This window comes from Haliotis rubra, unplaced genomic scaffold (assembly GCF_003918875.1).
Source record: "Haliotis rubra isolate DU_JTF1 unplaced genomic scaffold, ASM391887v1 Scf39, whole genome shotgun sequence".
Taxonomy (NCBI): Eukaryota; Metazoa; Mollusca; class Gastropoda; order Lepetellida; family Haliotidae; genus Haliotis; species Haliotis rubra.
In genome coordinates, this window is record NW_025767068.1 from 717,496 (window position 1) to 861,674 (window position 144,179).

Genomic DNA, 144,179 nt, shown 5'->3' on the forward strand with positions numbered 1-144,179 from the left:
ACACATTATTAATGAGGTTGCTGTCTTTGATGACGATTGGGGACGCGATAACTTCATATCATAACTCAGTGGAAACATCTCCTCAGTTTAATGATACATGTAGTTGAGCTAATGATCCTTGTCTGAACACAGATCAACATCGGCCTACTTCACTGTGAAAAAGTAAGATAGAAAAATGCTGGCAATGTCCAGTAATTACGATCATGATATTGATCGAGTTGATAGTGATAATAATATTAGCAGCAGCCTTTTCTGAATATAGAAAAATAATGTTATGAAAGACCATGGTAATGATGTCAAAACAGATTAGAGAAACATGTTTAGATTTTGTACACTTTAAATTTGTTGATGTCTAAATGTGGCATCTTCGTAAATTAAAAGTGTTTTCACTCACTGGTTAATTGAGTGAGATATGGGTAAAAACGGACTCATCCTTTTCAAGAAAACCTGCTGCTAACACTGGTGTTAAGTGATCTATTCCTGTAATTGTAACCGCTGTTGTGCTGTTTACGCCCAGTGAAATCTGTTCCGGTAGGTAACTGAGTTCAGTTATTCTTCGGCGTCGACGTTTGCGATATCGCAATCTGAAAACACGCTATGATATTATTAACAAAATACATTTTAACAGCAAATACATGTTACATTTGGCCACTTTCTAAATGGACTTGTGTAATTAAGTTAAACTCATAAAAAAATCTTTTAGGAAAGTGACATTAACAAAACTTAAAGCATTAAGTAGCAAACAATGCCATTCAAATATTGTTGCATTCCTTTGCGTACAGGAGATCGTGAATGCTTTATTCTCGATTGTTTTCCCGAATGCTAAGATATGTCCTCAAAATATATTTTACCACTCAGTAATAAACAAACTGTCTTCCGAACCAAAGATAAACTGACATTCCTCTAACTGTACATAATTTTAGTCGTCTTTAACAGGAGCAAAGTAACATGAACACCCTGGATCAGGTACAGATGGGTGTTTCAGTAGTTCGGTGCAGCGTTACTGGGCGCATAGCTGAACGTTTCCTTAAACACTAACCATGATCACATACCTACCGTTGTGTAGATCGGTGCGCATGCACGAAATATGACCATGTTAAAATGTCGCTGAATGCATCAGTCTGTAGATAGTATCAGAAGAAGATGTTGCTGTTTTCTACATCGATGAGTGCCATTATATACATGTAGATGATAAAGTAATGAAAGTAAAATGTTAATGAGTATTCCATGTTTAGAAAGTGATATAATTCTACAAGAATAAAACGACTTACCACTCTGTAAATGTCTATTTGCGACATGTGTGTTTACAGCGTGAACCATCGAAAACAAGGCTGGAAGAGGAGCGAAGTTACTGTATATGTTTGGAAGGAACAAGGAGTAGATTATAGATGTGAACACAGTCAACTTTCTGTTACACGTAAACGAAAACAGAATCACATGTGAAAACCTGGACGCTAGTGACTGAGTGGGATTATATGACCTTCATACGGTGATGTCAGTGGATATTATGAAGGAATGTATTCTCATTCCTGAGCTGTACTTTTTCAGGCCACAATTTCTCGAAACAAACTTAAGTTTTTACTCAAATTTCAGACTAAGTTTAACAATTTGAAACATATGAATGTATAACTCAACTGCATTTTTGCAATAAAAATGCCCAAACAACTTAAGAAATCTATCCCCCAAACTCAAATTGTCTACTAAATTTGAGTTTAATATCGATTTCAGTTCATTCTGGGAAATACCTTTACCTGCATTTTCTCAAATTTGAGTAAAAACTCCAACTTAAGCTGGAACTTAAGTTTGTTTTGAGAAATCGGGGCCTGAGTTTGAGTTTTAATCGGGGTATATAAATGGGATAAAAAAGATGAGTGGGGACTACAGAATCATCTTTCACATCTTACGTTTAAAAGACTTTTACTTCTTAAAAGAATAAATTCAGCTATAGTATAAGGTAATACAGAATGTCTTTAATAAATTATCCGCGATAGATTAGACGAGGTTACCACAATATCGAGGATATGAAACCATGGATAAAGCACAGGTGGGATATTGGCATAACTATTACCAAGAGTACATCATGCTGATGGAGGAAACACTTTCCACGTTTCCACTTGTTTTATGTATGTTACAGACATGCACGCCTGCCTGTCAGGAATCGGCGCAGCTGCATGTTGTAGTCATATCAAGTTTCTTCATTATAGAGGGATCGGTTGTCACGAGGCTGCTGCTCCTGAGATCATGGTGCCATTAAAAATGAATAAAGTAATATTAGAAAACGTAGTAAAAGTTCACAGTTTTATTATTAGCAGCGAAGTGTAACTAAAAGCAGGCGATCTAAGGGATCAAAGCCCCCGATTAACACTGGCTAGGACCGCTGATTAACAACCAGCAAATATGCATGTTGTTTCACTGAGCAACGGTCTAACAGCTTTTATTGAAGATAGCTGAAACCAATCGCTTGCAAGGCAATCAAAAAAATGTATGTAGACCTGTTATCACCTTGGAGTTAATTAACACAACATTCTATAGACTAGTGACCTTCTCTCGGTTAGCTAGAGAGGCATAATCACTTAGGGTCTACGCCGTCTTAGAGAATAAAGTTGTTTGGAATGAGGAAGTAAATTCTAGATTTCTGAAACACAAAGACATTTTATAAAAAAAACTTAGCCCCCGACAATAAACAGGTCCTTAACGTAAACTGAACAAACCTTCAGAAAATTGGTTAACCAAAGATTGATAGAAATAAGGGGTGTATTATAACTATACTTTCGAAAGAACTAGCTTTCGATCTTACAAACCAGTAACACTACGACCTGTAACGGACCAGTAGTGCCTGACAAAGACTCATTTGAAAGTGTAAATAAATATATATATGATGTATTTATTGCTTACTGTTATTATCAGAAAGCCTATGTTCAGCTTGTGAATATATATAAATATATATATGGCTACTAGATAATCCCGCTACTGTGTGAACATTAGTTTGCCTACCCATACGGGATAACCCATATAAACATCCATGATGAAGGTATTCCATGAAGCTGTTAGTGAATAAACTTTATGGATACCAAATTCCCTAACGTAGTCCAAATGAGTATAAAGCATCAAGTATCAAGATGTTCCACAGGTTCCGAGCTGTGCCAACTGTCGGACAGTGGCGAGGTGAGAAGCCGTTGCGGTTACTGGATCTTGTAGAGAGGAATATTAAACGTTGTCATGAGATACTGCATGGAATGTCCATTTCGTGGCCGCGTGTGTCTTGTAAGAGGAGGATAAGCATTCGCCATTGTCTCCAGTGAACATGCGACCATTTCCAAGCTATCTTTCATCCTCGCATTAAACCAATTACATGAAATATGCATAATTATGCAATTGAACACAGTAAAAGTTTTCAAAGTAAGCCTCTGCGTTTCGTAATTTTCTGAGTGGAGAATATGAATGAAATTGATTATATTGGAGAGTTTGATATTGATCAAAGTTGATTAAAGGACAAAGTGCAGTGTACGGCTTTGGGCAATTGGTAAACTATATGCAACTTTTGCACTATGGTTTATTCTCATTCGGGTTTCTGTGATCGACTATTTCCCCATTAATCCACATGATTACTTGTCACATAATTCATGTTATTGTGCATGACGGTATCTAGGGTATGCAACGTATCTCTTACTAACTCCTGACAATGTCTTCCTAACCTGACACAAGGCAATTTAGCCATGGCTATTGATTGGCATCCATTATATTGGCAAATTATGCATGCACATTGTGTAATATGGCTGTTATGGCTTCCACAGAACGGAGTGATTCTATTCACGATCTAATTGTAGTTTGAGTGGCACTCGGAAATTGTGGAGTTTGTCAGAGGCTGATACATGATAATGACATGGACCTGTCGATGGGATTATTTCTGTCCTTCTTATCACCCCATACAGCACTGTTGCATATTTCATTGGTTTCGTGTAATTGTCTCCTACGTCCTACTCACCGCCAGGAGTAGAACCTCCACCACAGAACCTCCACCACAGATCTTCCACCACTTAATTGGTTGTTGTTATGTGTTACATTCCACACACAGTGTTTCGTAGCTGAAATCCTAACCATGATGGCGAACAGCAGTGCTGATACAATGGTATTTTATTTGCGTCATTTCTATCAAATCAGTTGTTTTAAAATACAAAAATATGCACACATACGACTGATAATTACAGTCATGTATGTTTTCTTCTTATCTATATGTGCACACCCACTGGCTGATATTTAAATAACAAAAATGCTATTTTGGGGAATGACGATACTTCCCAAACCATTAAAACTAAATGTATCATGTGAGAGGGTATGGTTTTACGCCGTTCTTAGCAATATTCCAGCAATATCACGGCGGTGAACGCCAGAAATTGGCTTGTACCCATGTGGGAAATCAAGCTTTGGTCTTCGGTGTGACAAGCACACGCCTTGCCAGCTGGGCTACGCCACCGACCCGTACCATTAAAAAAACGACATGATTTCGATTCTGTGAAGATTATCTTCAGCGTACAGCGTCAATGACGGATATTCAGATGCTGGTCCCAGACACAAGAGATGCATACAAAAACAAATACACGCATACAGCAACGAAATACATGTATGTGTTTTTTCAACCACATATATTTATTATTGTCATCCATGCCAAACAAATCAATGTCTTGAAAGATTCAGCAGACTGCCACTGGAACCTTCACAGGTTCGTCCAGTTGTACATTGTATGATGTTAGTGCAGGAACATCAGTAGTAGTATGGAAATATTAAGTGATCTATAAGTTCAAATGCACATTTGTTAGATGAATATTGATTGAAAGCCTAAGGTTCGGAATATATGCATGTATCCATAGTTATTGCCCGAAGAAATCAAACGTCCTTGGAGCCTGTCAACAGCAGTCGGACATGACACGGAATGTGCCACATGTCAGATGCGATGCAAGACATATCTGGTGAGATGGGAATTTCTTCGAATTGTAATAGAAACCAGTACTTGTGCACTCTCGCTTTACTGCATACAGCATGTATAACCAAATGCTTCCTATATAGAGGCATTATCTGAGTGAATGGAAACCACACAGCCAAGTCAATATTAAGATTGACAGGAATGCAATATCTTTCTAAACCCTGTGTCCTAGTTGATTTATTTCTTCCCCGCATCCTCCTACAACATTGCCCTTTGACCAACAATCCATAAATCACCCACTCATGGTCTTCAAAACTTCTTTCCATTGCGATAAAATTCAATATGCGCTCCTGCTTGCTGTTACATGGACGTCTAATCAAAACACTGTTTTGTCACATGTCCACTGTTAACAGAGCAGTCATTGGATCATTCCGATGTCAGTGTTTTATCTGGCTGCGTATATTAGTGCATGGCGTCGCAGACAAGATTGTGTCTTCCTGTTCCCAAGCGCTATGTTGTTACTTGAGAAGACTGTACTCTAGTAATGATAAATGTGTTCTAGTATGTACTTTTCTAACAACATCAAACTGCCACTTAGTAACAGATATAATACACCTCTAAAAGCAAAATGGTTTTAAGAGTTAGGACGCTATGAAGTTAAATGTTCTCTTTTTTGTAGACATGTACATAATATCTTGAATACGGTAAACACGACACCTTTGCCACATGCATGAGAAATTTCAGTCCAGTGGGAGTCAGCTCTATGATTCCAAGTGCCGCCACAGTGTGTATTGGCCCGGAGAGCGGAAGGTCACGGGTTCAATTCCCGACCGCGTCATACCAAAAGACGTTAAAATATGGTACTTGTTGGTCCCAGCCTGGCGCTCGGCATTAAAGGGTACAACAAGGACTGGTCGGCTCGGAGTCAGTATAATGTGTCTGAGTAGGGTATTCATGCTTCACTGCGGCGTGGTATCTCAGTGGGCTAGCACTATAAAACCAGCTTAAGTCTGGGCTAGTACAAGCAGCCGCACATCCACATACACACGCATGCACGTCGTCATATGAGCGAAATATTCCCAAGAAATATTTCAGATGTTCGAGAACAAGTGAGTTTCTCCCGTCCATTCTCCAGTGGGAGCCGTCACAAACACATACACTTATTTGTCTTATCTTCCATCACTGTTGCCTATAGTGCAAGTGAAAACAGAGAATGTCGTCGGACAACGTGATATGTTTCACTTATATTTTCACTCCTATTCGGAAATGTCCTCCAAGTGTTTACCATGACACTTCGTGTATATTTTGCTATGGTTTTGAATGTTGTAATTTTGATCAAACAACTTCTGAGCAACAGGCGAATGACGCTGGATGAAACATGCCAGTTGATTTGTATAGATCGACATAAGCTAAACCTGTCGCACCTGTAGCTTAAGAGTTCAACTTCCTGGCCAGTTTACCTTCTTTCGTCTTTTGCCAGTCCGAGCAGACATTCCGACATCCAGCATTTCACATATTGTCTTCTTATGCATCTTCAGATGACAGTGCTTTCACTTATTTCAATAATCTTTGTTCACCATGTTTCGGTTTTCAAAAGTTCCATGGAGCTAGGAACGAAGTTAGGTTCAGTTAATTTTAATTTGTCGTGGAATAGTGGTGCGCAAATGAGAGAACTCAAGTATTTTGACAGAAATTAACCATGTTTTTCTCTGTGCTCGCAGATCTAGGGAGTATTGATTCTATTTGTCTCAAATAATAAATTATTGAGAATATTTATAACGCGCCTTTTTCAGGCTAGATATCCTGCTCAAAGCGCACAATCTGATCATTATTACCCCGGATAACCTAAGCTGTTTAGGCGCTAGAAGGTTAATAGTCTCACGACCACCTATTTCACCCGGTACCCATTTTCTGCTGGGTGAACAGAGGCAAGTTTGAACAAACTCACTTGCCTAAGGTGAGATGACATGTATCACATGTGTTTCGTTGTGGGGCACTACTGAAATCCTTCACACGTTGTGTGAATACAAAGTCGTTCCTTTATTGTGTTAAGAATTGTGATGAATTAATATCTGAGACAGGAATTTTTCTCTTCGTAAGGATATTTATGGCGCCTTGGAATAAAACAAAAGAACAATGGGCATCTGAGAGCCATACTTATGTACACCGTTTCATCATTTTCATCTTCTTTGTTCCTCTACTTCCATATTTCATATTGATGTCTGTTGTTAAATGCAAAATAATGCATCCAGAGTGAAAAGGAAAACAATAATGTACTTACTTAATTTACTCATTTTTCATGATATAGTTGTTTTTCTCCCGAGACATGTGCTACTTAAATGTATCTACAACTGACCTCCTTAACACATCTTGTTAGAGTATTTAGTAGTTTGTTGTCACAGACCGCTATGTGTTCCTAAGAGTAAAAACTATGAGGTGATGTCATGAAACATTTGCCACATTAAACATGCATGAATATTAACGTTCATTACTATAACACGTTATATGAGTACGACGTATACACCCCCCACCCCCCCAACACAGTATGAACTGGTTCATTACTATAACAAGTTTTATGAATACGACGTATACAACCCCCCAACACAGAATGAACTGGTGAACTTTCCCTGTGCCAGCCAGTTAGCGAAGTACAAACCAGTTAATAATAGTGAAGACCAAATGTTTTTCTTCAGATAACAAGGTTATGAGATATGTTGATACGGTACTAGTTTTGTTTCTGTAACATGTAAACGAGTCTCCTAAAACAGAATAAAAAACATAAAATGCTTCCACCAAGCGGCCGCTAATGAGAGATGTTATACAACACCCGTCATCCCTGACGGGCAAGCCTTAAAGAAATCTATTATCGTTCAGTAATGATATGGTCTCGCGTTGAACCCACTTCTCCACGCATTACACACAAACACAGTTAAACAGTCAGAACATGTCACTATACTTCAGGAATTGAAAACAAAGTCAAAGTAAGTGTAATCTTACAAACAACACCTTGCAGTGGCATGAGTGTACATACAAATATATAAGTCGAATTAAGAACGAATAAAAGTTGTACTGAATGCCATCGACCAATGTTTTGGCAAGACCGGATTGTCCGGCGGACCAATTGAGTATCTTTGTATACGTATAGGAGAAACATGACCTTCCCATTATGTCCAAACACAAGATAACCCAAATTCGATCAATCGGACCCTTGGGTTCGATTTTGCAAATACCTTTATCTGACGAAGCAAGGATGTTTTTTTCTAATTTTAGTCGTGACTGCATTTCGCAAACTGCATTCACTTCACAGCTGTGAGTTATCTTCGTGTTGTGCTACCTTCTCCCGACAAGGCTGGTCATCTCTTTGTCTGGTCTGACCTCAGTCTGTTGAGGTAGTATACGGTTTAAGGATTTGCTGTATTCCCCGAACTCTTTCGAGTTTACTTCAAAGAACGTATTACAGATTTTTGCGTGACCAGGAATGCCGCGATGGGTAGCTGTGTCTCAAATAAAGGTTAAACCACATCCAGGTCAAATCCCAAGATGTGCTTAACTCATTTAGTGTAAACGTGTTACGCTTATCTAATACAAGTTTGTGTACTCAAGACAATACATGCATGTGCTGTTACTGCGGAATCAGGGTTACTACCATGTAGACTGGTGTAATACTGTATTTTCTTATTTGATTAATTAATTGGTTTTTTTTGTCTTTATAAAGATGTAACACTCAGGAGGTTTACGAATGAGCTAAAAAACATAAAAAAATAGGTTAAGTAGCTGGTGGTGGGAGAGGATGTCAGGTACAACCTCGCGTTCAGTAGCTGTGTCCACTGGACTGAAAGTACAAAAGCTTCATTAAGAAAGAAAGCACTGTACAACACCCATAGGTAATAACTTCAACTTCAGTAAGAAAGAACTAATTGTGCAGCAAACCTCCCCTCTTCCGGGCGTTGCTCTCACAGAGAGAAAGACGTCAAGCCGCCATGGGAAATTACAGACGCTGCTATGATGAATCAGAGTGCTTTAGCAGGTTAACATGTATATTTGATTCGGTTTGGTTGCCGAGTGGTGTCATAAGGGACTCGAGACGTTGTGAAATAGTTGAGAGTAAATGACAGCTCGCATAACGTTTATAAGATAACGCCAAAGACCAGTCTAATAGCATCTGGTGATTAAGTTTTCTACGTGGTTAAAACCTTGGAAGTTTTACGCGTTTTGTTTATATTCGTATGATATATTCCATTGCAGGTCATTTTATATTTTAAAACAAATCAGGAATAATTGTGTTAAATTGTTTTAAAAAATCAATATATCTTAAAGGCCACATGCAACCAAAAAATCAAACATAATTAAAACACAATTATCACTTCTTCGTGACATATAATATGCATTGCTGATTATGAAAAAACAAATAAACAAAATTATAAGCGTATAATCGCAAATCAAAAGTGCAATATTTTGTACTTAGGTTTACCTCCCTCGAAACAAAGCAGCCCGAGATACCGAACCCAGTCAGAGCGGGTGGGTGTGCACTCAAGTGTAACGGCTGGTTCATTAGCAGATGCCGTCTTCACGGCTCATTGTGTGTGTATATATAGAGATGGTGGGTTTTGTAAATACATTCTCATTTTTTATGTATAACATTTTGCAATCAACAGACAGCATAACATGTCATGTGTTCAAGTATCACACCTGCCTGTCTGTGTAATTACATAATGTGACAGAGACCGAACTCGGGCCATAAATCAATGGGTTTTGTTTATGGTGTATAGCCTGATTGGTGTTAAGTTCAAATTGCATGTGGTCAGTGATCGCAGTTGTGTATTGAATATTGTCATTAGCAGACAGGCAGGCAGACACACAGGTGTCAATAAAACAAGACATTGAGTTTTGTCTGTGACAGCGACATATCTATATCACAGTTAGAAATTGTGTCAACGCTAAATAATGACATTGCTTTTAAGTATCGAACTGAGAAAGTGACTCGGTAAGAAGAACGTGTGGTGAAATAGACAAATGAAATTATATAAACAGTTTATTTACTGTCATAACATATAAAAAGCTCGCGCCTGTGAGATATCAACAAAACATTATGAAAATAGCTCACACCAAAGCCTTCACCGAGTATTCACCAGACAGCCCGCTTCCAAGTTGCGCGAACCTATTTCACTGCGCACGTGCTATGAGCGCAGCCCAGCTGTTGAAACCCGTATTCCCCAGAAAAGTCTGGGGAAAATTAGTGAAACGTTTGAACTCCGATTTCGCGCGTTTTTTTTTCATCGAGTTATTTTTCAACTTTATAAGTTGAATTTGCATTTTTTGACGATTTGTTTCGGTAAGTCCATACCGAAAGGTATCAGAATCTGCAAAGTTGTGTTTTACGTTGCATTTGACCTTTAAGGTTTACATTTGTGCGTATCACATTACGGGATATTCCAGGAAGAGCCAAGTGAAGCTAATGCTATCTCCTCTGAAATGTTTAAAATATAAGACCATTCTGTAGAACCAGAGACATTTTACTCAGTTTTACACACAAGGTTACTGGATCCTCTGTAAGAATTGGCGCAGCATTAATTTACTATCCGAAAATGTTTTACCGTTGTGGAATGTGGAAGTGATATTTATTGTGATACATTGATCCAAGAGTAATGGTACCTGTTTGCATTGGTACGGGACAGTTGTGTTCTATATTTAGACTTGTGCTATATTTAGACTTGTGCTATATTTAGAGTTCTGGAATGTACCACTTTCGTCTGATGAAACGACATTATAGACAAATCTGGCAGCTTTTTCTTAAGTATGTAAGGGAAGCTAACTCTTCAAGAAGACCAGCAAATATATCGAGATAACTGGATACTCACTCTAGGCCTGTTTTGGCTCTTGCCCATTGTGACAGTGATTTAGATATTACTTACTCTGGCCTAATTACTGTAATCCTTGCTTTAGTTTTATAATGCCTTTGTATTTTTACTCCATTTTGTACTGCCACTGTAATACAGTAACTCTCATAGTGACTTGTATAGATTTTAAAAAGCAATTGTTAGTTATATCACTTTGTGGTCTGTTTACCACCGCATGATTTCCGGTTGATTAACACGTAACATTGCCGTAATAGCCTGATGTTAGCCCGATGTTAGCCCGATGTTAGCCCGATGTTAGCCTGATGTTAGCCACATGTTAGCCTGATGTTAGCCCGATGTTAGCCCGATGTTACCCTGATGTTAGCCCGATGTTAGCCCGATGTAAGCCCGATGTTAGCCTGATGTTAGCCCGATGTTAGCCCGATGTGAGCCTGATGTTATCCTAATGTTAGACCGATGTTAGCCTGATGATAGCCCGATGTTAGCCTAATGTTAGCCCGATGTTAGCCTGATGTTAGCCCGGTGTTAGCCCGATGATGGCCTGATGTTAGCCCCGATGTTAGCCTGATGTTAGCCCGATGTTAGCCTATGTTATGTTGATGATGATAGCCCGATGTTAGCCCGATGTTAGCCTGATGTTAGCCCGGTGTTAGCCCGATGATAGCCTGATGTTAGCCCGATGTTAGCCTGATGTTAGCCCGATGTTAGCCCGATGTTAGCCCGATGTTAGCCCGATGTTAGCCTGATGTTAGCCTGATGTTAGCCCGATGTTAGCCTGATGTTAGCCCGATGTTAGCCTGATGTTAGCCCGATGTTAGCCCGATGTTAGCCCGATGATGTTAGCCCGATGTTAGCCTGATGTTAGCCTGATGTTAGCCCGATGTTAGCCTGATGTTAGCCCGATGTTAGCCCGATGTTAGCCTGATGTTAGCCCGATGTTAGCCCGATGTTAGCCTGATGTTAGCCCGATGTTAGCCCGATGTTAGCCCGATGTTAGCCTGATGTTAGCCTGATGTTAGCCCGATGTTAGCCCGATGTTAGCCCCCGGTGTTAGCCCGGTGTTAGCCTGATGCCTGATGTTATGTTAGCCCCGATGTTAGCCCGATGTTTAGCCTGATGTTAGCCTTAGCCTGATGTTAGCCGATGTTAGCCCGATGTTAGCCTGATGTTAGCCTGATGTTAGCCTGATGTTAGCCCGATGTGATGTTAGCCCGATGTTAGCCCGATGTTAGCCTGATGTTAGCCCGATGTTAGCCTGATGTTAGCCTGATGTTAGCCCGATGTTAGCCTGATGTTAGCCCGATGTTGCATAGTTATGGAATCTTCAAACATTCCAAAACAGAACATTGTTTGCCTCTTTTAGCTGACGAAATGTTTTCATGTTTTCACGAAGTTCATGTTTTAATTAATTGTCCGGTTTATAGTGATGAACATTTTAGTCTTTTAAATACTTGTGATAGCCTATGTCAGAATTTTGGTAATCTTACTGATATACAAAAAACTGCTTTTATCCTGTCCAATAGCAATATCTGTTTTATAGCTGCCAAAACCTGCCATGTTATTTTAAAAAGGAGAAAATCCGTATTATATAACTTTTAATTATTTTTATTCATAATACATGTACATGCAATTTTTAAAGAATTTTAGTCTCTCATAATTCCGTATTGAATGGCCCTTATGTAAATATATGGTTAATTAGTTTGTATATATGTATAACAGGGGTGAGACTTTAATAAATAATCTGTCTGTTATTTAGAGCACCTCCTAGATGTGGAATGCTGCTGTTCAACGTAACCCAGACATGATGAATAAAGCTTTTAGAACACCAAATACATTGTGAATAATGCCATTAACAGCATTACGTTGAATGTCTCTTGAGCAACAGCGAAATGGTCAATAATACTGCTTAGAGCGTCACAATAAATAATGGGGAATAATGTCTTTCAGAGCACCAGACACATGATGAAGACGGTCGAGAGCAATGCTGGCATGGTCAATACTACTGTTTAGGCCATGGGACTCAAGGGGGATATGGTATGTTAGAGCACCAGACACATGGTGAAGACGGTCGAGAGCAATGCTGGCATGGTGATTACTACTGTTTAGGCCATGGGACTCAAGGGGGATACTGTATGTTAGAGCACCAGACACATGGTGAAGACGGTCGAGAGCAATGCTGACATGGTGAATACTACTGTTTAGGCCATGGGACTCAAGGGGGATACTGTATGTTAGAGCACCAGACACAAGGTGAAAACGGTCGAGAGCAATGCTGGCATGGTCAATACTACTGTTTAGGCCATGGGACTCAAGGGGGATACTGTATGTTAGAGCACCAGACACATGGTGAAAATGGTCGAGAGCAATGCTGGCATGGTCAATACTACTGTTTAGGCCATGGGACTCAAGGGGGATACTGTATGTTAGAGCACCAGACACATGGTGAAAACGGTCGAGAGCAATGCTGGCATGGTCAATACTACTGTTTAGGCCATGGGACTCAAGGGGGATACTGTATGTTAGAGCACCAGACACATGGTGAAAACGGTCGAGAGCAATGCTGGCATGGTCAATACTACTGTTTAGGCCATGGGACTCAAGGGGGATACTGTATGTTAGAACACCAGACACATGGTGAAAACGGTCGAGAGCAATGCTGGCATGGTCAATACTACTGTTTAGGCCATGGGACTCAAGGGGGATACTGTATGTTAGAACACCAGACACATGGTGAAAACGGTCGAGAGCAATGCTGGCATGGTCAATACTACTGTTTAGGCCATGGGACTCAAGGGGGATACTGTATGTTAGAACACCAGACACATGGTGAAAACGGTCGAGAGCAATGCTGGCATGGTCAATACTACTGTTTAGGCCATGGGACTTAAGGGGGATATGGTATGTTAGTGCACCAGGCACATAGTGAATAATGTTATGAAGACCAAGCAATTGTTTAGTTAACAAGCAATTGTAGTTTCAAATTACATTTTCATGCACTTTAATGTCGAATTTGATTCTAGAGGACTCCTGCCTATCTCAAACACAAAATGTTTCTTGCATATTTTGTTTCCTGACGTTTGTGATGCATTTATTGCGGATTTTGCTATTTTGGGTCGTATAAAGAGTCAAACAAAGTGGGGATCGTGAGGCTGGAACATGACAACAGCTATTTGCTTGAGGTTGACTGATAACATGTAGTAAAATAAAACAGAAAAACAGCTGCATTTGTATAATTTCCAGGTAAGGCCGAATAGTTTTGGGACGCCCCTCGTATAATGCTATTTAGAGCAACCGACATGTGGTGATTAATGTTATGAAGACCATCACACAGATAGTCAATACTACTATTTTGAGCACTAGACACACTGTGTGTAATGCTATTTAGAGCAACAGACATGTGGTGATTAATGTTATGAAGACCATCACACAGATAGTCAATACTACTATTTTGAGCACTAGACACACTGTGTATAATGCTATTTAGAGCAACAGACATGTGGTGATTAATGTTATGAAGACCATCACACAGATAGTCAATACTACTATTTTGAGCACTAGACACACTGTGTATAATGCTATTTAGAGCAACAGACATGTGGTGATTAATGTTATGAAGACCATCACACAGATAGTCAATACTACTATTTTGAGCACTAGACACACTGTGTATAATGCTATTTAGAGCAACAGACATGTGGTGATTAGTGCAACATGACACCACACGAGGCAAATCCATATCATAATTATTCCTTTACAGCAATGCGCCATTATATGGGGGATGTTCCGCCATAAGCACTTTGGGGGATGTACCGCAATAAGCACTTTTGGGGATTAGGGAAACGGTTCATATTTTTTTCTGTGTTGACTATCCCTGCTGTTTTGTAGAGAAAATACCTCTTTGTACAAGGTATAAAATTACATATATCACATGATGTTGATGAAGAGCCGTGCATTTTCATTTTTGGGCCCGTTTTCATATAGTTAGGTTATCGGAGGGGTGTGTTTGTCAAATCAAATTCCAGGTCCGGTCCGTGATTGGCTTCTCCATGGTGATTACCTACGGTCAGATTATAGTACAAGAGCATCATTCAAACAATGGTGCGTTCCACTGGCACGGTTGAAGAAAACCACATCGTTTCCGGGGTCGGGGTCGATAGCTTCCTTAATTCGCATCAAAGTGATGCAGCACGTTTATGAATAATACATAGAGCATGCGTTGATTCTTGATTTTAACAGACTTTAAGCTTGAAATAATATTCCTTATATCGCCATTGAGCTTAACAACCAACTCCTGGAATATTGCACATCCACTATTGCATTGCTTGATATCTCAAGGTGATTTTTTATGATAGATGAAGTATCGTGTCATATCTGACGCCGTCAGAACGAAATCCAGATTGCTTCAGATACAGTTCACACACTCGTGGATAACTCTCTCTTTATCTTCTTTTCTGACAACTATCGTAGTTTTATCTTTAAACGCAATTCCAACATGGCGACAGAGTTGTCATTGTCGACGTCGGGCGTTGGTTTTTGCATCATTTTCAGTTAGTTATGAATTTATATTAGGATGTATGTGATGAGGTTTCACTACTGAAGGCGAGTCGGCTTATAGTTTGTGTGACGAACGATGCTGAACTGAGTATTTAGTTCCCCATATATGTAATAACATTGATAGGAAGGTCTGTTCTCCTACACTCCACTCAGTACTACAAACAACACAACAGTTATATGGTATGTCATGTGCGGTGCACTCTTGAGAAAATATAGTTTGTGTGACGAACGATGCTGAACTGAGTATTTAGTTCACCATATATGTAATAACATTGATAGGAAGGTCTGAATATTTACATGCACGCAATGAGATTGATATAATAAGCTGGCCAAACATGTCATTTGAGGAAAACTTAGTTCGCAAGTTGCTGAAGTGTGTTTGTAGCTGTCCTTTGATCTTTCGTTAGCCCCACACTGATGAATAATTCAGCCATATGTTGGTGGAATGTAAATAGACGAACATGGACCAGAGAAACCGGTATCTATTGTTTGCCAATCGGGTTACGTTTCAACCAAACCAACCCAGGCCACAATACCGCTCAGTCCGATCATGTTTAACAACTTCAGTAAGGATTGTAAACATTGAAACTCTCAGGAGTACGGTCACTTCTTCAATGACGCTTCAACGGCTACGTTGCTGAACCTCACTTCATTCGTACCTCGGCTACTAGAGAAGGCACGCATTTTTTTCAATGTTTCTAACCATGCATCAGTTACATAACTGAGGCTTCAGTTACATAAATGCATGTTTAGTGTATAAGCCGGGAGGGTAAATGTTGTTGTTTGATGTTCGAGTTATATGACAGCTCCTGTTAATCGAATCTGGATTAGCGAAATGAGTGACTGACAATATGAGCAACGTCCAAAGACATCAGGGTACGATAGCGCTCAATTAGCTGCGTCTGATCACGCCCATCCATTCAGTAGCCCTGTACAACAAGCACATCTGTTTGTACCCACAGTTCCATTAGGAGATTCTACTTTCATATTTCATAGTCATGATGAATAGCATTCTGTGTATACTCCTGGCAAACTTTACGGATTTCTGGGGGTGGTAGGTTCGAATGGTTCCAAGGATGAAAGCTATGTGCCAAGTGTGGTACAGCATTCGGTACGGTACTTGTCAACTTGATAGGGTATAGTTAAGCAACCTACACAATAGTAAAATGTTTCTATATTCTTCTTTAGGAATGCCAACAACACAGATCACATGTAAACTAACTTCTAGTCTCTGAAATGAACCTTGTTTGCAGGATATACAATTAATACTTTTAGTCATAAAATATAACCAGGAGTCGACAGACTTTGTTCATCCAGGAACTGTGCTAATCTAGGCTTGCCACATATTCTGGACTTACACATGCTACACTGGGTATATTTGTTCAAGGGGGCTGAATAACATACTAAGAGTCTTCTGTTTCAAGGGAATGCGACTGAAAAAGTCTTTTATATGAGGTTGAACCGAACTGATATTTTTGTAATCTCCCGTTAATAAAATGCAAGCTGGGTTTCATAACTGACACTAATGTAACTCACCAAAACATATTCTAATAGGACTGCTATAGCAACACAAATTAGCAGCATCGTTATAAATTTTGTCTGAAAACATCATTCAGAACCATAACATGCTCCTTAAACTACACCGCTCATCACGCGACAGCCAGGTATTAGATTTGACAGACAAATGTGGCACTATTTACTGCCCTCTGTGAGAGATGATCTACTCATCTGGCAGTACTTACTGATCAGGTCAGGAGTTGTTTAACATATCCCGGTATTAGTGTTAATTAGGCCTTATCCTGTACCGTGAATGTTGGACTTAATGGAGCTCCATGCGCCGGTGTAGCAGCAGAAATATTATACGCATTGCGATAAAGCTAATCAAGATTCCTCCAAAGACTTTGTTAGCATCGCCAAACGAATTTGTAAAGTTCTGCTTTACACTTTGTCTGCCAGGAAAGTGGAAAGGTATGGCCGTCTATTTGAGCACGTTTGATAATAATAAAAGATTTGGTTAGAGCCTTCGTCCTTCTGAGAGAAAAGACTACGGATGTAAGATACGCTTAACACCACTGTGTTTGAAATAAAATGGAGAAAGAACATGTCCATAAATACTTTATTTTATGTACAAAATACATTTACGGTTGGTGTCAAATGGTTTTAGACATCTTTGGGGAAATAGCACATAGTTGGCTATATACATCGCCAAATACTGACAAGGAGGGCAATGTTGTCATATGTCGCATGACGTATCATTGTGCAATAAATGGAGCATCGTATTCGGCATGTTTGTAAATTGACTACTACATGATCGTTAAAGTGATCCGACCCGTGAAGATCCGGGTTAGAATTGATCTTCAGTAGCCCATGCTTGTCGTAAGGGTCGAGTAACGGGATCGGGTGGGCAGGCTCGCTGACTTGTTTGACACATGTCATCGTATCCCAATTGCGTAGATCGATGCTCATGTTGTTGATCACTGGATTGTCTGGTCCAGACTCGAATATTTACAAACCGCCGCCATTTAGTTGGAATATTGCTGAGTGCGGCGTAAAACTAAACTCACTCACATAAAGTGATTGGTACATGTACATTGGCGCATATGAACAGTTCGTTATCATTTTCATTTACGAGAACCATTCAGAGACTTACATGAGGATTACTAGAATAAGACTGTTGTCATCAGAATTGTTCAGCGCAATTCAACAACAGCGTTACTACTATAATAGAGTTTTTCAATAAAAACATGTTTACCGTAAAAAGATATGTTATATATATACAGTGGCAACATATATTTTACCTTGAGCATTTCAACCAAAAGTTTAAAATGTTGAAGCTTTTTATCTGCAACAAATTAGTTTTCCATATTTATCAATAGCAGACGGAAACTTAACTGCTGCAGAGATTTCAATTAAGCGAGTTATAGTTACTTGGGTAACGTTAGGATACAATGTTGACCTGGCCTGGCACAGCAAATCAACATCATAGACAGGATGCCAAGCTGCAATTGGGCAAAAGAAAAACACCGAAATATAGTGATTACACTATCCGGGAAACACCAATTATCGGATTATGTTTGATAAAAGGAACTTCGTGTAGGAAATATTATATATCACGTAATTACAGACTGAGTGAAGATTAGAAATGCTACAACGTAAGTCTGCGACTACGAAACTCACCTCGATCAATTACATTTCATTCATGAGATTGTGAACGTTGAATCATATTAATGGCAATAGATGTTAAGGAATGAACGGTATTTACTGCAATTAGTAACGTGATATTTTTACAAAACAGAAACAGATTTGGAAAACGTGACTTTTGTAAATGATGAAGACATCGGAACTCTTTCATCTTCACTTCCACGATGATAGCAGTATTTTCCTACCTGGTGACCCAGAAGTTAAACCTTCACTCAACATTCATTAAAATGCACATGGGTTTTTCTTTCCGACATTCTTTCAATCATATCATGCCGGGATATTAAACACACCTGCACATTTATCAGATCTGTAGCCATCCTCGTACATCTTGTTATGGATGTTTGATACCTATAGATAGCTACATACTTCAACCATACAGTAACTGTCCTATTTTAACATACTGCCAAATGCGTTGTGCTGCAAAGATTATGAGTCTGCATTGATACCCACGGCCCAATCGTTACGTTACTGCACACGGAATCATACTACAATAACACCCAAACTGCGAGAAGTAATGAACTTCAAACGTTAATATAATGGTTTTCAGCTAGATACACGTATTGCGTCACAGGAACACATGAAGTTACATAGATCACTGCGGTGTATGGTGTCTAATGTAGGACACAATCGAAACTACTCGTGTCATTCCAGCAAGCCGGATGGCGACTCGTACCCCTATCGGGGCCATGTTCACGACTGGACCTCGTCTAAGCGCAAATGTCCATTACTATTTCCAAGGAAAGATAACTGTGAATTTCCAAGCATGGCTACTCTTAGAATATCCCATATCCCGTGGGCAAAACAGCTATACAGTCATTCACTTCGTAAAGATGTTTCAGTGTTGAAAGTTACTGATTCATTAGCTCAACGTTTATGTATAAATTGTGCATTGCATAGTTTAGCGAAGTTTTAAAGTACGACGGTGCCGATATATTCATACTTCGAAATGCGTTTTACTACGCGCGATTTAAATGGTTTGCCACAGTTCTTGGCCATAATGGCGAAGAGTAATAGCCCTAAAGAGGCGAGTAGTTACGAACGATGTGGGACACAGAAAATATTATCTGTGCTACATACACTGACCTCAGTAGGTATTGAGTGACTGACTTACCCTCAGAATTAACTGCATAATGTGATCGCCTCCCGATGACAACATATTATGTGTGGCTTATGAATGTCCTCCCACTTGTCAAAAACCTCACCTATCAGACAGTTTAAAATAATGTCGTGGTTGATTTCCCGTATGGCAAATAGCGGATACTAGTCAGACAAAATGGGCTAGTTCCACTTTTACCCCAGTTGCCAGATACTGTACTGAACACATATCACGGAAGAGATAAGCAACTTATACTTAATTTCATTGTTGTGTTATAATTACTATTTGTTAATGTATCGATCATTTGTAGTAAAGTTTGGTGCAAATATGAAACGTTTCGGCTTATCTTGAAACTAGACTGCTCTGACACCACGTGTGGAAATTACCACAAGCAGCCAAGACTTGCAGAATGTCCCATGTATTCAGAATACACGCCGTATTTGCGTCAACTGTATATATTCAGGAATACGCCGTATTGGCGTCAACTGTATATATTCAGGAATACGCCTTATTTGACATTTTTTGTTTCAATGTGTGTAGATCACCGGCATACGTATAATAGAACCCCGCTGATAGCCTCGCGCTATGTGGTTGTGTGGAGTAGTACACAATACAACTATGTTGACGTATCTCAAAACTTCCTGCTGGGTGGCATGAGCGTACCCTTCTTGGGCAACGTTGTATGTAGTTAAACACACACACACACACACACACACACACACACACACACACACACACACACACACACACACACACACACACACACACCCAGTCGTGCCAGGAACCTGTCTGAATTGTAGGAAATATATCTACTGTGCTTTCTAAGAAAGGGTTTAGCGTTAAGCGTCGAGTTTGTAAACGTTACATGCATCAAATCTAAATAGTAGAGTACCGGGTCGCTTTGCATGTATTTGTACATCCCAGTACTCTTAAGTTTCGCCGAAATGGAAAACATCTCAAACCTGCGTCACTTTCCTCCACCTAAAGCTGAGACAGCATAATGTAAGTTAAATACTGTGCCTTAAACTAAACGCACAAGATCCGTACTTTAGACAATAGGGAAAATCACGTGAGTGGCTTTATATAGGTAACCAAGAGAATCACCTAGTGAGTGAGTGAGTTTTAGTTTTACGCCGCACTCAGCAATATTTCAGCTATATGGCAGCGGTCTGTAAATAATCGAGTCTGGACTAGACAATCCATTGATCAACAGTATGACCATCGATGGGAACCGATGACATGTGTCAACCAAGTCAGCGAGCCTGACCACCCGATCCCGTAAGAATCACCTATGAGGAGTCGTCTGTAAATAGAAAATAACACGCATCTCAAGGGTTAACTTGACTGAGTGTGCTTGCCAACAGCTAGCTTAGCCGAGCAGGTGTCCTACTTGCCACAAACAGGCTTCTCTAAGATTTGATTAGGAGACCGTGGAAACATACACGCTTTAAAATATATTTCGTGTACGAAATATCATTACGATCAAACGTTCATAAATGCATGGTCTTTCATCAGAGAATGACCTCATCATGAAATGTGTCACCTTAGATATCGAAGTAAATGGTGAATCTTGCTATGATGTATACAAAACAAATCCTTTCACTTCAAAGCTTTCATAATCGGCCACATGATTTTGTGTTGGCTCATATCTTGTATATAAACTGGTTCTCGTCTCAAAAAACATCCCGTACGATAAGGCTATCGTAATTCGTAGGATTATAACATTAAACATTGCTAAAGTTGGCGTTCTCTTTCATGAAAGCTTTAATAAAGTGACGTGAAGCTGGACTCCACAATCACGATCAAACTCTACCGTTTGCCATACTTACTGAGAATTAATTAAAAACTTGTTTAATGCATTTTTAATAATTCAAGTACTATTTCATATGTGAGTATTTGAGCATTTAAATTAATGTTTCATATCCTATGTTCAAATCTGTGACGAAACTATTTGATCAATGAAATCTTTCAACTGATATAACAGACGAAACAATTACATGACAAATTACTAATACAATATACAACTGTACATAGACTTGATTATCCACCGACACAGATTTCACTTCTTTGATGGGCATTTTAGAAGTTGAGTTGATGAAGAATAATGACAATTATTATGGATATACAACTTCTTTTATTCTGTGGAGGCGACGTTTCGACATAGATTCTAATGTCGTTGTCAAACAAGTGATACATTGAGAGAATATATACAGGAGTTGTTGTTACAGTAGATAGGGAATGAGTTGTTTATACAATAGATGAGGTTGATGTACAAAGTTTGTATGAGAGATTGAGTAAATTGATAGGAAGCCAGTAGGGCGACATACAAGGACTGAATTAGAGCTTATACAACTGATAGGAAGCCAGGTGGATGTTTATACAATGGATGGGGTTGATGTACATTGTTGGAATGAAACAGGTAATGTACACAAGAAATATTATTGATTACTTTATCAAGTGATGGTAGGCATTGGGAATGTAGTATCCTTCATCTCTGTTGAGGGCGGGTCCTATCTTCTTGATGTGTACTGCTTCCAAAAGTTTACGAATTTTGTAGTCTGACTGGTTCTTTACTATGGTTTTGGTCTTGTCCCATTTGATGGTGTGGTTAGGATGGGCTTTGATGTGGTCGGCAATGGCTGATTTAGAATCATTTTTCCTAACTGAAGCCTGGTGTTCCTTGATCCTGAAGGTGAGTGGCCTTGATGTTTCTCCAACATAGGAGTCACCGCAGTCACATTCTATGTGGTAAACCACACCTGATGGGTCTTGCTTCTGGGACGACCTAGGTCTTCCTTTGGCCTGCATGAGGTTCTGGATGCTGTTGCCTCTTTGGAAGGTGACGTCTATGTCAGCTTGCCGAGTCGTCGCATGTGATGGCTAGTTGATCCTATGTATGGGAGACTGATGGTGAAGGGGGCTGTTTGTTGTCGGGGCGGTTTGGTTGTTGGGTCGAGGGTGTTGATGGTATGGTTGACAAAGGGGGCAGAGTAATCATTGTATTTAGTGAAAACATATCTGAGGTGGTCCACCTCGGCACTGAGAGATTGGGGTATGGAACAGATATTCTTGGCTCGTCGGGTTAGGGTCGCGATGACACCTCTCTTGACCTGAATAGGATGACAGGAGGAGGAATGGATATACTGGTCGGTGTGGGTTGGCTTACGGTACACGCTGGTGTTGAGCCTGTTTCCTTCTCTCTGGACCAGGGGCTCTTAACTCGAAGCAGTCGTTAAATCTGCTCCTACCGCATGGTTAACGAACGCTTTAGTAACGTCGTTAAAAATATTAAGTAGTGTATCACAAAGCTTACGCTAAACAAGTGTTCGTTAGGCGTTCCTTAAAAAACCGTAACTCGACATATAGACAGCTTAAGGCAAGGTTAAAGACAATGGGATTCCCCTTTTGAAAAAGATTTTCAACTGTTAAAACCATATATTGACATATGAAATATTTTGAAAGCAGGTCGTTTCGCAATATTTACAAAGATTATACAAGTTGAATTTTGTTTTACACGTTGCTCTTTTTCTGTTTAACTTTCATTTCCTTGAAAATATAAATGTATATATTTCATGTAGAGGCAAACATGTACAGATAAGTTTCATACTAATACAATGGTATATGTATACATGTATGAAAATGTACAGTTGGCTGAAAAAGTATAAATGAATGGATTATTTTCCAAGTGATAAATGTAATGTTGACCAATATGAGGTGACCAATTGCTCAGTTCCCGCTGATAGGTAAACATATCTTGATATATCATAGTGACGGACAATTTCATTTTTAAATATTCCAACTTTGGTTTGAAACCATTTATGCTGCATCTGTAGATATAATGTTTAACTACTGAAATGGTTTCATTAATATATTTCATTGAAAATATATCGTTTCGATTAAATTGTTTTTCAACTCCAAGACCATTTCTTTGTTGTTGATTTCCACGAATTAAGAAGTCATCATCATCATCATCTTGGTTTAAACATATTTTATTCCTAGAGAATCTGGTTTGGTAAACAAGCAGAACTCTGCTTATATCAATACCTCACCAGTACATATATCATTTAAACAAAATACACAAGAACTGGATACACAAGACGACAAATTAAATCATATATGTGCGTTGTAGGTGCTTATAAACATTGAGCTTGCAGCTACACTTCATTAATTGATTGCATATAATTGTTAGTATAATTTGTCAAATCGTTTACACTTAAAGATGTATTGATGCAAGGACTCTATTATGTTCTTATTGACGTTGTTGTTTGCAGGAGGTATTCCGTATAACACAGTTTGGAGATTGTAGCCATTTACAAAGAAGTAGGTATTATTTCTAATAGCAGTGTATAACTTACATGTAAAAAGATAACAAAAACAATGAATAGTATCTTCATTGTGGTATCCACAAGCGCATCCAGGGTTGTTAGAAATGTGTCTATTTACTTTATCCGCATTCAAATCACTACAGCCGAGCTTAAGTCGACAGTGTACGATCTGACAGAATCGCCTGCCATAATTCAGATCTAGATAATTATTTGATTCATCATTTTTAAGCAGAGATTTGAATTCACCGATTGAGTTAGCGAATACTAAATTATCAGGTAATGAATTCCAAATTTTAATTGTGTCAGGTAGGAACGACTTTTCATATATTTTAGTCCTACAATTCATTGTTTGTAACTTAAATTTATTACGGAGATTATATTGACTGTTTTCAGAGACAAAGTTAGGGACAAGGTCACAGAGGTAGTCAGGTGCGAGATCGTTATTCATCTTGTAAAAAAATTATTAGTTTAATGTCGCGACTTCTTTCTTTTAATGGTTTAGACTTTGTTTCGATATATAACCTATGATGACTAGTGCCACGAACTGCGCCGCATGTTGTACGAAGTGCATCTAGATGTAACCGTTCAAGAATAAGGGACTGATCATTTGTACAATTATCCCAGATATGACAACGATATTTAAAACTTCGAAGACAATTTATCATGGGGCTAACTTTATTAACAATATCTTCAATATGACTTTTCCATCCACAATCACTCTGTAAAGTTCTACCCAGGTGTTTATGACTTTCCACTTCTCGTATCAGGGTTTGGTTCATGTTCAAGGTCGGAATCGTGTCGTTTTTATGTTAACGAGAAAAATTGATTGTTTCGGTTTTATCAGGGTTGAAGGTAACTTGCCATTTGTCTGCCCAGCTAGAGATACGGTTTAAATCATCGTTCAGACAGGATGCGGCAGTATCGTGATCATCTACAATTACGTAAAGTGAGGTGTCGTCAGCAAATAAACGTATGTGGCTTTTTATACCATCTACTAAATCATTTATGTATACAATAAAAAGTAAGGGTCCCAATACGGAACCTTGTGGGACGCCAGCAAGTACAGGTTTATAATCGGAACTGTATCCATTAATGACGACTTTTTGCGATCTGTTTTGTAAATAACGTTCAAACCAATTCAAAAGTGATCCACCAATGCCATAGGTTTCAAGTTTAGAAATGATGCCCTAGTGCCATACCTTATCAAATGCCTTACTAATGTCACAAAAAACAGCTCTGACCTCTTTACCTTCATCAAGTCCTTTCGCTATGAAATCATACAAATAAGTTAATTGGTTAGCGGTAGTGTCGCCTGGCATAAAACCCGATTGTAAATTGGTTAAAACATCATTGTCTCTAAAGAAATTAAATACATGTTTAAAAACACATTTTTCTAAAACTTTAGACAAACAGTTCGTAAGTGCGACCGGTCTGTAATTGGAACATTCATTTACGCTATTGTTCTTATGGAGAGGCATGACTGACGCTTCCTTTCAGACGGCTGGAAAAGTGAATTTCTGAAGAGACATGTTAAATAGTTTTGTTAATAGAGGAGCTAAACTTTTCGCCATCATCCTCATCTTCATTGTCATCAAGTTCATCATGAAGTTTTAGGCCTTTTGCGATGCAAATATTGTGCAGCCTTGCCGTTGCAACTATTATGTTGCAACATTTTGAAGGTTCAAATAGCATGCACCCTCCAGATTTGTGAAGACAACGAAATCTCATTTTCCAAACACCGATTGTCCTTTCACTTGTGTTTCGGGTTTTACGCTGAGAGATGTTATACCGTTGTTCATTTGGTCAGGTCGGATTCAATATAGGAGTCGTCATCCATGGAGTACATGAGTACCCACTGTTTCCTAGCAACCAACCATCTCCCACCAACAATGTATGCTTCAGGTTCCATAGATTCCAAATATACTACCCATCAAAAGTTTAGACTCACTGAAAGCACTCCCTATATGATATAAATATGAATAATTTTTTCAACGTTACTAATTCGTTTGCAATACATCAGTTCATATGTAATCAAGCACCTTCAAGCAGTGTGGAATATTTTGCAAAATCTACTTTAATTAGAACAGTTGACTGAAGTAAGTGGATACATTTACACTGGTGAGTCTAAACTTTTGATGGGTAGTATTTGATTGGGATTATGGAACCGTCTATAGATCCAAGCAGATTTGGAAAATCAGCCATTTCGTTGAAATCAGCTTTCATTTTCTGTTTTGGGAAATTTAAAATTCTCATTGGCATGTTTGTACAGTGACGTTGAGACATCGTGGTCGTTTCTCAAAATGTCATTTTTGACAAACCTTGTACATCTGCACAAACGGCCAAGAAACTCCCATGGCCAATTGCATAATAACGAAGCGCTGTCACAACTTGTAGTCATACACTAAGAGCACTTGACCGACATGTAGGACGTGCAACATCATGTCTAAAAATCTGTGACGGATTATTTCTGGCGTGGAATACACGGTTGACATTATTACGTTTGTTCCCATTTCAGACGTAGAGATAAATTGCCATCTTAATACGTTGATATGGATTACGACCAGTTAAAGACTGCTGAAAGGTTGGTCAGGGGTACACCTTAAACACAGTCGCTAACTTACCTTATAAGGATTGTCCCAACTTTATGGATTACTTCGAGTTACACAACGTTGAATTATGTATGCTAAACGATTATTCTTAATTAAAGACTGATTCGAGTTACTGGGCCCAGGATATCTAGGAAGGGGAGTTTGTTGTTAGCTTCTGATTCCATGGTGAACTGGATACGGGGATGTTGGGCGTTCAGGTGTTGGAGAAGGACGTTTGGCTCATCAGATTGGGGGAGGATGACGAAGGTGTCATCAACTTTGCGGAACCAGCCGGTGGGTTGGATTGGAGATGTCTGGAGAGCTGTTTCTTCTAGGTGGGTCATGTAGATCTCGGTGATGAGGGGGGAGAGTGGGGAACCCATCGGGAGCCCATGGGTCTATTGAAATATGTTGTCTTTCCAGTTGAAGAAGGTTGAGCTGATGCAGGCGTTCATGAGTTTTATTATGCTATCAGGGGAAAGGTGGGTGTCAAGAGTGGAGTGCACTTCTTCAACTCTGGATTTGATGATGGTAAGCGCTTCTTCACGGGGAACATTAGTGAATAAATCAACCATGTCATAGCTAAGCAGCTTGCCGGGTTCCTGGATGTTGCTAATCTTCTTGCAGAATTCGCTGGAATATGCGATGAAAGACTTGGCTGTCTTCCCTAGGGGGGCGAGGAGTTAGGCTTCAGTTAGGAAAAATGATTCTAAATCAGCCGTTGCCATAGTCAAAGAACCAGTCAGACAACAAACTTCGTAAACTTTTGGAAGCAGTACACATCAAGAAGATAGGACCCGCCCTCAACAGAGATGAAGTATACTACATTCCCAATGCCTACCATCACTTGATAAAGTAATCAATAATATTTCTTGTGTACATTACCTGTTTCATTCCAACAATGTACATCAACCCCATCCATTGTATAAACATCCACCTGGCTTCCTATCAGTTGTATAAGCTCTAATTCAGTCCTTGTATGTCACCCTACTGGCTTCCTATCAATTTACTCAATCTCTCATACAAACCTTGTACAGCAACCTCATCTATTGTATAAACAACTCATTACCTATCTACTGTAACAACTCCTGTATATATTCTCTCAATCTGTTACTCATGTATCACTTGCTTGACAACGACATTAGAACCTATGTCGAAACGTCGCCTCCACAGAATAAAAGAAGTTGTATATCCATAATAATTGTCATTATTCTTCACAGATTTCACTGGCAGTCAATTGCAAAATAGCTAGAAAAGTATTAATGGATTTCTAAGGCATCTTCCTTTCATTAATGCCAGGGGATATTTGTATTTTCATCTCTTCCTGGGATATCGCATTCGACAATCAGTTATAGAACACGTCACAATATAATTATGGAGAACTCATAACTCAAACCATGTGTGTGGTAAGCAAATGTATGAAGTGTGCTATCATGTATCATGACACAGAATTCATGGACTGGGGGAAAACATGTCAACAAACGTTATGAAATACAGCGATGCCGCCAAACACATGTCTGACATGTCTCATATTACCTCAGGCATGGGAGAAAACACACAGTATCCCTCTGAGATTTAGTGTTTTGCTATGGTAAATGAAGTAAACGAAAACCTACTCGGTCCACGTTACGTGTCTTTGTGACAACCTCATTTCTTAACATATACATATCGTTTCAGGTTTGTATAACTCGGGTCCCTGTATCAACTGATCACGCAACTATTTTTCAGGTGTTTCACATAAGTGCCATATCTTATTGGTCAGCTGAGATAATGCCCGTGGCAAACATGGACATGATGTCCACGGGTGAATTTGAAAACGATGAGCAATCAATCAATTGATAATGAGCAATTATCGCATGTTGTTTTCCACATAGGCGCCTAGATGTGGATGTATTACGTCTGCTTTAGTAAACCTACACACATAAACACTTACTTTGTACAAATCCACTGTGCAATATAACAGTGATTACCCACAATCAACTGGCATTGGCTAATCCTTTGATAAATATACCATCTTTGTCCTGTGGCGCTGCCGCGTGCACATTACATACCATGTAATCCCTTCACAATATCCGACCTCGATTTATTAGCCAATTTCAGACTGAATAATTACCCCAGACACCTGAAATTGCAAACTGCTGATTGCTGTATATCCATGACAGCGCAGATGTGGATGGCCAGAAATTACACACGTGCAAGGTGTATAGCATTAAACATGGATGAGAAGAAGGGTGAAGTAATTGTTGTATTATATAGAAATCGACTGAAAGTAGGGTTTGTCTCTATTTTAAGTATATGGACCCGTGTTCCTTGGAGTTCAAATACGTACACGTAACTGCTACATACTAACCTGCACGCTTGTATATAAACATTTACACACGTAGGCAACTTGGCAATGTGAAAACTTTGAGAAGTCCAAATTAAATGCAAAGATTCATTGTCAACGAGGTCCTCCGAGCTAGTCCTCAGCCCAGCCGAGTCACTGACGCTGTTTGGCAGCTGGTGTACCAGAGAGACTTTTGGCGTTGTTTCCCTTAAGAATGCCTTTTGTGGGTTATAGAACTACCATTGTATGATGCTGGCTTCAACCATAGTACAAAGCATCGTATATGACGCTGGACGAAAAGTCGGATTGTACACCACTGAAAGAAACGTAAATATTAGTAGGAAATACATGCTATGACCGGATTTCCGTGTGTTTCCCGATAACTTTATGTCATATGGAACGGCGTCCTTGAAATATATGCTCATCGTATATGTATGTATGTACAAGCACCTTTTTCATGTATGTTTTGACCGGATTTGCGGACATTTCCTAGCATGAGTTCAAAAGCTGATGCCTCAGTAAATACCAGATCATAGAGTAGATCCAACACATTCCGTCTAATTGTAAGGGGTGCCGACATTTCCGTATCTAAGTTTACTAGAGTTGGAGAAAAGCATTTGTAAATTTGAAGATTTCAAATGTTTTCATGCCTTAGAAACTTACGCATCATTCCGGACATCAAGGCATTGTATTTGAACAGTGTTCATTTTCCCAGTTCTACGACAAGATGATCTCAGTTTTGTCCACTTCATGAAATACTGGGTTACATTTTTTATTTTAACAAATTCTGAACCCCTGACCATCAAGGCTCATATGACCTCATTAAAATTCTCCCATAAGCGAGTGCTAAGCAAAACATTGTTATGTAAGCGGACACCAGCTTAATCACTTCCTTTCATCCGGTTGTCAGTTCGTTGGACAAATGTGAGTTCGAGAAAAGGTCTCCTGACAGTTTGTTTACGTGCTGTCATTCACAATTGGGTTTGATAGATTTATACATTGTGAATGTGTCATTACTCTCTTCCTATGCAACATATGTTATATTTGGGATTACACTTTCTCAGTAAAGTACAGATTCCAGTACTTTTGTTGGGTTCAGTCCACACCCTAGACACGACGAAAACCTTCGATTGCATCTCTTCGTCCAAAACTGCACAGGCATAGCAATTTATGCATACTATTCAGATTTTGAGTATGTATCTTCAGAACTCGTGAGCGATATTTTCTTGCCTTCCTTCAGACGAACCATTCCAACAAAAATAGCTATATGTACATCGAATTAGCATCTTTCTGTAGGTTTATTCGCCTTGTAAACACGAATACTATGCCATTAATTCATCTAAACATTATTGATTGGAATAGCAACAAACAACGATCGAAAACTAGTCTGTCTCACAGTTCCTGAACCGCATTATTTTCCCTTCTGCCAAGTTCTTTCTGCATTGTTAAAGCCCCAAATGAAGTGACTACATATCCTTAGGTTCTGAATCGCCCTTCTCACTGGGGTTCCTTCTTAATTTAAAAGGAATTGTTTGTTGCTGTTACAGTTATAATATCTTGAGAGACTGAGCGTTAGTCAACCCGGAACCTGTCACTCGTAGTTATCCTCTTATCATTAGTATTAGTTGTGACTTCGAAACAGAAGATATGCAATCATTTCTCTGGCTATTCCTAAGGTGTTAGGTACTGGCAAAATGTGGGCGAATGTTCATCGTTTCATGTAACGCAAGCCTAATAGTACTGATTGCGTCACGTGGGTCAGCAACATGTACCTGGATATCAAAGCAATGGTGTAGTTCTTACTTGGGTCTCTTGACTGAAAATAATACAATGAATCTCTGTCACAGTCATAGAAGCAAGGCGTTTGTAACTTACAAAACTATTTTAGCCTTGTATTATTATAGGTATTCTTTTCGTCTTTATATTTCTGGGTCTCTGTGACAGACATGTCAGGTCGGGTCATAGGGTATGCTTCGTGAATATCTGAAAATCTGTTTCTAATGCCTCTAACACGTCCGCCAATGTCTATAATAACGTATATGCTTGTTTTGAACAGCTGATAGTGATTATATGTAACTTGATGATAGCCAATTGTGTTATTTACATACGCCTCAGCGCATGCAGAGACCAGCTGTTATTGGCATCATAGACCGTGTTAATTACGTGTAATTTAAGCACTGGGACTTACCTCCAATCAAACACAGACTTAAATACCGTGAGGCTGACTTTGTCATATATTTATTAATCTATCTCACAGGATCACAAATGTGTTGCACGCGTAAATACCTGGGATGGAATTGGTTTTCGGCAACCCATGAGTGTCGTAAGAGAGGACCAACAGGCTCGGGTGGACATGCTCGCTGACTTGGTTGATGCATGTCATCATATCCCATCTGGGAAGAGCGATGCTCATGATGTCAATCACTGGATTGTCTGTTCCAGACTCGATTATTTACAGACAGCTTCACAAACATGTAGATTAAATATTGCCGAGTGCGGCGTTAAAGGAATATATTTGGGTTGTCCATACAAGTAGGCACCCTCTTGACTTAGCATTCAACCCCAAACGTCTCTGCCGCAAAGGTTCTTCATCAGCGGATAAAGTTGCATTGTCCTACTTAACGAGCTGTGAATCTGATGACAGACTCCACGGGGAGACCGAGCACCTGCATGGTTGAACTTAGTTTAATGTCCTCGTGTTTCCAGTATATTTCACGGGGTTTGAATCAGCATGGGTGCCTGCATATGTACATTGAAGGAATGACACGCCACCTATTGACTAGGCTGTATGTTTTTCTAATCATTTCGAACGCAGAGGTGCTGATCTTATTTCATATATGTCAAACGTGCGCAAAACATTTGAAACTGTATAATTCCATGATAAATTCACCATTTCGAACTTTAATGGAAAGGTTTATTTCCATTTTTTCACATAAGCACTTGAATAGTAAACTGTCCAAGTTATTCCAAATGGTTTATGCGCACGCGGAAATATCATTAATCTGGTCACAAGATGTTGGCATACATGACATAATACACTTGCCAGATAATGGATTGGTATGGAATACTGATGTGAATGAGCGCATCTGACGTTTCCAAACATACCTAAACCAGGCATACTGTAAATATAACTAACAGATTTGGAATACTTGGAAATGGGTGGATTTCCATCAAAACCAAAATAGATTAGTTTTTTATGCCGTGATTCAAGGGCAGATTTTGCATTTCTATAAACATCTTCACTAATATCATATTTGATTTAATGACTTATTTTAATGACAATAGGTTTAGTTTTTGTTTTCCTTGTTCTAAATGGAAATGATTTACATAATATATATTACCCACCTCAGTGTGCCCCTTTCGAACTTTTCAGAGTAGGGATCAAGCAGACATCTTACAGTGATATTTTACAGTAATTATTATAATATTACTCACATGAAATCATGTTACATTACTAATAATCAGCTGTTATACTGATCAGGGTCATGATATAATATGAATCCATAATTATGAATTACCAAGCAATATATTGCCTGTGGCCCTAGCGCCAATGGCTGCAGTAAGCAGACATTTACTTTTGGTAAATGAAAAAAGCCATACTGTAACGTTTTGATTGATATTTTGGGAACACTAGTTCTTCCAAAGCATGACGCGGTGGTTTCCATGGGGTAGTCAGTAAGCGCAGTTTCTGTCTCCCAGTACTCAGAGTGGACATTTCCAGCACAGTTTTCGAAAAGAATCATCGTAATTGCAACTTAAGAAATGCACGGAACTGAGCATAAGAAAAAATTTTCTATAAAGCATAAGAAAATATTTTTTTATAAAGCATAAGAAAATAATTTTCTATAAAGCATAAGAAAATAATTTTCTATAAAGCAAAATTCAGCTAGAATGACAATCTACATGCGACATGAAGTTGAACACTACAAGAAAACATGAAAAAAACCACTTATGTGCATTCGCATAATTGTGTTGAATAGAATCCTAGCTCAGTTTCAAAGGTGAATGGGCACTCCACTAATTGTGACTTAGTTGGGGAGTAGATTGAAACATCACTTGTGATATGTCGAGGCACAGCTTACAAATTTCACTTTTAAGGAAATATCGTTGTTTTAGGAATACATGCAGTCCCCTCAGATATCACCATACATGTGTGGGTTTCCGTTTTCTAAATCTCAGAACATTGTTCTGCACAACCTCAAGAAATGTCAATGAATCAAAATAATAGATATGTTAAATATTCAATTAAATATAAGAACTGACGTTTACACACTTATAAATTGTGTTACACCATCACCTAACCTTAACCAAACTTCTTGTATTATTCATATGGACTTATCCACGTCCAACAGATTGTCCGCCTTAATTTTAAACTCATGACCTTGAATTTATCTTTGAATTGGCTATGTGATATACAGCGAGTGACAGCCACCAGGGCTTGGATTATTTGTATAGTGATAGCAACATTGGACAAAATAAACAGTATTAGTTTTATCAATTACCTCATTACGTCACTGACGGTGATGCTGCACGCTAACGAATCATTGCTGGTAACATAATGCAGTTATATGAGCGAACCACTGAAATGAATGCTAATCCCAGTCAAATTGGGAATAATCCATTTACCAAGAGAGAATGAAATATAGGATAATTCTAAACCTGGTCAAGGTTGTTTACACATGTACCATAAATAACAGCATATACAATTACTTCACATATTATAAATATTATGAAAATGGCGGCCATATTTACACACTTGTCCGATTTCTTCATAGTTTTCCAAATGCTCTTTTATATTATTACCTAGGAAAAAACGTTGAGTGAGGGCGGTTGTGGTAGTGTATGCTTATGATTTTCTATAGGAGTATGGAAAGCGCTCTGAAACAGGCCTGTCAATTCTTATTTCAGAATAGGGGCGTTTGTTTACCGGCAACAAATGGAAAAGTCCGGTCATTTGATAAGGCGACACCCACGGCGTGGTCTCAGAAACCTCTCCAGGGGAACAGGCGAGCAGTACTGAGCATAATTCTCAGCTATGGTTTGCATATAAGTGTTCCAGGACGGTCGAGGTACAAACCCTCTCCAAACAACAGTTGCGGGCGGTACGACGTATTCGGAATACCACACATGCATATCTGCATAGAATGCCAGATATTTAAAAACGGAAGAGAATTTCCAGATTGGAAGGTACTGCTGCACAATCTCGCCCACCTGTTAGATGTTCCACTGATTTTGCTAAGTCTTCTTTTTGAATCGAGAACAAAATAACGATCAAAGATTAGCACGGGTTGGAAGTCGCGATTTTAAAACTGTCACAGTAAAACTGAAAGCTGCATTCCACCAGCTTCGAGAAATATCGCAACTTATTAAAGTCGTTAAAGATTTAGTATCAAACGAGCGATAGCGAACTATTTAACTCGTTTAATAAAGATGGCATTACACGGAAGGTCGTTTAGTATCCTCTGTATATCAACCAGGAAACGATTTCTGAGTAAAGGAGAACATGTTGGCCCTTGCAGTAAGACCAAAGTTTTAACAATTGTTAAACTGTGTTAAAATAACCCGAAATAAGAGACCGTAATGACTCATGTATTTACACATTGATTGCTTTGGAAAACAAACAGAATGTGGGGTTTCATATTGTAAGTTCAAGACAAGTACTACTGTCAAGCATGTACCCCCCACATAGTATACTAACGCTGAGCAGACCGGCCCTTCTTTTGTCCATCAGTGCCCATCAATAGACAGGTCAACAACAAATACCATTTTTAAATGTCTTTTTAACACGACGTCACCGGGGATCGCAATACCCGCCCTCCTGAAAGTCTCAATCAGCAAGAGGCCATTGGTGGTCTGTAGTGTGAAGATATGAGTAGTGTTATTTTGTGTGTGTGTGCGCGCGCGTGTGCGTGTGTGTGCGTGCATAGTATATCAAATAGTTACTTACAGAATACTTACGCTTGGGCCAAACGTTCTGTAACGCTACAAAGAAGATAAACATAAAGATGACGATATCCGTTTAATATAATAGGTAAACGCTAAAATGTTGAACTGTGTGTGGTGATACTTATTATTACACCTTTTGTTGTATTTGAGCATAACCAAGAAATGTGTTTCGCGGAAAGGACAATTTTGTTGGCCCATTTTATTCGCACTTGGGCCAAGATGTTTGACCCTTTGGAGAGATATTATTACTGTAAATTATTCGAATGGCAATGATCCGTCCAAGGGTTCCTGTATGTATTTGCAATATAAAGAAACGTTAGCTTTCAGCAAATGAAAATAACGCTGCGAATAAGCTGAATTAAGGTAACATAAGTTGAATTTGTCATTATACATGATAACACACTTTCATACATTTCCAATCCCCAAAACATAAGTACCGAGCAAACTTAAATATGTTTTAGTAACGCTGTAAATTATCCGAATCATAATGATGCAATGGGTTCAATCTGGAGTCATTATGTTCATGGGCACACTGTCATTCATTTGTAACATGTGTTTTGAGAAGGCGTCAATTATTTCGTCCATTGGCCTTTTTTATGTGTATATCTTCAGTATATATCAATGATAAATGTTGAATTTTATTAAATTCTTTGTCAGTGCGGAGATTAAATTTTCTGTCAATCACTATGCGGACATTTCCCCAGTGCAATGGACAAATGGACAGCTGTTGTGGAGGGAGCAATGCCAGGCGTTTTTATGCGTGAATATATTATTGGTGTTTTCAGTGCTGCTATTACCATGATTTGGCTCCTACAACAACAACAACAACTACAACAACAACTACAACTACAACTACAACTACTACTACTACTACTACAACAACAACAACAACAACAACAACTACTACTACTACTACTACTACTATTATCTACTACTACAACTACAACTACAACTACAACTACTACTACTACTACTACTACTACTACTACTACTACTACTATAGTTATCTACAGTTGCAAAGATCACATTGACTCTTTCAGGAAAATGTCCTTCCAGGAAGGTCGTATCCTTGTTCTCCAGCGCCAAAACCAACACCACTAAATATCGGTTATGTCATCTCGAGTTCCTCGCGCCTGTGGCAGAACCAGCCTGAAAAAAGGGTTATCTTCAAACAACGTCTACGATGTAGGTCAGATACAAAGCCTCCGTCGGGACGTCTCGGAGTCGGTTTGAGGTTGATTAGGTCGCGTATACCTGACTGAAGATCAGCAACACCGTGATATCTGTACCAGTTTAGCTTTATATCTCTCCACGCTCTTCGGAAGCATCTGGGGCCTAATTCAATTAATTACCACTCGCCACTGATACGTTTACATATCGTTATCCCCATTGGCTGATTCTGCGAACTTTTCTCTTGGACTGGAATACTATGCCATACAACGTACAATACCTCGCTGTTGGACGCAGATTTCACCTTCAGATAACGGTAATTCCTGCACCCTAGTAACGGTTTGGCACAATGGTTGGACAGGAGCAACAGGAATCAGGCAGTATCCTTGGCATGAGTTCAGAAGGTTATAGAAGTGAAGAATATATTCATCTTAATTCCGCATTCACAATCCTTGATGTTTAATCTCGTCAAATACTGTACATATTTGTGTACATGGGCCGACATACTGGAATAATCAATTGAATTGAATCGCCATAGTTGATAAAACTTTAAACATCACGTTTTTGAAATATTTAAGTTGAAACAAACATGAATATCACACAATGAGCCTTGTCACAATCACCCACGGATATACTTGAAACAGGATCATGCTCACCCTTACAAAGAAGTAAAAACATTCCAAAACCAAGTATTTGTAACGATTACAGCTGTGCACATAGGCTGTCCTCACAGTACGCCCAGAGTTCGAAATAGCCACTGGCCCGCTAGCCCGTGACTTGTAAAAATCCAGTGAGACCAGTAAATCTCCACAGTCACTGGCCCGACTGGCTAGTACATTTTCATGGGGTCATTTTGTAACTCTCTCCGACTTGTTAAGTTATAACACACTTTTAGATCATGCAAGATTAAGGCTTGATCAAAATGTTAATCATATAAGTAGCTTAATGATGAAACCCGTGTCTACGTATACGTTCAAATTTCAGACTAGTGAATTATTTTGTGGACTAGTAACTTTCAGGCATAGCTAACCCGACTGGCTAACAAAAATGGAAACCATTTCGCACCCTGAGTACGCCCCAGTGTTACAACATTTGTCTGTTTCCATCAGATCGACTAAATCATAATACCTATTGCCTTGCTTGTAGTTGCCTTGCGCCATGGGATGAATATCACGTTTCCCTGATTTGTTTTTTATATATATTGTTGAATTATACGACGTTTTAGGCGACTCGAACTATTAACAAGGTAAAATATCTAATACTGTTGCCTTAAAGCCAACGATGGAATATCATAAAATGGCAACAAAATGATCCTTTCTATCAAAGTGGATATTTCACTGATGTTTAGTGGTAAAGCGCACGTCTCTGTTCGATTGTATCATTTATCTTCATGTGTGACGTCACATTCTAAAATTAGTATCTTCTAGATGCTATAAGTAGCGACCCTTAATGTTAGGTATGATGGACACAGATGTAACGGTGAATATGTGTTATCAAATAATTACTTTCCCTCCTAACCTGTAAGTCGCCGGATCACAAGAACACCAAAGACAGTCTAATTATGTTAATAGCAAATACTGCATCCTTGACGACTGCTGGTCACGGTATGACAATCGATATGCATCTTTATATCGGCAAATATCACATATTAGCCTCAGGCGTCAATTGAGACTGTAGCCATGCTGCAATGTTGGGGGACCATCACAATATATCGTTTTTAATTAACACCACATCACAGACTATTTCGAGCGTTAATATCTATTACTGTTCTCGGGTGATAGAGGTCTACAACCTGTCTTCCAATCCTTCTGGCTTGGTGAGAGTATCGTTGAATTATGACGTATGATCCATAACTATGCAATATATAATCTGTTCAAAGCACGTGGCTCCGCATGGAGTGAGATAATTCAAGATTACTTTCAAGTAATTTGGTGCAGGAATTAATTGAACATCTAGTTGAGAATCGCAATAATGAATTGAGATAATGGATTTATAACTTGTTTCTTTAAAGAATAATTTACAGAAGTTAGTCACGATCAAAGAAGCCATATTTTAAGACATGGTCGTGATGAATTTTATGGTACGCGAACACGTCATTAAGCGCCAATCTATTTCGATGACGTGCGTTCAATAAAGCATGACCAAGCTGCTATGAACGGTTTAAAATGCTTATGATGTTGAATTCATAATTAGAAATTTGGGGATTCGATTCGACTTACCAAATTAGAAAGCGGACACAATCATTGCTATTAGTACGTTGAATTGGATTTGTGTTATCTGAAAGGGAATGTTAGGATGGAGTTGAGCGACAATAAGTCGAACTGGAAACATTTTGAAAGCCTTTATTGACGGACCATATGTTCCCGGGTAGTATTAACCCAGTGTTTTGATGATGCCGGAAATAGCGACGGTAGGGACATGAGGGCGATAAAATAAATTTCAGTGAAAAAAATCTTTAAGGTTTGAAAAAAATAATGAAACAGCGCTCCCATAAACACAAAAACGAAGCATATATTTTTAATGTAATTAGAAACGCTCTTGAAGCACACTTATTACTGAAATCATGTGACCACAAATATTATGTGTATACTTTTGATCAAATATCGATATTTGAGATTTTGTTTTTAATCTCATACAACATAATCAAAATGCTTTTATATAAACTAGTTGACTCAAATTCATCAGATATTCATGATTAAATAAATTGTATCAAATGACTTGCAGAAGACGTGGTGTGAGTCCATGGACGTACCATGGAGTATGAGAACACCCCCAACATTTGTTGAGGAGGCAACACCTGATGCAGAAGACAATAGATCACACAGGAAAGCTGTGACGTTCAGCTGTGACTTGCCCAGTCACACAAATGTTGTTACCCCAGCGGCGTTCTGCAGTACAGCAGTATTGACCAACTGGTGGGTTGCGTAAAGCCATTTTTCAAGAAGACAGGGCAAATATAAAGCCCCCGTTTCCAGCAGGATCACACATCTGTTGCTATCAAAGCTTAATACTGCTCCACAGAGTAGAATGTATGTCTGAGGTGTTAGCATTACCGGCTCGTTATTGCCAATCGGTGATTTCTCTATGATACAACACGTACATGTAGACAGGTAGACACACAGTCAGGCGCGCGCACACACACACGCACAAACGTATAGCTTCACACTAATTAAGTATACAAAAAGCATGCCATTCAGTCTCCCTACATTAGGCTTATGGAACGCTATGCCATATCATTATTCAAACACATGTCATACACCTAACGTTAAAATACGCCAGTGCATTGCACAATAAAAACGAATATTATAAAAACAAGCCTTTGTATGGTTGTCCCTACCAGGTAAAAAGTAAACTTTTTGGCTCTGACGGTATTAAAACGCTTGGTATGTTATGTAAACACTTAAAGGGGAGGGGGAAAAGATCTATCGGCTTCCAAGACAACTGACATATGAGTTCATGGAAAGAAAACAGTATAGAGATGAGCCAGGTCTCCCGCAGTCCCATTATGGACACACTATGTCTTCCAGAGGTGTGGAGACATTGATGTTGTAATGTTGATTTTCCTTGAAAGTACGCGACTTTCATCAAAATATATCAAGTGTGGGTTTTACATTCCATAAAACAGCGAGGGGTGCAGCTGTTTGATTGCAGCATCGATGCGTCGCAATAGCCCTGGTCATTTAACACTTGACTATCAATGGCGCGAGTCTAGTTTTCTCGCCGGAGACAATTCCGTTAGTAAATCTCCGTAACCAATAATCACAGACGCCAGTAAAGGTCAAACCCCTCTGCGAAATTGGTAGTAGCTTCCTTGCACATAAGCACAGCCTCGAACTCGCTCACATGTCTCTTTCAACTACAAAGCTTGACATACTATTCCACGTCGGAACTGCCATTCAACTATAATGTTATTTACTTTTTGTTTCAGTTGTTTACATAAAGGTTTATGAATGCCTTGGTCCTTCATCAGTACATGTGCATGCAATATAATATAATACCGTAACTATGTTATATTTGATGCAGTCAAACAGTTAACTATATGGCCCGGTGACTTACGAAGTGAACAACTGTGGTGGGTACGTAATCTTTATGTACGAGTTGGTGTGGGGAATATGAATTTAACTAATATTGCAGCAGCGTCCCTTGGGCCAGAGAGAGACGTATGGTTGTGGGTTCGACTGTCTGTTCACCCTATGGGTATCATCAGAGTGGTACGTCCCAAGCTACATGAACGCCGTGATATACTTCGAATAGTTTTACAAGTGTGAATGATGCTGAGCGCAAGTATTTGATACCAGAGCGTTGTCTTTCTTGCATAGACGCATTCATTCTGTTGCAGAAAAGGGGACTGTTAAAGAAAGTGGTGAATGTCTTATTGCAGTATTATCGCTTTTCAGAAACATGTTATATTTTGAAACAGCAGGTCTGTTTCTACACGAAGTAACATTGCACTGGTTGCAACATTAAGTAAAATATCGCTTATACTTCTGGCTGCAACAGTACGTAGGACATGCCTTGCACGGGTTGGTTGCAACAGGAAGGAAGACAACACTTGCACGGCTGGTCCAAACATGAAGTAACTGATTTCAATACGAAGCAAACCGTACATCACTTACACTTGCTGGCTGCTACATTAAGCGAACCATTCCTTACTTGGGTTGTGTGCATTATCAGGTAGAACATCCTTCAGTCATATTGGTTCAACACTAAGGGATTAAAGCTTAGACGGGTTGGTTTGCAGCATTGAATAGAACATCACGTACACAGGCTGGTGTCTCAAATAAGTACAACATGACTTACACAGGCTGTTGAGGCATCACGTAAAATACCACTAACACAGATTCGTTGCAACAGGCAGTAGACCATCACGCACATACTTGCAACATGAAGTGGACCATCAACAGGTTTCTTGCTCAGGGATGGTGACGGTGGCATTAATAGCAACTGTTTTACAATGCAGCTGATGATATGCGTGAGATGCTCCCATACGCTCGAGGTCATACTCGCCCTCACAGGTCGTCAATACGGACATATGAGGATACAATTACCCTGGTAAATGAAAAACATGTTGATTTAAGTAAATTTTTAATGGTTTCCTTTGAAAACAATTCAGCACGTTCCCGAAGCATGTGTAAAAGGTCATTTAGGTTACGCTACTCACGTGAGAACACTGCATTAAGGTATTTCTTTTGGTCAGTCCAGATCTTCCGCCTGTTTCCTCTATAGTCTCACATGTTAGTAACTACAGTGGCAAGGCAGTTAGACAAATATTGGAATCGATTTTCAAACGTCTGAAAACAGAGAAGAAACCAGATGTAGATGCATGGTGTCAGATTATTGATTTATTTCAGTTTAGATTCAGCATGTTCATTAATTCTTGAACGTATTTGAATAATGATTATATGAACTCTCACGGGATGGTGTTTGCCATTCTGTTCTGTCAGTAGTACCTTCAGCATACCAGCGGTAATACTCTCTAACACACCACAGGTGTTCTGTGCACTGGGACCCATGTCTAGTGGGGGTCATCATGACATGACTTTCTTCGTACAGAGGCATTTTATGTAATGTGTGCCAAGAACATGGATCCACGGCTTTGCTCAAATGAGTAAACATGATTATAACTCCCGTTATCATATACTTACTTATACCATGCGGTACATGGGCAGATTATTACTGTTAGCAGTTTACGACCTTTTTTTAATAAATATGTGATATTTGGCACAATATTTTATTAGAGATTACAAACTGTGATATGCAAGTTTACACTCGATAACTACAGTCTAGTATCGAGTAAAATATTCTGTTATTTCAGACATAGGGAGAAAGTGAGGAATTAGTCATCGTGTACTTGTTGAAATATTCATTAATGGTCAAAAATTAATCTACGAATTACATTTCTAAAAAGTCGAGTCATAGATATCTCAAACTGTATCTTACTATCTTAATGTGCACACTGACACAAAGGGAACATTACACGAGTGTCTGTCAGATACCATCTATCTAACAACGAGGTAATAAGATCAATGTCATATGGCAGGTACCAGAGTTATCATCCGATATATATACACCCTAAAGTGTCACCATTTTGACGCCGATTCGATGCATATTCCGTCTATTCCTGTGATCACAGCAATGCATTTATCCATATAGGTCTTTTGTCCTGTCATCTGGCTCACTGCTTACCACACACACACTACTACCTCCACTAAAAGTTTCCGCCATATCTGAAGATTTTCAAGGCGACGAGGATAATTCCACGTATATAAACGTGTATATAACCAGTTGCAGTAATCCCCCTGAATAACTACCGCGGTTTCTGTAGGAAGCAGTATTGTTGATGAAGTCAAACCCTTCGAGTCACAAATGAAAGGAGGTGTGTTTCGTCCGCACCTGAATGCTCAGACTGTACAGAATTTCCCAGATATCATGAATAGATCTCTGCGAAAATCGTCAGTTTCAGGATTCTTAATGCATCGTAAAGATGGGTTTATGAACTATTATCCATAGGTACAATGGTACCTGGCGTTCGTCCCCACGATGGCAACTGTCATAAATACACACACATTCAAGTGAATTGCTTGTTGCTTATTTTATAAAACACAGGTACATGTTACAAGTCAAAATGGGATTTGCATTGTGTTTTTTATCATTTATATGTCAAATATAAAAATGCCCTGCACATGTGCGTTGTATCTCTGTCGCTCAAGCTAAAATATTGTTCTATGTTACAAAATTCAAGGCCAAAGTAAAGTTTCCAGAAGATTGTACGTGTTTGAAAGCCATTTTCAAATTTGACGTTCAACGACACAAGAAGCTTAAGATGTCTGGTTCAGTTCTCTGTTTGGACTTGTTCCCATGTGGTTTTCGCGGTTTTTGTTTCAGGTAAACTATTGATTTACCCCCTGCATGTGTTTGTGAAGGATGTCGCCGGTATGGTAGGATACTGTCATCACTTACAATAATCTGTTAACACATGGTTATGTTATGTGTTTGTGAAGGATGTCGCCGGTATGGTAGGATACTGTCATCACTTACAATAATCTGTTAACACATGGTTATGTTATGTGTTTGTAAAGGATGCCCCCGGTGTGGTAAGATACTGTCATCACTTACAATAATCTGTTAACACATGGTTATGTTATGTGTTTGTAAAGGATGTCCCCGGTGTGGTAGGATACTGTCATCACTTACAATAATCTGTTAACACATGGTTATGTTATGTGTTTGTAAAGGATGTCCCAATAATCTGTTAACACATGGTTATGTTATGTGTTTGTGAAGGATGTCCCCGGTGTGGTAGGATACTGTCATCACTTACAATAATCTGTTAACACATGGTTATGTTATGTGTTTGTAAAGGATGCCCCCGGTGTGGTAGGATACTGTCATCACTTACAATAATCTGTTAACACATGGTTATGTTATGTGTTTGTAAAGGATGCCCCCGGTGTGGTAGGATACTGTCATCACTTACAATAATCTGTTAACACATGGTTATGTTATGTGTTTGTAAAGGATGCCCCCGGTATGGTAGGATACTGTCATCACTTACAATAATCTGTTTACACATGGTTATGTTATGGCGGGGATTGTACAACGAACTCTGGTCCAAGCAGAGATTTTGTATGAATGTGGAAAGGTGCACAACCCGTTATCAGGTTGTTGCATGTATCTGTAGTTCATAGAAACATACGAAAGCTGTGCATGACCAGTTAAAGACGATATTTACAGAACGTATACGGAGGTAGAAGAACTGATCATATATGTGTGACTGAAAACTTCTGATAATAACAGTGGTGGTATGTAACACCGTTGCAGTTGAACAGTACTTCCATCACGGGTGTTTAAAAAGACATTTACGCCAAACATTTACTCACTCGTTTCTTAAACATCTGGTAATTCACCTATTTTCACTGGTCCATTTATGTATTTTACAAAGGCATTTTCCCCTTTACGCTAAATCAAATTTATTTCTGTTGATGACAAAGACTGTTTAATATCTGATAGTGACATCTAACATTCACCTTTCATACTGATGTTATGTACATATCTGTTTGAGAGTGAAATATTCGGACACCACTACTCGTGAATAGATCACAAAAAGGTCACTTTGGAAAGAGCAAAAAGTATTGATTTTCATAAACTGTCTAACTCTTCAGAGTGATTGAAAGAGTACGGTTTTACACACTTTCAGGAATATCCCCGCAGTATCACGGCTTGCGCGGACTCTGACCCGGTCTTCAACATGACGAGCGAACCTTTTAATCTCTTAGGAACTCCTGGAACTCCTAGGAGGTGCACAGTTAGGCCAAATAAACACCAGTACACAAAAGGAAATAACGGTGTTCTGATTTGTTGCTTCTGTCATAAATCTCATGAGAACATGGTCAGTTATTTTTTTCTGCGTGTATATTCCATGATTTGAACATAAATGGAAACCATAGATGCTACACTGCTTTTGAAGCTGGAATGTAAAAATATATATTTAGAAATATGAAATAATATCATATTACCTCAGGAAAGTACTTAAACTTATTCATGCACGTAACGGTCCATAATCCAAGATCAAAGCGTGACCCACGAGTCATTTACAAGGTAAACTATCTTGATTCGCGAGTTCTATCCTTTTGAATTTAGATGTGCCGTTATTGCGCTTTACAAAGATCACTTAATTACAGATACTATCAAAGAGCACAGACTCTACTCATTCGGGAAACCAATCAACTTTTTTGTATTTTAACAACATCGTTATTTTGCATAGCTTTCTTGATCAAAGTCAATACGCTCAGCAGTATGTACACCATTCCTTGCTCAGCAAGGGCTATAACCATTAAACATGCATAATGTTAAGACGTTTCAGTCAGGGCTACCACAGAAGAACATTGTACGGGTTTTATCCTGCGTATCATTGACATTCAACTGCCTGGTCACCCCATACACCCTATACATGGAAGCATCAGAGCCTCGCCTATTTACAGAGATGGGCGCCGACAATATCTTTTCATCTTCTCCGCGACCAACTGAAATATATTCTTCATGAGTATTTCATTTTCGCCTTCTTGATATCTAGGTTGAAATTTGAATTAGAACTGATCACTGGATAGCGCGTATTACACTCATTGGTGCACGGGCACTATCTGAATGTGGTTGTCAAGGCGTTTCTTACACTTTCCAATACAACTGATCAGTTTCTACACTTCAGCTCAAGAGTCACGTTTTATGCTCTGCCATGCAGGCCTGATGTCCGTTATGACATTACTGTAGTTATAGTAACAGTTGTCACACACATGTCTACAGTTTGACATTGACATTAGCAGTGTACGGCGCAGTTCTGTGGAGGCAAGGTTCCATGTAGACACAATATGTAATGTCAGGAACAGATCAATGTAACGTGGGGGAAGATGCAAAGTACAATGTAATGTCTGATGTGAGGAGAAGATCAAGGTAAGGAAAGATGCAACACCCGTCAAAGTACAATGTAATGTCTGATGTGAGGAGAAGATCAATGTAAGGAAAGATGCAACACCCGTCAAAGTTCAATGTAATGTCTGATATGAGGAGAAGATCAATGTAAGGAAAGATGCAACACCCGTCAAAGTACAATGTAATGTCTGATGTGAGGAGAAGATCAAGGTATGGCCAGATGCAACACCCGTCGTGAGGAGAAGATCAAAGTACAATGTAATGTCTGATGTGAGGAGAAGATCAAGGTATGGCCAGATGCAACACCCGTCAAAGTACAATGTAATGTCTGATGTGAGGAGAAGATCAAGGTATGGCAAGGCAAGATGCAATATATGCCCAACTATATTGTAATGCCTGAAGTGATGAAAGGTTAATCGTAAGAAAGGCTCCATGCCAAGTTGTTTAAATGAAAGTCATGGTAGTATATACTAATACTATATATTTTACTAGATATATCATATAATGACAGGCCAGAGTCAGTGTCAGATAAAGTTCAAATTAAGGAAAGAAACATGCTCAGTTATGAAAGACAAAGTTCAATTTAAGGCAAGATTCAATACAAGCCAAGGTTATGTTGAAGCGACGATTTGATGAAAGGCAATGTTCAGTTAAAAATAAACATGCATAACGAGGGTTTCGCTTCGATGAAACGGCACGTTTTACATATTCTGAGTGATCAATATTAAATCTAGTTAAATTACATGTTTATTCCGAAACTACTTTCAGCCCACTTCAATGGCATTATGTTTTCGGACAAAGATCAGCTGCAAGCTTTTAATGGAGGGAACAGTTCATCTTTTAGTCAAACAAACCATGTTTACTACATACAGGGACCTGTTCCACTTGATAAAAGGGTACAGCAGGGCACGCGGTGAGATACATATTTTATGTGACCAAACGGCCAGATATCATATACATCTTTAATGTCATAGTTCTCAGTAAAATGTTCATATCTTCATCAAACATTAGTCCGATCTTCCGGTTCCTTACTGAAGCTCCAGTATATGACAACAGATGCTGGACATCATACTGATCTGTTACCTTGATATGTGTAGAATTGTCATGTTCAGGATATATAAATATAAGCGATAACTCCCCATTACCATGCAATATCAATAGCGTCACCAGCAGCGGTCGGGACCATATGGATGTCCACACTGGCCGATACACAAACACAGGTTCTGGTCCTATATTTGTATACGCGTTAGTTTCGTGAATTAGAAAATAATAGTTTACTGCCATATGGTCAATACGAACCATATATATTAGCTTTAATGGATGTCCATTATGTGATAACTGTCAGTGGGTTTATTATAACAGAGATATTATGAAGACAACAATTGGGAACCTTATTATAATGTTATATTTTCGTCTCCACTTGTATATTAAATACATGGAATAGAATAGAATAGAATAATACTTTAATGCCTTTTCAGGAATTTGTGTTACATCAGCAGAGCTACTGACACATTAGAGAGATACTTAAATCAATAAATTTATGTAAATATGTTTTGTATCTTCACATTTGTTTAAGAGAGATATGGCACTTGGAATAAAGGATGTACGATAGAGTCAAGAGAATGTATAATTCGGGTATTTGATGTCGGAAACAGGAACCACGTCCTTGGATTGTGGTATTTCTACTTGTTCGCTTGGTTTACGTACAAGGAAAACAAGGCACTGTGATGGTTATTTTTATCGGTACATCGGACCTGGTCACATGTAGTAATTATAGAGACACGCAAAGGTTTATTCTGTTCATTACCCAATTAATTTATTACCGCTGCTCGCAAAGTTGTATATTTTCTTACATATAGGTGTTATAAGCACAGACAGAATCTCAGACATTCACACGGTGTACGTACCGTTTTCTCTCTATGCACACATGCATTAGATATCATCCATAAATTAATATTTGTTTTGATTCTGATGATTGCAGTCACGTAATAGACTAAACATTCGGTGAAGCAAAGTCTGTAATGGTCCGTGGAAACTAAATTAAAACCTTTTGCTATGAGGTGGGATTAACAGGTGGGTTTCACTTCGCGTGTAAGACTGTATGCCTTGTAGTGTACTGTCAGCCAAATGAAGGTACACACCTTGTTTGAGCATGGACTGAAGTAAATACAGATAAGTTGGGGATGTGATACACGGACTATAGGTGATTTTGTTCACGCTTCAGACCTATGTGTATCTCCAGACATAACAGATGATGTGCACACTACGTCTCATGGAACATAGGGTACACAATCTTACAATACCTAGGTACTTAGATCAGTCTGAGATGGTTCACACGTACCTGACATTATCAATAGCAACTCTGACAATCACGAACACAACACATACTACAGGTCGTATGGATATCGCCAGCCGGCTGATGACGTTATTGGAAATTGATTAGTTTTCTTGACCTGCCCTCCTGTCTGTAACATTCCCCCACCCAACGCAGCTCTTGTTGTGTTCTGGTCTTTGACCTGCCCTCTTTCTGTCTGTAACGTTCCCCCTCCCAATGCAGCTCGTGTTGTGTTCTGATCTTTGACCTGCCCTCGACCTGTCTGTAACGTCCCCCAATGCAGCTCTTGTTGTGTTCTGGTCTTCACGTTTTCTCAACCTTTGTATTTCTTTTCAACAAGATCTAATGTTCTTCATTTTCCTGACACCTAACAGTATACCGTGATAAGTAACAATGTTCTGACTGCCCCTTTATACAGGCAGGCGAACAACCATGTTCAACGTCCTTGTTATTATGTCACCCATGTAACGTTATGCTTCACAGAATGACACATTACCGTTACGAAGAAGAGATGCATCTTTCAGAGCACACTTTGTTGAATAACAGTTAAGAACTGAAGTGAGTGAGTGTGTTTGGTTTTACGCCGCTTTTAGCAATATTCCAGCAATACCACGATGGGGGACACCAGAAATGGGCTTCACACATTGTATCCAGAATCGAACCCGGGTCTTCGGCGTGACGAGCGAACGCTTTAACCACTATGCTACCCATCGCTCCTAAGGACTTAAGTACATGCATAAGTGCATAAGTACATGGTAAAAGTTAGATCGAAGTTAGTGGTAACCTGTGGTAACACACAACTTTTCAGACCAGTGGCACTACAGTATCGACCTCCTCGATCAGTCCATCTCCAACACAAGCATCTGATCATATCACCGAGATGTTATTACTGATTTGCCGCAATCCTTCACGTTGTCGAAACCGAACAGTGCAACGATCAGTCCACGACGTAACAAGGTATTTACTCTCACAAATCAACTAGTTTACTTTTACTTAAATGTTACAGAACATTCCGCGAAGTATGCAAAATGGAGAATAAAAAACAGAACTGAAAGTACCACACATTATAACTTGCATCTTTTCTTCAGCACGGTCCAGACAATACGTATCGTCAAATATTGTTTTGTTTAGTAAAACATAATTGCCTCACGTCATTGCCAATATATCTACAGCATATATCTAAACGCTGAACTTTTAGACGCACTCTTGATACAAGTGCTTCTCCCTACTGATCACATAAAGTACACATATAAGATATTTCCAAGACTCTATGAAAGTACAACATGTAGAACATAAATATTTAAACCTCAAAGAGTAACTGTTTCATTCTTCCACAAAACGGGTTAATGGACACAGATTCCCACATGTGTGGAATGATATCCTGATCTCGGCTCATCCAGGAAAGCATGATCCTACTCTGCTACACACACAGTGCCATTCTGTATGAACGATTATTAGATTCGTATCAGTGTGTGATTGTATGTGTCATGTAACGTCACATTTATTAGACAGGCCAGCTATGTATGGCCTGGAACTGGTCGAGTCTGGATCCGACACACCGTGAGACACTTGAACTTACGTGTAAGGCAACGGAGCCATTAAAGCTACTGGAGTCCAATGCCCGCGGCGAGAACCACCACAGGCGACTGCTTTTCCGCCGACCCTCCGACAGACGTAGATTATGAACACCGTTCACGCCACCGGGGTGCGATGACATGCACTTTACTACGCCACCATTCTTCTTACGACAAACGGAAATAACGTAGGGACGATTCTATGACAACGCTAGAGAATAATTTGTTTCGATGCCATGAAAAGTAAACCACTGAAAATGCGTAATGACACCAGGTGAGAAAAGGGGGACTTCAGAAGAACCAAACTGCATATGTACCGTTATGAGTGAGTGAGTGAGTGAGTGAGTGAGTGAGTGAGTGCGTGAGTGAGTTTAGTTTTACGCCGCTCAATACTCCAGCTATATGGCGGCTGTCTGCGAATAATCAAGTCTGGACCCGTCAATCCAGTGATCAACAGCATGAGCATCGATCTATGCAATTGGGGACGTGTACTGTTATGAAAGATCTGTAATCATTTATTTTTTTAAATATTTTATTCTATTTTGAGAAGTCGTTCACTTATAGACATTTCGAAAGGTCGTTGTATAGAATACAAAAAGAATTACGTGTCGAATCAGCATACGTGCCATGTATTATGTAACTGTATACATCGGTATTGAAATCAAAAGAAAAGTGTAACACAACATGCATTGTCCAGGAAACACGTCCAGAGACGGACACGGGAGAAGGGACATAACTCTCCACTGCCGTGTTCGCAGTTTTACCGGTTATGCCCTGTTCAGAATGATTGTTACCGCATTCAGTTGTACACTGTATGTACACTGCGAAGCTGTCAGCATCCCGTGCTGTCACGTGACAGGATGACGGACGTCTCGATCAGCATGTTATCTGAGTGCTTACTTTGATCAGCACCGTATCTTCGTCTGCATCTCCCAAGTTTAATGTGTGTAACATAATACCACAGTCGGTGGTAGTTGCTGATAGCACAGAAATAAAACACCCAAGTGTTAATAAATTTACGAGAAGAGTTAATGTATGATTTTTCGCTTGCTCCTTATTGATGTAGTTGAACGTCATTACGGCTGTTAGTTTTTTTCATTTTATATATCAACACCATCAGTAGCATTTGCATAAAACGTTTTTGTTTGAGTATTTCTATATGGATATTTTATGATTATAACTGAAACATGTGTAACAACAAGAATATCAGATTTCGGATTTACTTCGGTCCTTCTTATATATCCTTTAATTTGCTAGCTAATCATTTTGCAGAAATAACCAATGTTTGAATAAGAACATTTCGCCATGAATTAGATCTCGGATGGGCTAGTACTTCTAGTAAAGCTGTTGTGTGAAATACGAAAAGCTAGCGAAAAAAATAAAACTTGGAATGGTAAAAACAACCGATACACCTGTTGATGAGACAACGGCAGACACATACGTTGGTGTTCTAGAGAGGGGTACAACAGGCGTATTTAGATCTCAAGCCTGTGTACAACGAGACAGGAAGAGAACACTGGGTAATACAGAGAAAGCGAGAGGGAGTGAGGGAAGGAAGAAAGTGAGGGATAGAGATAGAATGAGAGAGGGGAGGGGGTGGAGAGAAATAGAGAGAGAAAGAGAGAGTGAAGGAGAGAGGGTGAGTGGAAGGAGAGTGAGAGATAGGGATAGAGAGGGCAGAGAGGCTGAACGGAGGGATAGAGTAAATTAAAGGAAGAGAATGAGAGTAAGAGAGAGGGACAAAGATAGAAAGAAAGAGTGTGAGACAGAGAAGAGGACGTATCATGTACATGAACGAGTGTGTGAGTGAGTGGGTAAATATCTAACGTCACATCGGCAATGTTTCAGCCATACCGTGACCAAAACAATTTGGACATTTATAAAAAATATGTGGATATAATAAAACCTGTCGTCAAAGGAAAGTAAAACAACTAGACTATCACAGTTAAAACTAAAACTAGCATGTAAAGTTTATCTAATAGCACTATTTGGACAATACAACATAAACACAAGCTATAGATTGCCACCAACTTAAGGTAGATCACCATACTAGAGTACGTGTGTTTGAAGAGATGATAAATTGCAGATTATGTACGAAATCTGTAAAAAGCTCATTCTGCAACTTCAGGCAGTTTGAATAGCCCTTCAACGTCTGCACAGTGACGCCATAAACTCACCTCTCTCGTCCGACAACAAGTAAGACAAGTCGACCGTAAAGATACAAACGAATCATTGCTTGCTACATAAGTTACGCCAATCTGTTCTCCGCCACTACAGAAAACGACACAATCACTACCGTTCACTGACCCATCACAGCATCTAGATCGCACACAATGGAACGATTCTGAAGAATACATTCAGTGTCCATATAACGCTTTAGGAGTCGCCACGCCAGGGTAGACCGAGTGTACCACTGCGATAGCCTGTCCGCGACCTCTGTGGATGTGATTTGTAACGTGGATGTTTGAGGAAATCCTTTCTTGACTGTGTCTCAGATTATGACCAATATAGAAGTGACAGGTAGATTCCTATAAATAGGATCATTTTGACGTCAACCTCAATGTTGTCTGTGAGAAGTGAATTGTGCTGACAACTGTTTCAGCATTTCCTTACAGAAGTTTCAATCAAGGAAACGTGTGAGTGTTTGTTCACGGATGACTATTCCCGACACATGGACCAGTCTGAAAAAAACCCTGCCTTTCCCCTGTCCGCATGTCAACAGGTGTAGGTGATAGCTATTGATTTTAAACGTGGAATGACGCACATATGAAACATGAACAATGGCTGTGTTCTCGGGAGATGGTGACTACTCTTGATTGCGCGTATCGCTGATTTCTGTTGCACGTGCGCACGAGAGCGGCACGGGCCGTTAGAATCAATAGCTTCACGTTGCCAATACTTAGCAGACGATAGGAGAGGAGAGCGGGCTTCATTTGGTTATTTCCCGCCGTTCAGGTTGGCTCTTGAGAACGATCGCTTCGCAGGATTCTTCCCGACTTAGGATATTACTGTGGATTAAAAGGATCTGCAACAGCCCCATGGGACTTCCGGAAAAGGTGTCGAGCGGGGTATGATAACTCCTCGCTCACTTCTGTCCATCTCCACTTCGAGGGCATGGGAAGTTGGGAGGGAAACTGCTCAAAGGTCCCATGTAAACCTCCGATGGCCGACACGACTTTGTCTCAGGTGGACAACCACACAAACTCCTCATCAGGGAATAATTCCGCCTCCGACATTCCGTTTTTGGTTCTGTCTGAGGACTCGAAAATAGGATTAATATTTTTATACTCACTAACAACCATTCTTGCCATCATGGGAAATCTTCTCGTTGTTCTTGTGTTTTGTAAAGGTAGACGATGTCGCACTGATATACGGCCGTTCCTCATCAACCTTGCAGTTGCTGATCTCATCATGGCCTTGTTTTGTATGCCATTTACTTTTACATCCGTCATGTTGAAGACGTGGCTGTTCTCCAAGCCTATGTGTCCTGTTGTGCTGTTCATGCAGCACCTGTCAGTATCAGCAAGCGTGTTCACAAACATGGCAATAGGTATAGACAGGCTTCTGGTCGTCATGTTTCCCCTTAAGTCCCGCTTGACCAGTGCACGGGCAAAATATGTATTGGTGACAATATGGGTATCCTCCATGGGGCTTTCGTCCGTTCAGCTGGTTGTGGGGAGGGCATATGATGTGAGAGTGGGTGATTATCATTTAATTGTTTGCGATGAAACATGGACGAGTCCCTTGTCTAGAAGGATTTTCACATTGTTTGTGCTCTTTATCACATACATAATGCCTCTCTTCATACTCTCTGTGACATATTCAATTGTGGGAATTCTATTATGGACACGAACCTCCCCTGGAAATGCCGATCAGGCTAGAGATCTACAGCAGTTAAGAACCAAAAGAAAGGTGAGTGTTGATTTACGTGTAATCTATACTGTGCACTTTGTGTGTTTTTCAATAGCAATTTACTTGGCATCATACTTTCAAACATGGTGGATTGTTAATATTTATTGTCATAAAATGTCGAACCAGTTTTTTTCCTTAAACCAGACTGACGTTCCTAAATGATTATCCAATGATAACATCAGGATTTTATAACATTCAAATTAATGTTCGGAATCTTTTATCTGTCTACGTTCTTCCCATAGACTATCTTCAATTTTCTTGTGAAACATTACCTAATCATGATTACCTTGAAAGAATTTAGGGACCATTTAGATTGCAGCAGGTTTAAAAGCTAATCATCTGATTGATTTATCAGGCCATTCATCACACATTAATGCCTACTTTGGTACCACGTTGGTGCTGAATTAAATCAAGTTGTGCCCAACTGCACTTGCCTTGGGTTTAACAGCACTTTTGATACAAAGTCACTTTTATTGGAAACATAAAGCTGTGAGATATAGATCCCGAAACCACCCTGGTAAATATCACACCAAAGTAAACCCTCAAAACGAGAAAGAAGGAGCCATAAAACGCCATGTTCCCTTGCTCTCTGATCTGTGTTTAACGCTGGGAAACCTGACAACTATGTTACATCATACATGTACTAATTGAAGCCTCCTTAGATCATTTTGAAGCGGTAATTATGACTCGTTTGGATGAAACATAGCCCCTTTTAAAATACATAAAAAACATGCCCCCAAGGATATACACAAAAAGCATTTCCACACAGGAAACTGAAGTGAAATGTGACTATATACATTCACAGGCATATCAATTCACCATGGTACCATAGAAACATAGATACATCATGTTTTTGTGTTACACACCCAATGTGAAGATATGATGAATATATCACACAGGGTCATGTAAAAGCATGTGTTAAAATGAACAAAGGTAAAACCTGCTTAGAAAGGTACGAACACAATATGTTACAAGGAACATGGTTAAGACATACTTTCGCATAAATTCGGATGACATATTATATTTGTTTATACTTAACCTGCACATTGATAAAGTATGCTTTTGCAAAGGAAATTGTTTTATCCATCGTAAACATCAAGCAGAACTGGTAAAATATTCTTAAAATATTTGATAAAAAAATCAGACTAGGCAAAAGATCAAAGCATACGACATTATGGATATTGCCAACCAGGCATTGAGCAGGCTTCCCATTTAACGTCATCTTAGGATATATGTTACGTACACTTGTGCTGTGACATATTTAAGTGGATGGCCCAGAACAATGTTCCACTTGACTGCTTTGATTTGACTGGATTTCAGATTATGCCTGTGTGTCTGTGTAACTATATACGGATGCCACTGTCACAGTGAACCGCGTCCCGTAATTCTGACATCTGGCACATGGAATTTGACATACAGGCACGCAACAGGTATACTGTGTTGACGTCCGGGATTTGCCGACCTACTGGTTTCTTATTGTCAGCACAATATACACGTCAGCCTGAACATTCTCTTACACATTGATCGACAGCGTGTAAGCCACTGAATACGGTTCGTCACGGAGACATGAATGTACACATGGACCTGCTTGTCAGCTGATGTTTACAAACTATATGAGGGCACCTGTTGATAGCCTGTCCGACACAGCTTTAACATTGGCATCCCGCTGGTTGAGAGTCCTGCTCATAACAGATCCTGTGATTTTGTTGTTGGGAACAATACGCTATAAGGTTTTCACACATATTATATATCCGCGAATATTGTACAGTGGTGTAAACCCAAACTGTTAGTATTAGACCTTACGATACCATATAATCATTTTAATAATATAATTTGTTTTAATAATACTTTTAATCAGGATGCATATTTAGCATTTATGTGTATTTTTATTTCTTAAAAGTTGATGGATCTATGCGAAAGCCGGTTTGTCGGTGCACAACAGTTAGATAGTTATCTTGTTGATTCTTGGAGCATCCTCATCCAGTTGCTGGGTGATGTACCGTACACTGGTAGTGGCGTTTCTCGTTGTTATATTTGCGATTCCGATCCGATTGCGAGCATCATGCACCAGCTTCCTAGCGTCTAAGTCGCCTTGTTGTGACGTACGTGAAATACAGAGTGTTGTTGAAGCCCACAAACTCATCACTAACTAGGTGGTATTACGTTAATGCTGTTATTATTACATTTTACTTACAAGTTCTTTGAGCGCCCGACCATATTTGTTATGGTGTCGCCCCATGTATTTAATGTACTTACACAAACCGAGCTTTCATGACAAAATCACCTGGGGCGACTGGCGGTTTTGTGATACTTCGCCGATCGCTATACAGGCCTTGATTGGATCATAGATCACCCACTAGCATGACACATACACGATGCAGTAAGTCAACTGCCGGACCCCCATGATGATCGATAACTAAATCTCTTTGAGTCTACATCTCAAGTACCATCGTAATGAAACCAGCCAGTCGTGAAGGGTCCTGTGCTATCTACCTTACACTACAAGTAATGTACGGACTGGTTCAGCGGCACTAATTGCCATGCTGACACCCTTTGCGAAGTAACGGCAAACCAGACACTTCCACCGTCTTCCTGGTACTAATACGTATTCCTCTACTTACTGACCTTGGTCAATACCATATCTCACGGAACCGACAATCACGTTTCTACGAATCGCGATTTTATGTCTAAATTGTTATATTTTTTAGGATCATTACTTTGCATATACTATAACACCCATTGCCTTAGGAATTAAAGTTTGGGGTCATTAGAAACATTTTAACTGTCGGCTCGTGATTTTCATATCTCAATGGTTAATGTCTATGATATGTACCGATTGGTTTGGTCTTCAACAGGCGGGTATATAGCCGACATATTTTCCATTGGGCACAAAACCAAACTCATTCGTTCACACACTCACTCAAAATAGTTCCCGGACGTCGACATATTGTTGACATGACTGACTCACTGACGCCGCCGCCGTAGCAATATTCCAGCAACATCACGGCGGGGGACACCAGAAATGGGCTTCACATATTGTACTCATGTGGTGAATCGAACCCGGGCCTTCGGCGTGACGAGCGAACGCTTTAACCACTAGGCTACCCCACCGCCCCGTTTACATGACGATCTTAACTAATACTTATCACGCGTCGATTATGTTCTAAAATTAATGACGGTAGATGTACTTTAGCTTATCATTCAAAATATACTTTCTGATTAAAATACATCAAAGACTGGTAGGATATTGTACTAAGGAATATTACGTTTTCACTGGTAAATGAAATATTTCTGACACATATATTGATGTATATTTGGATCCACTAAGGTCGTGACCTATGACCAGTCTGACCTATGCTCATAATACATATCGCCACAGAAGCCTCGAGTCTACGACTGCCCAGGGTTGTGAAGGCGACATTTAAGGTAATCAAATTACCACTACTAGATCGCTAATGCGTTTTTCGTTTTCGAAGACGTCAATATACGCAGTAAAGGTAAAAAGGTCATATTCAGGGAAGTCTATTTATTTAAACTGATAGCGACTAATGCCTTTTCCAATCAAACACGAATTTACTTTAACTGCCAACTCTGTGACATCTATTTCGGAATGGTGAGTGTGTGAGGGAGGGAGGGAGTTTGACTTAACACCGCTTCGGCCAAGATTACAGTGTACTGACCTTGTGTTAGTCTGTCTCACAGTCCCTGAACCACATAATTTTCCCTACTATCTAGCCCTCTCTGCAGTGCTAAAGCCCTAAATAAAGCAAGTCGAGATTTCCTCAGGTTCTGAATCTCTGGTCTCCCTGGGGCTCCTTTTCAATTTAAATGGGCTTGTTTGTTACTATCAAACTTATATATATTTCAGAGACTAAGCATTAGTCTAACCTTGTGCCAGCTTGATGTGTCTGGCTAGATGTCACCTGTGACGAATATTCAATATATCCATTATCTCAACACCAACGGTTCGAGCGATATCAGAGCAGAATACAAATCGACAAATGTATTCTAACTCCATGTAGTGAATATCGATATCACTGTATTGCAACAGGCAAAAAGATTTATTGTTGTCAATCTGTCGAAACTCGGCATGTCGTTGTCACTTTCAGGCAGAATGAGGAGATTGTAATTGACGTAATTAATATATAAATCCTCAGATCGATTATGGTTCCATGGATATTATGTAAGTGGACCTCCAGATCTGTAGAGTTCCTGTATGACTTGTAGTGCTGACGGTCAGATCGCCGATTACTTATTCTAGCTCCATTGTTACTATGACTGTGACTCTGATTGCTCGTTAACCATCTATTCCTCAGTGGCAGTTGCATGTCAGATATGTTCCATACATAGCACCCTTATGAATATTTAACAACAATCGACCTGGGGTCAAGGTTTATAGGTTGCGGGGGTTTAGAAAGTAATCTCGCTGGGACTCAATGAGAAGCAAAATTAAATATTTAGAACACAACAGTGTGTTGTATTTGTGTATGTACGTATGAACTCCTTACTCTGAAAATACCCTTCCTAAATAATTCAGTTACTTTATCTGAATTTTGATATGAGGTTTTGGATTTCACCATATTTTTTGTATATGTTTTGCTGATAAAACATTAAAACCGATCTATATGCATAATACACCGTACGTCTTTTCTCTTCATAGTTCCTGACAGTAGGCCACTTTTATGTAGACTAGAGCAGTTTTTCAAGGCAAACGTTAACTGAATGTTAAAACGCAATTCTTATGGGGTACATGTATTCCGGTGAAATAAAAGAATCGCCGCAATTCGTGTGTGTATTAATAAACATCTCACTTTGCAACTACCTGACGAGGAACAGTTTTAGGTGAAGAAGTAAGATTAACATCAATCTTCGTTTAGATCTGCTACCAAGATGTTCTTACAATAATACATTCTACAAGTAATTGGGCCGCTGTATTCTATGAGCACCCAACAACCTTAAAGACATGTGTCGTGATGAAGTAGGTAGAAAAACACTAAACATTGTAACTAAATGTCATAAATCATCGCTGCTTCACGCAGCCGTGTGATATGCTGCGAGTTAACCCCGTCTGTACATGTAATCCGTTTACGCCATGAATACCCCGATTCCATGATGCCTTCCGATATCAGTTTGTCCTTTTCCAGCCGAGCTTGAGAGTAGACAACCAAATATTTTCTTTTCGTTTGCATCCCTTGGTAAACAGTCTATTTGAGACAAAACCGTCCACTTCAATATTTCCCATGTAGTGGAACCCGTTTTCATATAAGCAGACACATTACTTCACGCCAAGCTAGTTCACCCGCTACATTGAAATTAGGTGACTTAGTGGAACTGACCAATCTCATAACCCATGGACGTATTGGACTGAAGGTTTGGTGATTCTTACAGCATAAGGAGATTACATCCGTAATAGCAAGCTCTGTAGGACGGGCTCTGTTGATGTAATTGGTCCTTGTTCTGTCGGAGTTCGCGAGCGCCGAGAGCATCAGTAGGCGCCAATCGTGTTGTCTTGTATACAAGTAACCTTATTACTAGGATGGGATAAAGTCTGCGCGGATAGCCTCAGGCTGTTACCAGTGCCACGGGGGGAAGAATCTCATGCGCTTGTTGAAGAATATTAATTGAAAACAGAGAGAGATACGTTCAACAAGACATGGAAGACAGCTATAAATCTCTAATCAGATTGATATATGGCCGAAGCATAGAATTATAGGATCATTTTCATTCCTGGGATTCGCTTTAGCCTTCTGGCCAGGAAGGGGATGGTGGGATGGGGATGGTGGATAACATTTCCTCCTGATAACATAACTTTGTGACAAATCACATGCATTATCCTAGGTATATTACAGGTCGGAACACACATATAATTTACTTTGCGAGCTCGTGTTTCACCGATACATTCTTTCGACCGTGTTATTAACATTTATACCGATTCAAACATAACCGTATTGAAGGATATGTATCACACAAGTACTACACAACACTATCGAGGTCGTGTCATTAACACAGATATATATCCAAACATAGCCGTATTGACTGATATGTATCACACAAGTACTACACAACACTATCGAGGTCGTGTCATTAACACAGATATATATCCAAACATAACCGTATTGACTGATATATATCACACAAGTACTATACAACACTATCGAGCCCGTGTGAATAACACAGATATATATCACAACATAACCGTATTGACTGATATGTATCACACAAGTACTACACAACACTATCGAGGTCATGTCATTAACACAGATATATATCCAAACATAACCGTATTGAAGGATATGTATTTCGCAAGCACTATACAGCACTCTCGAGACGGTATTTTCACATAAATACGATATCATATACATTCCTTGTACAGCAGTAGATTTTGTTCATATGGAGATCTCAATTATCCAAACTCCAAACCATATGACTAAGGTGCCTGAGAGAGCTGTTAAGATCTGCTTTCCTTTGCTCAAACAGAAATCAGTCACTGTTGGATTTGAATGCCGGTTAGTTCCTGTTTTGTCTTGAAGCTTTGTCTTTCGACTTAAAAGGTCGTTAAAATCCAACTCACTCACTCCCTCCAAACATTGGAGTGTTAATACTATGAAGTAAAAGGATTAAGATAAAATAAGACACTGTCGAATCGTTGCAATCGTCGACGAATTAACGTCTCCTAAAGATGACCGTCTTAGCGAGTATACCTGCAGGTGAAGTTCGATATCACTACAGCTTCAGTGGCCGATAAACGTGTTATCTTCTCTTTTCTCTCAAGTAATGTAACGTTATCAATGTATGACCCACTTCAGAAAGGGACAATGTTTGTTTGTCCGCTCGTCCTGGAGTTACGTTCCATTAGATGTTTGGATCCCATGATAGTGGGTTCGAATCCAACTTTGGTTCAAGTTATGACCCGTTAAGTTTTGGATCTGCACCACTGGTGACTTTTTCCCTATTAAACTATCATGTCATAAACAAGTGTCATACTGTTCGACGTAGCGTTAATGACTCTCTTAAAAACTGTCTGGAATATTCAGACACTGTTTTAGATATAATGCCTAATTGAGAAACCATAAATGACACTGGCCGATTCGGGGCACCGATGTAAGTCGCAGTACATATCTGAATATTGAACGCCAGCACCGGAGATAACCCGTCTCGATTATCTGACGAAACAGATTCCATGGGATGTACAAGGTAAACTAGCTTTGAAAATTACACGAGAAGATCACTGAGAAGCAGTCATGACCCCAGAAAAAGGGCAAACACTTTATGATCACTTCAAATGTTTGCTGAGTTGATGTTTCACCTCACTCTCATCACATCAAGGAAACGCATAATCTCGAGGCAATGCTGGGAACAGAGATGTATCTTTACCGCATCCTGATTAGTCAAGTGAAGCGTACGCTATCACTATTTATTTACAAATTATGTCAACCACTTGCTTGTTGTTGTCTATCAAACGTCCCAGTAGACAGGAATCCCGGTAATTGATCACTCTACAGCAAAGCGGAGGTGTAGACATAGAAACTCGCGGAATTTGGCATAAATCCATAGATTGTTTTTCTCATAAATAACGCGTGCTTGTCAATCATTTCCGGTTCGACGTTTCCAACAGGGAGATCAGCGCCACCTAAAGAAGACAAACATCTATGCATAGCTCGTTATGTTCATATGAGTTGATAGGCCAATATCGTTATACGCTTTTCATTCCAAATACAGATTTAATTCGTTTGAAGTTTTAATGAATGTGGGAGAACAACCTTAAGTGTTGAGAAGGTTTTAGACGTCCACCACTGAGGTGAAATCCAGGAACACCTATACAGACATGACAAACCCGGAAACATGGTCTTGGCGAACCAGATTCGAACCCAAAATCATATGCGTCCCATAGTGGCTTAACTCTGCATAGCGAAATGCGGCGACTAATACGACTGGCCATTCTTGCGCATTTGATTTATAGAACAACACGACTCGTCACCGTTTGTCCAAGGTTCAAGTTGAAAGGTTGAAGTTTGCAACAGTCATTCGTTAAATCATTGCACTTATCTAGTTTAACTGTGCATCAGTGTGTTATCAATAATTATGTTATCAGTAATTGCTCACGCTCTATGAACCTGTAACACACTAAACCCATTAATGAGATATAACAGGGTTCACGGTGGTATCTCGATTAATCAACAGAATCGGTCGTGAGAACAGTTATTTGTTAGTGTTGCTGTGGCATCTATTCCTGCAACATGACGATGGAGATATGATTTATCATAAAAGTAAAACAATCAAGATTATGAAAAGGTACGTTTAGCCAGCTCTTGCAGCATCGCGATAACGATATGTAGAGTACACGTTTAGCCAGCTCTTGCAGCATCGCGATACCGATATGTAGAGTACACGTTTAGCCAGCTCTTGCAGCATCGCGATACCGATATGTAGAGTACACGTTTAGCAAGCTCTTGCAGCATCGCGATAACGATATGTAGAGTACACGTTTAGCCAGCTCTTGCAGCATCGCGATAACGATATGTAGAGTACACGTTTAGCCAGCTCTTGCAGCATCGCGATACCGATATGTAGAGTACACGTTTAGCCAGCTCTTGCAGCTTCGCGATAACGATATGTAGAGTACACGATAACAGATGTCACAGACAAAAAGTTAATCTATACGAAATCAAGGGGAACAGTTTGTAATGAAATCTATCTATAATTATTGATTTATTTTATGACATCTCTATTGCATCTTTTAGTTGAAGAGTTTAGCATAGCATACTGTAAACCACGCAGACAGGAATATTTGATACATACAAAAACGATGTGCCCATGTTTCTGTGAGTGCGCGTTGTGTCTTTCAAATCGGTCGCCATGTCCTTCGGTCAATACTGAAAGGCATGCCCATGATGAGATGAGTTAGCTCCTGTATCTGGCTGGAAACTTTCAAGCAGATATATTTTTGGTAAACATTAACATCTGCTATTCCGCCGTGTCAAGTTTTTGTTTTCTGATAAGAGAATTATATCACGATGTTTGTTTCCACTGACATCGTGAGACTGTCATCATAGCATAGCATGGTATTCGTCATTATTACCACTTCGGCAAGTTAACGTCATTGGGACCAAGTACATATATCGAGTTATACTCAGAGCAAATACAAACCGATGTCGATTTATGCAGTCCGCGGAACCTAAAGATGTGTAGTATTTCACAAACGGTGTATTGTGTTAATTAAGCTGTGTCAGTTGAGTTCTACGGTCAAATATGACGTTCATCATTACAAAAACACGAGTGAACTGAATAACGGTTGTGTTGAACAGTCCTTCATGACAGAGACTGTTTAGTGCTGCATGAAGACCAGGGTGATGCGGGTCTCAACGACCACAGATAAGGTTCTGACCGATGATGTCATGGATCATAACCCTTGTGTTGTAGATGATAGATGAGTTCTGCACAGTTCATTGCGACACCCCAGACCACCCGACCCCCAGCTGAAGTAGCGCGTCCCTTGAAATTTATCGTTCATATAAGAAGTAGCCTTCCGTCACATTTGGAAGTTTTGGTCCACAGTATGTATAATGTTAATGGAGTCGGTTACCATGTGTGACCTAGCTGACCGTGTGTCATCGAGGAACAGAACATGTACACTGTCTGAAATGATTGATATCCTACATCTTACAAAAACATTAGAATGCCCGCTCCGCAAATATCAGATTTTCTTCCGAGTTTCATCTGCTACTGAGTGCACGTCTTGATGTTAGCACGAGTAAATATACATTAGTTATACTTTATCGGTATGTTTGTGACGGGTGCTGGTTTCTGCTTGCAGGTTTGCACGTACACAGTGGTGTTTGTCACATGCCGTCAATAGCAGCATGTAACCAAACACCTTCACTATTCCTCGTTTCTTGTAGAAGTAAAGAACCAGGTTGGGATGACGTCAGGCTGAAGTCACGATGTGCACTGCATCATCCAGTTGTTACGGTTCACACGGTTGAGTACGCTAGTGCTTAAGATGCATGGTCAGATTATTGACGACGAAACAACAAGAGGGGGGGGGGGATTGATTCACACATAGTTATGTCATCCTGTCCCTCAGTAGCCCGCGCTGGTCGTGACTGTATCTGTGATACAGCCTTAAATCACTACACCTTAAACAGCGATCCCCAACGCGCCTTGTACATACTGAGATAGCTGCTCACTCGACGCCCAGTAACTAAGGACAGGCTAGTTATGTAGGGCGCCAGTCAAGTGCAGTTTTTATATTGTAGTAGTACTTAAACAAGGATAACGATAGTCGAACACACTATTTCCAGATAACTACACCATAATTATTTCCGGTGTATTACTACAGCTTGACAGGAACTCCGATGTAATCACAAAGACTAACACACGTGTGTGTGTAGTTGATGCATGTGAATATTGTCTGATATACACTTATGAACGTTGTTACAAGCATGGTGTATGTTCGATCGACATGAAAAGCAAAGTGTAAGCAAGTACATGGAAACATTATAATCACAATTGCCGATATTTTGATACCAGCGATATTACCAAGCTTGTTGGCATCAATGGAAACTTGACAATGTTATCATTGACTCTGAAGGATCGTGATGTCCTTTGTTTCAGTGTTCCCGTCATGAATGGATGACGTGTTTATAATTTGTAGTTAACTGTTTGCTTCTTTGACTGCAGCTCGTATGAATACACTTCATAAAACGCATATACTGCAGATGTTTATGACGTTATGAGCAGTACTGTTGTCCTTGGTGTTGCAAGTGTTGAAGGTAGCGGGTGCAAATTAATTATCCCTCTTCAGTAATAATGTTTCCTTTAAAAGGACGGTAGTGCTGGAAGTACAAAACAAATGTCGGCGCATGTTTAGCATATCCGAAGTACCCACCGTCGTGACAAAAAAGCATGTCGTGGTAGTGGACAGACGATGCAGTCGCAAATAAAATCCCTTATCAAAGGCTGCTGAAGAGTCCATTATGATCGCATTAAACTTCACCATAAACAGTCGCTTTGTTCAGGTTAATGGCAGTGTTTTACTAATTACATCAGAAAGAAAGGCTTAGTGTGGATTGATGAAATCTGATTTTCAGCTTTGCAAATGGATTGGACAAATCTCAGTGTTGTAGCGCAGTTGTAATCCTACAGAGTTTGATACCATTACAGAAAAGACGTGGGCTACCTGCTATGAACGTTGTCTCTGAGACTACAAGTAGTGTGCTTATGCCTGAGACATAGATCGCTCCATGAGCAATTATTAAATGTCAAACTAATACATGAATAATAAAATGTAGATTAAGGAAAATGATTACATTTTTTCACATATGATCAAAGTTGTTGTTTTTTAACAATGTCTTTCTTTCATAAACAGTATACTTTTGTAGCCATTTATGTGTACGTGTATTTAAACGAATTCTGTGCAAGCTCAAGCTGTAACTGACAATGTTTGGTATATTACCATAAAGTTGTTATTGTAAATTGCCCTATGGTATTTAGGGCGAACGTTATTTGTATGTTTGTAGTATCACACTGTCACAAATGTCTAACTTCAAAATGGTATGAGATTTTTTACGACCATGGAAAGAGTTTTGCCGCTTTTGTTCAAATGAATAGGACCAACTTGATCTTTGTGACTTGTGATATTTACAACAAGGCTTTATGTTATAGCAATTTTGGAATGCTTTGAACACGGTCCATGACCGTTCGCGCGTCGCGAAACCTGGACTATTTAGATGTTGCTATTTTCTGCCTGAACTGTAAAATGCTTTTATTTTCTCGTTTCCGCAATGAAAGAAGGTTGTTTGTGGCTAAAGTATTACCTATAAATGGAGATGGTGTACTCTGCTCCCAGGAACCCAGGTTTTTACATGTATATATTAGGGATCGTAAACTTGGTAAAATTATGGACGTTCTCCTTAAGGACGTACGTTTACTGTTGCTCATTTGAGATCTACAATGTGAATGAGTAGAAAATGTAGGATTGCTCCATATCTGTAATACATATATAAATGAAATACTATTTACAAGAAAAAATCACCACCCCATCAGAATGTCCATTGGCCTTAACTATAATTATTTTCTGACGCAAAAACACAACAACGAAACAGTGTCTCCCATTTTCTGCAATGGAGCATGTTACATTTGTCAAGTTTTCAAGTGTACCTCATCAATATGATACATGCAATAAAACATTCTCTTTACATCGTTGCAGTGTTACAATGTTACAGTATTACAATGTCACAGTGTCACAAGACGCCTGCCACACAGAGGACGTAACACAAATACATATCCATTACCTAGTCACAAGGGATATATAAAACGGGATGCCATTAACATGAAAGAAAAAACCTGAACAGGTGAAATCATTTTGTAACACGATATCTCGAGTGTCTAAAGTAACGCTGAGTCTGTGTGCCCTAAGTGTACCATTAATACCACGACATGATGTAGCTGTATAACTGGAAGAATACGTTTTGTCTGATTTGGTAAGAACATTTTTACTTTTGTCTCTACCTTGTTTTAACACATTGGAATCGTGCAAAATCTCACGGGTTTCTTCATTGATTATGAAGTGTGTCAACCGAACCTGCCAGATACGTGCATGTACACAGGTATATTTCTGTAAGAATAGTTTTTGTTCCGATCGAGATACTGATTTCGGTCTTATTTATACGTTTCTCACCACTTACATGCTCCATAATTGACATGGGTTGAGGAGTTGACGTCAGAATAGACGCAGAACAGCAGATATCGGCTCTACTTTTTTGTTCCTATCTATTTTATCACATCATACGTTGAAGTAACCAATTCCTAACAAAATGCGAAATTTAGTTAAGATCACCAACCGACCTAAGCTCATTTTAGAAACGGTGCTATTCAAATGCTGTCGCTTAACTGCAGTACTTGTCAAGTCACAGGCTATGATTGTTCCAAACTGAACCGGGACAGCGGTATCGCTGTTGAAATTAGCCGGGTCCACGACGGATGGCTTAACAGTTGGCAATGTCCCACGGCGAGCAGTGATTGAATAATGTTCTACCTTTATTGAATATTCAATGGCACAAATGGAGCCGCAATGGCTAGATTAAGTTTCCTTAATTGTTCTGAATAGTGAAGTAGTGTGAAGATCAATAGGGATGGCTTTGGTTTCTTGTAACTATCCAAGAAGACCTCGTGGCCGCCATCATGGATATTGCTTCCAACAAAAACTTCCTTCTGCCGTGCGGCGGAGCTGACAGGGAGCACTGTAAAAAAAGAAACCTGCAATCATGTTGTCCAACTTGATGCCAAGTTGCGTTGTCTTCAGTGCGTTAAGTGCTAAGAAAATTGATACAGAGGACAAAATTGGATTCAAAAGTCAAGTAGTTACCGTCGTCTGAAAATATTTACTTTAGCTGTCTGCTTCTTCCCTCCTCGATACTAACTGTTTATGAAGGCAGATTTTGATCACCGATCATATGTTCTTTTTGATGTTTTTCATAATCTTCTTTCAGCCTTTTTGTCTCATTGGTGCTTAAATGACATCACGTTTCATCGTAAAGGATCTGACTTGATTTTCCCAGGAGCAAGACGTGGTGAATTAATCTCAATCAGTTTTGATTTCGCATTAACTGGTAATTGATCTGCAAATTGTACCAATCAGAGCCCTCAAGGGGATAATGTTTCGAAATGATGAATTAGGCAGGGGTGCCAAAGAGTACGGTTTTTAACCCAATGCAATACATCTGCAGAGCAACATTAAGTAGTTAATGTACTGGGGTAAAAAGGTAACACTGACAGGCTGCTTTTAACTCTTCCTTTGACTGATTTATTCTCTTGTCAGAGTCTGACGCTGGAGCTGGAGCATCCTAATGGTTCGTCATTCTGAAGATTTCGTTTCGATTTCAAAAGAAAAAAAAACAAGCTTGGTGTTTTCCGGCCTTTCATTCTATCCCTTGAATGGTGCTGAACGCAGCGTAACTATATATGTCGACTACTCAGTTCGTTGTGATGAGGCGGGATTCTACACAGGGTATTGCCTAGCAACTTCTTATGGGGGAACCACCTATATTAAATTTGGAACACTTAAGTCAACTTTACTGTGGCATACTTTGGACGAAATCAAACTTGTTTCCTTTAATGTTTGAGTGATAACTTTACGTTAATATTGTAAACGATGACGCGTCTGACTAACGTCATTCATGTTACACTCCCACACTCCTAAACATTTAAATTTAATGAAAGGGACCGCTCACAGAGGTACATGAGAGGTTTCGTTACATTATAACAATTTGTATTTAGTAGGATATCGGTTATACTGTACAAATATTTTGTGGCATAAAGAGATTTTGCTTGAAAATGTGTATAAACATTTGGGATATTCCATTTGGGAGTAATATCATTTGGGAACCAATTTGTATGATTGTATATAAATTTAAGATGAGTATTCCATTCACAAAGTGATCTCTCTCACCAAGAGTAACAACTGGTACACAAGACCATTTCACCGGAACGACCGTGTTGCGAGTGAATGGACAGACAGATGGAACCTGCATACCCGAAGTCCACTTGTTAACTCACGATTGACGGATGGTCACATAACTACTGTTAGACGTCTTTGGTGCAGCGCGAGAACAATCGTCGTTTGGCAAACGTTATGCTGTCGGGGGAATCAAGGTTTACGTTGGACCTCCTTCACAGGTTACGTTGGACTTCCTTCACAGGTTACGTTGGACTTCCTTCACATGTTACGTTGGGCCTCCTTCACAGGTTACGTTGGACTTCCTTCACAGGTTACGTTGGACTTCCTTCACAGGTTACGTTGGACCTCCTTCACAGGTTACGTTGGACCTCCTTCACAGATTACGTTGGACTTCCTTCACTGGTTACGTTGGACTTCCTTCACATGTTACGTTGGGCCTCCTTCACAGGTTACGTTGGGCTTCCTTCACAGGTTACGTTGGTCCTTCACAGGTTACGTTGGACTTCCTTCACAGGTTACGTTGGACTTCCTTCACAGGTTACGTTCGACCTCCTTCACAGGTTACGTTGGACTTCCTTCACAGGTTACGTTGGACTTCCTTCACAAGTTACGCTGGACTTTGCTCACAGGTTACGTTGTACTTCCTTCACAGGTTACGTCGGACTTCGTTCACAGGTTCAAAAGACTGTGGTGTAGACGAAATCAGCGTTTTCATGCCGTAAACGTTAGACAGAGCGATCGGCTTTTGGGAGGCTCGGTGGTAGGATCACTGTGACTTGCAGAACATCTTGACATGTTACTCAGGGGCGTGTCGCAGTACTACTGTGGCGACATCCTGAAGGCACCCATGTTGCCATTTGTCCTTGAGGATGACAACACAAGTACACACAGGGCTCATATTGCTACTGAGTACCTCAAAGACGAGAACATAACAACCATACTAGCACTCGGTCCAAACTTGACTACCATTGAACATGTCTGGAATATGTTTGGACGGCGCGTATGTCACCTTCAACAATTACCAACCACTCTCAACAAACTTCACTCTACCTGCAGGAAGAATGAACCCCGTTGGTCGTTTGATAAGGAGTATGCCCCTTCAAATCTGGGATTGTCTTGAGAATTGAGGTTGATTCATATTAATGAGTTTGACTTTTCATAGTAAATTACGTGATGAATAGTTGGGAGCCTTGGCCAACCATCTGACAAAATCTATGGTCATCTGACGTTCTACGACAAATGCAAAGCTCAGTCAAATGGCCCTGTTACACTGTTAAACTATTTAAGTCATTAAAGATGTAATTAAAAGCATCAATAGTTCTGACACCTCGTTATTGAATGTCCTCTTCTTTTAAATGGTATATTATAAAGTTTTCAAGGTTCTTAATTTCTATTACATTTCTGGTACCGAGTGGTTTTTTCTATTCGATGGTATTAGGAAATTGGATGTGTAGTCACGTAAAGCTTCACATTTAAATAGGTGCTGGAATTCTCGACTATAAGTGGGGTATACACAGTTTACATGTTATCAATTCTCTATCTTAAGCAAGCCAACGACCACCTTTGACATGTAGATTATGCTTACAGATTCAGTATTTCAATATGTGATGATATATTTGTTAAGATAGGAGGAGACAGTTTTCAAGTGACGGGATATTTTTAAATTTTTATGATAATTCCCTTTTGAACTTCCCTCGATGTCAGATCTCCAATTTTGATAAAACCGGTCTCTTAGATTGTTTTCCAACTGAGCAGTCAGCCACATGATGAAACGCTTTGTGGGTCATTCAATGCATAGGACAGACCAATGGTGGCAATTGCCTCACATATCTCTTCCAGGCATCTTGTTCATTATGATGTATACAGATTTCAAGATGCAAAGGCACAGAAAAATGCCATATTTTCGGGGCAGATCTGGGTTTACAAAATGTATGCCAGCAACTTTCTATAGTAACTAGTTCCCCGTAAACCACAAACTCTTGGGTTGAATCTTTCTAAGACCATGAATGTTTCACATTTTCACATTTCACAACCATATAATACTGCTGATAATATCAGTTCAGCCAAAACCTTAAGTAAACAGCCCAAAGGAATGGTATAGCAAGATTCTAAGACGACAGAACTAACACTTACAACAGGCACCCTGAGGTATACGATGTGCCTAATCTAATTCATGTAACCTTGTGTAACAAAGCTTCAATTACCCCTGACCAGAGAGAGGGCGGTGATGATGGGCTGGCCAGTGTCCGATAATCTTTCCCATCCGGACCTGTGTCACGGTTTGTTTGTTGGTTGTTTGTATGGTTGGATCTTGTTTATAGCCGCACTCAGAAATATCTTCCCACCCCATCCCCCACCGCCCACCCACCCCTGTATTGCGGCCCTAGACCCTTCCTCGTGTCTCAAGGCGTTAATAGGCAGTAACATTGCATACAGTTTCTACTTACTCACCATCCAGACCTGTGTAAAGACCCTTCCTCGTGTCTCAAGGCCTCACATGGCAGTAACATTGCATACAGTTTCTACTTACTAGCTCACCATCCCGACCTGTGTAAAGACACTTCCTCGTGTCTCAAGGCCTCACATGGCAGTAACATTGCATACAGTTTCTACTTACTAGCTCACCATCCCGACCTGTGTAAAGACCCTTCCTCGTGTCTCAAGGCCTCACATGGCAGTAACATTGCATACAGTTTCTACTTACTAGCTCACCATCCCGACCTGTGTAAAGACCTTCCTCGTGTCTCAAGGCCTCACATGGCAGTAACATTGCATACAGTTTCTACTTACAAGCTCACCATCCCGACCTGTGTATAGGCACTTCCTCGTGTCTCAAGGCCTCACATGGCAGTAACATTGCATACAGTTTCTACTTACTAGCTCACCATCCCGACCTGTGTAAAGACACTTCCTCGTGTCTCAAGGCCTCACATGGCAGTAACATTGCATACAGTTTCTACTTACTAGCTCACCATCCCGACCTGTGTAAAGACACTTCCTCGTGTCTCAAGGCCTCACATGGCAGTAACATTGCATACAGTTTCTACTTACTAGCTCACCATCCCGACCTGTGTAAAGACCCTTCCTCGTGTCTCAAGGCCTCACATGGCAGTAACATTGCATACAGTTTCTACTTACTAGCTCACCATCCCGACCTGTGTAAAGACCCTTCCTCGTGTCTCAAGGCCTCACATGGCAGTAACATTGCATACAGTTTCTACTTACTAGCTCACCATCCCGACCTGTGTAAAGACACTTCCTTGTGTCTCAAGGCCTCACATGGCAGTAACATTGCATACAGTTTCTACTTACTAGCTCACCATCCCGACCTGTGTAAAGACCCTTCCTCGTGTCTCAAGGCCTCACATGGCAGTAACATTGCATACAGTTTCTTCTTACTAGCTCACCATCCCGACCTGTGTAAAGACCCTTCCTCGTGTCTCAAGGCCTCACATGGCAGTAACATTGCATACAGTTTCTACTTACTAGCTCACCATCCCGGTTTCACAATATGCTTCATGTAGCTAATAGTTTGCTTAATTCCATTTCAATGTAAAATGTTCTCGTCACGATATGGCTGAAATATTGCCGATGTGACGTTAACTATTAACTCACTAACTCACTCACTAGATGTAATCATTTACTTAAGTCAGGTGCTCCAAGGATAGGCTGCCGCAGAGTGGTAAACACGTTTCTTTACACTGGATCACTGAATTGTCTGGTCCAGACTCGATTATTTACAAACCGCCACCATATAGCTGGAATATTGCTGAGTGCGGCGTAAACTCACTCACTCACTCTTGATTACTTCACTTAATCAGTTGGTAATAGATGTTTAGTGCAGTTATTTTGGCATTTAGTAATAATGGTTGTTATTTTGAGAGACATACCAATGAAATATCGCCAACTTCTTCAAACTCATCTAACGGTGGCATGTCTTGTCCAAAGCGTGGATGTGTTCAGTTGTGTCGCACGTACGGCATTAAAGATTACTTTTAAGAGTCAGTGAACTTTCTCTACTCTCCCCAGTGTAATGAAGTACCAGCTGACGCATGTACATTTTCCTTCCCGTGGCGGCACTGGCAGTTGTCCGTGGCAGGTATTGTGGAACGGAAGTATTCAGTGACGCTCACTAATAGAGAGTGTAATAGGGAACCCTGCTCACATGGTCATGGTGGTTAGGTGTTGTCCAATTCCGATTGGAAAATGTCAAGCACATGCTGTTGTTATCGTACAGTTCAGCCAAGCGATGATAAAATTAACATGCATCGATGGCATTAATGAGTGCCAAAAGTATTTTTCTTCGTACACGCAGATTCACTTTGCAGCGTTGTTGGCATTTTTCTCCGGTTCCTAATTATAGACAATTTAAACAGCGAGTGATTTCAACTTAATCCAACAAGAACGTGACTGTGTCCTTACTATTATGTTTCACATATCCCCTTGACTTTAGCTGGTTTTCCAAATCAAATCGCAGCTCTTCAACTATTGCACATCTGACATGGGAGTCAACAGTCTACAGATTTCATAAACAGATAAGGAGGTTGAATTGAATTCTCCTCACGGTGTATGCCCTGCTCTCTCGGCCAGACAATTGTTTGATCGGGAAAGTAGGTATTTCAGTATTTCTGAATTTTGTTATCGGCTAACGTCTAACTGCTAACGTCTAACTGCTGCATCTAGCTGCTGCTTGAAGTCGGGCAAATTTCCTTATAGCATTAGTGTTCATGATTTGGAAATAAAAGTTAATAAAACTATACGTGTTTCTGTGTAGAAATGTGACAATGTTTCTTTAGATTTATGAATCATGATCACATTTCCTCACCAAACGTAATCAATAACTGATCAATGTTAGACGTAACCACCTTCCCAACAAGGTTATTAATAGATCAACAGTTATTGACTTACTATATAGATATACGCATCACTGACCCAACATATGTAGTTCATCGTTCCATTAGGCTTGTGATCCCACACCTTTAAAGCTATTGTATTCTATAGTTCAAGGGTTCATGACCAGACAATGATAACAGTATTCCATGAAGCTAAGCCTGTGTCATCACCAGCATTAAAATCATTCCAGTGTGATATAATTTTTTTGGTGATTTCCATCCGTACTTTGCTTATCAAGAGCAACGTAGGTCTGGCATTCATCCTCGTCAAGGACTGAAACAAAAAATCTCCTGATCAAAGAATTTCCACATTTGCCTTTTGCATATCAAGAAATGTTTCTTGACTATTAAAAAGTTCCTTTTGAAATTGCTATAGTCTGAGAGGGTATTTTTTCAACTGTTTTCAAACCACCATATTTACACACGTCATGTGTGATACTGAAGAATTACATGACATTGTGTTTTATATTTCGAAGCTTCAGGATCCATATTCCAATAATGGATTATGTTTTGCGAAATGGTATACATTCTTTACGGTGAAATGCCTTATTATTTCCCTGAAATCAATTATTGCATACATGTAATTCCAAACCTCTCCAGACAGAGCAACAGCAGTTCCTGTGACGTACAATGCCTAATGTATTTGCACGCAGGGGCCTGTTGTCTGTTTTGTTGAAAGTAGCACCCAAAAAGCTGTTCAATTTAGTTATTACCCTCCCCGTTGAGTTATCAAGGTCGTGATGAAGCTCATAACACGGTGGTGTCAAAGGATAAAACGAAAACCCTCATAAGTCGGTCCAGATGAAGAGGGCAACATGACAGTCAGGAAGATTAGCTACCCTGCTCCGTTCCCTCTCCGTCTCTATAATAGGGGTTCACAATCATTGTCAGGGACACTCAAAATTCATTTCATCATGTTTTTAATACAAAACACTCGCCCTGCTTCCTCATGGTCGGCTTTCAGAATACACTGATTCCTAACATAAATGACTACATTTTGAGACCGCTCTCGGAGCTGCTTTATATACTACCTCCCACTACCTTTGGGCGTGTGTAATATTGTTTTACCACAGCTCATTGGACAGACCTGTTAACCCTGCCAAATAGATGTATAGATCATGTTCGACGATCGCTGCCCAGAACTCGGAAGGTGTATTGCTGACGCATTGTAAACGAGCGTTAGTCAAAATTTCCAAAAACTGAGTCCAAGAAGAAAATGGAGAACTATTTTGCTCTCGACGATCAAAATTTTATTTCTGAACTGTTAAGAGACGTCCTTTATTGACATTAACCACAAAGTTAAACCTTCGACATACTCGTGACATAACTGTGCCACATACACTAACTTTCTTGTGTAACGTGATTCAACTCTCATACCTAACATACAATGTCATCCATTCTACAAACGCGCTATGGTTCTGTTACACAATATATATATACAACGACACTACTCGTATAAAGAAAAGCAAGAGAATTTACAAGATTGTGGGAAATACAACCAAAAGGAGCCCAGGGACTTTCTTCATTTTCAGATCTAGACTTGCCGCATGACTTGCGTGGGCTTTCTTGGATATATTTGCTTCAGGGTCTGTACGACAGACTAGGAGGTGCTGTGCCGTCACAGACAGGCCAGTTGTATGACAAATGCGTCTTAGGAGCTACTAATCTTATAAGATGCCGTCGATCTCCTCGATGATCCCCTCGTTACTCCTAGACGGGAGGGGAGGGGTGGGATTTAACATCGTGTTCCAGGTTATTGCACCGCACGGAAATAGGTAGGACGTGTGTGTTTCTGTGTTTGTGCTATGTAACAACAAGGACCATTTTTATGTCACCAGGATCCTGCCCCACTAAGCGTTCGTAACGCTACGGCCTGTCGTAACTCATTAGTTTACCATAGCCTTACGAATGTCGTAACGCTACGGCGTGTCGTAACTCTATAGTTTATCATAGCCTTACGAATGTCGTAACGCTACGGCCTGTCGTAACTCTATAGTTTATCATAGCCTTACGAATGTCGTAGTGCTACGGCCTGCCGTAACTCTATAGTTTATTATAGCCTTACGAATGTCGTAGCGCTACGGCCTGTCCTAACTCTATAGTTTATCATAGCGTTGCGAATGTCGTAGTGCTACGAACGCCTTGTAGATCGGGGCCTGGTATAACTGGTCCGGAGAATCCAATCATCAACTTTCCACTCTCTGGGCAGACTACTAGAGGCGGTGATGTCCGCACACAGATAATCTAGAAACTTGCTGCCCTAGAGGATCACATCTTTACAAAGCTTGGCCAACTCGGCCAGGACTTAATGTGGCTATATCTGCACCCTTGACAACCGAACGCTTAGTTCAGACAATGCAGTAACTAGACAAGACATAATTACTGGACGATATATGGACCATCCCAAAATTCCGTTTTTTGTATATTTTCTTCTGTCTTGTACTCCGGTATCTGTCAGTCATACTCCGCCTGCGTGTTACCTCAGCTGTTTCCAGCCTGGCATATAATTACCCAGCACAAATGGGCTCTTTTTTCATGCATGCGTTATCAAGAATCTCCGCACCTCCCTGTGGAGATATGTATCTCATAGGAACTATGTTACCGTGGTCGCTGATATCGATATCATAAAAGAATCGATGAATGCTCCAATATCCGGTTTCATCAGCATCCCATTGCCTGATGTCAGTGAGAATTACTTTCTCTGTGTGGATCTTTTTGATAGTAATATTAATTTAAGATTCCCTTATAAAATCTAATTAGGATACACCTAACTCCTTAGCCCGTTTCTTCATAATTTTTAAATTGAATTTTGCAACTCTTATAAATGCTGGTGGTTAGGGTGGGGAGCTCAGGTTTACGAATTGGTTGCCAGTGTTGCGTCTTACCCCGAACATGTGGATCGTTACCCATGTTATTGATCACTGGTTTGTCTGACCCAGACTCTATTGCTTTAAGTTTTTGTATTATGGCAGGCGTACTGCTTGGTGCGGTGTCAGGCACCGAAACACTTTTTATAAAACTTGTGATGCGTGGTCGGTGCGGCTTTAAAGTAGGATGTGTCTACCCTATTCGCGAACACCTGTTTTCATCACTGATACATCCATTGATATAATGTTTTCGCTATTTTCTTTCTATTTACGTCTAGTGATATTTGTTTCGTCATGTAAGCGCGAGTCGTTTTGAATGTATTTCAATTGATTTTGTGTTTCCTTCACGTATACCAATTATATATTTGAGTTATGTCATTATACAAGCTAAAAAAAGCAAAGCATAAGATTATTTAGTCTTACCTAGGTAAACGCCTTCTTTCGGAATTCTAACTCGATAGCCGACATTGTTTTAATCACCTATATCAGCAGCATTCTCCTAATAGGGGTCGCTTCTTCCATTGACATGTAATGAAGAGGGTCACAGGGCGTCGCCCTGTCACATTATTCTTCCCGATTGTGCTGAGGTCACCTCATACTGGTCGCAGCTTGACGCGGGGAATGATGATATATACAGATCACTTGCTCTCGATATTACTGGTACAAATGAAGCGAAAAATGTAGGCTTAACGTACACCGTATCATAACAGCCCGCTGACCTAACGGTACAGAATAATCAATGCTAGTTACTGATGTACGAGACCATGTCACAGTCAATATGATTAACGACCGGACATGGTTGCCTCTGTAATCCCTGGCAGACACCAAGGCCAATGACAACTCATATACCAGTAACTTACATCTTCAAGCTAAGAGCAAATGCAAGATTCAAGCTGATCTGTATTTTTCATCGTTGTCAAATATTTAAACAAAAGTGAAAAGTCACGGTCTGTACGTGTGGCTTATATGTTCAAACATATATCAAAAGTGTGTAATGCTGAACAATCAATGGCTAAATAAATCATCGCAATTAATCAACATTCGTAATTACAACAGACAACCCTGAATGTCAAAATCATCAATGAATGTATTCATGCGTGGAATTGTATGATGTGAGACGTGAAACATATTTTACAAGTTGACATCCATAAATTCTTGCCTTGCCTATTTTAAAATGCATAATCACCTAACACTGTATCACATCGACCTACGTAATGGACCGACAAACATCAGTCGTGTTCTCTCAGAGGGAAATATGCCAATATCCAACATAATTATGTCCTCGTGCATTCCATGTATCACCTAAACTCTGGGTCAGCTGGTCCCGTTACCGTTTCTCAACCCTGTATCCATGTATTTAAGCCTTAATTTAGTCTGTCATACAGACCCTGATACAAACATATCCAAGAAATCCCATGCAAGTCTAGATTGTGTGGCAAGTCTAGATTTCCACAGTTTCAGGAATGAATAAAGTATCGGGGCTCCTTTTCATTATGTTTTATTTTTTTATTATGAACTATTTGGGTTTCTTTTTTGTAAAATACGTTCATTTCAGTGACTAATTGGTAGTCTAGTCTTAATTGTGTAAACGCCAATCTTCACGTGCACTCTCAGGCTGGTGTTATGTTCTTTAACAAAGTGTTAAACTTTAATTCAAACCCTTATCACATAAAAACTGAAGATAGTTGCCTGCCAAGTCATCATACAAACGATCGTCCCAACCACATGGAAATCTATGCTTTATCCGTGCGATATTATTGCACATACTAATTCTTAATACATCAACAAAACCTATCGCTTACACATCTTCTACATCCCCTTTGAATGCAGCATCCCTGAAGACTTCAGCGAGATACATGTACAGCTACACACTTGCACATATGCACACCTCCAAAGAGCAAGTGTTAATAAGATCTATAGGTTTCGATATCGTCCACTAGGTCAAATAGGCCACCAGAGCTGGAAAGGGAAGAAAATAGTGTTTGATAGTTATGTGTTTGATAGTTATGTGTTTGATAGTTATCAACTGTTTCATAATTATGTCTATAAAGTATACTCGGTGACAAAAACTTTCCGAAACACTCTGCATAGATCACTTCAGTGTTCGCTTCCTGTCGAGCACTGTGGAGGTACAATCTAGCATGCGTTTTACAAGGAGATTTAAGTGAGTCTGGCTCAAAGGTTAATCAGTGTCTTTTGAAATTAGATATATCAACCCTCGTCAAATGAGTGTTGAACGGTGCCTGTGCATGACGGCATTTCTAATGATATCTTTAGTGTTTAGTGATAGTTTAAATGTTATGCTGGTTGAACTGTTCATTTGTTTAAGGGATACGACACCAAAGGAAGACAAAACTCGTTCAGATGTTACAATAAAACGACGAAATACTGGCCCGGAGATGGTATGCACGATAGACCTGTCGTTTAATTGTAATCTCGATTGGTCTGAACAATTGCTCACAATTTTTTTTGTACCTGGACTAGTTTCTGAATCAACATGAAAAATGTGTTATCTCCAACTTCAACGAGTGTGTAATGTGTTGTTCCCTCTAGCGAATGTGTTTGCGATAACGTTAGGTGAAAACAACATGATTCAGTTGCACATGTTCCCATCCCCACTCTCCTCCTGAAGACGTTTGTCGAGACCAGACCATGTTATCAAACACATGCCATCATAAGGATATGTAATTATCTAAATTTGAAAAGTGACACAAGTCATAACTAGAACGTTCACCTGATAATAGTAACTTTCAGTGACGTCATTCGTTAAAAGTTTATGCGAGAAGTAGTTTTGAATGTTCTCGGTTAAACATTTTCCAGATTACATGCGTCATTCGAGGGGCGATGCAATAGGCTTCAATACAAGGACCAGGGTGTCATCACAACATGGGCACACTCTGTGAAGCACATTCTTCTTCCGCTGACTGCATCCATAGCAAAGTCAATAGTATGTCCAATCAGCGGATGTTAAACGATGGTTATTATTGTTGCCGTGCATTAAACGGAGGACTGGCCGGCTCGGAATCTCTTTATTCACAGCACTCCCCTTGCTCATACACACGTACATTCGCGACACAATTTAGGTGCAGTTGTTTTGAACGCGGCGTTTAAACCCCATTTCACCTGGCCCCGACGAGGTTGGCAAGCCAACGCCCAAGCCAACGCCTAAGCCAACGCCTAAACCTAAAGGCAAGGATGGCAAAAAGAATGAAAAAACTCGCAGATACCAAGACTTTTCCGGACACAACATAATGTTCGTAACCACTTCTGATGGGGGAACCTATGCAGGTTATAGCTAATGTCATGTTATGTATGGAATGCTTCTCTTCTGATCACTTTAAGCAACGTGAGAGATACGGTCACAAGTGCAACATCAACATGTGGAACTGGTATAATACCCCTCAATACACATTGAACTGGGGAAACATATCTGAATTTAAACAATACGATATTAAGAACATGTAGCTCTCAGTGACTTTCATTGAGGAAGTGATGTATATCCTGTGCTATGGCGTACACACACACAATTCACCAATAGAATCATGTTGATATTTATATTTGTGTAACTGACTAGTATCAATTAAACACATCAACTTTAGATGGCATGTATAAATGTGATTCATCTACAGATGACGTAAAACATCACTGTGAACCGTATTCACATTAGACTTCAGCGAGGGCGCGATTTCCAGCCCCTGAGTGGGAATGAATCAGCACACATGACCAGCGATGGTGGCTCTATTTTTCATATCATATTTAAACGGGGGTCTTTTCATAGTTGTGCTTTATTTGCAAACATCCTCAGAACGTTCGACGTGATTGATCCCAAAGTTGGTTTTGTCTAATGGGCTATTAAAAGACTTATTTCTGGCAGGCCGTTTTTTGGAGTGGAATAATTTCGACTTTTCACTGAAGTAAACACTGCGGGCAATCCTCCGGCTAATGAAAGAAGGCATTGCGTGATTCGAAGGAACTCCTTCAAATATGAAAAAGCATCCACGCATTTTAGACATTTAAATGAAGGAGTATACTGACTGAACTATCTACGGAGTTACAAACAAGAGCAGTGTGGACGTTTACCTATATTTCAATCTGTTTTTAGAGCGATAAAAACCTTATAAAAACGACAACAAACAAAGAAAAAGTTCAGTTTAGTTAATAGGACAAAAGTGCTTTCTTTGCCTTCATGCGCAAATAACCGAATATGTTGTTTACTAGATAATGTGAATACAATCAGCTTTCTTTTCAATTTTTTCAAACACACATTTCAAACATCAATGGGGTCTGATAGGAGTGAATATACAGCTCAACAAACACATAAATAAGTTCAAAGAAAATATGTCAATATAGATTTTATATGAAAACAGATTTAGATTGTAAGTCAATTTTAATGAAAATGATTGCGTTTCAAGGAATTACTGGAACAATCACATTGCGTTGTCCAATATTCCAGCAATATCAGTGAGGGACACCAGAAATGGGCTTCAAACATTGAACCAATGTGGCGCGATTTAGCGAATGCGTTAACCACCACGCTACGCCACCGTCCCTCATAACAATGATTAAGATTGAGAATCACCGAAAAGCGAATTTAAAATATTGTTCAACATGGGTGGAACGCTTAATTATATAGTCGACAGTGTTTGGAGCTATGTCAGCGAAGCAGTTAAGGGAGGTGTGTAAATCACCTGTTGGTGTTGTGTTTACCCTTCCCTGACACCTTGTTGGCTTTCTCGGGTTACAGAAAACTCTCACACTAATTCCTGCCTATCGTGTTAATTTTCCGAAAGCTCATATTCGACCACGGCGGTATTTATCGGTCTTAACTAAACACTCCTCCTCGGCATATAAGCAGCTGTAGTAGGCTAAACGCTGATTGATACCTTGTCTAAACCACTTAGAAGATAAACTCGACAATATAGAGACAACAAGGGAGGCTTAAACAGCACCAGGGGAACAGCGCTGGTATCGAGGATTGGGCTGAGATTTCTCCCTTCATTTAGGATTCCAATCAGCTGTCAGAAACAGGAAATGACAGCGGGAAGAGGTTGTGGTGAAAATAACACTGACAAAGTAAGCTGGGCTTGTGCTGAGGTGTTGATATGCAATGTTTCTGTAAGCAGAGTGGGTACAGGTTTCCTCACTGGGTCTGACAGTCCTATTAGCCTGTTGGCGGTCCACTCCATCCACGGATAGCTTGGGGCGTTCTGTTTAAAATGACATGGAGTAAATTGGCTCCTTTGTGAACATACAGTGGGTTACTATTAGCACTGAAGTAGAGGCAGTGATATCAAGTTTGACCTGAATCTATTTATAGATTCAATGACTTCACAGGGGGTTCCCCTGCGCGTGTTTATCTTTGATATTACGAAGACATCAACCACCAGCGACAACAAATTAAGCTTGTTCTTACGGTGATAGTTTTAAAAATACCCCGATAACACAAACACTAGTTATAAATTATTTGATGTCTCTCTTTGACTTATGAAACAGAAATGAATATGCCTGAAAATTGGCACAATTATCTTACCCTCCACACACTGACAACAGTGAACTCTCCTTTATCTCACGCAAAGACAAACCGGAACTATCTACCGCTGTGTATCCTTACAATCAGACAACCATACGGTTGTACTACTGTCGCCGCCATACACATCACGATATATTATCTGAATGTCAATCTCGACCTATTTATAATTGATAAACAGAAAACTAGTCAGTATACAAACGTCAATAGTATAAATAATAGATGAAGCTCCAAGTTGTAATGGAGTGTTGATCGGCTATCTACACCTGAGATTCCTCTTGTGGTAACATCGAAAGGTCATCTAGGTTCATAATTAAATCATGAAAGACCACCAACCTCTCACGATGGACTTAAAGTGATAGTGTATCGGAACGTGTTAGCTTAGTCTTGTGTTTCGATGGAGGGGTGGTTGTGAGGGGTTGTCACTGATAACGCTAGTTGTTTCTGGACGCTTCCTAATATTTTGCTGAGATTAGTGCAAGCCAAACTTACATAGCATAAAATGTATTGTAACTGTTTTCTATGAGGAGTTAGGTTAAGAGAGCGCTAATAAGATTTCTTCGTCAGTGCATTTTCTATTTCGAAGATATCGTCAAAGCGGTGTCCTCACAATGTGCCTATATGCCATTCTGCCTACAGTTGTAAAACAACATATTACAGTTTGTAGGTTCTGCATGTGTAGGCACTTTGACAAATAATAACACCCTTCCTCACCCTATAACGACAAACAGACCAGTCCAGAAACCAGTCCAAAACATATATAGTAGACTGTCTATAGACTCTAATCCGACATTAAGAAGTTAGAGTTAGATACTGTTTCTCAGATATACTGTACAATGGCAGAGCTTCAGGGAGTAGCGTATATTACTTCTCAGGCCGGAGGTCAGCAGGTTCTCTTTGTCTTTGGAGACTTCAGATATCGTCTGAATTACCGTCGCCAAACAGCCACACACTGGAAATGCATCATCGTCCAAACAGACTTTGAATTACCTGCCGTTGAAGCCATCGAAGAAGTCTTCCCAGGCTGTGTCTTCTACAGCCAATGTATGCTGAGAAAAGGGCAAACCATTGGACTTGTTACAGACTACAAGAGAGATGCTGGAGTGCAAGCTATAGTTCGTCGAGCAGCATGTCTTCCTCTCTTGCCCATCGACATGGTACAAGAAGCTTGGATAGAAGCATTTGACAACAGACCAAACCAGCCCTTAGTGAATATATTTGCAGACTATGTGACAACAACCTGGGTAGACGACGATGTTATGTTTAAAGTGTCCATGTGGAATCAGTTCGGTAACGATGGTCCTCGTACGAACAATCACTTGGAGGGTTGGCATTCCCAATTAAACAAATCACTGAGAAAAGCACATCTCAATGTCTGTGAATTCATCTCTCAGCTACAGTTCCTTGATGCTGCAAGCCATATCCTCAAGCTTAATCTTTAATAACCAATATTTTGTGTAGAGATGATGGATATGAAAAGTGTCTTTAAATAATGCTATGTATGATGCTATTATTATATCATCTTAATAGATGATGCACTCTGAATGTTGTTATTTTCATCTGTTACTTAATTGGATCATACCATGTAGACATGGGGATCATGAATGTTTTCACTTCCCATTGCAATGTCATGTAGGCACAATGTGAGTCAAAGCAAAGTAAGTCTGATAAGAGGATTTTCCCGACAGGAGGAAGTGCTCCGGATTCCTGCCTCGTACTGGGTCGATGTCTCAAACCGACGTGACAATGCCAGAGTAACTCAATGTGGTTCTGGGTGTGACTAAAACCGATTTTATATGAACTCTAGGTATCCATGTCGTGTCATTATGTGGAAGGTCATCCTGATAAGACGCAGGCCGAAGGGACATTTTCGATCCTAATAATCTGTCCCAAACTCGTGTACCCAGATATGACATACATGGAACACCCGTACAATCATATACGAACATGGTAATTCACATCATGAATTTGGGTGAGGGAGATCTTTTAAAGTTTAACCTTAGATACCAATCTGTATACACCCGGCTACCTCGATGACGTATTACATAATGCCTCTTTGTGAACAGATGTAACAAAACATGTTATATTGGGTAGATGTATTTTGTAAGTATTCACCTATGCTTCGGGGCAAGGACATTGAAACACAAGCCCTCATTTCGGAGGGATTTCCGTAATGACACAACGACGCCAAGGCTTAGGCTAGACAATACGTTTTGGCTCTACCAACCAAATGTATTCACTAACCTATAAACTTGAGATGATTGTGTAAGAAGCTACTGTGCTGTATGGAGACTGCAAACATGTTCTACCGGTTTTACCGGCAAAAACACAAATCATACTATCTTGCGTCTTAATCCTTCCCGTCAATACGTTAACCCTATCGACCATTAAGATCTAAGTGCTGGCATGAAATGTACACAACGGCCATGTCAATGTATTCAGATATATAACTTGTGTTGTGTGTATATCGTTGGAAGGTTATGTCTATAGGGTTTGAACGGACAATGACAGTCACACAGCTCTTTGTCTGGTTGGAAAGCTGTGACTATATAGAAGGTGTAATAGTTTCACTCACGTTGCACTGTAATTACCTCTAAACATATCAATCCGTCTATTCACTACTAATGATAGCTTATATTCTACCATGTGAGTAAATGTACTACAGGCCTGTGGTCTCTTTAGTACTGAATAAACGGATTGACACCTCTAAACAGGATCGTGCCTTACGTCAGATCACACAAAAACGACAGCATTAAGTTTGTGATGTCAGATGGGTCATAGTTATTCAGATACAGCCATAAATATTCGTCCCCACAAACATAAAACGTCTAATCAAAGCAGAGTCCACTGTGCGAAGCCGACCATGTCATGAGCTTGTGCTGATGAATCCAATAGTGTTGAATCCAGGTGTTCGTGATGGTGAGCGGATCCTGCCCCACCCGTGGCACTCGCCACAAATACTGCATAGGAAAGGCAGCCGCTCACATGTACAATATCGGAACAAACGACACCAGCAAACATATGGAACTGCATCAGACAACACCATGCGTTCGATGCCCCAAACCCGAAGGTGTCATCCGCGACGTCCCGTGAAAACCGTCGCATCAGACAGAGTGAATGCCATCGGTTTTTCTCACCATCAGCCTAGTTGGAAGGGTGCTGGCTTCCTCACTACCAATAAATAAACCACAAGTCATCGAAACATCCGACAACAAACTTCCCTGCCAAACATCCTATGTTTTCTACTTGCCATTATGAGCAGAAAACCCGACCTATATGTAAAATGAAAACTATGAGCAAGACGGGGATGATTGGTGTTTATGGGGATGCCAACTTATTGCCTACATGTCCTGCGCCACATCCACGTGTTCCCCAGGACCACCTTGGTCGTATATAGATGTCAGTGGATATAAGAAGACAAACTGTTTTCACCGTGCGCCAGGTCACTATGCGTGACGTAAGTGAACCCAACGTTATCACGTGCTCGGATAACATCGTATATGTAGTCAATATTTGAATTACCCTAAACAGGATCATCAAGCCGCCCAGTGTTCTATATCACACTGGAGCATCAGAGTTCTGTACGCTCCTGACACACTGAGTGATAGAATTTCTGGTCTAAGACATGTGGCTTATACTGCTGATGGTGGTCCCCATCAGGTGCTATCAGCTGTATTCTGTATGCCTTACTTGATGCTGGGAAAGACCACGAGACTAAAATCAGTATGGAAATAAAGAAGTACATCTAAATATTTTGCTATCAGTTTCTGTGTGGACGAAGGGTGCACGATATCATTCAGCACAACGTGTGATATCGGCGAAACTCTCCCATGCCGGAGACATATCACCCGTTATCATTATAGCCTTACAGTGATCTCCTGAAGCAAGGGGTGATGGCAATGTAATAGTGTGTGCCTTGAATACTTGTGGTTTTGATTCTGTGTACACCACAGTGAATGAGAATTTGTTCCTTGGACACCTCGCACATTTGTTTCTAATAGTTGATGTATCACCCGACAATGGAATATCAACATTTGTCATGTAAACGTTTAAACTTGAAGACAAATGTAAACTTACTAGAACTCAGATTGGAATAAACATCAGTTGTCTCACCTGAAACAAGAAACGCGTGTGTGTGTGTGTGTGTGTGTGTGTGTTTGTGTGCTTATGATAAAATACACGTGTATGAATTACACGAACGTATGTATTTGTAGCACAGCCACCACTTTAATGTTCACACATATAATACTGCGCCGATATATGTTATTTCTAAATCATATAGAACGTTCACTTCCTTAATTAGAATTCTGTGAATGTCTGTTATCTTAGCATCGCCGCAGCAGAGTGAACAATGCATCATGTGCAGTTGTTTGTCCGCATAAATCAATCACTGTCAATCTATTATGATGAATCAGGGTTGATCAGTTCATGTCCGCGGAGAATAGACTGCATGTGTTGTTATAACAATAGCAAAATATTTGAGCAATCATAATTGCCCTTGTACAAGGAAAACACTTGAGGGCAGGCATTCACGTTGACAAAAGAATATATATCATTACATCTTGAAATAGTGCAATGCGCAATGTTTAATCTCGTTGGACTTTCCTACATTCATGGCATTGATGTAAAAGGGTGTAAACTGGCTCTCAGAGAGATGGAATACCATTATACTGCACCGAATCTCCGACTTTCAAGGAGGCATGTGTCAAGTTGACCATTACTGTCCTCAGCCAATAGCGTTTCGATACCGTTGTTACATAAGAAATATCTGTAAAGACTACCAATGGGTTTGAACAGTGTATAGTCTTTTTTGCAGACAACATACAAACCACAGACAAATTCCCGCTTGTTTCAGTGTCTAACTGAGACCAATTTGGCAACCGATGAGCACGCACAGCAAAAATAACTTGGTTTGATGGAAAGTGGACTGAAACTGAAGTTTCCACCCAGAATCCAGTGAGTTTCCGTTCTTTTACATTGGGTTTCCGCAAGAACGGAAACTAAGTTATTTTTGCTGTGACGGATTGTCTGAACATGAACGGGCTTGTTCAACAGGCCATGGTTGTATACCCATGCGAGGGTGTTAAACCTCCAATGACTGACCACGCCACTTTTCAGTGTAACTTCAAAACAATTAATTTGATTTCTTAATTAGTGATGTGAACGTAAAAGGTGCAAACATACATTGGTTTTGAGAGAGTTTGTGTCTTCTTACACATGCTCGTATTTTTTTTCAAAGTGGTAAAAGTATTTTGACTTCGGGATTGTATCGTAGGGACGTTTGTCCTACTGCTTAATTAGTGCTTTCGTTTTGAAACAACCAGGCCGTCCTCAAGATGCATGATAAATACCACATCAATAACATCTTATAGCCCAGGGCAATCCTCTCAAGCATCCTTCATGCCAAGATCCAAGGACCAAATCAAAATACACTCTTTTGTCAGAGATTTGTTATGATTGTTGCAACGACTAAATTGTATTCTCCAAAAAGTCCACATACTGTTTATTGTTTTAGAACAAGTTGTCACCAAATACCTCCAAATAAGACAGGGGCGGTGGGGTAGCCTAGTGGTTAAAGCGTTCGCTCGTCACGCCGAAGACTCGGGTTCGATTCCCTACATGGGTACAGCGTGTGAAGCCCATTTCTGGTGTCCCCCGCCGTGATGTTGCTGGAATAATGCTAAAAGTGGCGTAAAACCAAAACTCACTCACTCACTCAAATAAGACAAGATCATTATCAAGATCAACCACCTTCTGAAATGGCCTTATGTTCGATTGTTGTTTTAGTTGATGCATTCTTCCACTAACATTTTATGTGCAGTCATGTCGCACTACTGTCACCTATGCCTAATGGGTTGTTAAAAGATTACTATTATTCGCCTTTAAATTATCACAAGTTGTTATTACCATTAATAATGGGGATATGATGATCATATTTAATACTATCCACGCAATAAGAGGACGGAGGACGACGCATATGCGGGATACTTCCCCTCCTGCGTTTCTCCATCGCCCACGACGACTCGCGTTCAGGAGGCCGTTAATGATTTCGCGACTGGCGTCAGCAACGTTATAACTCCCATGAAGCGTATTTGATCCAGATTAACGCTTCTGCAGACTCACCTATAATCAAATCCTGAAGCTTAAGTCTGAATCGATGGGGGACATTGTTCCTAACTGACCATTACCATAGCAAGCCCAAGTACTTTGACACCTGTGTGTGTCTAAGTGTTTACCAGACGTGATAACCAAAGATATAATTAAATAACCTGTTAATGCAACATGATCCCACATAATACCACCAATGTCATTTAATAAATATGTCCTTAGGCTTGTCTTAAATAGGTAAAAGAAACTGTTTGTCGTGATAACCATAGTGCGATAAGGAATTTCCTTGTGTTTACTTTACCAAATTTAACATTTCTAATCGGATAAATGTTTATTTTGATTCTGATTGACCGATCGAGTAAAACACAGGTAAGCCATAAAAAATGTTTTTAAATATATAGTATAACTCGCTTATCCTGTTGAAAGCATATTAATATTTACATACTGGAAGTACACACAGTTAGGTCTATAAGGCTTAACTGATTATCGTAATAAGCTGGGCAGATTGCCAAGTGCTGACCGTGCAATCCCTGTTTAGACATATTGATATACGTCAGTAGCAGCAGTGGTTCAGGCTATTCAATGTAGCCAGTTGCACGTCGAGTGCTAAAAAAGCAGATCAGTGTAGCACTGGTTCTATTGGTGATAAATTCATGCTTTTCCAAAACAGGTTAAGGGGTGTGGGGGTGGGGGTGGGGGGTGTTCATTGTAAAGGGCAGGCGTGATGTTTGACGAGTTCAATCAAAACTGCAATGAAAATGGAATGAAATTAATAAATAGTTTATTTACCAACATTGTGAAAGATTGGTTTCAATTATCGTGTGGCTTTCGTCGCTTGTCGATGTGCATGGTAGAGGACCTCAGCAAGCAAATACATTCCATACCCATTTTTGTCAAAACCGTCTGCTCTAGCTTTTCTATCCTATAAATTATCAAGCATAGTATGACACTAAGAAAAGAACTGTTAAACAAATTTAAAACACTAAAATGTAATGTTACAATCGCCTGTAATTTTGTTCTCTCCATTATGTGTATTGTAATTTATTTGTATGTTGTATATTATTTGTTAATATATTTGTATATTGTATATTATTTGTTAATATATTTGTATATTGTATTTTATTTGTTAATATATTTGTATGTTGTATATTATTTGTTAATATATTTGTATATTGTATTTTATTTGTTAATATATTTGTATGTGGGCCGGAGGCCTTAAATACAATAAGCTCTTTTGACTTGACTAGACCTGACATACGTATTGACATTTAATGTTTGTACGGTGATGGACCAGGAACTGGTATAGTTTACTATATAGTGTTAGGCTGGAATCTACACCGAGTTACATCTACGCCATAAAAGGTCTCTTGTAGGTCACCAAAGTTGTCTAGGACATGCCCATACGTTCCCACATCCAGCCGACATGCCCACACGTTCCCACATTCAGCCGACATGCCCACACGTTCCCACATCCAGCCTACATGCCCACACGTTCCCGCATCCTGCCGACATGCCCACACGTTCCCACATCCAGCCTACATGCCCACACGTTCCCACATCCAGCCTACATGCCCACAGGTTCCCACATCCAGGCGACATGCCAACACGTTCCCATATCCTGCCGACATGACAAACCGTCCCAACATCCAGCCTACATGCCCACACGTTCCCACACCCAGGCGACATGCCCACACGTTCCCACATCCAGGTGACATGCCCACACGTTCCCACATCCTGCCCACATGCCCACACGTTCCCACATCCAGCCGACATGCCCACACGTTCCCGCATCCTGCCGACATGCCCACACGTTCCCACATTCTGCCGACATGCCCACACGTTCCCACATCCAGCCGACATGCCCACACGTTCCCACATGCAGGCGACATGCCCACACGTTCCCAAATCCAGGCGACATGCCAACACGTTCCCACATCCTGCCGACATGTCCACACGTTCCCACATCCAGCCGACATGCCCACAGGAACACACATCCTGCCGACATGCCCACACGTTCCCAAATCCAGGTGACATGCCCACACGTTCCCAAATCCAGGCGACATGCCCACACGTTCCCACTCTGAGCCCATGTTAGAGAGCCAACGTACAGCAATATAGGCGGCAGTATACCACTGAGTTTTAAACAATGTTTATATAGCGTATACAGGGCGCTCACAGAAGTCGCCTGATTCACGATAGATCGACGGCAGCAATATTTATAATTCCTCACCACACATTCGTCATACATTAGCATGTAAAGAACATCGGCAAGAACGGGGCATAAATGTTTAGACAAAGAACGCACGTGTTAGTATGAAGTACAATCACATACAGACAACGTAGTACTTCCCTACTCTTAACCAGTCCTTAAAAGTGTTTCCAGATTTGATCAAGATAATGCAATTACGTTAACAGATAGGTATCAGTGTTATCGCTTTCAACATGTAAAGTTAAGCTTCGTGGTCTCGGTTTCGAAAGCTAATGGCCCTATACACACTCTATAATTATGTGCCCTTTCTCGTAAGTGGAATTTCCGGGTTCATAGAGAGCCTGGAAACAAAGCCTCCCTATTCGATGCTTCAGTCTTATCTGCCAAAATTGATTTAAACTGGCAGGTTCTTCAAATCCAGACATCTGCAAATAAGTCTAAATCTTATAATAATATTTGTCCGTAAAATGTAAATATTAGTTGTGGTTAGTCCTCCGTTTGTCTTGGCTCTTGTGGTAGTATTTATTGTATCTCATAGGATCAGTTAAGCCAACATCAGCTGTAAAGTCTCTTAACCTTCAATCACGTCTCAGTACCACTTAATACATACCCTTAGAAAAGAAGGAGATCATAAAATATAAGTACCACTTAATACATACCCTTAGAAAAGAATATCATAAAATATAAGTACCACTAAATACATACCCTTAGAAAAGAAGATCATAAAATATAAGTACCACTTAATACATACCCTTAGAAAAGAAGGAGATAATAAAATATAAGTACCACATAATACATACCCTTAGAAAAGAAGGAGATAATAAAATATAAGTACCACTTAATACATACCCTTAGAAAAGAAGGAGATAATAACATATAAGTACCACTTAATACATACCCTTCGTAAAAACGGAAATTATAAATGTTAATGTCAAGGATTAGAACAAACATAAGTGTTGACGGCAAACATCTGTGTAGGTACTTTTATGTCTGTAAGACGTTAAACACGTCCCATAGATTGCACATGGTGCCGACTGTGGTGCCACCAGCGTACGTGTCCTGACAATTTCAAAGAAGGTCGAATGTCGCATTCTTTTCATGCGCGATTCATGCATCTCCTTCCATATCGTCATACTGTGAAGAGACATCATTGGTGTCCCGAAACTTTAAAAAAATCCCACCCTACCCTTATTTCCTATCAAAGTGCTGCAGACTGTCACTTTGCACTCCCTTGAGAGTCGCGGTTGTGTTTATCGTCAAGCTCCCGTCAATCTTAGACGAGATAAAAGATCAAGAGGTGATACGGTCATTGGGTCGGGTGGCAGCGATGGGCCCAGACCGTTTCCCCACTGAACATTAGGTCTGGGGACATGTGCGTCAACGTCATAGGTCGTCGACCTGTCTGGCTGAACGTGATGAGGCGCTACAGATTCAGGGACAGTCTCATACGTAGAAAGCCTCGGTGAGTGAATAAATGTTTTACAAATCGTGGCGGTATTGGGCGCTACTGATCCCACAACGTCAATGGTGACACATCCCGTCTTATACCTTTCGTCCTTCATCATTGGAGGAGTCGTACTTCACTACCGGTCGTGATGTGTTCCCAATTTGTTCATTATAATGTTAAAACATAACGAGAAGCTAGTATCTCTATTGCAAGTTATTCAAAAGTATCCCCTTTCTTTGACGAGTATATTACATCGTAAGTCATTACAAAAACCGTTGCTGACTCCCCCCACACTACGACGTCAAACCACTCAACCCAAACCAAGACCAGGCTCATCATTAAACACCGTACTTGTACGGGGTCAGTCAAAGTGTAGCTACACATCGCTACTTATAAATAATGACATGAAAGCCGACCCTTCAGGCATTTGTTTAACCTTTGTTTCGTTGGAATCACAGGGCAAATCAATGCCAACAATATCTACCACTTTTACGACTACTACAACTACACACAATTCGTTAAGCCTCAGAAACTCGGCGGTATGTAACCGGTTATCGTTCCATGTCAACGCTCTGGTGACCATGCCATCAGTCATTCTTTCGGTTTTTAATCAAAGCAAACATTTTTATAGGCATGTTTAGTTACACGACCTGGGTTGTACACGTTTCCATTTACTCCATGGATAATACACGTTCAGATGCACTGCATGGATAATACATGTTTAGTTACACAAGATGGCTGATACATAGTTAGATTATCTACATGTGTAATACCTTGTATTTACACTTCATGGATAATACATGTTTAGTTACACAAGATGGCTGATACATAGTTAGATTATCTACATGTGTAATACCTTGTATTTACACTCCATGGATAATACATGTTTAGTTACACAAGATGGCTGATACATAGTTAGATTATCTACATGTGTAATACCTTGTATTTACACTTCATGGGTAATACATGTTTAGTTACACAAGATGGCTGATACATAGTTAGATTATCTACATGTGTAATACCTTGTATTTACACTTCATGGATAATACATGTTTAGTTACACAAGATGGCTGATACATAGTTAGATTATCTACATGTAATACCTTGTATTTACACTTCATGGGTAATACATGTTTAGTTACACAAGATGGCTGATACATAGTTAGATTATCTACATGTGTAATACCTTGTATTTACACTTCATGGGTAATACATGTTTAGTTACACAAGATGGCTGATACATAGTTAGATTATCTACATGTGTAATACCTTGTATTTACACTCCATGGGTAATACACGTTTAGTTACACTACATGGGTCATACATGATTAGATGAACTATATGTAATACCTTGTATTTGTAACGTTTAGTTACACTACATTGTATTTACACTACATGGGTCATGGATAATACACGTTAATACCTTGTATTTACACTTCATGGATAATACACGTTTAGTTGCACTACACGGGTCATATATGGTTAGATTATCTACATGTGTAATAGTGAGTGAGTTAATATTTATCGTCACATCGGCAATATTTCAGCCATAATAATATTACAAGTAATAAAACTGTTTATAATGAACAGTAAAACTACTAGCGTATCACAGATAGAGATATAAAACGAGCATGTAACTAAAACCTTATACTATTATGCAAGACAATACAATATAAAAACTGGCTATAAATCACCAGCGACTGAGGTAGATCGATCACCTCAGGGACCATGGGGCTACATGTGTAATACCTTGTATTTACACTTCATGGGTAATACATGTTCAGTTACACTACATGGGTCATACATGGTTAGATTATCTACATGTGTAATACCTTGTATTTACACTTCATGGCTAATACACGTTCAGTTACACTACATGGGCCATACATGGTTAGATGAAGTAGGTCCCATCTATAATACCTTGCATTTACACTTCATGGATAATACACGTTCAGTTACACTACATGGGTCATACATGGTTAGATTATCTACATGCTACATGTGTAATACCTTGTATTTACACTTCATGGGTAATACATGTTCAGTTACACTACATGGGTCATACATGGTTAGATTATCTACATGTGTAATACCTTGTATTTACACTTCATGGCTAATACACGTTCAGTTACACTACATGGGCCATACATGGTTAGATGAAGTAGGTCCCATCTATGATGCACTTTAGATTGCAACATGGATATGTCAGGTTAACATATATTGTATAGGTAATAATGTTTTGTTCTACTGCAATGGTAAAGTTTCAACATTCTGTAGTAACTGGAAGCTGCAAAGCCTTTTCCATAACCATGTGGAACCTCTTGGTACCATTCCAACAGCGCATGAGTCAGAATACCATGTGGAAAAGCGAGCGGGTTGTGCCCCAGTGATGGCACCCGTCACAAACACCTGCAGGACAAACCAGTGTTCACCAGACAAATGGACAAGAACTGCACCTGACACAGGGAAACGCATTTATAATTCTTTATAAAGATAGATGTCTTGATAAACCAGTCTCACTTACACTAATCGCTGGGACATTTGCTTATGTGTCATTGAACAGCGGGCTGCACGTGTTTTAGGAAACCAGCATAGCGATTGGTATTATTTCAACATGTTGTACTATAACACGCCAAAATAAGGATACATAAGATTTTCCCCACTATTTTCATGTTATTTTGCCTGATGTCTTTCTGTAATTTTGGAGAAATGTATGAAACGCTATCAGTATGTTATTTTGCCAGATCTCTATCTATAATTTCAGAGAAATACGTAATGAAACACTGTCACCGTGTTATTTTGTCAGACAAATGTATCTAATGAAGCCCCATCAGCGTATCAACACATAAACTAGGAGATCGTTATTTCCTAAACGACGCCGGTATTCCATGTACATCTCAGGCTGTAGGACGAAAGACGTGACTTGGTACACAGAAAGGTTTTTCGCGGCAACACGTGCCAGTTAACAGGCCCGTCGTGGTGAGTTATGCGTTTGGGAAGACAAGAGGTCTTGTGCTAGACCGCGAAGGGCGCCGTTATGGGGAGAGTAATTTATCATTATTGCAAATGATGAATTTATTGTTATCACATCAAACATGTTTTTACGTCGCTCTTCTCAGTAATTAATAAAGATGATATTCCTGTCGGATAATTTATATCCTGAGAAGCGAGGCATCACCGTACCATCAACTGATAAGTCAGAATGCGCAAATATGATTCATGCTGAAAGTTCATGTGTCTTTTGTATACGTATGTGAAGATAACCATGAAACTCCACCAGCTGTAGGTGAGATTTGTAGCCTGTTTGTTACAACATCTACCTATCACAGTTAAAACCCAAAGCTTTGTGCTCAACATGGGTGCGATATTTCATTTGCTACCCACCATTGGGGTAATTTTGCGTCATCATGCAGGAATATAATAGTCCTTATCTAGTGCGAACACAAACCTCCTCACTCACTACTGCTATAAGCGTCATGAACAGCACCAATCAACAACGTAACAAACGCAACAGGGGTGATGTTATTAGGTGTATGCATGATATGTCACGATGTTCTTGCATCCAGTTGCCAAATGTTTTCCAGTTTTTTAGCGAAACCAAGACTAACATCTGAATCTGTGTACGTGCGATATGAAAGTCAACAGTCATGTAGATCTACTGTTAAGAAATATCTTCTTAGGATTATTTTCATCGCTACATGTACGTGTACCTCAACCTGTGAATATGCCCCTTGGCAATGCTGTACAAATTGGATACGTGCTATAAAGAGAGGATAAATAAGACATACTTGCAGCCCATAAAGCATTGCTGAAATGAACTGGTAATGGTCATTTAAGTATAGCGTCATTGGACCGACATCTGCAAATACTTTCACTTATAACAATAATAATAATATACAAAATCTGTACAGCGTTTTATATGATTTAGGAACTAAAACACTCAAAGGCGCTTTACAAAAACAGTCACAAATGCTACTGAGTGTAGGCTGATTAAAAGAGATGGGTTTTACGCCCTTCTTAAAAATGTCATAAGATTCTAAGTTTCTCAGGGTTGATGGTAGATTGTTCCCCAGTGTTGCTGTCACCACGTATTACATTACATATGTACTGCAATCCATCTGCTTTATACAGTCAAACACCTTTATGTCGAACTTTGATGTGTCGAATTTTACGGTTATGTCGACGCGAAGCTTGGTCACTGTGTATTTTATATTTAGTTATCGGTTTGTGGTTGTGTGAACCTCGAATCATTACGTTTTAGCATAACAATTGTAAACAGAAAACATCATCAAACCGAAAGCCTTATAAAATTGTTTGTGTCATGAAATAGCTTCTACAGTTTATAAATGGTACATCATCAGAGAATTTTTAGGTTAATGGATTTGACATGTAAGTTAATGCGTAGGTGGAACGGCATAACTTGTGCAATAATATGTAATTTGATGATCTGCTCTTCTGTGTGGTAATGGGTGATGTTATAATTTCTCTGTGCCGGTAAGGATTATGGTTTCCATATTAGAGTATGATAGTACCACTGGTGTGTATTCACGAATGTGTGACACACTTTGAACGCAACACATTTTTATGAGATATTCAGTCTATATATGAGACACACATGACAGCAACCGGTCCTAATTAGGCCATGTTAGGCACAGATTGATTTACTCAACCTTCATTTGAGTCTGTAGAGACGGTAGTCGTCTTTCATAAAGCCTTTTCGCAAGAACCAATAGTGAGTAATGGATGGCCTCAATATCTATCATCTATGCCTCAATATCTATCATCTATGCCTCAAACATAATAATGCACCCCCGCGGATTCTAGTCTATCATTCTAAATAACGAATGACGCTGGTGTCCTGAAAGAACAATGGCTTTAAATCCAATCGTTTTCCACGGAACGATGTCAGTTATAGCGGAGGAGGGGTCATTATGGCTGCATTAAGTAACGCACTTGGGTTAATCATTGGCTGAGACATCTTCCACTTGGAAGCAAGGTTCAAGAACGTCCACATTGATCACAGAGTCTGGGGTTAGATTGTGGGGCAACTGTAGCTGAGGTCGACAAACCGTTTTAATGCTCTCCCCATGAATTGCTACATTCTTCACTCAACCAACGCGAAACGTTTAAAATATCACATCTTACATTGTCTGCTTTATAAGTGCATGCCCGTACCATTATTAAGAAGATGATACGTGACTTGAGAGGAGCAGTATCTTGTATTGGAAGTGTTTTGCCATATAACGGGTTAAAGTATTCCTTTGGGGCGGTTGTGATCCTTACGATTCAAGTGTTGGCGCGAAGTCCTTTTCTTTTGTCACGCGCAATTCCAGGAATATTAAATATGCATGTATATTAAAAATCGTTTTACATAACAGCTTGCTGTCTCTTTGATATTTCCCATTTCCTTCAGTTTCAATATTGTGTTGTTATGATGCGAATTATGCATTATGTACTGTTGATGTGTTACACGATGACGTGAAAGAACACATTAAGCGACACAAATAGAACTGTTGAAAGCTGATTTAGATCAACCTGAATGAATATTACATGGTGTATCAAAACACGGGGACGAGTACGACGTGCACCCTGAGGCAAATCGATGTGAGCTTTCTCTGAAGTTATGATTCAAGAAACAAATTTCTCCCAAGCTACAATGACAAGCTTGGATCCAGATAAACACATGCTGATTGATTCATCATTAATTGATGCAATGCGTTTGTATGATTGTCTCATTTGTCTACTGCGTTGCATGTAATGATGAACGGGGAGTGATAACTGTAGTATAATTGATGTACATAAAGTCGATTATGGCAGTTGAATAGCTGATGTCACATCGGAGCGCCCTGACAGAAATTGGGTAGTTTTATCACTAAGGTTCCCGTCAGGGTATATTCAATATTGAAATGTTGTTAACAACTTAACAGTTAATACACTATCGTCGCTTGGTTGTGGTGCTTCTTGTAGGTTCTCCAGAAACCTACGCAGAGGGATTAAAATTCACCATTTGTCCTGACCCTGTTGTATTGTAGGTTTAGTAAGAGCAAGCCGATGAGTTTCTCTCCTCTCTCTCTCTCGCTCACTCGGCGTGGTGCCTTACATATTTGTAGCCCTCTCATATTCTCTTGAGGACACAAGAAACACAATCATCAGGACCACCTTGTTTTCGGTTGAATCGACCATGGCCATGAACGCTGCCTTGCGTTATTTCTAGCATGGCGATATTCAAGATCCCTCCTATCATAAAGCACTTCGTAACCCTCTCTTTCCCTTCTCTATCCATCTCTCTCACTCCCCCGATTCCAGCCATCAACAACGGGGCTGTTCAGCTTTATAGTGTATATGAATTTATGTTTTGTTAATTTATGTTACCTCCACACATTGTTTGGTAGACATCACGTGATTGTTACATGATCCAGTTTAAATGATTGTGTCAATTTTGTGTCAACTGTGTCTGATTCAGCTGTAAATATGCTAATCTCACACTTTGCAAAAATGAATTTACAAATTTCCACTGTACAAGAAGCGATGATATGCCACCCTGCTGTGACTGGAATGACGACAGGTCGACGACAAGGTGTTTGTCTCACATTAACAGTCTCTATGGGGATGTTGTTGGCCATGCTTGGATGCAACTGTCGATCAAGAAGTGCGTGAACATGTATATTCATTATCACATCGGAAACGCTGTTGCCGACAACCGTAGGGTACTGATTACCTTGTTTCTGAGGGAATTTGCTAAAGGCACTCGATTTGGTGAACAATTCATTTTTCAATTATAAATTAACATCATTCCAAAGAAACTGGATTTTGTATAGATCAATTCTGCCTGATTTGGGAATGAACTACACAGATGTTATGGTATTATATTCATTATATTCACACTTTTGGATTCAATGTTCCTATTGATTGCTGAAGTGCCCTCGAATCGAACTGACAAATATTTATTTCCGCATGAAATTGACCAGTTGTCTGGAAGAATACGAAATTAATATTTTAAAAGACCAATTTATAGGATATTGAGCATTTACTTGAAATAATACTGACCACAAGCATTGTAAGCGACATATTTAACGCTTGTTTAACAGCATTCCAGTAACATCATAGCTTATCCTGCAAACTTGGGGCCAACGATTAAAGTCACCTCATAATTCATGGGCAAAGAATATATCAAACAAATCAAGAATGATACTAGGACCGTTTCTCAGATTCGAAACCGCGAAAATTGGATCCACGCGCGCCCCAACGGATGAGTTCCACTCCAACACGCAGTCGATACATATATTTTACACAGTGCCAAACGTTGAAGAATTGCCTGAGATAGCTTAATGATCCGCGATCTCTCTTTTAGAAATCGAAAACAGGATTTTTTTCCATTCCTGTCAAATGTGATTGGTTGCAGCTTTGGGATGCACGGCCTCTGTGTAGCCAAGAAGAGCGATATCCTACAAAATGTCAGATTTAGCATTTGCTAAAATCTCAGACAGAAACATCCGTTATCTGAAGGTAATCATGGTCACATCTAATGACGCTCGAATCCAGGTATCCTTCTCTGATTACTTCTTTACGTCCAAAGCAATTTGAATCTGTGTTCCTAATACCCCTTGTCTGGACAGCGTAATGACGTACACTCTTTTGTAATGAATGATTCTTTATGGACAATTCCGATACGGGAACGCTATTGACAAACCTTCCATGTAAAATGAATTTCTCCCTGTGTGATGGAGGGCCTCGAGGGAGGTCCAGTTCGCTATACTCATCACATCGGCGGAGTTATATCTAATGGCCTGTCGTTTGACATATATAACTTCAGAATGTCACTTTGAAACGGCATCGTATTTAAAACAGTTTTGCTTTCAGTAATGATTCTTCTTCTTGTAATATCAACTGGTACATTTGTTTGTTGGTGCATTTAGTTCGCGATGCAATCAGCGATATTTCTTAGCGATTAAGAATAATGAGAGTAGGGTTGATTGTGGATATAGAAAATTATGGTTTTATCGCTTTCATCTAAAACAGCCAAAGATATGCATACTGAATTCAGTAACACTAGATACTTGATTCGTAATAAGTTGCAACTTGGTACTTAATCATACAAGCAAAGTGCTTTGTGTGCGATAGAACTGACTCGGGATTCGGAAAGTATCATGTCATATCTTTTAAAACCAATTCCATGGTTTCTTGCACAAAGCTGTGTACATTTCGCAACGTTTGAGATATAATGAAGCAGTGATGGTACTCGTCACTGTCCCAAAGCCGTTTTATCAGGGTTACAGTGAGTGAGTGAGTTTAGTTTTACGCCACTTTTAGCAATATTCCAGCAATATCACGGCGGGGGGACACCAGAAATGGGCTTCACCCATGTGCCCATGTGGGGAATCGAAACCGGCTTTTCAGCGTGACGAGCAAATGCCTAAACCACTAGGTTACCCAACCGCACCTTATCAGGGTTGCAACATTCAAAGCCACAGAAATGCTTTTAAAACGTTTTGTGGTAGGCATGTCGAGGACAAATACAAATTTGATCATCAGATGTCCAACTCGATGCCGTATTCAGATGAACAGCTGACTGTCCTTTGTTTGCGTTTGTGAGGGGTGTGACCTCATATCACCACTTCTGATAGTGGTTCCTAAACACATTCTCATTCTCATGGTCAGAGTCGTACATGTTTCTTTTAGAAAATGAACGTGTGCCTTTAGGACACAAACAATAGTTACTTCGTAATTTCAAATTGTATGAGTGACTGTTGCTACTGGTGGAACAGGACGTACTTTTCGCAAACACCTGGTGTCCTCTGCGATGTTCAGAGATCCACATTAGATAATCACTACTTATTTTTCTCCAGCACTGATATTCTATAGTTAAGTTGTCATGGAGTGTTTTTGTTGCTTGAATCTATGAATGTCCTTCCTGTGTTTCAGGTGGTGAAAATGCTGGTGATAGTTGTGTGTATATTCGGACTGTGTTGGCTTCCGCTTCATACATTCATTATTGTGATAGACTTCAACCCCCATCTACTGGAGTATAAATCGGAGCAACAGGAGGTTCTGTTTACTGCCATCTACTACTTTGCTCATTGGTTGGCAATGTCGAACAGCTTCGCCAATCCGATCATATACGGATTTACAAATGACAGCTTTAGAGTAAGTATGGATACATTTTTTATGTTTGTATATGCTTACCCTTTTCTCAAACACCTGGTGGCATGGCTGGTTTTCAGTGGTCCATTCACATAAACTTCACAGTTATTTTACTCCGAATAAAAGAAATATTGAAGACTTGGTATACTTTTGCACTGATGTTTATATTTATCTGAGTGAATTTTCACTCAGATTTATATATTTAATTCGCAGGGGGGCAGGCCGCAGGGGCCATGGTGGCGAACTGTCTAGTGCGAAAGGCTTGTAATCCAGCGAGCTTGAGGTGCCGGGGTCGAGCCCACCTTTGACCTGGTGTAAAAACCTTGGAGTCAACTTTGTGTGCAGACTCTTTCAGTGGTGTCACAATCCCTAGTGTAAAGTACTCAACCATGTGCACTTAAAAGAAGCCACGAATCCGTCGGTATATAACAAGATGGTGGCCACACGAATACGTGCAAACACCTAGTTGCGGATACATCAAACTTGTACAAAGTACTGTTACTATGTGTCCCAGTCCACCCAGCTGTGAATGGGTACCTCGTAAGGATGGGAAGCCACAATGACTCGGTGCGCCTAGTGGCTGCAAGAGTTGAATGGTCCCCAGGGAGTTGAGATTGATAACACGATGTGCCGTTGAGATTGACATCCAATGATCGAGGAAGAAAATACCAGCGCCTTGAGCATGTACTAGTTGCGTATTTATGGTCGATATATAAATATCCTATAATAAAAAAGATGGTTGGAAAAAGCACGTGTGTAACGTTGTTAGGAATATCCTAAATAAGAGAACCCGGGTTCAATACACTGGACCGGATATGCTTTTAACATTATATTTTTCCAACACCATGACTCATTATTCAGATATGTAAATACGTCTTGTTTCAAGGCCAAAAAGAACTGGCTTAAATGCCTCTGTCTTTGGGTAAACGCCTCTGTCTTTGTATCAGAACATCACCAAGTCAATGTCTTGAATGGATACTATATTTAAACAGCATCAGGCTAAACATGGTTTTATATCTCTCTTTTATTGTATACATGTATTGATCGTCCTTCGTGTTGATGGTACGCATTTATAAATTGGAATATTGAGGTACTCATATTTAATGTTATGATTATGCATGGGAACATTTCCTTAGTTACCAATACTGGAAGCGGCAAGTACCGTTTACCCTCAGGTTCCCTAGCAACTACCTAAATATCTTGTCAATTGAGATATGCTATTAGTCTATTAAGTCGATTAGGTCGACCCTATTGTATTGTGTTCCCACCTAATGAGTACTACGGGACCTGGCGAGTATATAATCAACGTTCTCTCTACACGGAAACGTGGAAATCCACTGTACTCCCTCCAATATAATATGCGCCTGAACATGTTTCGCCAAATTGTAATTGCATATTTATTTGTGTCCTGACGAGGAGGCTGATGGGTTCCATGGTTTCTCTGGTACCAAGACATCATGGGTTCCATTGCCTTTAGAACGGACGTTTGCATGTGTGTGACGTCATAGCTACTATAACACTGATATGATGCACTATCCCATCATTACAATACAACACATCTCTATACTTGTGAACAATTATTACTACTTATGTATACCACAATGTCGTTGGAGGAATCTGAAAAGAATTAAATTTACAGAAAAAATTATCAAATTTATCGATGTTAGATAGCAGCATATTTTTACACATTTTTACTAGATATTTCGGTATAACTTATTTACTGCTGTTTAATCATGTGTTAAACGTTTATGCTATAGTTAGGATAACACATTATACATTTTTACGGACACCTCATGTCACTACTCTGACTTTAAAGTGGTTTTGTTGGTTCTTGATCTGTTGGTACAATGTTATTTATTTCAAGTGACATAGACTCTCCATATGCGAAGCCATGGAGAAAAAGTCACAGAAATAGCAAATGTTTTGTTGAAAGATAACAATTAATTGATAGTCACTGACAGCAAAATTAACTCAGCTTGTCAAACTATGATACATCAGTAAATTTGCCTTGATTTGTTACCCTGTTCTTTAAATCATATCACATGGTTTTAGTTTTACTGTACATGTAATCATATCCATCTTAAAATATCTAAAGATATGCACATGCTGATGTTCCCAGAATGAATAATGTATCTATGATTTCCTCTTTCAGTCCGACTTAGCGGGCCTGTTCTACTTATGGTTCCCATTCTGTTCCTGCCTCAAGAAGATGGTTGTCCGTAAACTGAGCATGTCAACATACGAGACAGGCGTTCCTCGCCGTCAAAGTACGATGAGGAAACCGCCACAACACGCTGCAATGAAGCAATCTGTCAGAAATGGACATAGAGTGTATTTTGAGCTCAGACGATCCTTGTCAAAGGATGATGACGAAAATTGTAGAATCCCGTGTCTGAAATCATCCAATGCTGTTTGATGATTCATCAATTCATCAATATCTGCACCACACATTGACGCTTATCTTCATCAATTATCGTTCCAGGTCTAGCCATGTCCACAGTCATGAAACATGTACACTATTACGTTTCCACACACATACATCTGTTATCACATTGTCATTATTTGTACTGTGGCAAACGACTTTTTAACAAAATAAGGTAACTATATAATATTAGAAAACTATATTTTTGTTATCTTACTAGTATAGCTTATAAAGTATGGATCATGTGATCGGTGAGTTTACGATCACAGAGAAAAAAGAGAATTAATAACTAGATTCTATATCCAAGACGTTTATAAATATGTTGTCCAACTGGTTACACATGGGGCTTTCAATGAGATATACAACTATGTGTCAGTTCTGTTATATGTATTCCTGTATCGAAACACAAAACATCTTATTTGCACCTTAACGTGATTAGAAGCGACAAAACTCTTTCCACATCAATAAGAATTATCTGCTAAAAGCAGTCAGAGTGAAGAAATACTATAATGCAAGCATAGTGGTAAATATGTATCTCAAAGCATCAAAATCCATTAATGCAACATATTTGGAACTAACCAAGGACTACACATTCAACTGTTAAAATGTGTTCGTGAACGTAATGTGTTCGTGAATGTGCTGACTGATTCAAAAATGAGGGTTTATATGCCACGATTTTTAAGATCTCATAAGTGACATGTTATTATTATGTCTGTTCTTTGATACTCATTTAACATAAAACATTCACTCACGTAATTACATACTGAAGATGACTAAGAAGGAAATTATCTTCTAAATAATATGCATCGCATGCAAGTCTTCAGACAGGAAAAGTGCTCACGTACAGCAACATTAAATGATGTCATAAAGGACAGATCTGGCTTTGAATACATTTGTACATTTTATACATATATGAATTGAACATTGTCGTTGGATAACATTTTGATTTTGCTTCTAAATGCACATGCTACTCAACCTTTGTTGCGCCACAGCAACCAAACTATTTACAATGAGTTTGGTTACTGTGTCTGCCACGTACGGTATATGTACTGCAGGGTAAGAGATTAGTGAACTTCATTGCTGTTGCAAGGGGGTATGTATATATGAATCTTGAATTTTACATCATTTTTTATCACATTGTTTTCAAGAATACGAGAAATATGAGTTACACCCGAGTTAGAATTGATTTTCAGCAACCCATATTTGTCGTAAAAGGCGACTAACGGAATCTAGTAAACAGGCTTGCTCACAATGTAGATGTACGCCATTGTATCTCACATTGTATGCCCATGGTGTCAATCACTGGGTTGTCTGGTCCAGACTTGATTATATACAGACCACCGTCACACAGGTGAGCTTTTCCTGACTGCAACGTAAACAAATAGATGTCTGTCATCAGCAAATGTTGCTTGGTTGGATGGACCATTGGTCTTATGACCATGGTCTGTAAGAAATTGAGTCTGGACCAGCAAATCTAATGTGTATTGTAGAGAAGCAGCAAATGTTGCTTGGTTGGATGGACCATTGGTCTTTATGGCTATGGTATGTAAGAAATTGAGTCTGGACCAGCAAATCTAATGTGTATTGTACAGAAGCAGCAAATGTTGAGTAACATAACAGAATAACCAACATCGTGACTTTATATATGATAGTTTTGTAAACCGGTGGAGAAATACACACAGTGCTTTCTCTCTCTGCTGATGAACAGTGATGAAATGTTGATTCAGTATTAATGCTGAGTGTGTCACCGATCATGTACTGTGTGTGACAGAGTCTTGCGTGTAGTTGTGAAACTGACCATTAGATCTTTATTCGATATTCATTTTTGAAACATTTATCATTGATATTATCAACTGAAAAATGAAATGTAAATAAAGAGGAATATAAGTTGTAATTGGCGTTTTCTGATTTTGTCGTTACGGCCTCGTGTGGACGGGTTAAACGTGTCTTAGTATTTACATTAAATCAGTTTGTTTCACTTCCGGGGGGCGGCGGGGTTGCCCAGTAATTAAAGTGTCCCGGGTTAGATTCCCTACATGGGCACAGTGTGTGAAGAAACTTTCTGGTGTCACCCGCCGTGATGTTGCTGGAATATTGCTAAAAGCGGCGTAAAACATACTCACTTACTCATTTCCGGAATGTTTGGATTCTGTTAATGAAGACGTAACCTGAAAACACAGAACCTGTCATTACAGATAGTTATTATGGCAGATATGTCAGGGTTAATCATTATGTTACAGTGTTTCAAGTATATTACATGGAGATCAGCAGTTGAGTGAGGATCACTTTTCATGCCTTTTTTCTGCAACTTATTGAGTCGATATAACATTTATCAGTATTCATGGTACTACATTTATATTTAGTAGATACTTCATCAGCCACCCTCGAACGTAGATACATCGTAATGTTGTACTGATATTACCACAGTGTGACTGCCACTCTTAGATCATATATTGTGTATGTTCTTGCTTGAACAGGGTGCATATTGTTTACATATCTATGCAAATCACTATAAAAGTAATGGCATGTCTGTACAGAATATTGTCGCGGTAGAAACACGGTGACAGGTTTATATAAATGCAGTGAATATTGCCATGAATTAAGACAGTGTTGTCACATTTCCAAAATTAGCCTTGGCTAGGGTGAAATGTTTTATGGTAGCTAGACGATTCTGAAGGACATTTCTAGATCTCACTCATCAGTTATCTTTTGTTTTCTCACTAACCTTTGCATGTAATTGTGAGCAGGGTATGCTCATTCCGGCGAGGAGTGATTCTGTATCTCCGTTACTCTGAAACGTATGTCACTAGAGCAATGGATATTGTAGACGAGATAACACTGAATAATACTTGGTAACTAAAATGTCTGTCTTAGAAAGATATGGCTGACAACGGATTGGCAGTGTTTGTTCATAGCAAGCAACTATATCAGGTTTCTTTTGTTCATCTGCTTAATTTGTTATTTTATATGGGTTTCTTTCTTAATGTTGTTTCCTGAGGATCAAACCGATTGTTATAATTGTTTCATGCACGGTTCATTCATATTATTTTATACCATTTACGATAATTACCACGATCAGGTGATTTGCTTCTGAACGATAATACCAAACAGTATTATAAATCTACTAGCAGTAATGCACCTTTGAAAGCTTAATTGAGATTTTACATGTAATAAGCCCTGTGGAACAATATGTCATCAGGAGTTGTATGTTGCTCTTTAACAACTACTTGAAAGGGCTGCTCGATTCTAGAATAGAATAGAATAGAATAATACTTTAATGCCTTTACAGGAATTTGTGTTACATCAGCAGAGCTACTGACACATCAGAGAGATACAAAACATATTTACATAAATTCATTGATTTAAGTATCTTCACGTTTGTTTAAAAGAGATATGGTACTTGGAATAAAGGATGTACGGGTTCTCTTAGTTTTCACAATTGGAACTTTGTAGCGGCGGTCTGAAGGGAAGAGGTTGTATTCCGAAATTAAGTAGTGAGTTGGGTAAGATATAATTTTGATAGCTTGACGATTTTGCCGCTCATATATTGCCGATAAACATTTAAATCTGACTCCAGCGATTTCACTTGCAGTGTTATAAATTTTGTCTGTTTTAGATTTGAGATGGACTGAGAGAGATCCATACCAACAATGGAAGGACGATGTTAAAATACACTCAGTCTGAATAAATGCTACATAAACTGATGACATCACAGATGGGTTAACATTAAAAGATCTCAGTTTAAGAATGAGCTGACACTTGTTGTATAGGGCTTCCGTGTTAGAGTTCCAGTTCAGCTTAGAGTCAATGAAGGTTCCCAGATACTTATACTCCGACACTGTCTCAACACATTCACCGTTCACTGGAAGCATTTCTGTGGGCTTACTCCGAAAGTCAATTATCGGGTATTTGTCTTTTGTGACATTTAAGAATAAGTGGTTTTCTGCACACCAAGTCGTGAAATGATTAATGTCCTCTTTATACAGTTCTTCAGAATCAGTGTCGTTCAGTTTGCCGACAATTGCTGCATCATCTGCGAACTTTACAGGTGAACAGGTTGAATTCGAGCTTGCACAATCATTAGTGTAGAGGATGAAAAGAACACGAGATATTACACAGCCCTGTGGGGCACCAGTGATGGTGGTCCGTTTACTCGATACGGCCCCGTTTACTTTCACGTACTGCTGTCTGTCCACAATAAAGTTTTCGATCCACTTGATGAGGTACGAGTTAACGCCCATATCTAACAGTTTCTTTATATGTGGCTGGATGGTGTTGAACGCAGATGAAAAGTCAACGAAGAGGGTCCTGATGTATGACTTAGGTGTCTCTAGATGTTTATAGACATTATTAAGGAGTGACAATGTGTCATCAACAACTCCTCTCCTTGCCCTGTAGGGGAACTGAAGCGGGTCAAATATGTCGGCAACTTCCTGTCGGATATGTGCCAGCAAGATGCGTTCCAGTGACTTCATTGCTATAGATGTGAGAGCAACTGGCCTGTAGCCGTTGAGTTCTTTAGGTTGTGTCTTTTTAGGAACCGGTACAATTTCTGATGTTTTCCAGACCGAAGGAATAACGTGGGTATTCACTGTGAATTGAAACAATCTAGTGAAAACTTTACATAGTTAAATTCTGCACTCCTTCAACACAATGCCGTCAAGGTTGTCAGGTTATTTTGCTTTTCTGATGTTAATTCTGGAGAAGCTTTGAATGACGTCAGCGTCTGATATATACCTAAACAGTGGTGAAATGTAGACACCACAGAATATTGCTGTTAACCAGACAATGACATACTTTTCAGCCGATCAGAATTTTCTCGTGTGAAAGTGAAAAAAGACATCACAAACTATGGTTACACTGTTTTTTAATTTCTTGTTTCATACGAAAATGGTATTTACAAATGAATTTTAATTTTAAACTTTAATAACATCGTATTTCTATATTTTATGGCGAGGTGTAGGCAGCATGACTAAGACATCACAGGGGGCCCCTGTTTGATGAGGTCGTAAAATGATTTACAATGCATCTGGCTCACTGGTTACAACTGTTATGTGTTTTTTGTGCTCATTCAGTGTAGTTCTGTAACGCACAATGTGATTGATATAATATCAGTTCCGTACCAGACCGCCAAACGTTTCTAGCGGCAGAGCCTCGTTTTGAGATTTCCACGATTTCCAGGCTTCCGTTTGTCAGAGCTCGCTGTACGACAGAGCACGCTGCACAACGTGTTTGCAAAGATTAGAATGAGCGTAGTGTTGCAATATACAAGTGCTTAGATGTATCAAATAATACTGATTACTATTTATGTATCCAGCTAAATGAATAGGTCTTAAAATTATGGACTGGTTATTGCACTAAGTTGCGCAATAGGACGGAACCCAGGAAACGAGACTGTTGTGTAATCAATGTTTTGACTTGACAAACATCGAGGGTACATCAACCCATGCCCCCCTCGTGACCAGTGAACAACTTATATTGTCACACAATTGCCAAATGTCCTATTGATCGCGGAATGATTTTTGTCCTTTCCTGAACTTCTTGTGTACTGTGCAGGTACGATAAATCAAATGTCTGATTATACACTATGTGAAGTACTGTTTGTTTAATGTATGCCATGTCAATGTGAATTTGAGATATAACGACCTGACTTTGAAATTCCTGTGAAGTTGGTAATATTCTGGGCCGACTATTCCACACCAGCAGTAGTAACTACAACGCCAACCTCTTGTACTCAGTAACACCACAATTAGAAAAGTCCTAGTTAACTTGGTAAGAGGGCTGCTGAGCCTGGAAGGCCAATCAAGCCGCAAACAAGTTCCTCCTCGTATTCATTGCAATCTCATCGCTACTCCAATTCGACTTTTAACAAGAATCCATTCGATCATCAGTACACCAGGCGCTACCGCCATATATGTTGAACGATATTTAGGTTCGTGTATATATTTGAGGGTTCCGTGATGAGTAATGCCTATTTGCCCCAGTAATACCTTACCAAAGATGTGAGAGAAGCTGGATGAAACCTTCACTGATCTCAATATCACCCTCTCATAAAGGCACAATAAAACTGATAATAGATGCCTTCATGTGTGTTTATATTAAAAATTACCGGGTATCCAAGTTACATTTGACCTCAGCTGTAAGTAACAAAGTGTATAAAATATTGCTTAATTAACACATTCCACATTCTCCTCACCCGATCGTGTTACCCTAATAAATTGAAATATGCATAAATTTACATGTGCATTTACGGACAAGATGAAACATACAGCCTACATAAAAAAATTACACTGTACCATCCCCTGCTAGCAGGCAAAGAGATATGTATATAGCATAGCACCAGGGTAGGCCTTCAGTACATATATAACAATATTTAGTCAAACTATCATATAGGACATGAAGTGCACACATTCACTGTGAAAGTATGTGAATATTTTAATCCCTGTTTTCAGATATGTGTTATATTCATTATAACGATTTATGCATGAACAGACTATGTAGCATAATCGACTGGTTGCAAATCATCGGAGACATTCCTAAAAGTGTATGGATTATTTCAGGTAAAAATATTCCACATATATTACTGGTCAATTCATCAGGATATGTGTTCTCCCCCTATACTTGAACCAACGCTACTGGTGATATTGAAAGAAATGGCATCAAAGAACAATAAATTTGATTCATATGGTTTCTTCACTCTGGTATGATTCAGGTTATAACATAACAAAAGACATGATGAGACAACCATAGTGTGCATTATAACACATGTTTGAGTAAATTAATATATTGAGTAATACTGCGCTGGTGACGTGTAGCTGTCTGTTGTCATATTTACCTGCCCGTATTCATGACGGAGACCATTCAGTACTAAGCATTGGTTATATGTGTATGTTTCGTCACGGCTTCGTGGCATGCTGCAATATGAGGGTACTCTCCGGGGATAATGGGTAAAGGTCCATTGAGTGGAAGGAGTTTATGGCCGTAAGTTGCAGTTCAGCGCCGCGAACTGGAAACATGCCAACAAATATGCGGTTCTACATAGATTCTGTTGGTACAGTTAGAACTGGTGTGAGAGCAGCTTCATATTTAGCTGATTGGTTTAATTGCCATTATGGTGCGAACGTTGAAAAAGATCGTATTACGTATTATAAGCAATGATTAAACTTTCCATTGGACTCAGCCATAACAACACCGCAGAACACCTCAACATCAGCTAGCAGCCTTTTACATTGGGAAACTGTATATGTTTCCTGCTCTGAACAGTAGACACGGAGACAGACACACGGTTGTTGTTTTCGATTTGACAAACACTGGACGGATAGACGTATTTACTCAGAGCGCATCGAACTTACTGTCCTCAGTTGGAATTACTGTCTGTATTGCAGTACGATATAACAAACGCGTTCTAGCGGGGTTCAGTTGTAACTTCGGTATCTTTGTTGGACTGGTTACCCCAAGTAAACAATCTGTAAGTACCGGTACTTTACTCATCATCTTGACTGGCTAGGGGGCATGTTTAATGTTTGAACGCATCTTAGGCGAGCATCGAGAAAGTTCTCTGGATGAGAAGTGCTCGATAAGAACAGTAGATGAACATGGTCGTTCCTGGCCTCTTGACTTGACTAGGATCGATGTAGTGAAAGCATGTATAGTTGAGAAAGTATAATATGGTTTATAATAATGCAGGACTTTCGCTGAAAGCATCAAAAGGGTCGTACATTGTGATGTACGTGGTTATCTGTTTGAACATTAGAGAACTCGTGTACACAGAAAGTAACTGCAGACAACCTGAGAGGGTACTATTTTCTCATGATGTAACTAACACGCTGTTCGGTGCGGCGTTAAGTCCATCTTCCACTCCACCTCCCTCGGGACAGACTCATCTTAAAACCTACAGTGAAGCTGTCAGCAGAACTGTTGGTGAAAACACGAACATACCCGACATAGAAAATGATGTTTGATGTTTTGATAATGAGACTAACTTATTATAACATTTCAAGTAAGAACAACAGACTTTGGACGGCAGCCGGTCGGAACACAATATGCGTATATACATTATGTTTCCACATCGTTCACGTTGTGTATACTAAGACTGGCAACAAGAAAGGATTAACTGAATGAACACCCCAATGTGATACCACAGACAGTGGTAACTGATGCCGTAGATATTCACGCTGAGCAGATGTCGGGGTGGTTCGCTGTTGCTATCTACAGTCTAGTTTCAGAGCTAAGCAACATTTTACAACAAACAAACACATGCTCTTATTATAAACCGTATGTTAAGATGAAATTGTAGATCATGCATATGCATTGAAATTGTCGGATTACAGCATTTCGTATCTACAATGCATATAGATTACACAGTGTGATCGTCAGTTGAAAACCAGTTTAAAAACTTAAACTAATTGGGTTCCAAAAATTACTTCAATCGTAGGTGCTGTTTCCTTAAGAAATGGGAAGCTCTTTGAAAGCATATCTTCTCTAAAGTGCTTTTAACATGGTTGCTTGACAACTAACAATATCATCACCACATCCTAGGAAGTCTGTAGCTAATATCTGTGTACAGGCGATGTACATGAACACAACGCTCATCATTCAACCAAGATAAAACATCTTGCTCAAAGGCTGTGTGATTAACGAATTCTTGTGTAACAACATTTACCTCTTTTAAGTGTATTTCTGTAAAGTATCACACCAAATCTCTACCCTTGTAGCGGAACATCTGGAAGTTATCATCATCTCCACTGTACAAGTCTTGCTGATAATTCTCCTAGGAGAGTCAGATTAATAGCAGCATCATAGCATGTCAATATTGGGATATTTGACGTGGACACTTGATAAAGTAACATCTGTGTCCTTTACTTCTTAGAACTGATGATGATGTATACGACTTGATTCATCTCTGTCTGTACTCCTGTTGTATCCGGTGCTGACAGGTGCACTTACGCACACACACCTGTACTGTGTGCATGTGTTGAAATCACACTGAACCAGACCCAGTCAACACGCTCTTCTTTATTGATTGTAAATGTTGTTTCCGTATCAGCCAAGGGAAAGGCGAACAGTGCTTTGAAGATGGGATGAACTTATTTGACCTGTGACACCATGGTAAGAAGAAATACTGCACTTCAAAAGGTCAGAGTCTCGTAACAAGCAGATGGGGCGATAAGGAAGTTTAAGGATGATAAAACAGATGCGGGTTAGTTGCTGCTGATGTTTGTCCTACGTAGGAACCGGAAATTACCTCAAGTGCTTTGATTACCTGTCGTTAACTGTTGGGTCATGATGTGACGAAACAATAGGCTGGTATATTCATGTCAGTGAAGTGAGGTTTAACGTCGTGCTCGAGAATATTTCGCTCATATGACGACGTGCATGCGTGTGTATGTGTATGTGCGGCTGCTTGTACTATAGTGGCTGGTTTTATAGTGCCAGCCCACTGAGATACCACGCCGCAGTGAAGCATGAATACCCCACACAGACACATTATACTGAATCCGAGCCGACCAGTCCTTGTTGTGCCCATTAATGCCGAGCGCCAGGCAGGGACCAACAAGTACCATATTTTAACGTCTTTTGGTATGACGCGGTTGGTATGACGCTGTCGGGGGGGACGTTCTAACCACTACATCCCGGAGGGGGTCCCATATGTCAGTGAAGTAGGTATACATGTACGCTAAGGGCGAGAGAGATAGACCAACACCTTGATTATTGAAATATGTTATTAAGATTGTAATGAAAGACGTCATGTATTAACTAGTAGCAGGTATCGAAACACCTAACACCAAAGACACTATTGTCAAAATGTTCATCCACGCATGCTTTGAATATGAAGTTTATACGCTCTTCTTATGAACAAATTTCCTGTCATTGGGAACTAGTCCCAAGTTAGAACGGCTCAGACAACCACAAACTAGATCCCTGGTACAAAACTCAGAAAAACTTCAGAAAAAAATCAATTTCCCAAAGGCATACCCTTTAAGACATAATCTGGGTCTAGTTATGATGTTTTAAACTGTAATGTATTCTCGGGGTGACTGTAATCCCAAAGGAACCCCGTACTATTTGTAAGTCGAGTGCAAGCGTTCTAAAACCACAAACACGAGATGGCTCATCTTCCCCTGAGAGGCCGCTCTTTAATGAACTGCTCCAATAAAGAATGATCCAATAGTAGTAGCCATTTCAGAACTTGATTGAATGTAATGGAGAAAGCTTCTAATTTTTAGAAAAGAAAAATCTGAGTTTGAACTGTTTTCATCAGTCGACTGTGTGCATAAGAGATCATTGATTACCTACTACAGATATTGATAAATTCTTGGCTGATTCGCAGGACAAAAATTCACCATGATAACCTTATTTTGCTGCGGGCATATACTTTCATTGCATGTCTAAGTGAGTATTACGTATCTGGCGTACTTTAGTCGGGTATCCATTTGGGAGGTAAATCGATTGTATTTAGATACCTCGTAGTTTCAGTTGGAATCACGTGCGTTTGTGAGATGTTGCAAATGCATAAATAAGATGTAGCTACTCTCCTGTAGGACAATAAGATGTAGCTACTCTCCTGTAGACAATAAGATGTAGCTACTCTCCTGTAGTACAATAAGATGTAGCTACTCTCCTGTAGTACAATAAGATGTAGCTACTCTCCTGTAGTACAATAAGATGTAGCTACTCTCCTATAGGACAATAAGATGTAGCTACTCTCCTATAGGACAATATCAACAAAACAGTAGGTTTATCTAATTTCTGCTGGAAGGCAAGAGTTCTTTGAAAAATGTGCTCTGTGTCAACCAAGTCAGCGAGCCTGGCCACCCGATCCCGTTAGTCGCCTCTTACGACAAGCATGGGTTACTGAAGATCAATTATAACCCGGATCTTAAGCTTCATGGGTACGTTGTTGAAGACTGCCGGCTTTGTATGACATAGAGGATATTTCATGTTTCCAATAAAACATGTATCTGTCATCGAGTGACGTCAAAAAGTCCATTTTACGTCTTTCACGTACGTCACGAGATAACGGGTTTTCGAAACTAATATAAAAATCAAGACATATCCGTATCTGTTGCTATCTTCTTACTTACTGTCAATAAGATCAGAACTTATAATAATATCCATCAAACGATCCCTTTCCTCTATGCGTGAACGTCAAATCCCGGTTTTGGCGCACGGATACATAAGAACCAAAACCGAACATGACGGACCTGGAGAAAGGGAGGGTCAACTATTTACCATGTCATTAAGCATATCAAATTTCTGTCACTGCAGTGAACATATCACTTTTCTCGAACTCAGTAATCTCACTCTTAGATTTGTAACAATAAGGGATTATTCATTGTTTTTACCTGGAAAATTCATGCACTCATGGCACTCATGCTCTCATGGCACTCATGCACTCATGACTCCAACATGTGCGAAACATGCAGAGACAAGCGTGTCCCTGGGACAGAGGTTCTATGTGATTTGCTCAACTGTGCGAGTTCTGAAATGGATCAGGAGAAGCAGTTGGTGTGGCCAAGTTCCCGTGCTGTGTCACCAAAGAGATGCCTGGGCGATTTGTGTGTGTTTTAAAGTTTCAAGTAATAACAAGTATTTTAAACACTTTTTATAATACTTTTCCATATTTTGTTTCAGTTGCCTAAACATGTACCGAAGAGGGTTACGAGCTCTTCTGGTATGTAGAAAAACTGCGAATGCATTGTCATCTTATCATAGAACCAATCATAGTTATCACCTCGGACGTCAAAGTCGTACCTGAAAACATCCAATATGAAAGAACCGTAATCCTAATATCGCATGGCCTCAGCCTTAGTCCCTGATAAGCATCCACGCACGATCTGTATGGCTGAACCATTGATACTCATGTCTGTAATTACTTTCTGTAACGTCCAAATTTCTTTGGGAATCAATAATTGTTCTTAATCTAATTTTTCACCCAATACCGACACTTAAATTCGTTTTTCTGGTCGGTGAAATTGCCAAAATTACTCAGGCATGGGAACCATGCCATTTAACAATTTCAAATGTATTTTTCCGAAGTCCGGAAGACAAGGTTTGTGTAGCCTTCAATAGACGCATTATAACACAAGCTGCCACCCAGCATGCAATTCCCTATGTATCGTGCATCATACTGTAATGTTTCCGTGTTGTTGTTTTTCAGGTGAACAATTGACTGCCTTTGCATGACATTGTGTTGATGACCAATGGTGGCAGAATACCTTTTAGTGAACACTTGGCATTAATTCGAACAGTTATTAACAAATGTATGCTTGGGATATACTCAGAATTGTTATAATGGACTTTTAATAGCTTTTAGAAGATATTTTCGTTGATTACGGAATTGTTTCTGTCGCGTTTTATCTATATGTAAACAAGCAAGCATTTGTACGTGTTTTCGACATTATATAGGAGGATTCCGCGCTGAAAGATAATGACAAATGATGGAACAATACTGCATTTCATTGATCGATATTAGAAGTGATCCTAACTTGGCTTGAAAAATAGAACATTTTGTTTTATGTGTATGTCATATGATCATATTGCGATCAGTAAAGAGCAGATACGTTCCGAGAGTAAAGCCCTGGTGATGAAACGGTGAATGACATGAGCTAGTCTGTCATACAGACCCTCAAATAAATATATCCAAGAAAGCCAAACAAATTAAGAAAGTATACTAAAGTATATAAAGTAATACTTTATGATTATTTTTTTATGAACATTTATGCTGTAAAATATGCTCATTTGAGAGACTAGATGTTAGTCTTGACAAGAACGTACATCCAATCTCTGTCCGAGTAAGATTTTTCTAACACTTGTTGACCGATGACGGTTTATTCTCTATTCATAGTATACCGTACTCTTTCTGTTTTGAAATCCCCTCAAATACTGATCTCCTGAGACAGCTACATGTATGATATTGTTGTATTCAGGCTTATGGCTTTGTGTCAAGACTGTGAGCAATGGCTCAATGATAAAACAGAAATAACAATTGACGGGAATAACACCACGCTGCTGGGTCAATGGTAGTTAACGACATGGCATGTCATAAACAACCTATTAACAATATGCTGTCGATATCCTCCAAGGATGGTTTGAAATCTAAAGAGCGTATTGCTTCGCCTCTCTTCCACATGACTAGTCAAAGTAGAGTTTAAAACGGTGTTGTGAACCTTTTCATCAAAGCCTAATTCTTGTAACGACGGGGATAATTGCCTCTTTGAAAGCAGTCGGGATTATAATAGACAATTTAATCTACTAACCTTAAATAACAACCCTCTGTCAGTTGTTAAAGATAAATCGGTGAATTTTATAATGAACTAATTAAATCAATTATGGTCCATTTTCGCAAGTGCAGAATCCTCGAAAATTCTCAAGATGGCCACGGTAGGGGAGATTGCTGCAGAGAGTGCTCACCCTTCCGGACAGTTCCATGGAGCAAATTCTCAGAAAATATAGGACGATCTCTAACATGAATCTTATGCCATTGTATCGATGCTCGAACAACTAATTGTTGTTGCTATTCGTCCTTTTGTTCATTACTTTGCCATCATAGAAGCGGACTTCTGGGGGTCTATGGTATTACATGTTTTGCAAGTCGTTTCTTTGCTTTAAGTTCGAATCTTAAAACTTGATCAATATTCAGTAACTTTATTCATCACAATGCGCATATGAATGTTTCAGCAAACTGGTAAACGTCTTCGACGTCAGTTATATATTAGACCTTCCTCTCCGACTATAAATACCTCAGCGATGGTCTGAAGTACTGACAGTTGTACTGAGTAAGCAGACGCATTAGTCCGACCATATCACGAAGGGATACATTGGAAATGGGCTTCACACGTTTTGCCATGTGGGTAGTCGAACACGCTTCTTGGGCGTGACGGTTGATGGTATTCAAATTGGCGTTAGACCTCCAGTTACACATTAATATTTCACCTTCTTCTCATGCGAGAAATCATTTGTAAACAAAGTTCACATCTTTTCTCCATATACTGAAAAAGAAATCTGCTTTGACTGACGATATATACAAGTTGTCAACACAAGAACTTCTTTTACTCATTCTATAATTCAAGAATGGTTCCCGCTGTCAGTTGGCACGCCTCATGGGGATGGTTGTTTGGCTGCAACACTGTTCCCACCTCCATGGCAAGGTGTCGTGGTATAATCTGAAACACAGGTACGCTAATAAATGACCTTCTCAACAACATCATTAGTCGTACCAATGTAATTAACATCTCTCAGCAAGGAAACACTTCACCTCATTGCCCGACTGCTATATACTTAGATCTACCTCATTCAGAGGAAGCCCCAGACTAATTTCTACTATCTGACACAGATAGCTGTCTCCGCATGGTGTATCTGGCACACGTTGCACAACATTTATCATGTGTGTTTATACCACTGTTTCCTACGTGATGCTTACAAACAAACAGTACCCACCAGGTGACGACAACGGAGAGAGAAGAACATGTGCTTATATGCCCCCGTCTTCCTTAACCCTCATAAAGGTGAAGCGAGACGCACCACAGGGCATATATTAATACAGTCTCGCCCAGCTGCAACGGGAACCACACGCACACTTAAATCCCCACAGTGATCCTGCACTAAATAAATCAACTTTCTTCTTTGTGTGTTGTAAGAACCTGCATGTAGAACAATATGTCAGTGGTGTTTCATGCAGCTTGTCAGAATGTGGTAAACACAATGGTAATACATCGATCGAAGTACCTTCTCTGAAGGAACATCGATCGAAGTATTACCATTGTGTTTACCACATTCCTTCAGAGAAGGTTGAAAATACGATAAGTACTGATAGTACTGAGTGGAATGAACATCCATTCTTGGGAAAGAATATTTCCAAATTGCCTCGAAACTTACAGGGTAAAGATGGAAAGGTACGGTAATGCTCTCTTTAGAATTGTGGTGTAGATACATTTGTCCTGAAGATATGCTTGTGATATGGCCGGAATTTTAATGACCTTGAATTTTTCAGTGATTTCACTGTGTCGCCTTCAGGACAAGTTATGATTAATACAACAGTTCTGTTGTTATTATCAACATTTGATAAATCAAACGTGATGCTATATTCTTTACCGTGTACTGTTCCTTCACCAATGTGTCATGAGTGTGGAATCACAGCGGAACTGATTTACGTCATGGTAATAGTAACCTCGCATTACCATGAGCCAAACTGCCTCGTAAATCACGAAGCTATTTCCTCATTACTCACAGATATGATTACATCGGCATGGATGCGCGCTGATGGGAAGCTGATAGTGACTGTTAATGTTCTAGAATAGTGTAACACTACATACTACTAATTCATGAACATTTGTTATGCATTCCTATACCTATCGACAAGACGAACGCGGTACGTTGAGTGTTCATAAACTTAATCAAGATAATGCATCTTCAACATGTATGACACAACGCATTAGCTTGTTCCCATGGTGATTTCCTACAAACAGAGTTTAACATTCATGTACCTATCGCCACAGTTGAACAGCCGCAGTCAGTTCGAACTTATAGCATTCGACGTATGGTACTTCAGTACTTTGCCATCTCATAAGTACTGAAGTACTCTGACGGTGTGGGTTCGAATCCCGGGTGGGACTCAACCCAACGAAAGTACTAGAATGTGTACTTTACAAAGAAAGTGTAATCCCAAATATAACATATGTTACATTTCACAACTTTCTAAATGGTATTGTGTATTTCATATCTCATAAGTAAGTCTTAAAATACAGATAAATAGAACCACTCTTACCTGGATATTTAGTTCCTTTGTTATGGAAAGGGTTTTGTGGTTTTTATGGACTGAGTCCTTTATCTATGCATTGTGGATGGATTAAAACAGCGACTGTATACGTGCAAGCCTCAGCCTTGACATGCCATCGAGGAAGGTAGCTGTCCGGAACTTCCGATAAGATTCTTGTCAGAATTCGAACCAGGTATCTCGATGTAGCGAAAGTCAATGGCCTGAATATCTAAATGGGGTGTCGACTGCTTGTTATTGAGACACTACCTCAGTGACCCTATCAAGGGAATACCTTGCTTCTACGCAAATGTAACTAAACATCGCTTTCAGAGAGAAAGCAGTTGTCATACCATTTTATTGACTGAATCTAATGGTGACACACATCTATATGTTTTGTTGTTTCCATGAGTCTGCTCAACAATATTCATCTCCTGCTCAACGAGTGTGTGCAACGAGCAGCAACAAGCTTCATGCATGCAAGCGTTATAAACCTTTCAAATGTTGGAGCACGTCAAAGTTGGTAGTTTCGTGTCCATAATAGTGAGTTGATGAGCGGGATGTACAGACAAAGGAACATCACATGGGCATAAACACTGTTGCAAATACATACACGCACGCACGCACGCACACACTCACTCACTCACTCACTCACTCACTCACTCACTCTACATACATACATAAGCCCACATACCCAAACCCATACACGGGCACATGGAAGTGCTAATGTGCATTTAATTTCACATTGCTTGCAAAGTCATGAGGCAATTAAGTATTTTAGTGTTTAGTGTATCCTTGATATTCTCGCGCATGGTCCTGTAGCCAATAGGCCATCAAGCCAGCTAAACGAGCTACAAAGGATCCAAACCAAAGCCTCCAGGATTGTGAGGAGAACATCTTACATGTTTTCACATACACTGGCTTCCAGTTGCTTCAAGAGTGGATTTTGAAATACTTTCCCTGATATACCTTCCCGTGTGTATTCGTGGTCTGGTTCCTCCACACTTGTGTGGGATGGTCTACACGTACATGCCACCACAACCCTGAAGACCTGAGGGATATATGAGGGCTAATATCCCTGACTGGAATCCTTTGGACAGAGACCTTTCAGTGTTGTAGCTGCCATAACATGGAACGCAGTAGCCGTCCATCTTAGGAACGAAGTCTGAGGTCCACTGAGGTTCCCCTTTTTTCACGATCACCTGTGAAATTGTTAATAGCCTATAAAGTGCCACATGTCTCCATTTCATCAGATGTTTAGATTATACAGTAACCACCTTCTGTTATCAATGCTACACAAGACAGGACACGGAACGTTCAATGGCAGAGTCTAACAGAAAGACTTACCACATGATACAATAGAAGTAGTATAATACAAATAACTATCCCACCATCTGCACCGTCTGTGACGTCCCTGCAGATGGTGAGATAGTTATTCATATTATACTACTAATAGATTGTCTGCATACGATGTAAGTATGTTGTTATAAATGAACTAGGTGTTCCATACTCCGATCATTTCCATGGGAAGCCAATTGCGCAGATCGATGCTCATGCTGTTGATCACTGGATTGTCTAGTCCAGACTCGATTATTTACAGACCGCCGCCATATAGCTGGAATATTGCTGAGTGCGGCGTAAAACTAAACTCACTCACTCACTCACCACTCACTCATTCCATGGGAAGCAGACTAAGGATGCCCGTCTCAGAGTGGCATCCGTGTGAAGCACGCTGTCTTTAGTAATATTCCAGTAATATAACGACCTGGGACAGCAGAAATGTCCTTCACACATTGGTCCTTTGAGTTGACTCAGACTCGGGCCTTCGACCTGGCGAGCAAAGATTTCCTCCGGCCGCCGCAGCAGAGACGGGGAGCTAGGTCAGTGTAACGTATCATTCTGTGTTCAGTATACTGCGTGTAACGTGATGAAGTAGTTTACAGTACTTGCGCTATGCTATAGATATTGGGATCTTGCTTCTGGGGTTGCAAATAATTTGAAAGGTTGACTAGTAGGCTTTACTCAGTGTACCCATATGGTGAATCAGACCCGGGCCTTGGGCTGGTGGTGCGAACACTTAAACCACTAGGCTGTCAAACCTCCCCCGCACACCAGAGTGAAGAAGACTGACGTAATATGTATACACACGTGACCTTGCGTGTTCAGAAGAAGTACGCCGCACGCATGACTAAAGCCCTACCTGGCTGGATACAGATGACTAAAATATTATCCTAACCAAATAACATTAAGATACAAATACATTCATTGATCGTGGTATTCCTTTCCCTTTCTTTTACGTCAGCATGTTTTATAGATGAGAATTGATCTCCAAGTGTCATCGAGTGTGATGCAAGCACCGCGATACCTCTCATACATTCCACAAGCTGATAAGGTTATTTCAACATGACAAATAATCTCATAGACTGACCATTCGTCATCACACAGAAAACATCACTTGATATTGGGGGTCCCCTAATACGTTTGCTGAATTACTAAACATGCTATCGGAACTACCGTCTATCTTGATTTACTGTGTGGATGTGTGGCATTAAGCTTTAGCTATGGGAAGAATATAAACAAACCGGCACGATTTCTAAATACATTAAAACAACAATTTGCTTAACCATTACTTCGTTAATTGAACTATATCACATTGAGGTGAAGCTATTCTATGGTTAGATTCTTATAATAAATCATAAAACTGGTGATTACGACTTCGTTTGTCAAGATTCGTATGAATATATAGAAACAAGATTAACCAAAATGAAATCGTTCCTCACAATATACGCATGTGTCTTTCAAACCCTGATTTATGGTCTGAAAATATCAGGGGCATTTTGGTGTTGATTGGGAATAATCAAATTATCATTTATTTGAGGCACAGATAAACATTGCCATTTCACCATGGTTTACATGTAGGGATAGATTAGTGTTCATATAACACACATGCCCATTCATCACGGCGTTTTTGCACCAGTGGATGAACATATAAGACAATGTTGTTTGAATATAAACAATTTGTCTTGAATGTAACTGAAAGTCAATTTTACTGTATGAAGGACCAGTCATAAAATAGTGAGTGAGTGAGTTAAGTTTTACGCTGCACTCAGCAATATTCCAGCTATATGGCGGCGGTCTATAAATAATCGAGTCTGGACCAGACAATCCAGTGATCAACAGCATTATCATCGATCTGCGCAATTGGGAACCGATGACATGTGTCAACCAAGTCAGCGAGTCTGACCACCCGATCCCGTTAGTCGCCTCTTACGACAAGCATGGGTTGCTGAAGATCAATATTCTAACCCGGACCTTCACGGGTAAGTAAGAAAATAGGCATTACACTATTAAAACCGCAAAAAGAGGCAGAAAAAGAGACAAACAGGAATGTGGCTTTCTGAACTGTGTGCTTTGTGCTTCCTACATTGTGTTGCTATAATCCAAAATCCAGGCACAAATCGTGGATGGGTCTGACTGTCTTTGACAACTATTACGTATGGTATGGTATGTGATATAACAGTACTAATGAGTAAAATAAAAATTTTTTTAAAAACCCTGAATAATGCTTAATCTTGAAGACAGTAAATATATCCAAATTAAATTGTTATACCAAACTTTGTTGCTTCCTTGGGTGGAGGTTTCAGTGGGGTTAACGTGTTCCTAGTATATCTCTCAATGAAGGCAGGACTGACTTACGGGTTTCAGTCGCTTTGTCAAGTGCCGTTAATCCGTAATTAAAATCGATCCGCCAATCCTGACATCACACGTACTACAGCTTCTAACGATAGGGACTGTAATAATGTAATATGTAAGTCGAAAGCTAAATCAAGGTCTGCTGTAAATACAAATTGAATTATACAATTAGTCGAAACCGATTATATAAATTCAGTGAAGACAGCAAAAACTAGTTGAATTTTCTGAATTTATTGTGTCAGACTTCAGACACTGGGAAACATTTTCAGAGTTGTTCATGGACTAGACAAAAGGCAGAAGTATGTTAGTTTCGTAGATAACATCGTGCACACATTCCGGCGACGAGCCTGTAATACCTCTGTCTTGCTGTATCTGCAGCCGATCTCACACATCCATCCCTGTGCTTCCCCCTTCGTTCCACACTGACAATATTCATGACAAGGCGTTCAGATCACACATCTTCCCTTATCATTCATTCCTTGTTACCATTTTCACAGTCATCAGGGGCGGTTGGGTAGCCTAGTGGTTAAAGCGTTCGCTCGTCACGCCGAAGACCCGGGTTCGAATCCCCACATCGGTACAATGTGTGAAGCCCATTTGTGGTGTCCCCCGCCGTGATGTTGCTGGAATATTGCTAAAAGCGGCGTAAAACTAAACTCACTCACTCACAGTCATCATTTGGGACAGAAACTTAAAATCTGAGAAATCGGAAATCTGTACCACGGTTTTGTCGCTGAATAAATTTTTCAGCCTTTCAAATTTTGTGCTTGGAAAGTTTTGTCCAAATTACATATGTATCCATATTACCTCCTGCAGATGTGACCCGCGAACTCCGGAACTTAAAGGTTGGCATATCTGTTGACTGGAGACTCTGAGTGAAACTTAAAAACTAACTTTGTGTCAAAGGCATCTGCACTTGGATGCACATAAAACCGAGCCGACAAATCATTGTGTTTTGAATAATTTTCGCAAACAGTCCGTCAGTATTTGTGATGGCTGAATGGACTGAGCCTATCAGGCTCGCTGACAGATGAAATCTTTCCACATATCTTTAACATATTTTCACGTTGTTTGTTGGTAAATATCTCAACACAAGAGTCCACTTACAGAGTCCACCTGACGATTCTGACTATGCCATGAGTATATATGTTTGTGCAGAACTATCACACAGCGCTGAGAAGAGTGTTTGCGAAGATGTCAGCCTACTTGGTTCCACCAGTGGCACCTTAACTAACGAGTGAATGAAACCAGACCCACAACATAATATATGCATATCTATTTATGTAACATTTGGGTGATATCAACAACATGGATCAGTGCCCCGGGATCCGATGACAACAAACAAGAAAGAAACAGTCATACATACACCTGACCATCATTGTCTTCTGGCACATCCTGTCTCTTCAATTCAGTTGAATTCATCTATCATTTTCGTATATATCGTTATATCTGACATGTCGTTGTCAGATACACAGCCGCTAATGGTAATTACACGTCAATTTGAAATGTTATTTGTTTCAGGTATACACAACACGTTTTATCCCATACACACGGTAATCAAAGGTGACAAAAAACAGTGCAGGCAACGCAGGTGGTCTGCACAGTAACTGAAGGCTGATGGTCTCTCCTTTCAACATTCAGTTATCTATCTTAGTCAGAGATTGAGCGTCGTAACAAAGATGCAGAATTGGTTATTTTCATTATCTGTGTTTTTAAAATCAGTCTAACACAAGCGTCTAGTTGTCTACACTTGAGGGTGGGTAGCTGGCATGTTACTCAGTTATCACCACGACCTCCCGTTTACCTTGGGGGTGTTTGAAGACCCATCCCTCCTTCAGTATCTATCGCATTTGACACTCTGCGGAAAATTACTTGGAAACTTACATGGATAAAGGGATGCAAATACTGCGCTATCTTAGGATTATAAAGATAACCGGAAGTAATAAATCTGAGGTGACAACAACGTTGGGAGCGATACGCCTGGTATTTAAACACACGAGACGATAAGCGGGTAATATGTTCCCAGTGATTCATGGAGGGTGCCCAGAGTATCGCTTCAACACAACACAACATGCACAGACCCCTCCAACTTCTCTAGAGACATTGTCAATTTAAGCTGACATTTATAAGAGATATGATTTCATTTAGTTTCGCTTTTCAAGAACAAAGCTTTCGGTATAAGTCAGTCCAACGTACGTTACTAATTATACTACTTAATTGTACATATGCATAGATATATGGACGTTGTTATAGTAGTTTCATATTTGTCTTATTTTACGCCTTGAACTCCAAGTTAAAACTAAATAGCTAACCAGGAACAGTCCGTTGGAGACCTATGTGTGAAACCAACGAACAACGAATACATCTGCCGGAATTAACATTATATTTTAAAATTAAACAATTTCACAAATCAACACAGATGTCTACAAAGATATCACAGTGGCAGTACAAAATAGAGTGACAATACGCATTCAGAGGCAGTATAGGGTAAGAGCAGTGATTACAATAAAGATGATTCTATTCAACCTTCAGGAACAGTAATCACACTTGGGAGAAAGGGCTCAGTAGACAGTATCCAGAGTTTAAAGTGATTCCACACAATGCTGGTCTCTTTGTGACTGGAGATGTAATATGAGACGCCTTATGTACCTTTCTACGGAATCAGTTCCTTCCAACAATTCCAGATCATTCTATGATATTCTGTCCAAACCTGGCAAAAGTCTAAATATAGCATACCAATATCAGGATTGACAAATAGAGTCAAGTCTATTTCGGTACTGTATAGGAAACATACATATGTGAATCCTAAAATGTCGGGAAGCTGTGTAAACTGTACATATATAACTTTTCTAGAAGGAAGATGAGCACAATACCCCGCCTATACATGTAGGCAATGCTTACTGGCTAGACAGTCAGCTACTAAAGTGTGTGCACTACAGGGACAGGGAAGCAGATATGAGTAGGCGTCATTGGTTTGGTCATCAAGCAGAACGTTAAATCAGAATCATGTGACGACACCAGCTGCTATATACATCCTCGTAATAAAGCTCCATGAATACGTGACCCCTAATCTGTTTGGAGATGTCACACTCACATGAAGTAGTTGATGCAGTACTGATGCAGTCAATAGTAAGCAAGTGATGACCCAAGAGTGAATCTTGTACCCATCATGCTGATCTCATCGGTTCACTTTGACCCTTGGTGTGACGATCAAACGATGACGTAATAGGGGATGAATCCATGAGATTTTCAGTTTGGTTAAAGTTTTGAAATCAGTCCAGCCAGACATACTGAGAGAGAGAGAGAGACAGGCAGAGCAGAGAGAGCAAGAGCGAGAGAGAGAGAGAGAGAGAGAGAGAGAGAGAAGAGAGAGAGAGAGAGAGAGAGAGAGAGAGAGAGAGAGAGAGAGAGAGAGAAAAGAGAGAGAGAGAGAGAGAGAGAGAGAGAGAGAGAGAGAGAGAGAGAGAGAGAGAGAGAGAGAGAGAGAGAGATCACTTTGATAAACTCATCGGCATGCTCTTCACAAACCTACAACATAGTGAGGACGAATAGTGACTTAGAATCCCTGTGCGTAGGTTTCTGGAGAACCTACAAGAAGCACCGCAACCAAGCGACGATAGTGTATTAACTGTTAAGTTGTTAACCACGTTTTAATATTGAATATACCCTGACGGGAACCTTAGTGATAAAACTGCCCAATCTCTGTCATGGCGGTTTAGATTTGTTGTTCATCGTGAGTTTCCTTGTATCGTTGCGTATCTTTGTATGTACTCATAATATGTAGTTTGTAGAAATGTTGATAACATTCCACGCCCTAGAAGAAACGGCATTTCCCACAGAAGCAAATAATGACCTACTCGGTAAGCGAGGTTAACCAGCTACCGCCCAGACGCCATGATATACTATATAACTACAACCAGTTGTAACCGTGGTGTCTGCGCCTAGCTGAAGTAACATCAGAAGTTTCCACCATCCACGGTTACAACGTTCTGACTGCAACCACCCATCTGCGTTGGATCGCTCCGGTACCTCCTCGCTCCCTTCTCCTCTCTCCCCACTCCATAGCATGCACTTACCGTCTGAGAAGTCAGTTCTTTTTCTGTTTTCGCGGTTTGGCATGATTCTGAAAATTAGTATAATTAAAGACTTAATCACTCGACGGTGAACCTAATTAACCCGTCAGAAGGATAAAGCAGATAAACATCTTTAACACCTAATCCAGCTGTATCCAAAACGAGATTCACCAAGCAAGAACAATGTAAATTTCAAGGACTATATTGAGATATCACAAGTGATAAGTAGTGATATCTAGACCTGAATGTCAACATAATCGACGGGACAACCAATTCTCAAATGAACGATAAAACAAATACAACATGTTTAATACCATTTAGAACACATTTATGAACTTCCAAATCATATTTAACTTGTATCATTTTCCAAAACAAGTATTGTTTAAAATGTCTTATTTATATGGTTGTGCCTGTTGGTGCTAGCTATCGTATTCTAAAGTTCAGTTTGTGACATGAAGACAAGAATAAGATGAAAAATATGATCTAGGGTTTAAGTGTGAAAGAGTATTTTATAATCCCTACATCTTCATATCAATCCATTCAGGAAACATCTATACTGATTGCGATTGCTATCATCAGCGACAACCCTAAAGTGATACATGACTTACACTGCCGCATAACGTAATAAATTCTGAATACGGAATCTTAAAACAAGATTCAAAGGTACGAATAGAGTTGGGAATGTAGAAGAGGGTCGGATTTAAAAGAGATTGTACTTGGATGACAAGCATGGGGGTAATTGTGTTGACTCGCGAAGAAGGAAGAGGTCGTTATATTCTTGCGATTGGATTCAGAGACGACAAAGATGAACGGCCCAAAAGGCAACGACGACCTCGTTGTTTGAACGAACCAGACGCCCTTGGACGGACGGAATGTGATTGCGAGTAAGCCTATGCAAAAGTTAAAAATCCTGTATTCCTCAAACATAACTCATTCCCAAAATAATTACACGGCCTTATCACATTGGGTTCTGTTGCCACTGATCATCTGAGAAGACGCTGGGTGGGGATGATGAATGGTATGTCTACTCATCCCCAAACCGGTGATGAAATATCTCCGGTATTATGGCTTTATGTATAATGACTTACACGCGTAGAGTGTCATAATTTAATTGCTGGCGCCAAAGTAATTATCAGTTATTAGGAAGGTTTCTTGGTTTATTAAACATTTCGAATTTATTGACGACTGGTGTATGTAGCGTTGTCCAGACGTTCAGACATTCAGAAAGTTGTATGATAATCAAAACGGGTTTTGTATATGCGGTTCAGACAATAATCAACGTTTGCCATATACGTTAACTACCCATCAACATCATCTTCAACATGATTAGTTTCATGTTTTATGTAGATGAGACTACCTCCGTTACACACGCTAACACTCACATACACACGTACACGTCCTTATCCTTACACGCTCACGCAACACATAATTAGTTTCATGTTTCTAAGGAGAGGTAGAATGAAGACTATACACACGTACCCTGACCGTTAAACGCACGCGCGCACACGCACACACACACACACACATATGCTAATTGTACTTCCGTATCCCAGTTTCATCCAAATTATAATGCCTGGCTTGTCTAAGTTCACGTCAAACACCGAATCTCAGTCAACGTTTACTAATGATAAATAAAGCACTGGCGTACAGACCTCAATAATTCCCAGCATAGCATACATAACATGGCCTGGTTCGCTTTCCGAAATCATCCCAGTGACACACATGTTCCTCTCGAAAATGACAACATTTCAACATATAATTCCTATTTGCCCCCAAACTGATGAGTTGATGGGTGAAAGAGTACAAACCATCACTCCATGGGCACTCGGTCTGTCATCCGCGTCCGTCGCTGTAACTAGACGCCAATCACAGGAAGGTAGTACTTCACTTGCAGATGTACATTATTACAGCCTACAGTTCTTAGTGGACGGCCATTCGATATTCTGGGGATTTGAATACTTTCAGGTAGAGCCTCCAGATATATCATTTTGGTTTGGAATCACTTTCTTACATTTGTCACGTCATCCAGTTGTCCAGCAACGTTTTACACGTGAAGATCCGGGTTAGAATTGATCTTCAATAACCCATGCTTGTTGCAAGAGGCGACTAACGGGATCAGGTGGTCAGGCTCGCTGGTTGACACATGTCATCGTATCCCAATTGCGTAGATCGATGCTCATACTGTTGATCACTGGATTGTCTGGTCCAGACTCGATTATTTTCAGACCGCTGCCATATAACTGGAATATTGCTGAGAGTGGCGTAAAGCTAAGCTCGCTCACTCCAGCAACGTTTTCACATATAATTGGGAAAGGGGATATTTCATACGGAATCCCGCCGTCCGCTTCTCAATGTAGACGACTTTTCGCCCATTGATGTTACTGGTAACGATATAAATGAGTTGTGTTGTAGTAAGTTCCTACAGAATCTGTGAAATGTTTGACGCCAAAGCCTTGAGCTGTTGAGAGCGGTTGAGTAACCTATTGGCAAAAGCGTTGGCTCGTCACGCCAAAGACCCGGAATTATGCTAAAAGCGGCGTAAAACTACACTCACATGAACTGCTGAAGTAATGCTCGGCAAAAAGAATAATTTGCCAGTTTCAAAATTGAGGCCTTCTCTCTTTCGTCACCCTGAGACTTATATATGTTTGACTGTTATTGAACGATTTTAGATTTATCTGAAGATGAAGGTAAAACTCTTGGCAGAAAAGGAGACCCATATACGAAAAGGAGAGTACAGTTGGTGTCCATGGAAATATGCCTCTTCTTGCTTAAATGTTTTCCCACTTCGTATTGACATTGCGAAAGTGGTTGAGGTGAGGGAAAATGGGGTTTAACGTCATACTTAAGAATATGTCGCTCATATGACGGCGGGCATGTGTGTGTATGTGTGACTACTAGCCCAGACTTAAGTGCTAGCTCACTGAGATACCATGCCGCAGTTGAGCATGAATACCCCACTCAGACACATTATACTGACTGAGCCGACCAGTCCTTGTTTTACACAATAATGCCGAGCGCCAGGCAGGGAACAAGTACCATATTTTAACGTCTTTTGGTATGACGCGGCCTGGGATCGAACCCGCGATCTTCCGCTCTCCGGGCGGACGCTCTAACCAGTACACCATAGAGGTGGTCCCCACAAGGGTTGCAGTGACACAGTACAACAGGGAGTCCTGGCATCGTATTTCCATGCACTAATGCCCCAGACATCTTACGGTTCACTTGCGAGGCGCTGAATTAGCAAAGTAAGTAACATTTTAAGGGTTTGGTTAACGCGTCCGTGCACAGTGTTCATGGTAATGAACGCGTAAATCCACGAGTGAAACCAATGTACTTGATGGCATGTTACTTTGACACTACACTGTGGTTCAGTACAATACGACAGTGGATTTAAATCACTCAAAATACAACTCTATATGCTCTAATATGTATGATCTGATTGTACTGGTTTCCCGTTGTACCTGTATCATGCATATATCTGTCTTTGTAAGGTTTCTGTTCAACTCGACAGCATGCACGCCTGTCATAAAGTAAAAAGATTGATTACATTGGTATAAAACTTGGACAGCCAACTTAAATTTCCTCAAAGTAATGTAATTGTTGATGCCTCAAGTGAAAGATTTCGAGTTCGAGTCACCTATAAGTCATGTTTACGGAGAATTACCGTGACCGGGCTATTGGGAATTTTATAATTATCAATGAATCTTTAAAGATTATTTGAGATAGTTTGTAATTATCTACTCGTTAGCAACCAACCAATGCACGACGACAGAAATATTGGTGCTGAAATCAATATATATTTCTCTCGATTTTAAACGGAATTGGCTTACGAGACGTTTTGCAATGTTTTCCTTATAGTTGACACTCGATGCATTTAGGTTTAAATAATATTATCATCGAGAAAGAGCCAATTGATTTTTCACTGGAAACTTCTATTGACTTTATACTGAAAGTACTTCCGTTTTTCTGCGGAACGACTATGGTTTCAGGTCAAAAGAGGAACAAAGAAACAGTTAAGAGAGGGGCCTTTACCTCCTACAAATTAAAGATTTGTAACACTTTCTGATTTCACGTCTCCATTTCATATTTGGAACCAACGCCAAGCGTGAAGTGTCAAGTTGTTACTCTACTGCTTACTAAATGATATTTAATAAGTGAGCAACACTCATGTAAACTACCGTGCAAAAGAAAGTTATCACCGACTTCGCCTGACCAAAAAGTTAAAATAAACACGTATGAGAAATTTATGATAACTATTTTACAACCAGAAGTTATTTTAAAATATATTGACTGCAAACTCATTGTAATGCCTGTCTTGATTTGGCCGTAATTCATTAGGAAAGAGTCAAGGGGTCAAACTTTATAGCGAGTTGGACCACCCCGGGCATCCATACACACACGTCTCCTCATTGACGTCGGATAACGTCAGCAGGAATCCTCTTCCGTAAATCCAAGAGTGTCTGTTCAAGTTCCTGTCGGTTCGCTGGAGGTGGTACACGCTGTCCCAGCTGACGATCAAGATGATCCATGTCTGGAGTGGTTCATGTCTGGAGAACGCTCTGGCTAAGGCGATACTTTGACGTTAACGTTTTGCAAGTATTCTCGAACAATTCTGGCGGTGTGAGGTCTTGTGTTGTCGTGCTGAAAATTTACTCCTTTCGGCTGTTGTCGAATAAAAGGCACCACAAAAGGCCTCAACACCTCATCCCTGTATCGCTGGGTATTCAGATTTCTTCGGATAATAGCCAGTCTTGTTCTCTTGCTGGTTATCTCCCAACTGACAGACCCCAATTTGGCAGACAGTCGATTGACAGACACTGAACTAGAAGGTTAATTTGCGTAATACCTACAGGTATTATGGAACAGTCCACTGTCCAGTGAGTAGAGTAGGGTGAGCCTGAAACAGTTTCGTTACTGAGAAGTTTGATTGTTTGTAAATAGCACTTCTTCTCGTCTCAAAATTATTTTTACTAATCAATAATTATCGAATTAAAAACAGGTTTGTCACTGAGAGGTTTGATTGTAACATATGTTATATTTGGGAATACACTTTCTCAGTAAAGTACAGATTCTATAACTTTTTTGTGGTTGAGTCCCATCCGGGATTCGAACCCACACCCTCAGAGTCAGGCACCTAATCGCCAGCACACAAAGTCAGACGCCTAGACCGCTCACTCTGGCCACCACATCCTCTGACCACCACCACCACTGCCCCCTACCATGACGCCTCCTCCATCGAACGGAGGAACTTCTTAAACAGTCAAATCGCTCTCCTCTAAGTCGAAAAACTATAACTCTGTTATCGATTCTGAACCGACTGAACCAAGTTTTATCTGAAAAAAAGCACCCTCTCTCTCAGTCACGTCACTGCTGCCGACGAACAAAACTGACCCATTCCAGTCTGCGTTAACTGGGTCAAGGTCATTCCACGGAGGGGGCAGGTGTCATTCTGTCAAATCCCAGGCTGATCTTGTCACATTGAATATAATTACGTAAAGTAGTGTTTATCGGCATTGTCAGCGTCTGCATCACTGTGTCATCACTAAAGGACATGGTGATCACGCCATGCTATATAACCTGCCGTGAATCACGCTCATTATGCACTACATGTGTTATTTCAAGAACATAACAGATTCCAATTTCCGTAAATGTTTTCATTTAAACCTATCTCTCCACTGCGCAGGCAACACTGCAATAGGCAAACAAGTTCACTGATACATAATACAAGATAGTCGGCATTAGCCTTGGCCCGCCTGCACTTAAGTAACACATGGCTATCGATCTATGTTACCCAGGATGGTCTAAAAGTGCCAAGATGCATATTCATAACTATTAATGAAACTATGCAGTGAGTGTTAGATGTCCGATAACAGTTTTGTAGAGCCTTGCACTTGTCCTTGTACCATTCATTGAAACCATTGTTTCATTCTGATCGTATTCAGAAACATCAAAATATCTATTTTCAAAGAATGTAAGTAGCAGTTTACATATCGAGAACAAAGCAAAGTGCCATAAACATAAACATAGTAATATTTTGATGCATGGAACATATGGGATCCTTTTGGAATTGGTCATCAGTAGCCCATGCCTGTGGTAATATTATCGGGTGATCAGACTTACAGACGTGGCAGATAAATGTCATCGTATCCATTTACGTTGATGGTTGCTCCTGATGTCAATAAAGGAATATTAATACAAGGAAGATCCTATTATTTTCAGACCACAGTCAGATAACTAGAACATTGCCGTGTGCAGCGTTACACACAGATACATATAGAAACCATTCGCGGCTATATTCACGTCTTACATCATGACTGAAACTCAGAACCAACTCCAAAGAACTTGATTTGTGAATTGTGAGTAAGTATACGTTAAACGCTATCCCAGTCATGTAGAAGCAGTAAGGACACCTGCAATAATTAACTCACTATTCTAACGTTGGGCACTGTCGTCTTCGGCCAGCGTTTTAACCCAAAGCCCTTGAAAAATCTCTTATGAACAATTTCGATAACACAAAAACACAGGTTTTTCAAACATACGTTATTCCACCGACATGTCAGGACAATCGTTAGTTACACCCGAATGTTTAATACCGTGTTCATTGCACCTTCCAAACCTTCTACTGTTAATCTTGAAAGACACCTAGGACAGTGTACAAGCTGGCTGCTTGGCTCAATGCTCACTGATTCCATCGATATTTGCATGGCTGTGCATGCAAGTTAGATTACGCTACGGGGATATAGTGTACAGACGGCCAGCACGAACAGCGAAAGGTCTGGTAGTTATGTCATTGTTGAAGTTGTGTTCCATTGTTTGGATATAGCCCTTACGCATGACTTTGCCATTATTTTATCAATGCGAATTATTTGATCAGATGTGTCGCCATTAAATAACCCCGAGGAGGTTGCAATTGATGAGGAATTTGGGAGCAACGTCCATCTATAGGCTGGGCAGAGTCAACATCGGACGTTTCAAACGTGTCATGATTGAAATGTGTATGATCTTTGCAACGATAAAAGTGTGAATTGGGGAAATATTGCTCGATATATTAAATACTCGCTTTGTAGTTTACTCAGTTCCCCACACGATATTCCTGTCTCACTGACAATTTTGGGAAACGCTGCGGTTAACGGCCGTCTAGTCAATAAATACAAACGACTCAGCAAATTGGGATACCAAATCGGTCGTGTCCCACTCAATTTGTCGTATCAGACGTCCACGGAAGTAAATAACCCAGTATCTTCAAACCGGGCGCTGCCAACTGGATGAGATGATTCCCCGCTTAGTGATGACCTGTCGTCGGTCCATGAACGTCTTCTCCGAACAGTCTACAGATATACAATATATACAAGCACGGCGCTAGTACTCAGACAGAAGTCTGTACATTAAATGAACCAGCCATGAGTGGTCACTTATACAAATAGAGAATCACCACTGTCTTCAACATGCCAACGGTGTGATTTAAGATAGAGCCAATTGAACCAGATTGTAGGTATGTGATTTAGCAACCTAGAATGTTCGACAGGCCACAGGAGCCAAGAGTAAAATGAATGAGGCTAACATGGGCATTTGAAATGAGCTCTGGATCGAAAGGAATTCTTCTTGAAAGAGGTAAATAAGAGTTGTTGCCAAGTGGGTACTTCCATTAATTTAATGATGATAAAGAGCGTGAAAAGTCTCGTCGACACGTATAGTGATTCTAAAAGAAGAACTACTACCTACTTTGTGAAAACGGTTTATGATTCATCCCGCGGGGAAAACTTACAAGAGAAGGAATGATTATGTCTTCGGTGTTATATGTTTTTAACGATCATCCGATATCCCTCTCCCATTACAGCACTGCAAACCACGATATGTCTTCCTGGAGGGACAAAGCAGGAACTCAATTACATACAACGCCATCAGATTTAATTTTGATGTACAGATGCCTCAAAATAAACGTCGCAGATTAGCAAGCCATCTGATCAACACCTGTGTGGCTGGGATATCAGAACGTGAGGTGTTCTATTGTGTTCCAGTATGCAGTGTTGGAAATCTATATTTATGGTATTGTTAGTTCATTTATCACCAATCTGACTACGTTCTAACATCATGTATAATTAAGTATCTAACTACTTACAGTGTATATAAAGGGTGTAAATTCTGTCTGGGGACATGATTAAGTCTAAGCCACAGCTTCCATAAATATCGAGATCCGGATCATGTATTTTCCTGTGTCGATCACTGCTACGGGGTTGTCAGCTCCATTGGCTACCTCTGTTATTTGAAAGTTCTGCGAAAAGTACTATGTATCACAAACCTAAATACGTCAAATGTTATATGTTTTGTCGTTCTTCGTGACTACCTGCATCCTGGCCTGAACATTGAACTTGACCTTGATCTTCCCTCACTAAAGGTGCAAGGGTTTTGCAAATACCTGTGTTCAGTTTTACTTGCAGGTGGGGTGATTATAACTCAGAGTTATACCTCGTGTCATTACAATTAAATATTAACTCGCGAACATCTGGTGTTAACAACACTGCACAGTGGTCCACGATTTTTTTCTTCAGTTTTATTGATGTGCATAATCATTTCAAATATTTCATTTCCCCCATGTTGTAGTCCATCAAGTTAGTGTGATGTCGCAGTGAATGGTTTCCTGGTGCTTGTTTGAGTAGAATTCGTAATTTTCATGTCTGTACAACGTTCAAATTTTCTTTCCTTCTCTTTGGCATAATCCTTTCTTTGTATGCTTGCCATAAGATATATTTTCATTTAACATGATTGTACATGTTATAGTAGTGACATGTTGCCTATTGACCTCAATTTGGAGTACTCACTTAATGTACAAATGTGCCTGTAGTACTCATAGCAGGTCGTGGACACTGCAATCTGAAACTTGTCTCAGTGAAATACAGTGAGATCTTGATGTTTGGGACAGTAAATTGGGATTACATGACCACACTTGGGGTTAATACACAATTATTTTCAGATGATATATTTTTATTGACTGTATTTACAATTCCCAAATGAGCAAATATGTTTACTTTTCTCAGCTCCCTCCTACTGGTAACTCGATCAGGGGCAATTCACCGTGTACAGGTTTTGGGGGTTATTTGGATGAGATTGGGAAGTGTTAAGTACATTCTTTGATGTTTCTGTGATTATATTTTCTTAACGTTTCATTTCCAGATTGCTCGCGAAAGAAGTAAACACTATTGAAAAATACCATAATTGCTTTTCACAGTGCAGTGGGTTTTTTTATGAATGTTTCGTTTGTTGGCATGAAATATAGACCTAATATTCACAGTGCAGTCTATTACTGTGTTTCTCAATTGTAGACGAAATATATATCCACACAGGTGTCCCTTCACAGATGGCCGTGGTATAAAATTCTCTGGCGTGCAATCTGCCTACATTATCTGTAGTTTGAATAATCATGTCATCCTTTGTTTTTTTGTATAGGTATAGTTGGAACATGGATATTAAACGACATATTCTCAACACTAGTCACGATTTTACTGCCGCCTTCGAGAAGAAATCTAATGTAAAATTGTGCTATCATTGATGGTATACTGTTGGACTTGCCAACCGCCTTTATGTGTTGGCTCTATGGCTGCATCGGAGCAGAACATACATCACAATCACATATTTTCATATTAACCGTAATGTGCAATTTGGGAGAGTTAACGAATTTCGTTTATTAGAAACTTCCGATTAAAATCGGGTTTTACTTTATTTTCACAATTTCTTAAAAACATGACCATACGCCCATGATTTACTATCGAATATCTTCTACATTAAAGATAGTATTGATGTTTTTAGAGATTTACGACCATTGTCGCAGCAGACAAATACATCAGAGAACGAAATGAGGAACAATAATTCTCTTGGCAAAGAGTTCACTGCTTTTAATAGCGCTCTGTTGCTTTACCTGTCTGTAGCAAGACTGTCTACGAAAGATAAGACGATGACTATAGACGCTCTCAAATGTTGTCAGCGGAGAATAATGTTATTCAAAATATATTATGAGGCCTAAGGAAGGATAAGAATGTATGGAAGAACAGCTCTTTATTGCAATAGGCCCGATGTTTCGGTGAAGGCTCTAACACCGTCATCAAGCAAGTGATGTACAGAGTGAATTGCTTGATAACGGTGTTAGAACCCACACCGAAACATCGCGCCTATTGTAAAACAGAAGTGATTCATTAGTATATGCTTATGCTTCCTTTGTGCGCCAACTTCTGAATGCATCTCAAAGAAGGTATTACAAAGCCGTTGAATATGCATTTTGCCTGAAAAGTAGATGAAAAACCCCGTCGATTATCACAGGGAAACAATACATGAATACAAGCAAACATGAACCACAGCGAGGGTAAAATATAAAACAGTTTATGTCTATTTGTATTTCTTGGCACTAGTTATTTACAAGGGTGGAGATTTCGGTGTGTGGACAAAAATACACCCCTCTTATATAATCTTGTGCATTAAATGCGTTTATTGTTCTTTTTCCTTCACTGAATGATTTTCAAGTTAACATTGATTTCACATTGAAACCAAAAGGTTCTGTCAAAGCAGCATTCGTAGTGTCGCCTTTCTGACAGAATGAAGCTCCGCTTCCTCTAATTAGCACCAGGGTTCTACAAGAGTCTTCATAATCCCAGGGATCAATGAGAAACTTACCCGCTGCCAGACGTAACAAGCAGTGGACCTCCTTCTATGGACTCTTGATTAAATCCAAGGACTCTCTTTCCCAATTTCCTCTCAGTGGCTGCCACTTTGTGTCCAGCCCAGCAGATAGCACCTTCTTGCTTGAGCGGCAGGTCAACTATTGCATGCTTCAAACTGTGTTTTTCACTTTCCTGTGATTTTATGTCTGGAACATAGTATGCGGGCGTCAAACGAAAACCAAAGCAGTGTCAAATACAGTGCTGTTCGTTTCACGTGACATGACATTAGCTGTTCTACAAGGACAACGGAGGTAGGACTCTGACACATGGGTGTTTGGTTGTAAAAAGCGGGTTTACACGGACAACAGGGATTGCAAGCTAACTCGTTCACGACGATATTAAGACGTTAATCACAACGAAATGGATATGAGCTGATACAACGAAATTCAAGATGTGGAAACAAAGATTGTTCGCTATCTAGCTGTGATCCACTGTCATTGGGCTGGTAGTGGTTACGTGCACAGAAAGTCACGTCACACTTGTTCGTGACGGTGTGGCCAACCCTAACCAAAATATAATATGCATAGGCACATATATTAGGTACATGTTGACTGGCAGAAAGTGGTGTAAAGTTAGTTTGGAACTATATTTCAGTTTTATGACATCATGTCAGGTTAATATTCGAGTGATGCAGGTGTTGCCCCCTTTGAAAAAAACCCGGACACCTGGGATGGTGTTAACAAACCGATAAAAACAATAACGGCGAACATAGGACGGCTGAATGAGTAAGTGAGAGTCAGTGACGATTAACATATGCATCAATGAGTATATTCACTATTTATAACGTGGGTATCACGACCCGTCAGCTTGATACGAGGCCAAAAGGAGTAGACGTCTGTGACTACCATGAAGACCCGAACACGGGCATACTGCATACGTGCAGATAGACTAAACATTTGAGATCTGGATCCCCACCAGTTGCTGCCTACCAGAACTGAATTTTTGTCTTAAAGTTTTCTTTTCCAAGAACTCCCCAACTGCTATGTTCACAATAAACAATAGCATCAAACAAACATTTCCCCCGCAGAGTTTGAAGAGCATCAGTATCCCTCACAACCGTAGTAGGCTTAACGCTGGAACTGTCATCTTTACATGCGTAGCTGACAAAAACCCCGTTTCTGACAAAATGTCAGTACTCTTAAATTCATAAATGTTAAACCGGGAAGCCATCCTTTTCTGGATATCAAACTGAGAACCAGATTTAAAATGTTAGAACGAGAACCAGAACGGCACTGACCTCCAGATGTGTATACCACCTCCAAGCCACCCCCAACTAGCGGGGGAGAGAGATGCGTCAGACATCATGCTATTGCATACCTGATTTGATGATAAGTTTGTAATATATGGCCAATTCAACCAGTTCAGACTTTTGAGCATAGATACATGTTCCCCAGAAGGTTGACTAACAAACATACACAAAACAAACATATATATATATATATATATATATATATATATATATATATATATATATATATATATATATTGCATAGATAAATAAAAACAGAATGCCGTTTTCTCCAACATGTTTCGTTCTTTACTCTTCAGGGAGATTGTAGCGGTTACAGTATGACGTCATTACATATATATTGTGACGTCATAATAGGGACAACATTCTAGAGCGACAAGGTCACAGCTTGCAATGGTTTAACATTGGTTTGTACTTGTCTATGAAGTAGTGTTCTTTTAAAATTTGTTTTACTTTGTCCGAATTTTGAACTTGATAAAAGGAAATATTGTAAATTTAACATCGTTTCCTTTCGCACAGACATCTAGATGTTCACTCAGTGGGATACATCGGGTTTCAGGACACTTTATTTGTTGTTTGTGGACACGAACCCGGGCTCTTAAATTTTCTGATTGACCAATATACTGTTCATTACAGCCTGTGCATGTTATGACATATATTATGTTTTTGCAAGAGCAGTCAACATTCTGTTTTACATAGAATTCTCCGTGTCTCGCGAAAGTTACAGAGCGTCCTTCAACAATATGTCGACACGTTCCACAGTTACCGCTGTTGCATCTAGACACAGTAGGATTTGGTAAATTATGTTTCTTTAAAATAAATTTGGCTTTTGTTAGTATCTTTTTAAGATTCTGATTTTGTCTTTTGCTATTTATTATTTTTCTAGATTTCAGCATTGATTTCAGTTTTTCATCTTATTCTAAGATGCACATATTTGTTTTTATGTTCTGGAACACATTTGGGTTCATCGGATTATAAGTAGATACAAAAGCAATTACGTTTTCCTCATTGGTTTGTTTCATCGTTCCTGTCAAAAGATCGTCTCTATTAAGCTGTAAAGCTTTATATATTCCGTCTTCAACAAGAGATTTTGGATATTCCCGTAATAGTAAAAACGTCCTAAGTTCATTCAGTCTTTGATTGCGGGTGTCTTGGTTTGAAACTATTGTACATATTCTTCGTGCCAGGTTATATGGAAGACTTCTTTTGGTGTGGCTCGGATGACAAGATTTGAAGTTTAAATATTGTTTCGTATCTGTAGGTTTGTAGAAGATATCTGTGTCCAATTTCCGCCCCGATTTGATGACCGTTGTGTCTAAGAAAGCTGTTTTAGTTTCATCTGCCTCCATAGTGAAAACAAGATTTTCGTCCATGCTATTTAATAGTTCGTAAAATGTATTTAGTTTCTCCTCAGAAAATGGCCAAATTATGAAGCACTCGTCTAGAAATCTTTTCCAATTTTCCATGAAATAATGGGCAACATCCTCTCCAAGAATTTGACTGATTTTATGCTTGAACTTTTCCTCCAGATATCCTAAGACAAGCGTCGCATAAGTCGGCGCCATTTTGGTTCCCATGGCTGTTCCTTTAATCTGTTTATAGTACTTATCGTCAAAAAAGAAAATATTGTTTTTTAAGATGAATTCAACGCTTTCCAAAATAAATGATTTTGAAATTCGCTCAGGTATGTGTTCTTCACAACAGTTTAACCAATAATCCAACGCTTTAATTCCTAGGCTATGTGGGATATTTGAATACAAATTTTTTACATCAAAAGTTACAAGTTTGCTTGTTTCATTAACGTTTTGTGGTAAAGAGGAAAGGAAATGCATGGTGTCACGAGTAAAACTTTTAACATTTGATGAGATTGGTTTCAATAAAATATCAATGAAATTACTTAGTCTATGTGTAGCACACGCTGGGCCTGCAATTATAGGTCGGAGTTTCAAATCTCCCGGGTGTTCCATCTCAACATAGCTGCTTTTAGGATTTTTACATTGTCTTATGATCTCCTTACTTTTATGAATTTTGGGTAAGCCATAGAAATTGCTCGATTTGCAGTCAAAATGTGTTATATAATTTAATTCCTTTGATGTCAGCTCTTCTGAGTACTGACTGGTTAGGTTCTTTAATTATATATATATATCATTAGATATTATCAGAAGATACTATGTTAATAATACTGTTAGTTCTGACACACAATTTTGTAATATATCACATTTCTGTCCGGACACGCCCCTTACTTCAGTTACCTGTCTACCTTACTTCAGCAGCACAGGGGGCTTTTCTCGATATCCAGGGTGACAACATGATCTTAGCACAACTGATATTAATGTGATGGGAGACAATAGAGGCATGGTTTGCTCAGTGACACCGTCCATGTAGTCATGTACATGTAAATACCTTTTAGAACTTGTATACCATACTGGAATAGTATAGCGCTGTTCCAGGAAGATTCTAGATCTGACAATACTAGGATAGTAATGTTATAAACGTCTACTGAATATATATGCACGTTCCCCACACAGTAGTGCAGCACACGTGCGTGGGGGCATTCCTGATTTTGAAACAATCAAGGAAAGAACATTAATCTCTCTGTCACTTTTGTTGATCATGGAATTGAGATGTACGTGATATTCTTCAGTATATGTGTGTGAATTAGCAATGCGATGTCTGCAAGCCCCGGAACGTCTATGGGCGCTTTTGATGCTGTGAACCGGCAGAAGAGAGTGCAGTGTTCAAGCTGTTTCTCAGTCTGTGATTTGCAGAATAGGAACCCGGTGCCAACACAGAGTGATGACGGTCTATCCCGTTAAGGGCGTCCCAGGCCAACGACAAGAGTACAGGGTGGATTGATCCCCGACCAGTCTGTGCCCAATCAAGCCCAAATGGAAATTCAAATTACGAGTTACGGATCATACAATTAATATTCGTATTCATGCAGTTTATCTCTTTGCTAGATGGCGACTTTTTTTGCCGTCCCATTCAAATCGCCACACTGCCAACGGACATCACTGATGTAGATTAACACTGGTACATGAACAGAGGTAATAGTCTCTGGACACGTATTATGTTTTCAAATGTTTTAAAAGCTATGCGGAGCATGCCCAGAGGAGTGGGAAAGATTTGCTCAGATCGCCGTTTTGAAACCCATACCCACAGCAGTGAATTGATGTTTGGCGAATCGTGGCAGTTTTACGCACTACTGATCAAACACTTACAAGTGTCCGATCTTACACAAATCGTCCTTTAGGATTCTCGCCGAACATAACATCTGTAGGACTTCGTTACATCGTTCATTATTATCATACAACTATTACGAGAAAGTAACATCTCTTTCATGTATGACCCACTTCTTTTGAAGCGTATATATTCACCGACATCAACACAATAACATTCCCACGACAATTTGACTCGTTTCTGGGACTCCCTTGTTTCTGCTATAAATCACTGTGTTTTTGCATAGTTTGCCTTTGCGAAATTTGTTGAGGATGTCCTACTAATCGTCAGGTCTCTCAATCCCAACTACGCCAAAGATCACTTTCCTGAAGAGTTCCGTGAATGTCACGCTGACAAACCAGAGAAAAATGCTTATTTCATTTAAAAGTAATTTCCATGCCCATATCCTTTAAAAATTAGTTTAGCCTGACGTAAAATCAAATTAAAATTGCATATAATGTGTTCTGTTTCGCAACAATCTATTGCAGACGGGTGTAAGAGCTCATCAATGGGTCCATATTGCTGAAATGAGATTTTCTCAGGTCGTACAATTCTCTTCGGAACCTACACATGTCGAATTTCCTTTGCCAGTGTTTAGGTTTGTTGCTGGAGTTCCCCTTCATATTTTTTTTCAAAAAAGGAGTCGACTGTATATGGACTACGATGCATGGAACTGGAATGCGATTTTTCGACTGCTGCACTTGGTGTGCTGGGATAAACGATCTTTTGCGATTGGCATTGGCGATGTGGCATATTGCAGAGTACAGAATTAAGGAAGACACAAACAGCACACGGATGTAGAAAATCTATGTGTATGTGAAACATACACGTACGTCTTGAGTACATGCACATTCAAAAACGTTAATAGAAGTTAACATATTGAAATACTTTTCAATCATTTGTGTCCTTCACCTGGTCGAAAACCAAGTGCTACAATTTGCACTGGGCTCGGGAGGTGTGACCCCAAATAGAATTTTTTTTTAAATAATTTAAAAAACGAAAAACAACTTAACATGTAGTTTTCACTGCGTGCCACCTGTCCTCCCGTACGGTAAGTGTATCGTTTCTTATGTAAAGTTCTTGAGTAGATGGTCTAGACATCGTCTTTGGCGTCTTGAAAGTGTAGTTCATGGTTATTCCGTGGGGAGTCCGAGACATAATCAGTTCCCTGCTCAACTTGGATGTGGTACATGTTAGTGAAGATTGATCTGGAGATCGTGCGTTCGGATGTGTCATCTGAATGAGCGGATACAAAGAGCTTTCAACCTACTTCATTAATATAACGTTGTTCGTCAGTAAACAAAATAGTTCATGACTTATGTGGATTATTTGGGATGCTAATGGTAACAGACATTTACAGCAATACCGATGTTCAGACATGCTATAGTAACGGTACTAGTACCATACGGGGGTCGTCATAACAAGTAGAAGAGAAAGTTAAGCGTAATGTAAGTAAAGCATTCGGGCTGGCAGTTTTAGGAATGTGGAAATCAGTAGTGGCAGTAGTAGTAGCAGCAGTAGTAGCAGTAGTAGTAGTAGTAGGTAGTAGTAGTAGTAGTCATAAAATTAAAAGGCAGTAAATACCATTACTAGCAATATTCTAAATGCATGCTTCTGAAGACTCGCTTGATCAAGGTTTGATTGTAGAAGTAAGAAAAGAACGAATCCTTTCTGCTTCAGCGTCGTATTAATAAAATAAAGTTTGTCTGTATAAATACCAATAGTCATGGCTCTGTAAAAACGTTTGATGGTTCTCCTGCCAGGCATCGCATAACATATTGATAGATGGGGTTAGACTGCCGGGGAACAAATCATCCCTTAGTTCTCAATGTTTTCTTGAGTCGATCAAAGGTGACGCTAACTGTCCGAATATTCCACCAAGGCCAGGAAAGGTCCCAGCTTCTCAGTTGTGCGTCAAGAAGCACACATACTTATATTAGAAAATATCGATGCATTCTCCCATCATACACTGAACTATTCAACAGTACACTGCGTTACAGGATTGCAATATAGAGGTTAGCTTTTATCGCTGTATAATTGGTGATTGAAGTTGTCATAGGATGCCTCTAGTGGACGTCTGGCGTGACCTTCCCACGGGGTATGGAAGATTTAGCAGTTTACAAACGCCTGGCCTCAGTTAAAGGAAGAACATGTGATCGTGAGAAAAGGAAATTTGAGAAATATGAATAGAAAATTAAATGTCTGGTGATATTTTTGGAACGTAATTTGGTTGAGTCTGTACAAAAGTGACAGCAGCCTTCCAATCCGTTATAATCCATCTGTCTGAGTTCTCCACAGGTCGATGGTCTTCACAGAAGGGTGTTTGGTCTCATAGACTTCTTTAGGTTGTATAAGCCTACACGGGTGATGTTTATTGAACATTTCTTTAATGTCCACCATTGTGCTCGTAAGCATGTAGTTATGGTGGTGAAGTTGATGTTGCTCCAAAACAGCTTAAAACATCTTTCATCCTGAAGCTATATCAGATATTGGATGGTTAAATAATCATACGTTTCCCTCCTATTATACTTGACAGTGCCATGCCAGTTTTACACAGTAATCATTATGTCCCACCACGTGTTGCGTCACGAGAATATCACAAGTTACTGAGATGTTGATAAATTGATGACGATTTGGATGGAAGGACCAGAGGAAAGACTATCATGAACTGTTGACAGTAGCATGTGTACCACTGATTTAGTCACAATCAGTATCGTTGTGACGGGACAGGAAGATGAGTTAGTTTGGTTTAACTGTATTTCAAGTTATATCATGGTGTGTCCCTGTACATATAATGTCAAGTAGATTCTAGACAGTCACCTAGATGTGTATAAATCAACACCACAACACATTAAAAACATTATATGCATCCACCTGTCTAAATTTCCACGCCAGCAACATACATTAATTTGTACCACGCATGTTTGTTTACACAGCTTCAGTGTTCAGCCATTTCCAAAAGAAACAACCCAAAGAATGCTTTTCTATTCTTCTCACAAAAGCCAAACACAAAAACCTGGCTGTGTTGTATTGTCTAAATGCATGTATCCGTGGTATAAATATAAATGAGAGAAGATGCCGAAGATATTGTCTGGTCACCAGAAGGCTATTTCCGACTTAATGTGCAGAAGAAATTCAAATGTCGAAATGAGGTTCAACTCTCTTGGTATGTCATT

At 39.7% G+C, this 144,179-nt stretch overlaps 1 protein-coding gene across 1 annotated transcript; it reads left to right on the forward strand.

The window, feature by feature from the left end:
• Positions 1–52,136: 52,136 nt before the first annotated feature.
• LOC124286702 (neuropeptide Y receptor type 5-like) lies at positions 52,137–102,786 on the forward strand. Its single transcript, XM_046723122.1, has 3 exons — positions 52,137–53,232; positions 99,663–99,884; positions 102,034–102,786. Exons 1-3 carry the CDS (start codon positions 52,435–52,437, stop codon positions 102,295–102,297), a joined length of 1,284 nt encoding a protein of 427 aa, XP_046579078.1. The 5' UTR covers positions 52,137–52,434; the 3' UTR covers positions 102,298–102,786.
• The last annotated feature ends 41,393 nt before the right edge of the window (positions 102,787–144,179 follow it).

Excerpts from the sequence above, each read along its gene's own strand:
- LOC124286702 (XM_046723122.1), top strand. The coding sequence starts at position 52,435 with ATGGGAAGTTGGGAGGGAAACTGCTCAAAGGTCCCATGTAAACCTCCG. Across the intron at positions 53,233-99,662 it reads AGTTAAGAACCAAAAGAAAG|GTGGTGAAAATGCTGGTGAT; the intron begins GTGAGTGTTGAT and ends CCTGTGTTTCAG. Across the intron at positions 99,885-102,033 it reads TTACAAATGACAGCTTTAGA|TCCGACTTAGCGGGCCTGTT; the intron begins GTAAGTATGGAT and ends TTCCTCTTTCAG.